At 39.8% G+C, this 106,834-nt stretch overlaps 3 protein-coding genes and 1 long non-coding RNA gene across 5 annotated transcripts; 3 read left to right on the forward strand and 1 right to left on the reverse strand.

Moving 5' to 3' along the window:
• Window positions 1-8,518: 8,518 nt before the first annotated feature.
• Window positions 8,519-10,944, forward strand: FOXL2 (forkhead box L2). Its single transcript, XM_053460184.1, has one exon. It carries the CDS (start codon window positions 8,904-8,906, stop codon window positions 9,879-9,881), a length of 978 nt encoding a protein of 325 aa, XP_053316159.1. The 5' UTR covers window positions 8,519-8,903; the 3' UTR covers window positions 9,882-10,944.
• Window positions 10,945-34,032: 23,088 nt separating this feature from the next.
• PIK3CB (phosphatidylinositol-4,5-bisphosphate 3-kinase catalytic subunit beta) lies at window positions 34,033-100,163 on the forward strand. Of its 2 annotated transcripts, XM_053460179.1 has the most exons (24): window positions 34,033-34,104; window positions 54,108-54,226; window positions 71,996-72,177; window positions 72,478-72,703; window positions 77,442-77,665; window positions 78,078-78,260; window positions 78,401-78,568; window positions 78,695-78,778; window positions 79,675-79,920; window positions 80,308-80,404; window positions 80,970-81,100; window positions 81,422-81,475; window positions 82,911-83,099; window positions 85,460-85,581; window positions 86,487-86,630; window positions 89,795-89,894; window positions 90,220-90,398; window positions 91,837-91,946; window positions 92,183-92,261; window positions 95,132-95,299; window positions 96,691-96,814; window positions 97,105-97,250; window positions 97,528-97,660; window positions 98,505-100,163. In XM_053460179.1, exons 3-24 carry the CDS (start codon window positions 72,031-72,033, stop codon window positions 98,640-98,642), a joined length of 3,192 nt encoding a protein of 1,063 aa, XP_053316154.1. In that variant the 5' UTR covers window positions 34,033-34,104; window positions 54,108-54,226; window positions 71,996-72,030; the 3' UTR covers window positions 98,643-100,163. The 2 variants fall into 2 exon arrangements, with proteins under 2 accessions (XP_053316154.1, XP_053316155.1); XM_053460180.1 differs by lacking the exon at window positions 54,108-54,226 and having other exon boundaries at window positions 34,074-34,104.
• LOC128483882 (uncharacterized) lies at window positions 95,555-96,131 on the forward strand. The gene is made up of 2 exons (XR_008351120.1): window positions 95,555-95,649; window positions 96,040-96,131. It is a non-coding gene; the product is annotated as an uncharacterized LOC128483882 (long non-coding RNA).
• A 1,801-nt stretch (window positions 100,164-101,964) lies between the features above and the next one.
• Window positions 101,965-103,431, reverse strand: C3H17orf50 (chromosome 3 C17orf50 homolog). Its single transcript, XM_053460188.1, has 2 exons — window positions 103,251-103,431; window positions 101,965-102,522 (listed from the first exon to the last, which is right to left on the reverse strand). The coding sequence occupies exons 1-2, from the start codon at window positions 103,394-103,396 to the stop codon at window positions 102,306-102,308; spliced, it is 363 nt and encodes a 120-aa protein (XP_053316163.1). The 5' UTR covers window positions 103,397-103,431; the 3' UTR covers window positions 101,965-102,305.
• Window positions 103,432-106,834: the final 3,403 nt, after the last annotated feature.

Raw genomic sequence — 106,834 nt, forward strand, 5'->3', positions numbered from 1 at the left:
CAAAGTGCTGAGGCACGGCCATTGGGCGGCGCGGTGTGTGCAGGCCAGCCCCTTTAACTTCATTAGGCGCTGGCAGCCTGGACGTGTCATAATGGGCAGCCAGAGGCCTATGTCCATCTGATCCCAGCCAATTGATGGCCTGACCTCACATTTTATTGATAGCACAAATAAAAGAAGAAAAATAATTTCCATTCGTATGTTATTTTAATCCAGCAGATTGTACAAATCTTATATTTATCACCCTCTATAAATAACTTCCATTTCTGCAAAGATCACCTTCCATAGAATGTAAAGCACTTGGAGGTACGGTAATTAAACCCTTAGACAAAATGCTCAGTGTGGAACCCTGACCCCTGATCGATATATTAAAGCAACTGTGTGACAGCTGTGTGGTGACTCAGACCATCCAGGAGTTCTCCCTGATCTTAAGAGACAACTGGACCATATTTACTCTGCAATTCTACCTGCCTCTTATACATTTAAACCTGTACTTTACAAATACATTTTTGGAGACAACAGCAGAGATGCTATAAACACAGTAGACCTTTACATGGAGATGCCATAAATAAAAAGGGTAAATATGCAATAGATAAAAGAGAGGATGTAACTGCAATAAAAATACGTTTAGGGGTTTGGCTCAAGTAGTAGTACAAGTGAAAAGAACAAAGTGACATCAGCTGTGAGGAGAGGTGCGGAGGACATGAAGGAACATAGTAGATTACCCTCGATTAGAAGTAACCACCTTTGGTTAAAGAAAAGCAGGAAAATAACAATTAGAGTTATGGCTCATGAGATCAGCAGAAGTGACGTTAACATATTTCAAAAATTATTAAAATAAATAAAATAAAATCTCCAGTGCCTAAACTGAAGAGTCTTCAAACATAACTTTGTGCGTAGCAGAGGAAAGGAATTACATCGGCCAGAGAGATTCATCCACAAGGAGGTAATTGCTATTCCCACCCTATTCAAAACTATGTATAAAATAGAAAGCATATGCAAATGTGGCAGCCTATGTAACAATGCGTAAGGAATAAAAACATATATATCCATGTCGACGTGAGGATACTTTATTTCATATTGTTACTCGTTGTCAGTACATTTGAGGGCTTTTGCCACTTGTAAGAGTGATGGAACAGCAGAAATGTTTATGCTTTCACTTACTTTAGAGACAATTGTTTCCTCTACTTTCCTAAAAACTCCTGCCTTTATTTTTCGCACTTTTATCCTGTGTACTACTTTGCAAGTTCCTGCAGACCACTAGTCTTCTAACCACAGACTGAGCATCGCAAATAATGGTAGAGGAGCAATGCAGAGCATGTATGGGTGCTCATTGAGTTATAAATGTGACATTTAGTGTTAGGGACAGGCGTCCAGCATTGGTTGCTATTGTATGAATATGTACAGAGGCACCATTATATTGGAAACTAGGCGACTCTGAGAGACTACACAGAGGGCATCAGGGATTTATTTATTAAAAAATCTGTGAATGTTTTTACTTTTAATGAAGCAAGGTTAAGATCATGCACTGTGTCTGGATATGGTTCCCTGTCTGGATTAAGTATCAGGTTTCCTTTGGCTGCTGCTGGAATCATTATGACCCTTTGGACTTTCCCCTGGTACTATTGACCAGTGTGAATAAGACCGTCCTTTCTTTAATGGAAATGTCTATCGTTCACAGGAATTCCCATGGGCTAGAGTTACCTACTCTGCTGCCGCCTGCCTATTTGGGGTTTATACACCAAAGGGAGATTTGACAGGCGAGTATTTAACTGTCACCTTACTATTCCTTATGAAGGGCCAACACTAGTTAGTTTCTCCAGCATGAAGGGCTTGGCTGGCCCTGTATAATGCTTAATAAAATGGGAAAGGAGATTTTGAAAATATTTCACTATTTCAACTATTAGACTTGGTGAGCCAAGCCCTTTCTGCAGCAGAAACTCAATGGGGTTGGCCCTTCATAATGTATAGGGAAGTGAAAATAGACTTAAATAAAAATGTGGTCCTGTGTAATTATTGTACTTGCCAGGGTCAGTCTTATACTTGATAGCACTCAAGACTCTCAATCTCTGGCATTCTCCAATGTTCATTAGATACCCAATGTTTAGAGCAGCCAGCAAGGATCCCATTCAGAGTCATTTAATTTAGGGAATTGTAGATGCCAGGCCAATAGAGCATCCTTTCCCACTGCCATATCTGTATTTCAAACATATGCACAATTGCTGTCTCTCGGGATGAGAAACCTAATGAAAAAATGACAGCAAATGTATATATACTTTTAGTTACTAGAATGTTTTTTGGTAGCTTATTTCGTAGCTCATTATTATTAACTTTCTCGCTCATATGACCTCTTGGTTTTGGGCCTGCTATATCCAGTTGCAAATGTGGTACTTGTGAGGGACCACCAATGGTTTAATGTGACACATCTTGGGATCAGCAGATTTCCTAATAAGTTTGTTTGTGAGGTAGAATGACCATATTGGATATTATTTTCAGCACATCTATACGTTTCACATCTTACTCCTTTCTGTGAAGTTCTGCAGGGTACCACTTTGAATGTCCTGGTCAACACAAAATATGTATGTGTGTCCTGTACACTATGACACTCATTAATGTTTTATGTATGCTAAGACTCTACACATCAAGGGCAGGCTGGCCCAGCGGGAAGGGGAGCAATGTTACATGAATCTGCTGTGTTCCTGCTACTTGGAACGAAGAGTTGTGGACCGGCGTACAATTGTTTATGTGACCTTGCTGCATTCTTGCCTCCTCGGGCCAATAAAGGGGGGCTGCTCACATGCAGAAAGAAAGCTGAGTATGCTTGTGTGTATGTATGTATGTTAGGGTGTGCATTTATAAGTGTGTGGTATCATGAATGTGTATGCAGAACAGTTTGTGTGTGAGCATGAATATATATGTGTGTGTGTGAGAGGGAGTATGTGTTATGAGTTTGTAAGCATGTGTTAGTGTAAGTATGTATATGTGTGTTAATGTGAGTGTGTAAGTTTCTGTGAGTGTGAGAGTGTGCATGTGTGTGTAAATATGGGCACTTGGCTTTACCTGCCCTCTCTGCCAGAAGGTGCCAGTCCTCCCCCAGTACACAGAGCTCATTGGTAGTTTCTAAGATGTCTGAATGTGCTTTCATCTCTCTGTCTTTAACTGTGTAAGCTTTATTTACAGCACTCTTACAAACTCACATCTGCCTGCATACACATGCAGGGCTTATGATTTGTCAGTATGTCGCAAATGTCTATAGTTCCTTTTAAACAGAACAACATGACCTGCTTTATAAATAAGGAATAAGGTGGGCATAACAAGTTGTAAAACAGATAGGATAAAAAGTATTTATAAATGATGCCGCATGAGCAACAGATTGCTTGACAGATTAAAATAATTAAAGTATTCTATATTTCTATACCATGCCCCTGGGGGCACATTTTTCAGCTGTGATGGCTGGTTAATACGTTAACAAATTAGAACTTTCATTGTGTTTATTTTAAGTATAACCCAGAATATCTACCCAGTGTGCTGCCCTTTAAATTCTCAATTTCCACGCCCTTTGATGTAATGTAAAGCTTTGGGTTATAAAAGAACGTAAGGTTACAATGTTTCAATGAAGCCTACACAAAAACCCAAGTCATTGGAGGAAGTGCTATGCTATCAAGCCTCATTGCGGCATATCTATCAATATAAGCGTTTGAACTGATTTATAAGGAAAGGAAGGAGTTTTTAATATTTGGGGAACTTTATAGTGATCGCATTGATATAAATATCACATATTCTGCATGTGCCTTATTAAATTATGTTCTTTAATGATGTGACCTTGTACCTGCATTAGTTGGGAGGGTTTGCTCCGCCATCTTTTTTAAATTGTGTTTATTTGGCGAATATAAGGGTTGCACAAAGGCGAAGCCCTTCCTTGCGGATTCACTAAACCACGCGTTTGCAGTTAAGTTTAGGTTTTATCTGGCTGACTTTACTAACAGGACAGACCTCATTGAGCTACTGCAAAAAAGTCTGAGCTTGAAGCTATGTATAGCAGGGCCAACTTAAAGCATTTTCCAGGACAAACTCATCAAAAGATTTAATTATTCTGCTTAGTGGATTGAGTGGGCTGATAGTAAACCCGTACCAGCTCACACCAGGTCCCTGACAAGTCATTGGTTCCTGTGGGGCACAAACTGAGTGATCCCACAAAGCCTGTTACTGTCTGTATTGTATGATTTAACTGTTAATCAGAGCCATCTAACCTTGGTGGAGTATAAAACGTATTATCTGACGTCACCCATCAGTCACCAGTGTGATGATATCATGTGTTTGTGCAGCCCCCACCCCTTAGAGTGGCATCTATGCATTGGCACTGAACCCCATGCAAGTTACACAAATCAGCTCCATAAAAGGCTTATCACAATTACTGAGTGTAAAGGTCCCAGATTACTTGTGCTTCCCGAAGGTTATATTTTAGCATTTGCTGGAAATATTATGGTAGAAATGGCTGTCTGGGTATTAGGAAACTCCCGATAATTGCCCTGTTATGTTGCTGTTACATTGTGACAGTTCTGTATCCCCCACCTGGGTGAGATTAGGCTAAATACCGCTGACATGCCTAGAATTCCTCTGTGTCCGGCCAGTGCTCAGTGTAACCCTCCTCATCATCACTTGTCTGTTTAGAGCTGTGCTGGTTGGGAGTACTGGGAGTATTGAACCCGTAAACCCTCTGCACAACCCGTGACAACATGGCCTGTGTCTGCCCGTGGCACGATCTCATAACGGTGCACCGAACGCAATGAATCCTTCGGTTCTTACTGATTCCGCTCGTTGTCCGCACATCGTGCTTAGAAGACACGATTACTGATCGCGTTAAGGGATCTAATTGATCTGCGGAACGCTGTGTTAATTCTTTTGCGGTATGATGGCTGGATGCAGAAAGGTTACATGGGTGGAAATAAATACACAAGCCACTCAAAAGGGGTAACTAATGCTTTATTTGTGTGTTAGTTGTGAAATAATTGTTAATATATTTTGATTGATGTCATGTTTGGAATAATATAAATTCAAATAATAATCATTTATTTTTACATTGCAGAAAATTCGATCCCTACATGTGTTGAATGACAGGGCTGTTGTGTTGATCTAGATCCCGTGGGTCGCCGTGGATCTCTACTCTGTGGTGTTCTCTTTGTGGTTGATCGCCCCCCCCCCCGTTATTAATGTTACGGCCGCATGCCCCCCGGTAGCCCAGTGATCCCTGGCTGCCGTCGGCCATATGGGAGCAGCTGTTTGTGTATACACCGGTTTACCCCACGCTCCGTGGCAGATCTCTGCTCTCGCTTTATTTTTATCCTTCCGGCCCAGTCTGCAGCTGGAGGTCCCAGCAGATCCTATTTGGGGGGATACAGTTTGTTTGCAGCTGTGTGAATTCTATCAGACCGATTAAATAACAATATTAAACATTACACGCCACGGTCTGATGGGCTGACATTACAGCTCAATCGGAAATGTCCTCTTTAGATTTATAATCTGCTGCAGTTTGGCACCGACCCGTGACACCCACTCAGAGTATGAAAACACGCAAAACCCTAACTGATTCATTAAATAGATATATATCATCACTAGCCGCAGCAGCTAATTGCAGATGATATGTGGAGATATTATTATTATTGTTATTATTATTATGTTGTGCTATTAACATTTAATTTGAAATTATTTTAACCTGTGGAGCATTTATTACAGTATGAATCTATTTCTTGTTAGCGAGCACATTTTACATTTAATAATAATATTTTATAAAACTAGTAAAAATAATAAAATGAATATTCTAAATATATGTTAAGACGTAATATATGGCTGGTTACTGCGATATAAAGCGGTATATGGAAGAGAGCGATCTGTGCAGAGTCTGCTAATGTGTGTAGAATCGGGGTGTTTACAAAACAAGACCGATTTATGGCTGGATTCGGTTAACGTGGACAAAGTGTATCTCGTTATTCTATAACGGTGTATTGGAGACATTATATATCATGACTTAGTTGATGGGTAGATAGACAGATGGGTAGATGGATGGTTAGATAGATGGAAATACAGGCAGGCATAACACATTATGGCTGTTACAAAACACTAGTAATATTGTATGAAGCAACCTGCCGTCGGGTAATAAACAATAATATTTAACGAAACTTTCTTAAAGAATTTCCACGCGTGCATAAAAACACAACCACTGGACCACGTAAACCCTGCAGGTGACCCGAGCTGCTAATATGTGTCATTTAATCGGTATATCCGCACAGCGCTGTCCGCGGACTGTTTCCCTTTTCTTTTTTTTTCTTTTTTTTTATGTATTTTACATCATCAGGATCTTTTTGTCGGATTACATTTTTATCTCTGTTGTGTTTGAATTCCGGAGAAAGTTAAACAATTAGATCGGGAGAGATATATTTTACCAATTTAATGAAGTTCGGTCGCTGCTATGTCAGTGAGAATAGATCTGGTGGCTGATGTTAGCAGTAAATGTGTAACCTGTGCTTTCAGGGGTTTATCGGCCAGTCCTGTTTTCTAGGTATGTTGTTCCTATCAACCCCTCCCCGGCCCCCCAGTGCTGATAAATACCTGGTGCTGTGGAGTCTCCTTTGCTGGGAGCCGAGCCCTGGCACTCGGTTAACACGAGAAAGGAATGCACCAGAGGTGCCGACGCACAGCAATGCGGATCCACCTGCCCCAGCCAGGAGGGGCATCCGACACAACACAGGGATATATATGTGTGTATATATATATATATATATATATATATATATATATATATATATATATATATATATATATATACATATATATATATATATACATATATATAGATACATAGACACACATGCACACACACACACACATATATATATATATATATATATATATATATATATATATATATATACATTTCACATTTCTCTACCTTGTCCATTATACAATTTAATAGTGTATAATACATTATTACTGTATAAGAAGGCTAAAAAAGCATTGTAAAAAAATCTGGGGATAATTAACTTGTATTCAGTATGTGCCTTTCTTCTAATGCACAGACGTGGCATATATTGGAGAAGCATAAACTGACTGTTGGCTCCCTTGGCATGACAAACCTGGCATTATCGTGTGTCAAGATACCCAAGTAAAACATGTTTATGTATAAGATCTGTATATAAAGAGACCCTCCAAACAGCTCATCGGCAGGTCCATAGACTGCAGCCGGATTACCAGCCCCTAGAAATTACACCAAACTCTGGGGCTCACTCGGTCCTATTCACTGTGATTTGCATCTTTTTTTCTGTCACATAGTGTATTGACCCTTTAAAGGCAAGCTGGAGGTGTTTGCAATGAATCCAGCATTTCCAGCAATAAACAAAGGTGTTCTGTACTACTAATCAATAATCAACGAATTATTTAATAATAATAATAATAATAAAGAGAGAAATAATTAATCTCTCTCTCTCATTTAATAATATGATTAATTATGCTAAAGAGTGAATTAATTCCGTATTTATATATATATAATTATAAAGTGACTGTTATGATGTGATAATCTAGCAATTTAGTTAATTAAATAATTGAACTGAATTTATAAGAAAACCCTATTCTATTTCATTGTCGCTTTAAAAGAGTAAATTAACTGGGGTATTTTCAGACGAGTGTGGAATACTCACCAATTAAATGAATCCTATTTTAATGTATGATGATAATAATAACTATTAAATTAAGCGGGTTATTTACTAATAATTATAACAATTTTAGTGTGATATGCATTATATTCTTTTGAAGAGTGTCCTCATTTTTACTCCATACCGATGTAAATGTGTAAAAGTCGCCTGGCGTTTTTCTTGTTATTAAGTAAATTTCGCGTTGAAACAAAGTAAGTGTTTTTAACACGTGAGAAGAAAAACAAATCCGTCTCATCTCCGTACAGCGAATCGTTTTCAAAGGAAGAAGGAGAGAGAAGGGCTCAGTTCTGCTCCAGATCCTTACACCAGAAATGCACAAAGAGAATTGTTTGCTTTGGATTCCGCTGGCAGATCCAGCATATTCACTGAGAGTTAGAAGCAGCTCCTTTAAGGTTAAGAAAACACATTTTCTATCCTGACTAAGCAAGTTAAGGCAAAGGCGGTATATAGAAGGAGGGAGGAAGCTGATCTCTCACTGTGGATCATTCATGCACTTTTCACAAATCACAAAGTTCATGTTCTGGGCCCTGAAGGGTTAAATTTGAGACCATTTAGAGGATCACCAAGCAATGGTTTTGTGAGATGGGTGACAGGTCCTTGAGCCCCCAAGCTGTGTTGTGCCTGGATGATAGGTGTGATCTTCAAGCTGTCAGGTTGGATGTGTCTGTGACTTGAAGGTGAACCCTTCCCTCCCCGGGCTGGTCTCTCAGCTAGAGGGGGAGCTGCTGACGGAAGCGGAACTTGGCTGAGCACTAATACAATGAGAAGAGAGGAAGGATCCTCACAGGTCTCAGCCTCCTGCAGAGAGAGGGGACTGGAGAGGGGAGTGGACGCTTCAAGAGGAACCCAGCTGCTGCCTGGGAGCTGCTCAGCTGCACTAGACTGGTCACTTCCACAGTAAGGACCCAACTGCTCAAACCCAGGTGATTTACAGTCTGGACAGATCTATGCCAAGTGGAACCTCAATTACAGACTGGCCAACTTGGCTCCAGGGGCTTCCAACCACATCCAATAAAAGCTCAACAGATCCTCAGCCGAACCATTCTCTGCTATTCTTCTGCTCCAAGCTGCTCTGAAGGGACCTCAGACTGGACAGGACAGATTTAGAAGATCTCCAGTTCCAGCTTGGTAAGCCCAAAGCTGCCCACATCGGTGGATTCCAGGCTGTCAGGAATACTTCATGGACCATCTGATGCTCATATGAGAACTGGCACAGGAACCACCGAATACTCTGATCTAGCCAGCTCCTTCACTCAGAGCTGTGCCACCATGGCCACTTACCAAACTCCTGAAGAAAGCTCTGTGGCTTTATTGACTCACAACTCCAGCAGTAAAGAAATCGACCGAAGTAAGGAAGACATTGGGCAAGATAAGGGGCAGGATAAGCCAGACCCATCTCAAAAGCCCCCTTACTCTTATGTGGCCCTGATCGCTATGGCCATCAGGGAGAGCCCCGAAAAGCGGCTAACGCTGTCTGCTATATACCAGTACATAATCAGCAAATTCCCCTTCTACGAGAAGAACAAGAAGGGCTGGCAAAACAGCATTCGCCACAACCTGAGCCTCAACGAGTGCTTCATCAAGGTGCCTCGGGAAGGCGGCGGAGAAAGGAAAGGCAACTACTGGACCCTAGATCCAGCCTGCGAGGATATGTTCGAGAAGGGCAACTACAGAAGAAGGAGACGAATGAAGAGACCTTTTAGGCCACCTCCTACCCATTTCCAAGCAGGGAAGAGCCTCTTTAGCAGTGACACCTACGGCTACCTTTCCCCACCTAAGTACCTGCAGTCCACTTTCATGAACAACTCGTGGTCGCTGGGTCAGCCCCCCGCTCCCATGTCCTACACGTCGTGTCAGATGTCTGGGGGCAATGTCAGCCCGGTGAACGTGAAGGGACTGTCCGCATCGCCCTCATACAACCCATATTCCAGGGTCCAGAGCATGGCTTTGCCCAGTATGGTCAACTCCTACAACGGCATGAGCCACCACCATCACCACCCCCATGCCCATCATCCCCAGCAGCTGAGCCCTGCCAGTCCCGCGCCCCCTCCTACAGCCAGCCCCAACGGGGTGCAGTTTACCTGTGCCAGGCAGCCTTCAGAGTTATCCATGATGCACTGTTCCTATTGGGAGCACGACACCAAGCACAGCGCCCTGCACCCTAGGATAGACCTCTGAGGACGACTCCTAGACCGAATCCTAAGGATCAAACCGTATGTACCGCGAGGAGAGAGCCTGGACCCCGTGATGCCCCCTGTAGTTCAGGATTACTTTTAGACTTGGTGCTATAGAGACATTGAGGGGACTGATAACATTGGCACCCTCTGCGCACCAGTGTAAGTGTGTCCATGCGTGTGTTACACGGGTTTCTGCTGGGACAGCACGTTGCAAATCAATATCTGCATGCGATCTCACGCTGAGAATCCGAGATATGACTCCTGGTACTCCAGCTGCCACACACTACAACCCCAATCATCCTCAGCCAAGCCACAAGGCTGCTTCGTTAAGCATGAGATAAGTGGTAGTCCTTGACAGCTGGACGGCCATATATTATGTATTTATGTATCCACCACGAAAATATACTGTAAATAATAGCAAGGTTGTGGCACACGTGAGACGTGGTATGTAAAACCGCACATGTGAGTGTGTATAGAGCGTGTATGTGAATACCGGGTTGTATGTAGCCAGTATGTACCCATCATAATGTTTAGGTTCTGAAAAGCCTTGTGAGCCTCAAAACAATTCCCACCTTGGGGTTTTTTTTTAAGTTTTGCCCCATTCAGAACTTTGGAAACTTCACCTTTATACCATCGCGTTAATCGTGTCCCTATAACCTCCTCTAATTATGTTTATTCAGACATCAGAACCATTAGCTGAATTAACTTAATAGAAAGAACTCAACGTGACCGCAAAACTGCCTCTTAAGATAATTGTGATCGGTTACCCGTTCCATAGTCATTTCGTATGTATGAGCACAGATAGGGAAATCCGGTCTGTGTATGTGTGTATATGTGTATGTGTGCAGTATAATCCGGGATTCGCTCCGGTCGGTGTATATGTGTTTGTGTGCAGTATTATCCGGGTTTCGGTCCGGTCTATCTTCACTCATTTACCCGTCTGTCTGCCAAAGAGTTAATATTTGGGACCAATTTTGCCAGAGTAAAGTCATTTAGCACTTTTTTTTTGTTTTGGTTGTATTTTCTAGCCTTGTAAATTCACAAATAAAGTATTCTTTTTTTTCTTGTAAGGATGTTTTTTTATCTTGTTTTAGGGGCGCTTTTCACTAGAATACAGAATAATTTAATACAGAATAAGTAAGAATATATCTATCTCTGTAGATGAGTGTTTAATAATGCTTCTACTAAGAAAATATATATAACGTTTTAAAAAAAGTGTTCAATATTTAGTAGCTATATATATATATTTATATATATAGTTTTAAAAATGTGTTCAATATTTAGTAGCTATATATATATATATAGTTTTAAAAATGTGTTCAATATTTAGTAGCTATATATATATATATATATAGATATATGTATATATATCTATATATATATATATATAATGGTCATTACATATGGCTATAAACAGGCGCTTGTTTAAATTGCCACATTGTATAAAATGTATATTCTTCTTAGTATTTTATCCTGGTCTCGCAGATTAAATTACAAATCACACAAAACCAATAATTATGCGACTTTCCAGCAATTCTCTCGATTTCATCAGGTCTGCATTCAAATATTACGGGAAATATTACGTGCCCTATGCTCTATGTTTTTCGTGTGTTTTCGTGTGTTTAATTTTCACGTGGACCAAAGGGTTTTGTATATATCTATATCTATATATATATATATAGATATATATATATATATATATATATATATGTATATACATATACATATATATATATATATATATATATATATATATATATATAGATATACATAACTATGCCAAGACACCCGCATATATACATATATATATGTATGTTATATATCTATAGAATCCATCATGACGGTTTTCTTTTAAGATTATTTGTGGTTTCCTTATAAAATTCAAAGAATGATGGAACAAATTCCAAACACACACACATATATATATATATATATATATATATATATATATATATATATATATTAGATATATAAATAAATTCTGTTTATATATATAAGGAACGCACACACACATACTTCTAAGTATTTATATATATAATATAAATAACTTTTATATGTATAAAACGCACACACATACTTCTTAGTATATATATATATATATATAGATATGTGTGTGTGTGTTTTGACATACTTATGTGCATTATTACATAAGATTATTAAATAAGATTATTTAATGTTCGTTAATATTATTTTTTTTGTACTATAAATATGTGCCAATTTTGATGCTGGGTGTTTTGTGGGGATCCCATCCTGTTCTGATTCTGTATACCTGCCGGGTGGGATTATTCTCCCTCTTTTGCTGTTCAGTGCAGGTTAACCCTTTGCGTGATGGTTTTTGATGTGTTTCAGTGTTTTGCAAGCAGCGCTGCGGGCTCTGTCTGTCTGTCTGTCTGCAGGCGATTGCTTGTGCATTCAGTACGCACAGCAGAACTAGGAACAGGGTCTTCCCCCTAAAGAGGCTTGTTAACCTTTTAAGGTAAAGTGTTTGCCAAACCCTGTGTTAGAAGCATTACTTTACCCTGGCAGGGGACCTTGGGTTTTGGGCAGGCGGTATATTGTTATAATACTCCGATTGCTGCTGTGTTCTAGTATTTCTGTGCATTACACCCAAAGCCTCCGTCTGCATACTGGGGGCTGTGAATTAAATAGTTTAGTTCCTTGTACCCTGTCCTGTATGTATACAGTATTTTGAGTACCATATCTTGTATGCAACATCAGTAGTTATTTTAACTTGAGTGTATCCAGCTCTACGAGTGGACACATTCTATACTATGCATTAATATGCCTAGATTTCTATAGGGTGCATACGGTGCGTTATGTTTTTGCTTCTGACCCATCTGTTTTAATGTAAACTGTTGCCCTAGTCATGCTTTTTCATTAGTATCTGAATATAGCGTCTTTCATTCTCCATTCCTCAATACTAACCTTTGCCCTCTATAGGGTGTATTTTCCTGTATACTGGTTGCATCTCCCATTACGTTCTCAGTTGTATACTTCCCAGTCTACTGAGCTGTATGCCTTATTTAATGCCTGAGGAAGGGACCCAACAACTTGGTCTCGAAAGCTCGCAATTAAACTCTCAGTTAGCCAATAAATGGTATAATTTTAACTATACTTTTCTCCTGCCTTATATAATGCACACTTGTATATTTTGTTCAGCACATTGCGATACATTCCTCTTTGTAGCCTATCCATCCCTTTATCATTATATATATATATATATATATATATATATATCAATGCAAAAAAAAAACCAGAATGTTGCAGAATCTTGTAATACCTTTTTTATTGGACTAACAGTATTGTAAATAATAGACGAGCTTTCGGGAGTCCTCCCTTTATCAAGTTAAAAGCATTTATCAAGTCAAAATGCTTTTGATATTATTTAAAATACTGTTAGTCCAATAAAAAAAAAGCATTACAAGATTCTGCAACATTCTGGGTTTTTTTTGCATTCTTATACACTGGACTAATACGGCAATAAGTACAATATATATATATATATATATATATATATATATATATATATATATATATATATATATATATCATGTGGCTCTGTTCGTTTTGTAGCCCTGCTCCTTCGTTAGCCCTATTTATGGGAAGGGAAGGCTATACAATTGTATGTACCGGTAATATATAGATAATATATCAGGAATCCGTGTGTTCATGGTAATTCTGTGCTGTCGCTGGATCTCTCTCTCTCTCTCTCTCTGTGTCTCTGTGTCTCTGTGTCTCAGTCTATCCAGTTCCTTGAAGACAGATCTCTTCCCCAGGACATCCCTGCTCCGTTAGATTCTTAATGAGCGTCAGGAAGGAAACATGCGACTCGTATGGGAGGCCCTGGGCATCCAGTGCAATCACATGCTATACATATATATATATATATATATATATATATATATGTGGGTAACTGTTACAATAGATACTTGTCTACAGAGCTTATTCCATAACTATCACCGTATCAGCGTTCTCTCTGTCAGTCACTCTGTTTGGATCACTAGTGGGTTATGTGTTAATTATTCCTTACAGGCCCTGTGGACAGCACTAGGACTTATGACTGGCCTCACATCATAGGAGAGGTAGTGCCAGTGATGCCCTCCAGCTTCCTGACTGGTGTTACTTATGATAATGATGAGTAAACCCTGCACATTATAACCGGATCGCTCATTACAATCAGATCGCGCATTACAATCCGATCGCGCACATAGTGCCACTACCAGGCAGTGATGTCAGGGGTCACCTATATTCGAGTCACGACCTCAGAGATGCTCATCTGCTCATCTTAAGGTCTCAAATTTAACATGCTGCCCTATGAAATGACTGTCCCATTAACAGTCACCTGAAGCGTGTAACAGCACACACTGCTCACTAAGCTGCTCCAGGCTTGCTTTTTCGGGGTGTGACATCTGGTGCAGGATGGGGGGTTCCTGTATTGTTCGGGGTCCCCGGTCACTTAGTTGGAACAGACAGGATGTGTAGAGAGGTACAAATCATCTTAATGTGACACAGAATAGAGAGCGGGCAGCAATCAGGAAACTGCTCATCCATCAACAGCGCAATTACTGCTCTGGTAACACTATCTATAGGCAGTCTTTGGGACTGACACGGCGCTGTACACTGCAAATACGGAGACTACAGATTTACCTGTAATATCATTTATTACGGGTCATTAAAATTAATTTATACTGAGAAAACCAACTACAGTATGGTCTGTCTATTGTCTATTATCTATTTATCTATATATCCTCCACCCAATGTATTGAAATAACGTTTATTCAAATAGACACAAATGCCCCATTCTTGTCATATAGTTGCACTAATGTAGACATTCATACAATTAATAGAAGTCACTGATTTGCATTCTTATTCTTCTATTTTCTTGCATTATTAAGTGACCTCATTGACTTTAGTATATATCCTAGACAGGGTTCGGTCCCCGATAACACTACAGAATCCATAGATCCTCTATCCGTCCTGCGTTTGGAGCTGGAATTATCATTTACTTATCAGTCTATCGGACTGCAGACGCTGTTAATGTGATTTCTTTACCAGTCAAAGCAATTTCAGTCGCAGTCGTTCAGTGATTTATTATATATTTGATTTTTCCTTCCAAAAACACCTGAAGTATGTTTTAGATTATACATATGCCCGATGCCATTGGATTCTTGTTAACCCTTCAGTAAAAAGGCTGATATCCTCCAGACCGTTTCTCTACTTGATAAATTACTCGTGATAAATAAAAAATCTAATAAAAAAAATCATATCATAAAAGAATTAATTTGTTTCAGATTCTTAATACACATACAGACCCAAAACAAACTATATCTGTTGGTGATGGCAGAATTATAAAAGTATAAAATATCCAATGTTGTATGTGATCAGAAATGAAAAGTTTAACTTTACCTGTGAAATAAACTGGATTTTTATGAACTTCACAGAAGCCCAAATACTGCTGAAGCATTAAACGTTTCTAGAAATGGGGATTACAACACCAGTAATGTCACAGATCTGATAAGAGAGCTAAAAAGATAAAAAGAAACAAAGGCAAACGAAATTAAACTCTGATCTTTGCAGCAATGCTTCTGGAGTTGGAAAGACATATATGTATGCATGTATATATATATCTATATCTATATCTATATCTATATATCTATATATATATATATATATATATATATATATATATTCATCATGAACATATTTATTATATTTATATTCATTCATACCCGATGAAGTGAAGTTTCACCTGATTTGCAGAATCATATCGATTTCTGGTGTGAAAAAAACAAAAGCGCTCTGGTCTCCCAACCATTCCTCGGGCTTGTAGTGAAGCAGAGGGGAGATCTTTAACTACTGATTGTATTTATAACGGGGTTCGAATGTTTGAAGGGAATCATTTATGGGCTATTTTATATCATCACTCCATAAATCCATGTCATTACTTTCTGGATAAATCCAGCAGTAATGGACTGGATAATAATAAATAATAATAATAAGTATTTAATATAATAAAGATCATATACTATTACTACTACTACCAATAGAGATATAATATTAATAATCATAATAGGGATCATATAAGGCTGCTACTACTATTATTATTATTATTACATTCGTAAATATATTCAATAAATCACGGTTTAGTACAGTCATTTCTGTAGATCGCAGGCGTCCGGTGCAGGCAGGGTTAATGAAAAAGTACGTAAGCAAAGAGGAAAAAAATCCGCTTTTTACGCATTTCCTCGGGAAAGAAACGACGGAGGATTCGGAGACCCGCAGAGAGCTGCGTGAGTCCCGGGTCTCTCTCCCCAGGCTGCAGCCCCCATTGCCAGCTTATCTCATGCACTTTCTATGACTCAAACATTCGTGGTAGTCAAAGGGTTAAATATAGTTTCCGTAATTCTTTTAGATTATGGTCTTCTATGATCGAACATATTAAATGTATTACAATAAAATGTGATAGTAAACATTACATACAGCGTGTCATTGGCTAGCATTCGGGGTTTGTACGGCCGGCACAGGCACTCTGCTCTGCAGAATAGTGCCCCCCCCCCCATATCTGACGCTCTAATAAAACCCCTATTTCCTCTCCAGTGCTCTTTCTAGTTACTGCTTCTAGATCCTTGCTTGTTTGTGTGATACTAGAGCATACCTTTTTCCTCTGTGCTTACTTGCTCATTTTGTGTTTAATTATAGCTCCACAGTCCAAGTATATTGTACCAGTAATACTAACAAACACAGTCCTAGTATATTGTAATACCTCTACCACTATTACTAACAGTCCGAGTATATTGTAATACCTCTACTTCTAATACTAACAAACACAGTCCGAGTATATTGTAATACCTCTACCACTATTACTAACAGTCCGAGTATATTGTAATACCTCTACCACTAATACTAACAGTCCGAGTATATTGTAATACCTCTACCACTAATACTAACAGTCCGAGTATATTGTAAGACCTCTACTTCTAATACTAACAAACACAGTCCGAGTATATTGTAATACCTCTACTACTAATACTAACAGTCCGAGTATATTGTAATACCTCTACTTCTAATACTAACAAACACAGTCCGAGTATATTGTAATACCTCTACTACTAATACTAACAGTCCGAGTATATTGTTATACCTCTAATACTAACACTAACAAACACAGTCCGAGTATATTGTAATACCTCTACCACTATTACTAACAGTCCGAGTATATTGTAAGACCTCTACTTCTAATACTAACAAACACAGTCCGAGTATATTGTAATACCTCTACTACTAATACTAACAGTCCGAGTATATTGTAATACCTCTACCACTATTACTAACAGTCCGAGTATATTGTAATACCTCTACTTCTAATACTAACAAACACAGTCCGAGTATATTGTAATACCTCTACTACTAATACTAACAGTCCGAGTATATTGTAATACCTCTACTTCTAATACTAACAAACACAGTCCGAGTATATTGTAATACCTCTACTACTAATACTAACAGTCCGAGTATATTGTTATACCTCTAATACTAACACTAACAAACACAGTCCGAGTATATTGTAATACCTCTACCACTATTACTAACAGTCCGAGTATATTGTAAGACCTCTACTTCTAATACTAACAAACACAGTCCGAGTATATTGTAATACCTCTACTACTAATACTAACAGTCCGAGTATATTGTAATACCTCTACCACTATTACTAACAGTCCGAGTATATTGTAATACCTCTACTTCTAATACTAACAAACACAGTCCGAGTATATTGTAATACCTCTACTACTAATACTAACAGTCCAAGTGTATTGTAATACCTCTAATACTAACACTAACACACTCTGGCAGCCAGTGGACATATGCGCCATACACAGAGACAACCTCCACTGCTGCCGGCTTCTATGACGGAGCGCCGGTGTGACATGCTCCACCACAGAACCCCCTGGCGGAAGTGTTGTGTAGCAGCGGCGGAGGTTGTCTACGCGCATCGCGCAACGTTCACCAGCTGCCAGAGTGGAGGATCCCCTTCAGAATAAGGCATATCTGGGGGGCAGAGTGGTAAATAGGGGCAAAGTGGCATATCAGGGAGTGGCATATAGGGTGGTATAAGGCATAATTGGGGGCAGAGTGGCATATAGGGGGTATAAGGCATATCTGGGGGGGCACAGTAGCAAGCTGTGGGGCAGATGTGCATCACAGAGGGACAGGTTGGCAAATAAAAACAAGTAATGCATTTTTCTCACTCATAGTTTTTATTAAATATGAAAAAATAGTTTACATGTGAATTAATATTTACTACTAAAATGTTTTTCTTATAGGGTAGTCTTATATTCAGGCCTTTTCTTTCAGGCCTTTTCTTTTTATAAATATTCAAATTTTGGGGGGGGTAATATTAACACAGTCCCAGTGTATTGTAATATCTCTACCATTAATACTAATACTAACACAGTGCAAGTGTATTGTAATACCTCTACTGCTATTGATTGTAATAGTAATCACAATGACCCAGTAATCAAAAAATACCATGAATGAAATATTTCTCTGCAGAAATGACAAATTTATTGTCACTCTGAGAGATGCCTCTTTAGATCCTTGTTTTTTTCCCTCTGCATTTGAATAAGTGTGTGCAGCACATCCCAGGGCCTCTGCATATCGTGGAGATGCTCTTTGATGTTGCTGTCTAAGAATGGAAACTGGAAACACATTTAGGCTCATGTATAAAAAAGTGATTCTGCTGCAACTTTTGAGATTTGGTCTTATCTCCATAGCAAACAACGGAATGATCCTGACTGCACCTATCCATTTTATGTTATATATAACATATTCTTAAGCCATAAGACTACCTCTCAAACCTTGCTTCATAATACATAACCCAACTGAGCTCATCGCCCACCAAATGGAACGATGGTAATGAGCTGTCCCACTATGTGGGTGTCCTCCTATCCAATTAATAAAAAATCAGGAATGGCTGTTTCTCCACTCTGGTGGCATCTGGTGATGGTGAGCTGTAATTGTATCTCTTCCATTTACTCATAAACAAACTTTGTGTTGTTCCTAACTAATTGGCTAGTAGTTGCCAAATCTGAGAAGCCACAGGCTGTGTTTTCACACCTTTAGAAGGCATATTTCCACACCAGATCTTGTTTCAGTGAACACTATCCTCCTTCAGTCTTCCAGCCAGCTACTTTTCGGGTTAAAATAGGACTTAATCCTTCCACAACAGAACAATCAGCAACACATTTCTTGATGGCCTCTCATGTCCTTAAGTAACAGAAAGCCAATTAGACCCAACAGGTCCACTCAACCTTTCTTTTTTCTTAAATAACATCACAGTTCAATTCAGTCCCTCCTCTTTTTTCATATTCTTTTTATTTAACTCCTTTAGCCTCTCTTGACTCTGCCAGAAATATGTTTAATGAAATGCAACAATTTTGCTAAAAATAAATACTTAATATTTTCTTTCCATAATCTGGGGTTTTATTCTTTTTTTTTAATACTGTATTGGAACACAGACAACATAATCAGTATTTATCAACATAGCACCAATGCACCATATCTGTGTTAACATATTTTTATTTTACTAATATTTTACTTTTTCTAAAGCCTATCACTCCATGGGTGTGGGGCACATATCTAATCTGTGACTTTCTCTACGCACCAGGAATAAAACAAAAAAGCAGTAAAAAGAAAAAACAGCCATTCGGAACTGAACACGAAACTGCATGTGAGATGCAGTGAAAATAAACACCTTATTCTGCCACATTGATTATGTATTATAGTGAAGCAACACGTTTTCTTTTCTGCTGAGTTGGTCCTATAGACGGCATGGAACCTACAGAAATAGAAGGGACTCATACCATCATTTTTAAGAGCAGTATCACTTACAGTTTTAAAATATAGCGTCATTTCTTGTTTCAAACATTTGTTTTTACAAATTAAAATGTTTGTATAGAAGTTTATATACGTATTTTTGGCATGTTGTGTTAGCGCAGCCTACTAGACAAACACACTAAGCAATAGAATGGTCCAGTCTTAATCACCCCTCTGACTAATTAAGGTCTACAGGGGAAAGGGGACTTCATTAACATTGCCAAAAAGAAACAGCTCAGTGTGGCGTTTGAGTTTGGACGTCAATCAAAATATCACATGGCTGTCCGCAATGGCGACCGGCAGATCTGCAGATAAAGAAAGTTTATTGGAACAATGTGAAAGAAACCCACTTTGTTTTCAGTTCTGCAGTACATCATTATTAAATGCTTAATAAAATATGGAAAGATATTTATTTTATCCCCATTTACCTATCATTATTTAAATTATTCCAATATTCCTAAACCACGACACATATTTTGCATTCTATTTACTATACATATGATTATATGCTCACACACAAATGAAAAAAATCATGTTAAATCTCCTATGAACTTGTCAGATGCAAAATAATATATATATATATATTATTTTATTTTTTTATTTTATTTTTTTTTTAAATTAAAATCTGGTAGGGCCATATTTGGTCTTAAACCATAACTACTACCAGAATTAGATGGCAGAATTAGACTTGTGATCTGTCAGGCTTTTCCATGTATGTGTTTTAGTAATCCAGTCAGTTTGTTTATGATTGTAAACTTTTGAACAGGGTCCTCCTTGTAAATCCAAGTTGTTATGTGATGCACTACTTGTTATATCCTGTTTACCCATTGTACAGCGGAATATGATGGCGCTAAATATATATATATATATATATATATATATACATATACATATCTTAATAATAATCATTTATTACCATTAGATTTTTACTTTTAGAAATTTATATTTTTTACTTTTAGAAAATCTGTGAATAAAAAACAGAAAATATTTGAAAGATTGTAGCGCAAATGTTGACACTCAAAAAGCTTTGAAGCTGCATAAATATTTAGCTCTTGTCCCTCATCTGCCTGAGCTGTGACAGATAAGATAAAGAGCTCTAATGATGGCAGCGATAGGCGATGATACATGTACATGTAGCTACATGTAAGTGTATTGAATGGAAGACTAGAGTAGAACCTGCGGACGGTGACACTAGGATGGAAATAACCTCAAATTCAACAAAGAGCAAAATATTTTTACTCTTACTAATATAGAAAACGTGTGGGTTTATTCTAAAATTACAAGCATTATTTGAAGAAAAAAAATGAAAAAATGGAAGTCTTAAATTTCCCATTTATTCAAAAAAAAAAATGCTCTTGCTCAGCAGGAGCACGAAGGAAATTAAAATCTCATCCATATTGATATGGAAGTTTTTATCTGTTCCAGTCTGACCTTGTTGCTACCTCTCTAAAATCAATAAAAATGTGAAAATTTGAAATGTCCTCAAAATTAGTTGAGACAGATTCATTTAGCTGATCGGATAGATTTGCAGCCCTATTTGCAGAGTGTGACTTGGCACCATTATAAATGAACCACAAACTTGTGTTTCATCTCTGCTTTAACCATATTCAACTTTAACCCTTTGCAGGCCTGTTTTACTTCATCACATTGTGACTTCATTCGCTGATAGCTTTAGAGAAATGTTGCAAATGTATTTTGGGAAAATGAAGTACACAACATCTTCTTCCTAAAATAAAAATAATACAAAATATTAATAACATTAGTGATCACGTCATCTGTGCATGTGTTCTTGTTCATTTAGGTAGACACTGTATTTTTTAAATTCAGCTTCCGCTAAGTCTGCGGACAACTCATAATTTACTTACGTAAATTATATACATAAGTATGTAAATAACATGTAATAAAAAAATTAAAACTGCCCTATATATATAGATATAGATTTATATATATATATATATATATATATATATCTATATCTATATATATATAAAAAAAAGAAAGAGAAAAATTGGTAGGGTATATTCAAAATACCCTTTGAGAAAGGCTTTCTTATTGCAGTATTATGTTTCTATTTTTGATTGGTTTTCTTTTCCAATTTATACCCTCTTTGTTCTATTTTTATTTTTTTGTGCCACTTATACGTATATTTATTAATGGGTTATGGTTTGAAGTCCATGTTACACCATGACAGATGATATAATCCATCACTGCTAGGCTTTTGCAGCCTCTGAAGAAGCGCGTCATTGCCCTTGACAATCATTTTTTGTGAAGTTCTTGGACGACGACGACTTGTAGCTCTCTTTATACTTGTTCTTTGTATATATTTTCTTTTGATTTTGAGTTTGCCGAGAATCTTGTCTTTTTGAGCGTTGAGTTTTTTGGTCTCTGTTCAATGTTTTAAAATGAATTCTCAATATAAGAAAAGATTTTTGATGGACATTGTACTTCATGTTTGCTTGCATGGATAGCACCACAATGATTGATTCTGCACCAAAAAAAGAGAAAGGTTTGAGGTATGTTCTTTAGCATGAATATTTTTTTCAGTTTTTAACTTGTATTTGCACTTCACAGACAGAAGTGTCCTAAGAAATTTATGAAGGTGTTTGTTGGTTGCACAAATAAGAATTAAACATTTTGAAATGAAGTAGTAATATTTTTATAGTGAGGTCAAGAAGAAGAAGTGGGCTTCCGGACCCTTATAATAGCATATAAAATGGTATATTTATTTTGCCCAGGTCAATGCAAGTTATGAATAGCCAAGTCCTTCCGCTATTTTATTTACGCAGAATGTACTGGCGGATAATTTCCCTGGTCACCTTCCTGGGTTTTAGTCGGATGTTTAGCTATCACCATTTCTGTTTCATTTACAAAAGGTCAGGCCTAAAAGTAAACTTATGTGCACTAAACCCACCCAATTCAAAAACACTGGCTTCCTAATAATGCAAGAAACTGCAAATTTTAGAAATTATCCGAATGGACAAAAAAACATGAAAAAAATATATATATATATTATATATATATATATATATATATCTTTAAACTGATGCTTAATTGCTTTGGTATAAACGACACAGATAAAAAGTTACAATTAACAATGGTTGGTGACCCTGCCACGTCATGAGCAGAAAGTTGTTGCCTGTTAAATGATTACGTGAGCATGCGAAAGAACTTTGACAACAGATTCTGGTTTTTTTTTACAGCAAATCAGAATAATCAAAATCTTTCTTTTTTTTAAAAAAACATATTAGTATGATATTAATTGAGTACAGCTTAAAAACTGGACTGTTTTTTCCCCTTTGGTTTTAATTTTTTGTATGTATGAATTTAGAATGTTTGGGTTATTTACTTCCATGGGCTGTTAGTGGAATATCAGCATGATTTAGATATTGGCTGGGGTTCAACCAACCTCAACAAATTAAATGTTAAGTAGATTAGTTAGGAAGTTGGTTAGTAGGTTTAGATGTAGTTAATATTTCTATTGTAGAGAGCGTTTGGGGAATCAAATTCCATTCACAAATATGACCAAAGTGTCTTTTTGAGGTCCCAAGCAATACAGAAATGTGAATAATAAATAATAGTAATAATATCTCAATGCTTGGTTAACATGGAAAAATAAATGCATGAAAAGTGTTGAAATGCCACTGAGAAAATACCCTGGATTTTTTTTTTAATTGTTGTTAAGATTTAAAGCTCAGCATGGCAAATTCAACAAATATATGGCTTCTAGTTTTCTGTGCCTTATAATATTTAGCCTCTTAATTTCTAAAATACTTTTAAACCCTAATTAACATCCACATGTACCCAATCTTCCATTAGCAAACCACAAAAAAAGACAAACTGTGCCTTATTATTGCCAAAATAAATGACATTTTAATAATTTTTCAAAATTAGGACAAGTACATGAATACTGTGTATTTTAGGATATTTTTAAGTAGCTAATTGTATATAAATTGTCATAAGAATATTGCGAAAAAAAGAATTGTGTGTAAGTCCTGTTACTCCTATACTATTTGCAGAAAAGTTTATGTTTCTTAAGGCCACATATAAGATTGTACAGCTCTGCGAAATATGATGGTGCTATATCATCCAATAAATAATAACAGCAGCAACGTTTGAGCAGTTTGTTAGCATCTGGGCATTTTATGGGGGTTTGATTGCCAATTGACAAAATACCTAATCCTGCAAAACACTAAAGCTAATTTTGGAAAAAAGAAAAAAAAAAAGGCTTTGTACTAAACAAACAATGAAATCCCTAGGTGTCTGAACCCTTCAGAATTCGGTAGCTGATATAGTATGGGATGGGGGAGAATTTAGTAAAAATATTAGAAATACTAACTTGAATGTGCCAATGCGCTTTGAAATGCAAAGAATTCAGGCTGGGACATAGAACACTGCACTATAAATTTTGTAGAAAATTCAAAGACCCCCTTTTCTATTTAAGTCCCATGTGGGAACAAGGGGTTAACAGCCACTGAATATTTAAGACTTCAAGGATTATTTGGGAATGAAAAGCAGCTTTTTACCAAAATCCTGTTAATGGTTTGGCAGCATGTGTGTTTGGATAAGGTGTTTACCTCCTGCTCTAACTGAGCTGGACAGAAAATCCCAGTGCTTAACCCTTTCACAGCTTCCCTGCATATTTTGGCACATGGTCAATCAGCCTTAGAATCATGCTGTCAGTCTGATTCGCCTGTTAGATGGCAAGGTCTTCTCATTGGGGGTATGTTTTATTTAATAATCGCTGGCATTCCATTCTAACTGTGCACAATAAAAGTAGTGTATGTAACATCAAAACATTGTGCTCTTTATGAAGTGTGTCCTTTTTGCATCCACCTGATATAGTGAATTACACTGCAGGCTACATGGGACAGCTTTTTATTAAATATATGAACTAGGTATATCGGGTGTGTAAATGTCATCCTGGATTTTTATATAAAAGGCGGTTGTTTCCTTTGCAGTTAGAACATTACAAACTCTGTGACAAAAAATATACATAATGTTAAAAAAGGTTGTAATATTTAGGAGGTGACAGTGATTATTGGCTGCCTTTAGTTAAGTGAATACATATACATATACAATAATAGTATATCAAATCTTGCAATAAAGTATATACATGTCATCCAAACACTCCGTTATTATCATTATTATTATGATTATTATTTATTGTTTTATATAGCGCCATCAGATTCCGCTGTTATGTAAAAAAGGGTAGAAGGGACATAACAATTAGTATATAACATAATAAGATGACATACTGAAACAACATCCCCCTTATCCACACCCTTTTGTGACATATGAGTTTCAGTTTTTCTAGAACGCTAGGCAAACTACGTTTCCAGTGCCTTCCTCCTAAATGCGCATGTTTTAGACATAGAAAAGAACCTCATGACGTTGCCCTCTAGCTGTTTAGTGCCCCAGGTAGCCACCTTGTTTTCTGTACATGGTAGAGTTAGATGAACACTGCAACAGCAAGGCCTCTCCTGTTTCTTCCGTCTCTGTTCCACTATTATTATTATTTTTATAGTGACGTATGTAGTCCTAGGTCCGCTAGGCCCGGGGGAGGGGGGAGCAGGCCTAGGGGATGGCAGTCCCCCTGCTCAAAAATTGGGGGGGCAGATCTCCCTCTTGGGCGATCAACGTCCCGATGTCCCACTGCACATTGAGCCACTTACAGGGGAGATCTTTCATGTCCCTAACAAGCCTACTCACGCTGTGGAGGCTGACTCAGCACAACCTCCATAGACTGCTTTAAAAGGATATTACGGCATATCACAGTCGTGTCTTACACATCTCCTTTTATTCCATTCAGGGTGCTGACTGCAGCGGGGGGTGGCTAGGGGTAAATACACCACTAACATTTTATTTATATCGCGTTAACAAGTTACATAGCGCTTCTAACAGTTACATACATTCAAACACTATGACAAAACTAAAGTTGACAGACTAAGACAAACTGATAAATTAGGTAAAGGGGGGGGCCTGCTCACAAGCATTATATATAATAATATGGCACTCATGGCTGAACTTGGAAAATCCAGCCTTCTTTTAACTCATTGATGTTTGACTAGTCTGTATCCTAGAAGTGAAAATCTTATATACGGTATATGAAATCTTTATATGGAGCGCAGGACTTGGTGCGCTATGCAATTCTAGTGCATAATGAAAGTGCCTGTGAAAGGTGTTAAATAATTGTAGTTTTTAAGTACCTTATTTAAATGTAAACACATGGAGAACAAGGTACATACATGCAATTAGCTGAATAATGGATTCCTTAGTGAAGAGAATGATTGTGTACAAAGAAAACTAGCGAAAAAAAACTGTAAAGGTGAATAAGGTTGAATAATTAGGGATGGAGCCACAGGACAGAAGCAGCACGATGACCCAGGTCCTGTCTTGGTAGAATGGCTTCCACAAATGGAATGACAACTGAATTTGGTAATTCTGGGCACTGATCTAAATCTCCAGCTATTTCTTGATTTCTGGACCATTTCACACAGCTTTTAAATGAGCAGTCAGTCAGAAAATGGGACAGAATTAGTGTGTTGGGACTTGAGAAAATGAAAGTGTACATATTTTATTACAAATATCTCCCATAAGGCCAAGTGGAACAAAGCAGGATTTTTTAAGGCATTCATATTAAAATTATTAAGGCAATAATATTCTCAAAGAATGGGAAGGTTGTAAAGGTACCATATATATCACTTCATTGCCAGTGAGACATATTAAGGCAATGTTAACATCAAACTTATCTATAAAGGTGTTGTTCCACTTAGAAATCACATTAATTGTACATACTAGTATTTCAGTGGCTGGCGAATGGCTAGTGAATGGCTAGATTCATGCAGCCACAACTGGTACAAAAAAACATGCAGAAGGAAGGAAATCCAGAGCAGAACTTCTCCTAAAGGTAAGAGTTTTTCCCCTTTTAACTAAAGAATGCATATTAAAGCAGTTATCTCATATCCAAAGCACAGCATCCACCAATTCCACATCCAAACCACTATGCACCTGAAGCCGTCAAAAGAAAACCTCTCCCTAATATTATCACTCATCATTGCCACAGAAGAAGCTCGTTGCAGCCAGCGGAGTACCTTCAGATGTGTGGTGGTGTTTGTTTTGTTGCCTCTTCAACACTAGTGCTAAATAAATATATTTGTTTTGTTTTAATAATGTGCCTGAATCAATATAGCTAAGTTCCAAAAAATCTATTTCAGCAGTGATAATATGTAGCTTTTTATAGCGATTTTCATTTTATCTTTAATCTTGTATTTCTAACTCACATTAATAACAATTAAGGTTTAGGTGGTTCATTGAATGCAACCCTCTGAATGTTCTGTAAAATACTGCAGGGCTCTCTGAAAATCAGCACATGGAAACAGAGACCTCTAGTGGACAACCCAGAGCATTGTCACTGATGGCAGTCCTCAGTACTCCACATTACTCACTGTGTAGTGTCTAATACTGCAGCATGACACATTCTTATTGATACAGCCTACTCACTATTAATATGGCCACTGTCTGCTTTCAGGTGACATGCACACAAAAATCTTGAAAGGATCTGAGCCGTCAACAGTTGTGTTTTCAGTAATTTCTTTGTTTCCTGTGAACATACAGTTTACATACTAACGTGATGTGAATTTATGTAATTGGAAGTAAAAAAGAAATATATGCAGAAACATGTTTTTGTAACAGACAACGTAGCAGATTTTGGGTACTTTGGACACTGATCCGAGCCTGGTTATAAAACATGTTACAGAGATTTAAAAAGCTGATAACTGAGCAATCAAGCTGGAAGGAATACTGAGTCACAAGAGCTCTGCTGACTGACCAGAATAAGCAGAGCATTCTGTAAACATATTAAACTATTCTACAGCCACAAAATTCGGTGAATATCATCTATATTTTGGTTAGATGTTTGCTATATATTGTATAATTAGTTTAATAACAGCCCACTTTATCCAAAGTACTTGAAACAACATGTGAGTATTTTAGTATTTTCCTTCTGTGTTTAATATGTTTTTGTCCAGACCACAATATTCATTCAGCTCATTTGTATAAAGTGAACTAAGTGATTTATCCTCAGAACAAGTAAACCGTCCGCCAATAAACATAAAATACACACTGGGAAAAGAAAAATGTTGGTGCGCTAAGCTGGTCCCAGGCTCAAATAATACAAATGTGTAAAATGAGGCCTACAAAACAGGTGTGAGCACGCTGCAAATACAGTGTATCCCCCTTGAAGGCAAAGCCTGAACAGTTTTTAACAAAAAAAAAAAAATTGCCTGCGCTTCTCACCCTAATAAAGTTGGCAACAAATATATAAACATAATATGAATGAAAGGTAAAATACACACTCTCTATAGATCTAAATGATTTTCTGCACGTTTATCTGTAGCTTTTAAATACTAGGAATATTTAACCTACTAAATTTTAATCATCAAATGATTATTTCTCAGTTGTTTGGAATACCGTAATTATGACAGTCGTAACCGAAATCAATCCAGTACAATAGAAAGCAAAACCCCAACCATTACAAGTCAGTCAAGCTGGATGCAGGGATCAGCATTGAAGGCAATTATTTTGATCACTAAGCAAGCTCTCACTGACTGGAGAGTGTAAGGTAGCGTCGCTTGGCCAGGATTGCTGTTCCCATGTTAAATGACATATCAGGACAAGAGTCCACTAGTTATACTATCTATTGTAATCCATGTCAATCAAGCTCAGTGTATTTTTATTAGTGGACCAATGCCCTCTGAAACACAATTGACATTTAAAAATAGTGGTGATGACAAAGACTAGAGCATCTGGATTAGTTGGCTGTTGTTTGACCCCTGGAGACTCTGTGATGTGCACTCATGACAGTGGAAGCACTTTTGGGCTGGTTCAAGTTTGGTGAAACAGTGCTGAGTGAAATCCCGGCTCCATCTGATGAACTTTCCAACAATCTTTTGTTCTTCTGGGTTCCTTAAAAGAGGCTTCCTGCTTCCTGGAGAAATGGTTAAGAATGGACAAGGAAAGAAGGACGGCAATGGGTAAGGGAGGAAATGGGAAGAGAAGTTAGAGACAAAGAAACACATGATTAAAATAAAGTTTCACATAATGATAATTAATCCTTTCATGTTTTCCCACTAAAATTTGATTATAGCTGAATCTACGACTACAAGCAAAACTTTATGTGGGAAACACATTCAAGAAAATGCAAATGCCGTTTCAATGACTCACACCAACATTTACAATATTTTATTGGTACATATTTTATTACATTTTTTTAGATGTGTATTTAGAATTCTTATACTCAATATTTAGAAACTGCAGTTTTTTATTGGACAGTAAGCAAGACTGTGTTTCCATAATACGATGAGACAAAGACAGAGACTGTCCTGTTCTTCTGTGGAAGAAAGCTATGTTACAAGCATTCTCTCTCCCAACCAGGTGAAACTTTTCGTAGGTTGCTGGAGGAATGTGCCAGCTGGAGAGGTCATATATGCAAATATATTGGTCATCACGTGATAATAGAAATAGCACTGTTTAAAGCTTGATAACAGCTGCCATATCAGCTTTACTGTATTTATATATACCCTGAGATACATGGTTATTAATCTGTAAATGTATTACACCTTTTTTTAAGAGAAACATGGAAAGCTAATTTGAAAGCAAATAAGGACCATTAGGCCTATCTAGCCTGCCATTTAACAACACTATCTTGCTTATATATTTGTTTATTTATCATCTTCTATTAACATATAGTCTACCCCTGTCATGTAATTAAACTATACATTAGCTAATATGGTTTCAGACAGTGCACCGGATTTTGAGCACTTTTATGATGCCTGGAGATTTGAGACGATAGGTTCCTGTCTCTGAAGATTCTCTGAAAGGTTCATACTGTCTACACACAACCTATTATCTTCATTTGGAGGGTGTAGGTGTCTGATTAAAGCTGGTAATAAGTTTCTGGAGGGAAGCTGGGATTGTGGGAAGTTGCGATCTTTGCTTTCTGTGGAGAGACAGATCCCTGTCTCCCTGTTAGCATCTATCTGCTGGAAGAAGCTTTTGCTAGGCAGCCTGACCTTGAAATTTGTCTAGTTTCAAGTAAGGTGCCTGCTCAGTGTCCTCACTGGTCAGACTGCAGTTGAGATAGTGACAGCGACCTTTGGAGATTCATGCTGGAGGTAGACAAGGATCCACAGCAATATCTATAACGCACTGAAGACACTGCTGTCTCTCATCATGGCCCTGACAGACTGGCGAGATGCTGTTCAGGTTTCATTTGCAGGAGCCATGGTAGTTCCTTTCTGATGAGAACTAAAGAGATCGAAACTGTAAATAGGCGGAATGCCCAGGCTCATGCACTCCCGGCCCAATACTGTGCTCATAAGCAATGTGTAAAAAAACAGCAGTATGAGGGAATCTATGTAACCATGGGTAAGGAAAAGTGGCATACAGTGCATGTCTCACTCTGAGACACGTCCATATTGGTGTACGTGTACTTAATATTGACTGCTGTGCTCTGTATAATGAAGGGAGGACGACGCTTTTGGCCTACCGTGAGCATACAACATTTGGTGACTTTCCTGAGTCACTTCACAAGCATAAGCAGATTTCAGATTTTATTGAAGACTTTTGTTAGTCTCTTCCCAGGAGATTGAGGAGTCAGGCCAAATACTTTTAGTACCTCTGGAGGGCAGCAGAGTCCACCTGTATTATTGTCATGTGATTTAATGTGTCTTCCATATTCATACATATAAAAAGGTTAACTTTTGTGTTTTTCTTTTTATCTCAAAACATTCTTAATCTCATAGAACAAGAGGAAGCAACAAAACTGTATATATAATGTATCAGACCTATCCATCAAGTTGCAAGTCAAACGTAATCTAATATTTTAAACTTTAGTCTAATATTAAACTTTTTTCTCCTTAAACCATATAACCAAATGGGTACAAATGGGCAGACTTCCACTCTTTAGAGCTTTACTCATCATCATCATCATGAACATCACAGTCCGCAGCAGCAGATTATTCAACCATCCCTGGCCAAAGGTACATCTGTCCTAAACTTTTTTGTGTGTGCGATTTTTTTTTATTTTCAATCCTAGGACTGGATGAATGCTCCTGAAACATTTTATTTCCAGAATCTATTACCAGTTGCCCTAAGAACCCAGGAGAAAAGGTAGGAAGCTGTGTTCTGGGTGAGGGATAGGGATGATGTTTTTTTCTCTGAGGCTGCTGGCCTACACCATCTGAAACTGGTGAATCCCTCTGCTTTGTATGCTTCTAGGTTTCATACAAAGTAAAAGAAACCCAGCTTAATATATATATATATATATATATATATATATATATATATATAATGTCTTTGCTACTTATCTTCATTTTCAATCAGAACTACAAAAAGACATTTGAGGATATTGGAGGATTCTTGACACTGAGTTCCGCTCATGGACCCTTTCCAGTCTCATTAAACACCAGAGCTGACTGGTAGTAAGTATATTATGTGCGAGGAGATGTGTTCTCCTTGGACATGTTATATATCCATTATGTCACTCTACAGACCACCTGTCAGACCTCACCTAACATATATTTTGTGAATGCTACTTATACATTGTAAACCTTAAAACATGTCTAAATAAATCAGATTGTGGGGAAACTAAAATACATGCAAAATATATACGGTCAAACAAAAGTATACTAGTGGCAGCTCAACCCTTTCAATGTCAACACAGGTACTGCAACCTTAAACAGAAGTTAAAACAAATGTTTAGTAAAAACTAAATACTTAATACTGTACAAAAAACAAAAAGTTTCCAGGCACCGAACATTTCAGATCGTTGTTTATTACCTAATTATTTAGGCCTTGGGATTAGGATAGCCATAAACCTGGCCCACTTGGAAAGAATTTTGTAGATGCTTAAAATATTTTGCTTTCAGGTTTGAAATAAACATTCGACCTTTACAATTCTAAGCAATAACATTTGTTTTTTGGTAAGGGACTGGTAGATGTTTTTGTATGGTAGAGACATACTTGGAGATAATGGCCAGGAGCAACAAGGGCTGGCAAACAGTACAGATTACTGTCTATGGAACTGGACCCTAACCATGAGTGGAAGTATAAGTAGGAGCCTTTCACCCCCTATTGTTCTCAGAGTAGAGCAACTAAGACTACACTTATGTCACTCAAAGCATGTCTAAAGTTTTGAACCAAACCCAAAAATGTCATTCCAAATCCACTCTTACATGAAATCCCTCATTTGTACAGCATAGGACAGAGAGTCTTATCTACATACCACTTTAATACAGCAAAGACATTTAAGCAAGCATGGGATAGGCATAAGGCCAAGCTAGATATAGGATAAGGGCAGGTACTAGAGGAAAGTACTCAGAGGTTGGGCAGACTGGATGGGCCTTCTGGTTCTTATCTGCCGTCACTTTCTATGTCTCTATGTCACAAAGTGCAGGATAGAAACTATGCTGACCAATGCATGAAAATGAGAGAATGGCTGTAAGTCTGTGAAACAAGGAAAACAATGAATGATCGATCAAACTGTTAGCAGGATGATTGATTCTCAGACCTGATGACAGGACTGGTCACTTGCTGGAGGTGGGTGACAGATATGTAGGAGGAAAGGTCTGCCTAAATCTTTTCCATTCTCCTTCCTAAACCACAGATATGGAGGAGATTCATTGCAGCCTCTGTATTTGCAAAGGCCGAGGGTCTCATCTACTGACATTATTACTGCACCACGTTCAATGTCCTGGTTCTCAGCTCTTTTCCTTAAATCCTTCCTAGGTCATTGAGGCTCCTTGGAGTGTCTAGAACTAGCATGCTCTTGTTTCAGTATAGCCGGTTCCAATTTTACTCTGTCCCCCTCCCTCATGATTATATCTTATTCGTTTTGGATTAGTAATTATTGATAATTGAATAGCAAAGACAGGGAGGGTCTTTGACATTTAATGTCTGTCCATCAACTCCAGGCCTGTCTGACTTATACTGTGTCACCTTCCATTTTATATTAAAATGTATATCCAAGGTCCAATGGCCACACAGACCTGCAGGCTTCAGTCATTTGGGAGCGTCATTAAAACAAAATAATTCAATGTTTTCACATTTTTTTGTTTGTGTTATATTCAAACATTTACAAATAGCATGAATGTAATATCATGCAGGTCCCCTTTACTCATTGAGCAGCAAACCTAGAGTTAGCAAACACTGGACTCTCTTCAAGAAGTTTTTTATGCACACATGGAAAATTCTAAATTTCTACATGGAAAACTTAAGAGGAGATATTGCAGTCTGTGGAGGAGGAATACTTAATATTGGGAGGTAAAGGTTGGGGCTGGCAGGGTATGGAAGAGGTTATACAGTAACAGGAGGGTAGCTGGCAGGGTATGGAGGAGGGTACACAGTAACAGGAGCAAAGCTGGCAGGGCATGGAAGAGGGTACACAGTAAAAGGAGGGAAACTGGCAGAGTATGGAGGAGGGTACGCAGTAACAGGAGAAAGGCTGGCAGGGTATGATGGTGGGTACACAATAACAAGAGGGAAGCTGGCAGGGTGTGGAGGAGGGTATACAGTAGCAGGAGGGAAGGTGGCAGGGTATGGAGGAGGGTACACAGTAACAGGAGGAAAGCTGGCAGGGTATGGAGGAGGGTACACAGTAACAGGAGGGTAGCTGGCAGGGTTTGGAGGAGGGTATAAAGTAAAAGGAGGATAGGTAGCAGGGTATGGAGGGGGTACACAGTAACAGGAGGAAAGCTGGTAGCGTATGGTGGTGGGTATGTAGTAAGATGAGGGTAGCTGGCAGCGTATAGCGGTGGGAATGCAGTAACAGTTGGAAAGCTGGCAGTTTTTGTGGTGGGTACACAGTAACAGGAGTGAAGGTGGCAGGGTTTTTAGGAGGGTATACAGTAACAGGAGGGTAGCTGGCAGTGTATGGTGGTGGGTATGTAGTAACAGGCAGGTAGCTGGCAGTCTATGGTGGTGGGTATGTAGTAACAGGCGGGTAGCTGGCAGTCTATGGTGTTGGGTATGTAGTAACAGGCGGGTAGCTGGCAGTGTATGGTGGTGGGTATGCAGTAACAGAAGGGAAGCTGGCAGGGTATGGAGGAGGGTTCCAGGACGGGGAGGGTGGAGAGCAGGCAGCAGTAAGCCAGCATTGTGAATCATGTCAGCGGCCGGAGGTGGAAAGTGTCCAAAACGAGGAAATAGGAAGCTGCCAGTGTGAAGAGTAACCAGGCGAGCGCATTTTGAATAGTGGGCGGGAACGCGCCTTGTAAGGTCCTTGTGAACGCGCACAGTAGGGAGTGGATGGGAGCGCGCATGCAGGTCTGGTCCTGGTCTCCCCGCTGCCGGTAAGTGTCCGGAGCCGGGTCATTCTCGATACCCTGACCATGTATCGGTGAGCGGCTGCTGTACGTATGGGTAGACGTATTATATGCTTCATGTGCTAACCTGCGAGTCTCTGCGTCCGTGTGTACAGCGTATAATACTGCATTGGCTCTGTGCATGTATGCCGTATATGTGCACAGCGTATGTATGCTATATATATATATATGAGAATCTGCACCTACGCAAACTGTCTTAACCTGCCCTTATACTGTCTTAGTGAATATATCTGTAAGTTATCACGGATACAGACAGTGCTTACAGCGAGACTTATCTATATGGGAATCTACACAGCGAGTTAGTAGCAGCCAGCTGTCCCTCCCTCAGTCCTGTTTCTATATAGTCCATGCTTATAGTGTGTCTACCCGTATAGTTATGTGTATGTCCCAATGCGAAAACATAAACTTGGATGTGTTCCTTAGTGTATAGTGCGACCGTGGGTCTGTTCCCTTATATTTCTATGGGCATTTATAGATATACACTATTGCTTCTATCTTTATATAGTGACATTATTCTACAGATTCATAAGCACATATATGAATCATTTGTCCAGACTGTTTTCTCACACTAGTGTACAGATTGTATCACTTCCCCGAAAGTCAATATCTACATACAAACACACCTATACACATATTTATCTGTCTATAGATCCCTATTTACCTATAGAGCTATCTAATCTTAGTATTAACCGACCTGTCTGTGTATATACCCGTCTGTCTGTGTGGTTTAGTTACCCATTTACCTATGCTGGGTAGAATGGGGATAGAAGCTGCTGGGATCCACATGGCCCTGTTTTGTATTCAGGGCAGAGAGCGGATCTGTCAGTGATTGTTCCAAGTTATTGAGGCCGCTTTGTTTATATGATGGAAACCTTGTATGGTCACTTCTTGCAGTGACTGGAGCATGAGAAGTTTGTGTCCGTCGTTAGAGGAATCAGGTTCCTATATCCTGGGTCATGGAGTGACAGGATGAGGTGTTGTCACAAAGTATTTACAATCCTCCTCTGCTCTCTCACTTCCTCCACACCGACACACAGAGGCACACACACCGACACACGTACAGACACACACACATACACCTTTTCTCTTCTTGTTTAATTGTCAGAGAGGAGGAGGAGCCAAGCTGAATAAGGAAGGTTTGCTAGAGTGGCCATGAAATGGTTAACGTGGCTCTGGCCATTGCATTCCTTACCGTATGAAAGGTCCTTCCAGCCATACCTTATGTAGACATGGACATGGAGACGTATGGAGGCTCCCTCTGTGAACACGCAATGATAGATGAAAGAAGAATGGAAGCAGGTGTCAGCAGGATTTGGAGAGGCCATTGCTGCCATGAGAATAACTCATTCAAGGTTACAGGTCAGCGGATCCTACCCAGTGTCACGGCCATTATGTCTGTTGGGATAAGAACTTAACAAATTCACTCTTCCCTATGTGTATCGGCGCAGGTCAGACACACCATTGTTCTTGGCTATCGTTCAGTACGTTCCTCATCATGCAGCCAAATCTGCAACACAGTAATTACTTTCATTCCAGAGCATATAATGGAACCTGCTGCATTATTTATCATCAAGACTATAACCCCCTAGCAGATGGTTATTTCCCTATATCCTATATGTGTTCAGGTTTGGTCAATTACACGTCTGTCTTTGTGTGCAGGTCTTGTGAGTTGTTGAGGTTGGTAGATCAATGGAACAGCCTCCCGCTAGAAGTGGTAGAGGCTAATACATTGAGGGAATTTAAACATGCATCGAAACATGACCAACTACTAATTAAGATCTGAGTCTTGCATCAGGAAAAACAGGCTGACTAGATGGGCTCAATGGACTTATTTAACATCAAATTCTATGTTTCCATGTGTGTGCCGAGTATTGGTGATGCGAGTCTGTATGTGCATGGGAATGGTGAACTAATGCCATGTGTATGAGAACTTTGATGCTTTTCTGCTGCAGGCAGATAAAGTGTCACTAAAGGACTCTGATTACTCTCCAGTGTAACATATAAGTATTTAGGATGCTCTACAGTAACTTTGATGCTTGGAGAATATTAACACATGACTGTAATGCATTTTAATTCAGCACCGCTGATGTTGTTTGTTATCTCGTTACTTCCGTTTCCTTCGCTCTTGTGCTGTTTTGATTAAATGATCAGACATGCATGGCTGGAATTTTAATTCAATGGCGAGAGTGGGATATACTGGTATAACTGACTTTTCGCTGTGGTTTTCTGTGCTATATGAGTGGCTGCAGTTTATGCCCAATCAGCACCATGTAGTGACGTGTGAGACTGTGTACATGCACGGTTGCGCAATAAAATAACTGTTCCTCCTGCCTAAAAATACCACTCTGTGCCCTTCCCCTTTCCATTTGCTGGTATGTTTTTAGAAGCCAAATGTGCAAATGGCACGGACAGGTTGATGGACTAGATCACATTAGGAGTACCCAGGACCTAGGGTGGAATGCACTGGGAGTATGAGAATGAACCATCCCAAAGTGTCTTCATGCGCAGATGCCCAGCAGTGCTGCCTCACTGCTCAAGAAACAGCTGCACTGCACGTTAACCCATTGAGTGGCAGGAGTCAGGACAAATATGCCTTGTCTAACTTGCTATGGTTAGATTTCTGTAATAACCACAAACTAGTTGAAGTTAAGCTACTCATAGATACACAGTTCAAAGCAAACCATGTGTCTAATCTTATTATATAATAGAACCATAGAAAAAGAACATATTCCACATGATTTTGCGATATATATATATCAAACCATATTGTAAAAGTACCAAAAAATGAATAACTCCCACTCCCCTTAGTAAAGCTATTACGTAATTTTTGGCACGTTCTAGTTTCTATTGGCCGACTAATGAAAGACTCTAAAATGTCTCACTATTTGATGAATGGTTCTGATGCTATACAAAGAGACAGAAGGTGTTTATCTCAAGCTTTATGTAATTACCTTTATAAAATACACTTAGCACCCCCAAATCCTCCCTCCAAAAAAGGAATGTGTTCCCTGAATGTGCATGCGCTGGTTCCTTCGCATTGACAAGTTTAAAGCTCCTGGTTGATTCTGGTTGTGTAGCGTGATTTGACTTGCTCCAACTTGTAATCCCCTAACATACACCTCCGGTGTTATTCACTTACAGTCCTGAGTTCCACTGAAACTGCACTATAACGTAGTGGAAATATTCGGGATTGGCTTTGTGCCAAGTAAAATGGAATTTGAATTGTAGATACCTTGAGGTTATACATTACCTACTTGCTGCTGCGAAGAACACGTTACCTTCGGCGGAATATCAGTTTATAGGTAATATCTCGAAGACTCTCCTGTCATGATACCGTAGATGTAGCATTGCAGTATTCTGGCAGACCAATGCGTTGGTGCACAAAACATATCAGGAACCCTCGTGTAATACATCAGTGACGTTTAAGGGCATCTGAGGCTTCACTCAGCAAACTGGCGCTGACCCTTCCTACTCCTGATCCCCTCTAAAAATATCCCTGTGATCTTGATGCAAGCTGATAGTGCCATGTTATTTATTTATAATGTAGATCTGTTCACAGACAAGGCACTGGCCGCTTTGTATTGGCATAAAGACTACTGACACCATAATGTATGTGATTCTATAGCTTTAAGGCCTTTAGAGCTGCTCTGGATTTGTAGACAACCCGATGTTGCTGAAAACATGCTTGAAGCCATGTAGTCAGAGCACCTGATGTGATGCTACCAGCAAACTATTTTTTAAGCAGTTTAGCATTGGCTTCTGCCAAACTCACCCTAAAAAAGAAATCAAGTAGTAATATTGTCTACCCTTTAAACTGTATTCGTCATTGTCCGAACCCAAGTCACATCATCAGGTGTGATGTAAACGCTAAGGAATTGGGGGCGCAGGCGATATTACAATTGAATATTCCAGAGAGCATTATTTGGGTTGAATCCAAAATAGGATATCCTCCAAAATGTATTTTTGTTCATCTGACATACCTAAACCTATCGGGCTTGCAACAATATCCCTTTATATTATCCTCACTGTTATTCTTACCTCTACATAGATGTTTGTTATTAAAACAATGTTTGCATAAATGTTATCAGCCTGAAATAATTTGGTTATTGAAATGATTTTGGGTAGTTTTTGCTGCATTAGAGACAGACGACGGTCTGAATCACTAGCCATGTAATGGCTTTATCAGCAGTGGACGGAAGGACAAAGACTCGAATGTGTCTGTTTGACAGAGCTGTGTGTCACCGGCATTTCCTTAATGTTGCAATGCCAGCAAGAGTAGACTGGGAGTGGAGCAGTTGGCAAGTGCCGCTAATGCCAGCACAGTTTGCAGGGTGAAAGGGCTGTGTGCTGAAGTCTGAATCTAATCAAGATATTAATGTGGCGTTTTCCTTAATACGTTACCTGGGGGCCGCTGATGTTATCTGGGAACACTGTGTGAAACTAAGAATTCCTCACATTCCAGACTCCTTTGGCAGATTTGGAATAAACAGTTGTGAACAGATTACAGGGTAGAGGCGTGCTTGGAATTATTGACCTGGATAACTCTCAGACTTATTGATTAGGACGCGTTGCACAGTCTGGCTCAGGGAGCACAGTGAAGAGCAATCAGATGTATAGAGATTGTAGAACCCAACGGTACCAAAGCCATCCATGCGTAGGTAAACACTGAGTGTCATCTCTGAGATCTGTATCTCATCAGGTTCACGTTCAGACACTGAACTTGGATTATTTGTTTTCTAAACTCTGTAAACATATATGCAGTATTGTAGTTATATATGGGACAATTGCAGCTATAAATTGGACAGCTACACAAATACTGCTCTTCATCTACCAGTATTAAACTCATTTCAAACCCTCTTTTGACCAGTGTTAGGATGTGGTTATGGTTTGGTAAAGCTTAACCTTAGGGGTTTATTTGGTTGCCCATGAGTAAGAGCTAACACTCAAAACACTTTATGCTATGCAGTTTCCCCAGATGTAGTATGGAGTGATTATACAATAAATGGAATTAATGAAGAAGGTCTCTAGGAATTGATTTAAACTCTGGCAAGCGTGGTGCTCTTCATCAGAGCTTTTCCCTCAGCTTCAGTTTGTGTTGATTTGGTTTGTAACCAGACCTTTCTGTTACCTTTTGCTAGCACTATCGGTACACTGGCCCAGTGATGGCTGTGCTTGTGAAAACCTCCTGCTGACATTTCATCATGGTGACGGAGCTTAAACGCTTTTACTAGCAACTGAGTTCATTTAAGCAGCCGTTTGTGGCATAATGCAGTGAATAATAATAATAATGGTTATGAAGCGTTTGGAAGCTAGTCATGCTTAGCTGCTAACCTGCTGCTTTTGTAGTCAGGGTATAAATAGACATATTCAGAATAAATAATTGATGTATTTTTTATCGTCTCAGAGGATGTTCTTAGCTCATTGAGGAGACCTGGATGGTTATTCTCCAACTGGATAAAGGGCTACTTAGTAGCAATGGGTATATCTCATACGTATGGGTATATTCTCAACTTCTACTGGTTTAGTTAGAAGTTAGATGTCAAGATATCCGGTTGGGATTGATTTTGCCTTTCATTGATCTAGTTAATTGTAGTAAAAGAATCCAATCTATTATGTTCATAAACTTTGACACTACGGTCCATTCTGTTTCCACAGTCGCATGATGTTATTATGTGTTATTGTTTAAAGGATAGGAACACGATAACATGCATTATTATTATTATTATCTTTTATTTCTATAGCGCCAACAGTTTACGCAGTTCTTAATACAATACATATACAAGACAAGAATTTAACAGACTAAGACAAACTGATGCATTCGGTGGAGAGAGCCCTGCTCGCAAGCTTCCAATCTAGAGTAGGTTTATCTGTTCTTTAGTATAGTACAAAGTACTGTGTACTTGTAGCAGTGTTATGTAACTCGAGGAATAGAAGGTGTTCAAAATATATAGGAACTTTTTGTGGACCTCCAAATTCACTGGATGCCTCCCTTCCCCCAGCCTGTTGGATGTTTTGTTTGCACATGAATACAGAGGAATGTGTTTCCCCGAGTGCAGCCTTCAGGTAGTCTCTGAAAGGGCTTTATCTTGATGTTACCAGCACCTTCCTTTTTAAGGGACCAGGACAGCATGATATCCCACCCCAGCTGTTTGCAGACCACCTCCCCCTTTCACTCCAAAATGAAAGAACTGCTTGCACCAACCTCTTCCCCGGTACTGACCTGTGCTCGGACATGTCCTCATGGTAGGCAAGCTGAGAGCCATCACGCTTAATGTAGAGCTACAGAGATGGAAACTCTATGATGTTGTAGGATGCAGCTCTCGACCAGGACCGGCCTTTTGTAAGGTAAGGGTGATTTGAATTCTGGTTTGAGAGCAACTGGCATGCTGAATGTTGTCCTGTTTCGCTTTAGGCTGTTAATGTTACTGCTTCTACTGCAACACGTTGCCTGCACACCGTTGCATTAAAACACAAGTGCAGGAATTGCAGCACAGCCATGTGTACACACCGCTAAAAGTTTTGCCTTGTGACATATCGTATGTACATTACATCATAGATAGATCATACATTGAGTGTCTGTATGTTTATTTCATTTGACAGATGAGGGGATTTGAGTGATACATCTGTTACAGTAAATCTTCAACCAACCTTCTTAGAAAGAATTCTGAAAACAATTATCTTTTCTTCCAGAACTATATAACCCCTAAAGCTGCTATAGCCTGGTTTTATACTGTGCCCCATTTCTTGCAGCCCATTCTAACTATGACAAGTATCCACTTCCTAAATGTATCCACAATTATGGCCCATGAAACAGATTGTTGTTAGTGATTTTTTTTGTCAGGCAGCGCCAAGGTGTGCCAATCATTTACCGGTCCTCCTTTTCTTGAGTTACGTCACTCTTAAAGGAAGCGATGCCTGCCAAGAGTTTAACACAAATACCAGCATTGTTTTGAGCTTGGGTTTTTGGAAACATGCCTTGTCATAGTGTTGATATGTGTGCGTGTATCATATTATATATTTATATATACCGTATTTGCTCAATTATAAGCAGCAGTGCCGGCAGCAGCAGAGGTTGTCTGTGCGCATCCCGCAAACGTTCACCGCCTCCGGGTCCCCTGCAGCACTGCAGGGGATCTGGATCATAGTCTTGTAGTCAGACCTCTATTTGACAATGTTGAATATAAGACAAGGGGTATGTACTTAAATGTCTCCATAAAAGTGGGCATTAGATATATGCCTTGCCTGATAAAAAGTGCAGATCTAATGAGAGAGTTAACAATGGACTTTGTGCTCAGGCATGATAAAAGAAGAAAGGGACTCAGGAAAGATGGTGCAAAAAGGTACAGGAAGGGAGTTCAATAATTGCAATTTAAGGATGTTTTACTTTACTAAGAGATAAGTGGTAGAGGTGAATCCAATGAGGGAATTTAAACATGCATGGTATAGGCATAAAGTTATCCTGAATTTAAGAGAAGACTTACTTATATGTATTGGTACAAATCCATCGAATACACCATCTTCGTCGTCAATCAGTAGGTCGCCAATCATTCACAATAATCCGCAACACATATAATAAAATTTGTTGCATTGATTCTCATCCATCCTATAGACCCCTAGATTGTTTTTTTTCGCCCTGTATGTGTGCAGGTTTGGTCAATTACCTGTGTCTCTGTGTGCAGGATTTGTCGAGGGTGGTAGATCAATTAAAAGTGTTAGAGGCTAATATGAACTTACAAAGCTGTGTGTTTATTTGACCTACTTACTTAATTTGAGTTTATATAAAGCAATACAAAGCATTCATTATTCAGTATCAAGGGCAAACTTACCCCTTGTCAGGGGTGGAGCTCGCTGGAGTCCCTAGAACCCTCTGACTCTGCTGAGCATCACAAGAGCTCCATTGGTTGCTTAATTTATGTGAGACATAGAGTGCCAAGGATGCTGTAAAGTTGGCCGTTATAATGAATAATTTATGTCTTCAAGCTGTAAACTGTCAGAGGTGCTCATATGACTAGTAGCTTTGGGTAGTTGGGTTTCATTACATACATAGCACATATTAGAATGAAGCAATGATATAATTAGTAATGAACATTGAACATTGTCATGGGTTTTTGTGTGTGTTTCTCATGGTTTTCATGATGTTGATGATTGTGTGTTTAGGAGTGACAAGGCCCTTTCCCCCTTAGACTTTAATTAGCCAGGGTTTTTTCTGGGTGCACCTTCATTCAGAAAGACCCCTGGCTTATTAAGGTCTAAGGGGGAAAGGGCCTTGTATAGAACACAACAAACAAAATAAAATAAACAAATGCCTTCCTTGGGAGCCAAAAAATGGCATTGTGACTTTGAGTGTCCCGACCTTAGACGTGTGCTATTGGCGTAGGTGAATTTTATGAATACATGGAAACTCACTGATTTGTCTAGTAAACTTGGCCAAGGTAATCTTGCAAATAAAATTCAGCTATACAGCTTTACTCCTGAGCTAACTGGCAGCCAACTTACCCGCTCCAGGTATGGAATTTCCTCTAAATGGAACTGTTGGGTTTTTACTGTTAAAAAAAGAAAAATGGAACCTGATTGATGCATTTAGGCAGCGACTGGCCCTTGGTAATGTATAGTAAATAAACCATGCTGCCAGCTGATATGCTTGTAATGTAAATTGTAAACTGGCCAGCATGCCGAAAAAAAATCCTAGATCCCCGCTACCATACAGGGCTCACAGATTGTGTTAAGATAACGGCCCCCTTACTTTTACAATATCTTACCATTTAAAAAATGTACAAAAAGCACTCATTAATTTACTTAAAAATAAACAAAAGTGATGGGAGTAGTACTGAAAAGCTGGTAGACCGGAGGTGCAAAAAGTTTGGTATACTTGTGACCTTCGTCGGATGCATTTACTTCCACCTCTGTTGGATACATTTAGTTATGGGTTTGAGGCTTTTAAGAAAAAAGTTTGTTAACTTTACTATTTTTTTTTTCATTTTTTACAGATATATTGCATGGTAGGATGCATGGTTCCCTATAACTAGGTATCTATGAATAATTTAACCTGTCCTGAAAAAAAAACAAACTATAGGTGCAGTAGAAAATATGCTATAAACACCATGAACTACTGTTGAAATAGCGTTATTATTTTACTTTTGCCCTCTTTTGCTCGAAGGCAGAAGTGAAGTTTGAAGTGTTTGTTTTCAAATTCTATATTTCTACATAAAAAAGACATTAATTGAGACACGCGGCTTTGAGAGTTACAACTAAACACATACATATGGGTAAACGCATACATCTCACAGCATTTTAGCAGTTTATAACTGAGGGCACCAGGGTAATATTTATATTACTTTCTCCAAGTGACATTGTTATATACCACTGCGGAATATGATGTGAATTTTAATGTTTGGTCATCTAATGATAGCTCTATTTAATGTTCCAAATCCAAACCTTTTACAGAATACATAGAATTTACCATAGTTGTTAAGGCTGGTTTAGAATATTAATGATTTATTTTGGTTAAACTTTCTTCGCTGTTTATTATTTTTGAAATAAAACAGTCTGGTTAGTAGCGCAGGCTTGTTAATGTGTAACCGGGTGGGTAAACAATTAACTGCATATTTTTTTGTGTTTGTCGCTACAGCTGAACAACAATCTATAAACACTCTGCAAATGTAATTCTAAAATGTTTGGAGAATATAAAAGGTTAAGTGGAATAGAAAAAAGGAAAGGGTTTATGTTTTTACAGGCTCGTTCGGGTTTGCTTGTCATATGCGTTAAAGGTGATGAAGTTGTCACGATATAACTTGGGAGTGCTTCTATTAACCTGTGTGGTTAGCTGCGAGTGATCATATAAAGATAAGTAGGACAAGGTGGTGAGATGTGGTCTGGAATGTAGATTAGAGCTGGCTGGTTGTATTATAGACTTTTTATTCACAGAAAGGGCTTTTGGGTCAGTTACCCCACACGAGAGAGGCATGTAAAGGAGGTTCTGTCTATTCATTGGGGATGCAGTGTCTGGAGCCACCTGTCAGAGGGACGGAGTAGCCTACAGGCATGATTACGGGGAGAGCCTGGCATCTGCTGCAACGAATTCCCTTTTGGAAGATCACTCTGAAATGACCGTGAACTGAGCTGAGCACTTGACAGGTGTCATACGTTTTTATTTACATAAATGAAGGCATTTAGATAAAGTTCTTAAGAACTGTAATTGGCTATATGGCCCATCATGCCTCCAGGGTTGTTCTTATCTCACCATATAACTCAGAGAGAAGGGTTCAGGTCCCCTGCAGCGCTGCAGGGGATCTGGATCCTAACCCTGTTGCTTGCCAACAGCAGGGCTAAATAAAAGAGAAAAAAAAACAGATACGGATTGCACATTTCTGCTTTAAATCCCGATTATAGACCGCACCCCCACTTTAAAGACTTAAAGTGGGGAAAAAAGCGCGGCCTACAATCGGGCCAATATGGTAAATCAAAATCTGCCTGGACCAATCAACTATCACCAAAGGGGAGGAAAAACTTTAATCATGCATTCACTACTTGTTATGTCCTGTTTACCCATTGTACAACACTCCGTAATATAATGGTGTTATATAAATAAATAATTATAAATCCTGAGAGCAGATCCTTTGTGAATTTCATAGAAGGTCAGTGTTTAATACAGTGTTATTATTGTTATTAATACGAGTTAAGTCTTTTTGTTCTGGGGTTTTGTGAGGCATTTATTTGTATCTACTAATATCACGTGGTTTTAAACTTTTCACCTACTGAGAGCGTGTTTAATAATTAAGTCATTTTACAAAAATATAAACAGTTTTTTCAGCAAATCTAAAAACGTCACGTTAATAACATTTCTGTGGCTTCAACAGCGAGTAAGAATCTAAAGAATGCAAAGATATGAATAATCATTGTGTTTGCGTTTCTGAAAAAGCATGTTGTAATTTGTCAAACACGCGATGTTCTCTTTGTAAAATTTATAGTTAGGAAAGCAGTCTTGTCTCGTGTTGTTATGCAAATATATATATATGTATTTATATATATGTGTGTATATATATATATAATCAAGGCTTAAAATATCTGCAAGCTTAGCAGGCTGGTGCACATCAGCATTTGATTGTCAGCTCTTTAGCTATAGTGTTTTTGTGGTCTCTTGTGAGTATTATTAGTGGCAATGAGTTCTTGTTACTTCTTTTCGAAGAGGTCATAGTTTGTAGCAGGGGCCTTCTGCGGCTCTAGCTGATTAAATCACATTCCAAGGGTCTGGTCTTTCTTCAGTCAAGGTTCTGGTCTTTCTTCTTAAGGGCTTGCAGCAGTTCCAATTATCCATAGTCTTTCCCTTTTCTTCGAGTGTATGGGAACACACTCACTGCTTAGTCGCTCCTCTTTTTTTACTATCTTCCTTCTTTGTTTCCTCCCCTTACTTACGATAAAGGGGCGAGCTTATCGTAACTCAAAGAGGTTTTGGTACATTAAGTTAAGGATTAGTTGAGCTGAAATAGAGCTTATTTAGCTAAAACAGAGAAGGCAGGAAACCACTGTACCAGTTCAATAAAGATGACTCCAAGCAACTAGAGATATTTTAAACAATAATCTGTATCTTTACGGTAACCCAACCTTCAAGCGCCCTGGGCAGCAAAATGGAAAATGACTTCACTAGTACATGCTGCGGCTTTTATTTCCACTCATTAAAGGGACGGTTTAGTCACCTCCATTGCACTCTTGTGAGTACTTTTAATATGCATTCTTCCAAAGTGAAAACAGACGTGTGCATGAGGTCTGAATGGACCCCTGTCGATAGCGTTCACGTAGCCAGCACTGGAGGTGCCGCGAGTATATCACGTGTGGGGAGATGTGTACAGCCAACACATCTGCTACATGCCATTTAGCTGGTGGGTTGGGAAAAGGACAAATGCATAAAGTGCCTATGACAGCTAGCTAGTCCCGAATATTAGTCTCAGAAACCATTTCTACATTGACTGAAGGTCTTGGGGTAGAATAACTCATACGATCTTTGATTCATTTTTCCATTTTGTATTGATGTCATCTATTCTCTATTTGCCTCTGTGCTACACATTGTGCTTATAGCTATAGTGCGTGAATGAAAGTGTTACATCACACTTACTCGAGTGGCACTTTTGTGGCTGTGACCATTGTATTCAGCATGACATGAAATTAATTCAATTCACCAGGATCAATTCTACTTAGGAGTAATCTTTCTGTGTCCTTAGCTACTACTAAAGCGAAAGTAGGTTATTACATTTATCCAACCAATGCAGCGACAGGGATCACTTAAAATAACGGCGATATTATCGGTTTGCATTGGATTCTTTTCTTTTTCCTACATTAATAACATTACGTTTGCCAGCACAGACCATTATCCCATTAGACATCTCGTCGAGTGAGTAAAGACTCAGCGACCGTTTTACCTTTGCCGTAAAATCAAACATTCCTATTTTTCACTCATCAATGAATTGTAATTTTTAATTAGGTTGTGTAATTAATGGAATAATTTATAACATATTCCATTATTAAATATCTCTCCTTTATCCCCTTTCGCATTATTTACTGCTCTTAACTGAACACAAATTGTTCTGTCTAAAACAATTCACTTTTGCACGAACATTGCTAAATATAGAGAAAATCCAATATCAGCCATGTATTAATAACACATTGTGCAACTTTGAACAAGCTTGGAGGAGTAAAATGTATCCATAAAACTTACTTATCTACCTGCATCAATTTGTTGCAAACTTCTTCACTATCGCTGTTTTGACTTTTTTCTCCCTCTCCTCCTCCTGCTCTGTCTGTGCTGATCACATTAGGAATCAGCAAGCAGGGCTCCATAGCCCCCGCATTGCTGATCGCAATATCTGCAATCAGCCAGCAGAGGGAGCAATGGTAGAGCCCAGCAGGATCTAGAAGGCCCAGCTGAGGCTCTCCAGTCCTTGAGTCTCCAATTACATCAGTAAAGTCCTGTGGTCTAACAGATGAGGATGATGTTGAAGCAGATCTGGAAACTGGGTTACATGCCATGGTGGGTTTCGACCTATGGATTATGAGTGCCTGTGACTCACTGCTGATTGGATCAGTGATGGAGGCCGAGGCTTGCAATAGTTAATGCATTTAAAATAAAGAAAGATATACTTTTTAAAGAAAACATTTACTAATAATTGGCACCATCTTTACCAATTATCAGTATATCGGAAAATCTATTTTTTTGTTTAAAAATTGCTTCTTATGATGTAGAGAACCTTATACTTCAAAGTATACGATATGTGGCTGTGTGAGCTGAGTTTCTAAACTTTGAGTAGCAGGCAATCCATATTTCCAATACCTGTAATGTTAACATTTTAATTTAAAGGGATCCTCCAGTAGTTTTTTAGTTTGTTTTTAAAGCACGTTGGAGATCATTTTGCTTTTGATTTTTAAATAGGAGCTCATGTCAAACACATGCACTACAGTCCAGTTACCCGCAGTGAACTTTAGGAGGTCATACAGGAGGAAAAAAGTCAGTTTTCTAACTTGACATTTTCCAGCGTGGCATGCAGTAAAATGCGTTGGGTGCTGTGTTCCTTTTAATTGGCAGCAGTTTATGTGTCCTTTTACAACAAACACTGCCTTATTGATACCCGTCACCCTTGGTATTATGTATGATTGCTTATTGGGGAAAACATAAATACCAATTTCACTTGCTAATTAGAAAATAATTAGTGTTGATGAAAAGAGCATAATTGGATTTCCTTTTGCAAGCAGCTATTTGTTATTCATGCAGTAAGAAGGAAATCAGGCTGGGTGATTGCTCTTTGCTGTGCCTATTCTCTGTTTATCTCATAACCCAAGCTGTGCTCATCGTCTTGGCGCGCTCCTCATAGGAAGCAACTGCCTAATTGTTTTACTTCAGAATTATTGATTTGCTCTGTGTTTTCCACAAACATTGAGCTTAATCTTGCTCGCTGCCAGTTATTCAAACCATGCTGCACAGAGGGCGCATGAAATTTCCAGTGCTAGTGATAAAGCACACGGCACCCGGTGTTCCAAAAGGTTTTTGGTCTTATTTGAATAGTTTGTTAAATGTGCATTAAAGGGACTCTCCAGCCATCATATCATAAGCGAGCCTTCTGCTCTTCACTCGACGCTAAAACCAAGCCAAATAGCCCGTGGAATCTGCTGGCGCTCCAGGAATAAAATGTAACACATAAGAAAAAGTCCAGTGTAAGTATGAACTGTTCGTATGCACCTTGTATACGATTTGCACTTGGTGCAGAGGCTGTTGTTCCTAATTATATATAGTGGGTAGTTTGCGGTCTCTTGAGTCTATGCTGTCTTCTGGTTATTGAATCCCAACAGCAATGACGTAAAAAGCTAAACATGACCCCGGTGATGGTGAAAATTATTTCGTACAGGAAGGTGAAAGTGGAGGCGCTCTCATTGGTTGTCAAGCTTTACCTCCCTTCTTTCTGTCCGAATTTAGAAATAATTTAAATATGATGTGCTCCATATTGTTTCTGTGGTCCAACTATTCTTGCTACTGACTAAAGTGGCAGGAAAATGCTCCCATTTAAAGCAATGGGAGCGCACGTTGCACATGCACTGGGGGGGCTGTGAACAGACCCGCATCCGCAGTGTTCACCGAGCGAGTACTGGAGGGGTGGTATATAACGTGCTGGGAGATGCCCATACCCTTCCTAGAAACAATTATTTGATCATATTCTTGATAGGAACACTTAATTATTGTGTTGCACAAAAGAAGCTCTGATTGTTGTTGCTATAGAAACGGAAAATGATCCTGAAGATCTTCTGGGTTTTTTTTTGTTTTTTTTTACATGGTTAAACCTGCAGAGGAGAAAATAAAATGACAAGTCTGCTAAAAAGTGTTTTCCTGACATGCTAGAGAGTGCAATCAGTGTTTTGGCTGCGGAACAGAACATGATGAAACCGCAGAATGTGTCCTTAAGGATAGTTCTAGATTGTGAGATGCCGTGTTCCGTGTGCCATGTTTACCCGACTGGCGTGATGCCTGGTAGCACCGGTTCACAAATGCCAGTAAGTTGGCTGGCAAAGTTTCCTCGTATTTACTGTCACTTAGTAGGAATATTATCAGTCGCTTGTGGACAGTAATTGCTTCCACAGCATTGCGTACAGATACTGGCAGTCTGACAAAGAAAACATATTTACAATAATGACTATGTGTGTGTAATAACACCACACAAGCACACACACACAAGGACAAAATGCACCACATAAACAAAAATGGAAGTATCACAATATAAGAAAAGGAACGTTTGTACAAATCAGATACTTTCCAAAGAAATCTTTAAATTATCTCCGATGTGTCAATTCCTCTTGAAGAATAGAAGCATGTAAGAGTTAATGTCAGACAGCTAACCTATTCTTTTAGGTAGTTTAGATGAATATAACTACATTGAAGCTGTGTTGAAGAAAGCTCTTCTTTTAACCAGTTCAGTACCAGGGTTCCCCTGGGAGTCTGCACCAAGTTTCAGGTTTTTTTTTCTATAGTCATATGTATGTGACACGTTTAGAAATAGCTCCCACTGTACACGTTATTTACACGCTTCTTCACTCTTGGATAATATGGCTCAGAACAATGTCACTTCTATTGACTGTTTGAGGTTTTTTATATAGTTGTGCACAGCCCAGACCATGGCTACAAACAAAAAGCCCTCATTCTAACTCTGAAAAATTCCTGCCATATTCCTAGATTCTGCTCTAATTCATTGTCTCACAAGTTAAAGAGGAACGAACGTCCGACTGACTGCAGGTTGACCTTGGAACACTTTCTATATTTTAATAATCAAGGCAAATGATCGCTCTGATTATAGATAGATCACTATGATAACTATAACATATAATCGAATGTGTGGATTACTTCAGAAAATCCTTTTTTCAGATTTATAGAGGGCTCCGTGGAAATTCACTTGAATTGTAAACCCAGAGATGCGTTCACATACAGGAGCACCAGACATACAACTTGGCACGCAGAGTGTGTTCATGCTGTAAAAACATACAGCAGTTTGTTCGAGGACACTGACATCCAGAATTACCCCCGCAAGTGCACAGAATAACAGCTTTGTAATAACCGGCCGACCCATTTGTCTTCTGTTTTCTTACAGTAAGTAGGTCAAGCCAGGAAATCTCTGATTCCCCATCTTCACCGAGCAGACTGATGATCAATGCGTGATTGTGTGCATGTAGATATACTGATTATACATTCTAATGCGTGATTGTATGTATGTGTATATACTGTCTATCCGTTCTAACGCGTGATTGTGTGCATGTAGATGTACTGATTATACATTCTAATGCGTGATTGTATGTATGTGGATATACTGTCTATCCATTCTAATGCGTGATTGTATGTATGTGGATATACTGTCTTTGCGCTCTAATGCGTGATTGTATGTATGTGGATATACTGTCTATCCATTCTAATGCGTGATTGTATGTATGTAGTTAATGGGATGTATATATTTATATACAAATTGGAAACAACTATTCACATTTTAGGATTATGAAAGCATTTATATTGGCATAAATTAAAGGCAAAACATAGTCAAAAGCATTAATGTCTTAGGAACGAAGTCCCGAAGTCTGTTGTCTTAAGCGTTTCACTCATCTCTTCTTGAAACATGGGAAATGTTTGTATCATCCAGAAATATTGATTTTGTTCACCAGTTGTACAAGAGCCTGTCTGCTGAGACAGACCACAAAATCATAAGAGATTACTGCTATTTAAGATACAAGTTTCTACTTGTCTGCTCAAAACTGATAAAATATCCAAGGATAATACTAAAATGCACATCATCCCCTTGATCCCATCTCTTAATCTTCATTTTTTCTTGAAATATAATGGAGATCCTTCTAGTTGTAGGGGTGACTGTGCTGTTTCAGGGCCAATGTCTAATTCGTACAAAACAAACTGGATAACACAACTGATTTCCTACATGTGCAGGTTATCCGTATTAAAACAATTGGCTGTGAACCAACAAGAGGAAACGCTCCTTGACGTTTCCAGGTCTGTCTGCGAGCGCTGGGGCTAACAGATAGTACTTAGTGTATTGATCACTTTACAAGTCCACGAGGGATGCAGGATGAAGAGCGCTGCTAATCAATGTTGTATGTCTTAATAGAAAACCATTTGGTCTCCTCAGTAAAAGAAGCCCCAGGGTATGCTGTTGGAGTAATGGAGCGGAAGTTCATTTAGTGCTACAAGCTAACTGCAGACCAGCTATTTATTACAAGGAGATGTTTGGAAGATGTTTGATGCTATAGGAAGCCCCAGGATAGATGCATTAAACCAGCGCTGCAGGGCGAGGGCCATTAGGCAGTTAGTGTGGTGACTATTTAGAAGCAATTATGGGGGCTTTAGTAAAAAGCTGCCCACGTTTTATTACCGTTACTTATAGTCCTGCGCAACTGAATAGCTTACAAATGTCATAATTGGGCTGTAAACCCAGCGCTTTATGTTTATAACATTGAACGTTTGCCGATTGGCCATTTGACTCTGAAAGCAGGCGTTCAGTGCGGTTTATATGACCCAAAGCTGGACAGGACCTAGAGGGCCGTCTATCACTGGTGCCACCTGTAATTCAACATCTGGCGGGGTTGCATCTTGCTTTTATGCATATCATGTTGGAAGGCTATAGGTTAAAACCATCTTTAAGGCATATTCAGCAAAGGAAAATAATAATAAATAAAATAAGGAAAGCAGCCTGGATCTGTATCACTCCCAGGTCACCTCATCACGCTTAAGGCAGTCAGTGGAAATATAATGGAACATTCCGAGCATCTTTCCACTCTGGTCATGTTTTCCATCAGCAGCCTTAATACAGTATGAGCTCGAGAAAGACCAAGACAAGGTTGAAACATTGCCTGCTTTTGATAGGAATGAAATCACTGTACAGTTATACACCTGCAAGCGTTCTGTTTCTGGTATATACCTTATAGGAAGACTAGCTTGGCTCCAGAACATGTCCTTAAAATGTATTTAAGGAAACAACCCAAGTTTTAGAAGCCTGCTTTGGATAAAATGAAAATAGTGCAGTTATTTCTGTTCGGAAAAGACTATGATCACCATTCATCATCATTTACTCTTCCTGTCTGGATAATTCATCCAGTAAGTTCCTCTTTGTGTTGACCTTTATAGTGATCTTTTCACATACGTTGCCTGCTTTTGCTGTGAATTCCCCTGTTCTTCAGACCTGCACCACCTTCTAATGACTACTTGTTCCTGTCCTTAGCCATCTCAACAGCTCGCTGTATTTTCTTCTGTGTCCGGCATTTACAAAGATCAATTGCAGCAACCTGCTTACTTGTCCCGACCAATCAGAGTAATAGTTATTACTCTCTCTCACCAGTTGCAATCATGTGTCCTGCTTGTCCTGTCCAATCACAGTGACTCATCTGGCCCTTATCATTACCAGCAACCTGCCCCCTGTACCCTGCTTGCCTACTCTTAAAATGTAACGTTAAAAGCAGGAAGTTCCAACCAAATCATTTGAAGTGCAAAATCACTAAAGATGTTAACCGCAGGAAGCAGCTGTGTTGCAGAGGTCATAGCTCAATCAAACTCATCTCCTTCAGAAAGTTTAGATAATGGTCGCTCATTGTTGTTAGCTAACCTAACAAGATAATAACAACTGTTATTTTTACAGGAACTAATAAGAAGTACAGGGTCCCAACAGAAGACATGGTAAAAGGTCACTGGTATATGTCACATAACTGACGCAGCTCACAAGCTCTCGTATCTAAACTATATAACAGGGCACAATAGTTACGCATAAAGAGCGCTGCTTAGCGTATCTTAGCAGCCTTTTACTTGGTGTCCATGACTGGTGGTTAGGTGGATGGTGGACTTTTACTACTATGGACCAGTAAGGCTCTTATTTTACCTTCCTGTAAGGGATCATCTAATCCCATCACTAGACGCATGTACGAATAATAAAATGATTACTTTTTTTGGCCAGGGGAAGAATGTCATCCAACCTAAAGGCACTTTTGTGGTCCTTGTAGCTACCCACACTACCAGGAAGCCAAAGATTACCGCCATATCCCGTGTGAGGGGGTGTTTCAGAATCTCCTGGCCCTACTGCGAACTTTCAAGAATCAAACTTTGTCCATTGATAATGTTTTCCGGGAAGCACTGGGGCATATCTGCATTGATTCAGAATACAAAGCCTAATTAGGGAGATCTTTAGACTGTAGTGGTAGACTACACCCAAGGACAGGTGTTAGTTTGATGGAGATAGATATTCAGTGTGATATAATGTGAGATCATCCGCTATGTATTACATTCTCAGTAACTTAATATTGGTCCATTGTTTTTGGCACGTTCTGTTAAACCAATCCTAAACTGTAGTCAAGTAAATAGACCGGATAGAATTGTTTGTCATAAAAGTTACATTTGTATTCTACTCTAATACAATAGACCAAGAAGTGTGAAGTTCTGTGGTAACGCACCTAGTCGTTATATACAGCGCCTGGACTGCTTTCATATGGAACAGGAAATCCTCACATGCAAATAAATCAATGGTTAAGACCTTGTTAATTTTACTGCTTTTCTTTCGTAAACTTTTACATTCTGACTTTGCAAAATTCTGGGACTGTTTATGTTGCCACAAGTACATACCATTCACTGGCATTGTATATGTGCCAGCACGTAACACATGGTTCCAATAAAGCTACTCTTATGTACCTATTTTACTAGTAACCATTATTCCTTACCGGTTTCCATGATCTGTTAAAAGAAGACAACACACCATTGGCGTTGTTAGAAGCCCCCTTGGGGTACAGGTTCTATATGCCAAGAGTGCCGGTAATAGTACATGATCATGTGACCAGTGTAGAATTGTAACAAATAATTGGGGAATTTAGTTTTTTAACAATGTTACCCCTCACTGGTAATCACCAGATATATAACTCCAGCACGGTATTCACTGTAAATGTTCTCTTTTCTTTCTTTGCAGAGACGGGTTAGACGTTTGCTGAGTCTCCGCCGATCTGCACTGTGCAGAAGTAGTAATCAGACATGATGTATATGTGGATATACCTTCTCTGAAAAGGAACCCATCACCAGATGAAATCTGTAAGTCTAATATATATATTAATACAGTCTTGTAGTGTTCTGTCTTGCAATGTGATGATCAACAAGCTATCAATGATATGGACGTGTTCTCTTAAGTAACAATGTTATGATTATCATAGTAGCCCAGATGAAACTAGACTACATGATAATTGATGTGGGTTCCACTACAACTGACATCCTTTTCTGTCATTTTTATCAGATTTTACTCTTGTTTCTACTACATTGTAGAAAGGATTCGTTTTGCAGTTAATAGGTTTCTTGAAAACGTTTGTCTGTTACTTAAAGCAGATAGATTAATACATTCAGTCGACGTAAGCATACATGTTTAAGGCGAGGAATATGTATCTAGTAATGAAGCAAATTAAAAAAAGTTTTGTTTTTTTTTGTTTTTTTTTACTACATGTGTGTTCCGACCATGCGTGCAGTTTTGACCATTTCCTGATAGCCCATGCTTAGTATCTAAAGGTGGTAGATAAGTTGAACAGCCTCCTTGCAGAAGTGGGAGAGGGTAAAACAGTGATATAATTTAAACATGCATAGGATATGCAAATGGCTATCCTGAATCTAAGGTGAGGACAAGGACTGATTAAGGGCTATACAGCTATACATTGGGCTGAATGGTTCTTTTCCACTGTCACATTCAGAATTAAGTGAAAGATTTAAGTATGTATTTATTGCCGTTAGAACTATGCACAGTTGGTTACTGTTTTTTATTAGAAGAAGTGACCTCTGAGTTTTGGCATCTGATATAGGATATATATATATATATATATAATAAATATATATGCCCTGCAAACAATATCACAAACTTCCATATGTTCTCATGGCTAGGGGAAGTTGTGTAGAACCACACTTTCTCCATGCGTTATTAAATATGTTAAATACTTTGTTTAGTGTGCTGCTATCTGTGCAGAGCGTGGCCGCAACACGTCTGTTCTCCGAGTGACTTGGGGTCACCGAGGACACATGCGTTTCACAGCCTCGGTTCCCCCCTTGCTTTTCCTTCCTGCCCTGCGATGTGTTTGCTGCTCTCGATCACAGTTAATACACATTCAGTGAAATTGTTGCGGTTTATCACCCATTTTATCTTTTTATACATCTGCCTTTTGCATTATGTTTTGATAGATCAGCATGTTCTAACTTTGCTTGGTCACCTAGTCTCTTACCAGGGAGAAAGCTGATATTTCCTGAGCGTTATTGCTAATGGCCTCTTTATAGTCTGCTTAAACGCAATCAACAAATTAATCAATAGATTTATTCTACCTCCTCTAACCCGAATTTGCTGAAACTGTTCACTTTTGTTTTTCCTGGAAGATAACATAGAGTTTAAATAATTTCCCAGTAACTTAACCCTTTTATATGCCAGTAGAAAAAAACATACCTTATTTGCTTGATTATAAGACCCCCCAAATTTGAATATTAATTTAGGGAAAAAAGAAAAAGCCTGAATATAAGACTACCCTATAGGAAAAAGGTTTTACCAGTAAATATTAATTCATATGTATTCTTTTTATTTGCCACTCTGTCCCCAGATATGCCTTATACCCCCTTATTTGCTACTTTGCCTCCCTAATATGCTTTATACTACCCTATTTGCCACTCTGCCCCTCCCCCGACTTACCAATGCATCCCCAAACTTGTCCCACGTGCTTCAAACTCCATGGTGTCTGCCCGGCACTTCCTCTGGGGCTTCTATGACGGAGTACCGGAAGGTCATGTGACGCCGGCCCTCCATCATAGAAGCCCCAGCGGAAGGTCGTGTTAAATTGCACTTTTATCCTCTTTCTATGTATCCTAAAAAGGGGAAAATATGAAATTGATATGTGAGAGTTATAGCAATTGTGTTTTTATTAATACAAGCCCAAGATGCCAAGCTTTCAGTGAAAAATGTGGGTCAGGATCCTTGTGCCCATTGTACTGTATGATATTGACACACATATCTTTCATCAAAAATAAAAAAGTGAAAAAAAATACAAAATAAGTGCATGTGCAGAAACAAAAACATACGTTGTGATTTGCGTAGTATGTGGAGCTTTCAACTTGTTGCATAGCAGCGAATATTGTTATGTCGCCATAAGATATTTGTGATATTAACTATTAAACAATCTCTGGTATTCGAGGCTCGTACAGTCGCTACAACAATTCAAGCCACTAAGGTTGTTACGAGTTCCTACCTGGGTTGACAGTGAGATTTAAGAGTCATGGGACGTTGGTAGAAAACAAACCCAGAACAACTTATAAACAGAACATTGAATAAAAATAGTAATGTTATAGATGCCTCTAATTTCTAGATTCAGCTATGCGGCGTTCTCAGAAGTGACCTTTAATGTCAAGTAAAGTGAGCAGATGGATTTTAGATGCTCCGTCGGATATACGCTGAACACTTCTGGGATAGCACTGAATTTTTGGAGCGAGCTGTTTTTCTGACTGACAATCTGATGTGAGATTTGTAAGGGGGTAAACTGATGTATAAAAACTTACATTTGAAGCGCAAGTGGGTTTACTGATATGTCTGTTGCTGTGCCATCTGTAAAGCACACCTTTGTATCGTCCGTAGAGAACAGAAAATCTGGGAACCTGTTTTAATTGGTTTGGAAGTTTTTTCCAAAAAATGTGTTTCGTCTGACAATCCTTTTGTGTTCTTATTAGTTTATTAACCAAAAAGTAGGTTTGGACCGAAAAATGTCTATAACATGATGTTCGGTGGTGTGCAGCAGCGCCCCCCGCGATCACAGGCTGACAAACACCTAGGCGCCAGGACAAAATTCTGAGTCGCCATGGCGACCTGCCGCCTGGGATTTGTCGAGCCCTGATCTAAGGGCTCTGAGGTCTACACGTGCTGAGTGTGAGACGCTTTTGTTTCGTTGGTTTTTGGTTAGAGGTGTGGTGAGAAGACAGGGCTTTAACAAGGCTTGTTATGTTACTTCGTAACCTATTGGTAGCCATTCCTGCAAGCTAGTCTGACATTTAAAAGGAGAGTATACTATTTAAATCCTTTTTATAAACTCTTCGGCTTCTCCTACTATCCACCCTATCATGACTTTTTCAGATTGTAGCACACAGTGATACCCACACAAACATTCACAGCTACTAGAAAGGGAAGGCATAGGGATATTATTATTTATTGTTTTATATAGAGCCATCATATTCCGTAGCGCTGTACAATGGGTAGACAGGACATAACAAGAAGTATGTAACATAACAATTTGACAGAAACAGGCGAGGGATAGTGTCGTTGTTAGGGATAGATCAGTCACACTAGTAAAAGTATTGCAGGAGAGGGAGTAGGAAAGGTGAGCTAAAGGAATATGGGAGGGCGTTAATGTGCTATGTGTAGCGGTACAATTTTTTTTTTTCACTTATTCCTTGGATGTTGCTGGAACGTAATGTTTTTATTCAGTTTTATTATATACTTTTTGTGTTGGTTTATTTGTTTTGTTATAAATGTACAGTAGTGAGAAAGATTAAGTGAACCCTTCGGATTTACCAGCATTTATTTATACACTTCTCTTAAAGTATGATATTCTCTTCCTCTAAGTTACAATAATGAACCAACACAAAATGTTTTAACTAATCTCACACACGTTATTGTATTGTTCTTGGCCATATTGAATACAAAATCTAAACATTCTGGAGCCGGGAGTTAGCAAACCTGGAGTCCAGTCAATGAAACGGGATTGGAGGTGTGTTTTGGAGCTACTTTAACATAAAACAAATAATTGCGAAGATCTACAATCACTTGTCTGAGGTTATTGCTGCCGAAGGAAGTTCAACCGCTTATTAAATCCAAAGGTTCATTTATCAGCGTTGTGAATTTTTAATAGGTGTATTTGTCTCTGTGTTATTTTATAAACAATGGTAAACCAACGTAATTCCAATTCCACTTGCCACTATATATATATATATATATATATATATATATATATATATATATATATATATTACACATGAACCTAGGACAAGACCAATGCCTAATTAAGAGCTGAGTAATGGGCTGGCTGGATGGGTTGAATGTGTCTTACGTGCTGTCAAATTCTATGTTTCTATATAGTTTTTATTTTCTGAAAGAGTTTGACTACTGGGGCTTAGTATCTCACATGTCTCTGTTGACATCCTGATCCCAATACTCATTTACTCTTTGGTTCGTTGGTTTACTCAGAGATTGTGATAATGGCTGCTGTCCAAGGCTCGTTCCTGTATACCGGTAGGAATTAGCCATCTTCCAAGCAACACGGGCACCTTATGTTTGAAGAAAAGGAAGAATTTCTTGCTCGACTGTCCATTGGGGAAATGATGCTAATCCAGATAACAATAGACCTTGATTCAGATTAGAGTTTCAAAAACTGATGTCATTGAAAATAATGCATTTTATTTTCCTGATGAAGCTGTATTTAACCCAACTATGTCTTCCATAGTACACAGATTTTCAAAACAAAGCACCTTTTGTGTTGCCCTGTTATCAGTAAACCTCTCCGTGCGGGCTCTGTTAATCCCATTCTTTCTGTTTATGGTTCATTATGTTGATTTCTGAGAATTGAGAAGTAGTTTGTCAGCTTCCACATGAGTAGGAAGAGGGAGGTGATTTTAAGCTATTGTGTAGCGTGCATTGTGTAATCATGATTGCGGAAGTGCTACGTTATCTATTTGGTGGGGAATAATAGACACCGATTCTTAACGTATAAACACGACAGTGTTCTGTGATCTCTCTGCCAATGCATTATGGTATCTTAAGAGCTAGTAAATGCGTAGATGGGACTTGGGAGTGCACAGCGATGCTGTTTGCGTATGGGATAAAGGATTACTGAGTAAGGAAAAAAAGCAGGTGACATAATGGGGTAAAGGAAATTAATTCTCAAAGGAAGAGACATTAGAAAGAAGCTGTCATCAAGTCTTGTGCCAGTTGTTGATCAACGTGTAGAGGAGGAAACGGTTAAAGAGCCTCGGATCTGTATGTAAAATTATGAACTCGATTATCACCAAAATCAAAAGTCTAATGAATGCATGTGTGTGGGTTACTCTGTAACGGAGTTAATCACGTGAAATGGTCCCTTACTAGTAATGCCCCTACTCTTTGTGTACTTAGTGATCCCCAGAGCGGGACTGAACAGCTTGGATTGTTCTGTGTTGGCCTTTGCCCTACGGTGGGGTCTGGGGCTCACACTGAGTGTTTTCTGTCCCTGTAACTGCGGGACTGTTTGAGATTTCCTTTGCTTCCCGAGTGTTTGCATTAACCTTTTGAATGTCACATGGCTTTTCTGCTGTGTGAACATCATACCCATGGGCTACACATCCGATCAAATGGCTATTTGGTTTTGCAGAGTTTACGGTGCGCACACTGCCTCTTTGTTACTACTTGGCACACTGGAAAAGTTGTTTAAATGACCCCAGCCGTGTCCTGCGACTTTTAACTTGTTAGTGTAAATACAGCTGGAATATTGTAGCCACCAACCTTCTTGCTCTTGTATAATGTCAGATTCTATGCCCATCCTTTGGAGCAGGCGGGGGGCCGGGGTTCATAATTAAATGGGCCACATCTGCGAATCTTCACTCAATTCACTTAAACAAGTGTGTTCCTTGATTTTTTATATACATACTGTGTAAATCTTTCTTAGCGCTGTCTTTATGTCACTGAGAGATCAGTAGATCAGTAGTTTCCAGCAGAAGTGGCAGAGCTTAATATATTGAAGGGATTTAAGCATAAAGCTATCCTGAGTATAAGGAAAGATTAAAGACTGAATAAGTCTGAATAAGTCTGGGGTGTATAAAAAAAAAATAGGAAGGAAAATAGAAATAGTAGATGCAATTCCATGCTTCTATGCAGGAGAAAAGCTTGAATGACGGTGATGTCACAGCTAGTCATATTTAGGGAATAGTTTAACCCGATTAAAAATAACCTACTATAGTCCTTGCGTCCATGGATACAATCTGCCGGTGAACACCCCAAGCACTTGGTGTAATGGAGGACGTTTCTGTTTACTGTATAGTGTGTGTGTTCGTAGGACGGAATTAGTGCTGTCTGACATTACATACAGACCCAGTTTCAATAGCATAAAATGGCTAATAATGTAGCAGATGTAAAAAGGAAATGGAAAAGTTTGGAAAATGTACTTCATGGCTGATTGCCTTTAAAGATCGGGGTACAGAGTGCGTCATCCGGCTGACAAGCAGCTGGGTTCTGAAGCGAGACTCTTAAGTGAAATGCGTCGGGCATGTGTTTTCTCTGTCCTAAGGCTGCTACAAGGAATTTGAGGAGGGAGGGTAGATTCTCCGTGTTATCCAGTTAAGCGTGTAGCGTGAGAAAATGAAAGTGAAACACACTGTTATTTGCTTCAGTGTTACATTAAAAAAAGGTTAAACGTTATGGATTTGCCTAAATCATGAAACCCTTTTGGGTGGCTTTGCTTTTATTTGTGGTGTCATCTTAGGATAGTCCAGGTGCCTTTAAATTCCTTCCAAAGTTAGAATGTCGCTGGTTATGTGAAAAGGATTCCAGCATTTAATACATATCATATAGTTATAAGCAGACATGTCTTTAAAACAGGCAGAATAGATGGGCCGAATGGTTCCTATCTGATGTCAAATTCTAAGTTTAATGTGTATATGGATGTTATTAGAACTTATGAGACAAATATACTTGCTGAGTAGGCACCCTGCTAGGCCTGGCTAAGGTGCAAGAGCTGTTACAGATAGACATTGATTACCGGAAGAGCCACGAAGACTGATAAACTGGAAGGTAATGTGGGGCGGATGCTGTAGATGCTGCATGTGCTGGAGCCCAGCGAGGGCCTACAGGGGCAGCACTGAACCGGCTCTGGGGAACCTGGGAATCCAACTTATTACTTTCCTTGGGGGTCATTCTGGAAAATCCCTCCCTGGGGCTAACAAGGCTAAGGCCCTGGTCAGTAAGAACATCTACCACCTATTAGGCTTGGTGAGGCATAAGCTGGATGGATCCTGAAATTTATATTGTGAAGGGTCTTCCTTCTCCATTAGTCATGTTTTTTTTTTCTTTTTAAGTATTTTCTAAAAAAAAAACAACAAAAAACCCCCCCACCCTACCTTAGGAGGAACAGGGACCGGATGTAGATGTGACGTATAAAGCAGCATCCAGTTTTACAGTGAAGGTTGCAGAAAATGCTGGTGTTTTAAGAATGACCAAACAGTAAACATTTGTTACATGGGTTTCCTTTGTGGCTTTGTTGCGTAATGTGAAGAGCCGTGGAGGTCAGTGAATGATGAGCAGTTACAGGGACGCAGGAATGGCTCTTTCTATATACTCTTTCCGTGGCTCAGTAAGCTGTTTGCTGTCGTGTGTCTGGCACCAGTAATGAGCCGTCACTGCATACACTTTTACTTACATTCGGGGGGAAGACTCACCTAAAGTTTTAAAACTGATCTCACCAGATTACAGTCTTTCTAAAGAAGTGGACCCGAGAGTCCCTAGAGTAACCCCCGGCATCTATCATCTATATCCTGAATAATATCTATATCCTGAATAACATCCTTGGCCGCCTGCTTATTGACCCCATCCTGAGAATATGTTCTCCTGTGTTTTTATGTTTTTTTTTCGTTGGCCTCTGAATTTAGAACTAGTAGTTAAATTCCTGCGTTAACGATCTCTGTCCACAGGAGGAATTATGTTGGTGGGTAAGGGCATTGCTTGGGATTATTGTCCCAGTAGTATTATGTCTGGAATACAGCATTTCCTCTTATTGTGCTGAGCGCACGTATTTGGAAATGCCCACATATTTACGACCATAAGCACCACTTAGCAGCTTAAGTGTTTGCCACTTGTAGACTTAACTCCTTCTCTGGCAAACCATTACAGAGAGCCGCATCAGAGGCGGTTAAAGGGGGAATTACTGAATGGTAACTTCTGAAGATTTTTTTTAGTTTAACAATCAATTCTCCTGCTGTTGTGGAAGTGAAACTCCCATTAAGCTAAGCCCATTTGAGATAAGCACTGGTTTATCTGAAGTTTAAGTGAGACGAATTATGAAGAATAACATAAGAAGGGACAGACTTTCCTTGGATGGTGCTGCCAGCCTCTGGCTTCTGGCTGCAGAAGGGTTAAGACACCAAATCCAAGCTCCTGCTTTCCACTGTGACTCAGTTTCACACCCACAGCTCGTGACCACCCGACTTCCAATTTTAGGACTGAGGTTTGTAATGTCACCAGCGTGACGCTGTGACCGGACAATGTGTTAAGCTCTCTCACTCAGCTCTCCTGTCCAAAAAAACAAAACTAGGAAAAATACATCAATGAGTCACGTCTATTTCTTCCTCCTGAAAATCTTGCTCAGCAAAGACAATTCTTCTGCCCCCTCAAGTATGAGACACCACCCCGTGTCTCTGCACCGCTTGAGAAGAGTATCGTACGCTGATACAGAACAGGATGAATTGTATGAAAGCGATGAGTATCAATTTGATGAGAATACTTGTTGTACATTGATACTTAACATGCTGCATTGTATAGCGATAGAGAACACTTACACACAGAAAATGAATGTATTCCGTTGTATGTATCTGATTGTACCATGCTACACTGTATAATTGTGCTATATACCCAGAGGCAGATATCATTTGTATATGATGATGATAGGGGATGATACTGTGTCTACACACGGATAATGAGCTACATTGTATAATGATGTTAAGTATCAGCACAATAATAACGTACATACTGCTGGCTACATTCGTACATTTTCTCTATGAAAAAAAAAGAAGCCCTCTGAGACAGGGTTGGACAAATTAGTGTAGATGTTAGAAACCTGACAAGTCTGGAAGCCATCTTGATAGTTTTTGAGGAGCCACAAAGTACTACATCCATAGAGATTTTGTATAGCACCATCATATTCCACCACACCGTACCATGGGGCAACAGACCATAACATGTAGTGTATCACATGACAATTTGGACAGACAAAATGTTTGGAGGACCCAAGTGGCCTAGAAATCTAGGAGTCATGGCTACCTGATGAAATAGCTGTAGCACTATACGTGGTTTATAGCCCTGCTCTCCTTCCTGCCCTCCCTCAAGACTCCCCCGGTCTCTCTTCACTTCTCTACATTGTTGGTTTTGTCACTTGTTCACAGGCTCCGAAGATAAAAGAGCTGTCTGTTGTCAAGAACTTCACACATTCTTGATTGTGTTTGAAGGAGCTCCTAGTGCTCCTGTTCTGCAGTCTTTCCGGATTAATGTCTACGACCGTGTCTTCTGATTCCAGTTGCTTCAGCAGCTCATGCCTCCCACAAGAGGGCCTTCAAACTTTCTGCCTTGTTGCATTCTTCCATGTCCTCAATTATTACAGGAAAGCATCCGTCTTCTGCTTTGTAGCATCTGAGTTTTCGGAATTTAGTAATTTTTTTCCCTTGTATACATTTCCGTATGTGTATGTATATTTTTATTTATTTAGAGCATTCCAGTATAATAAAGGGAACATAGCATACATGTAGCTGTATAATAAGTTCAGTAGTCATATAGACAATAATCAGGCCCAGACTAGCCATCTGGCAAACTAGTGCACCGGTCACTTACCTTTACACTTGAGCAGCAGGTCTGTTTTTTCAGTGAGCGGCAGACAGCTGGATACCGGTGGCCACACCATACAAGAGTGAAAGTGCATGGCATGCAGCTGCCTGTTCTAAAGCGGCCACTGGCCTTAAAGTGCCAGAGCCAATTTTCATCCTCAGGCAGGCTGTGCTTGCACATATATGCACAACGTAAGGAGATTTTTTTTGTGTATTACTATGTACATGTGACACGTATGTAAGTTCCTTCTGCAGTGAACATCTTTTTCATATATGAATAGTTTTGAAATGTAGGTATTGGTGCCCTTTTTAACTTTGTTTTGTTTTAATTGTGATGGAGCTTGGGTGATAAACTTTTTTAAAAAAAAATGGTTCTTGTCATCCAGCATCCATGATACTATATTTAATAAGATCATCCAGTTAGTATGAAAGGTCAGTTGAAAACCATTAGAGATATATCAGATGGAGCCAGAGAGCTCCATAATGTTTATATTTCTATTTTATCATCTTTCCCAGGGAGAATTCTAGAGCCAGTTTGTAATACTTGGTTTTGTGATGTTTGCCTTATGAAGCTAATGAAATATTTCCTGTGGCAGATCATGACCATCTGGCAGGGGTTTTGCTTTGCCCAAGCTGGATAATTGTAATCCTTCAAACCTAGTATTTTTTTGTAATTTAGATTTTTATTGGAAGCTGAATCAGACTAAAGTAAACTTCAAAACATATTCTGGACAGTGGCATTCCAGATGTGGTTTGAAACCCAATATTTTAATGATGGTACTTTCGTCATTGCCTGATATGATGATAAAATGTTGAGGTTGGTTTGGGTTGTAATATGCAGAAAAATGCACCGGGTTATATCCCCCTGTTGATTGAAAATAACAAAATGAACATGTGTTTTAGCCACTAAATAAGGTTTTCTGAGTTATTTTTGCTACTGCCTTAACAACCCCAGTTAGCATTTGTTAAGGAATTTACTCACCATTATTCATACTGGTTGGGTGGCACTTGGAGTTCTGTAATTTATAGAAAATAATGTATTTTTTATTACATTGAGTAAGAAAAAAGTAAATGCAGTTGGAAGCCACTGAACTAAATATACAGTATAGGAATCTGACCATCTTTCAGCAAATTTGAAAAAAAGCATTTTAATTATTTTTAGTCTTTTCCTTTCCGCCCATGTGACGTGTGTCATCGTATCTTTAATCATAGCCGCAATTAGGCAGTTAGATAATTAAATGGCATTTGTTAAGAGTAGTGTTTTTTTTATTCTTCCCTATGCACTTTCCTGCTATAAATAGCCGAAGCACAATCCATAGGAAATAGGCAGTTACTGAGTAATATTATGTATCTCATCTAATCATTGTTCGGTGACTTTCTACGTTTTCCTGCAACCAATTAGCTCCGCTGACAAGCTGTGTCCAAATTGAGAAATCAGCGTGCCGTTTGATCTCTGCAGCTTTGATCCGGTAACAAAAGACCTGGATCCTGTGGCTTGAGAGGTCGCCATTTCTCTGTTGGCTGCTTTTAGAAATGCAGAGATCTGATTGACGCGAGATTAGAAATAACCGGAGTGAACCAGGATGTGCGCATGAAAATGCCGAGTTAGCTCCATGACTCTGAACTGAGGCTTTCTCCTCTACTTCATACACACTCAACTAGAACCTTGCCATATATTACTATTATTATGTATTCATTTATATAGCGCCATCATATTCCACAATTCTGTGCAATACGTAAACCGTGCATCAGTAGTGCTTGGCGTAACAATTTGGATTTACAGGAGGAAAAGTCTAGGAGGGCTTGTAATCTAATAGATAGTGGAAAAGCGCACACATTATATATAATGTTACAGGATGAGGCCCCAAGAAATTAACCATTCGTGTCTCTCCTTTGCTCACCCAGCAGCAATGTGCATTTCTGGGTGCAGACGTCTGACCAGACAGCATAGTCCACCTCGCAGGACTAATTCATTCGACATAATTCTATAAACTGCAATTTTCGTTCACATCTCGTTTTGATGAGTTTCTACTTGTGTTGGAGGCTGGGCCTCAAGCTGTTGCTTTAGTACTCAATGGCAGAGGGTTCTGTAAGTTGGCATCCGCTTGTGGATTCTGGTCCATGTGAGTCCTATCACCTGGATGGTAGCGGTTGCAGAAGCTTTCAAACTGAACAATGCTAACACTTTTACATGGACTTAGTTGTCCTGTTATTGGCCCTAATTAACAGTTCCACAGATTTGTTGTGAAACCAGTGAACCATTTGTTAAAGTGTTCTATGGCGTCTGCTACGCAAACAGCAGAACCGACAAGTCTTTGTAGAACACCGCGATACACTGATACAAACCAAATATTCCAAGCTCCTGGAAAACCGGGACTGCACCTCCTAAACAGGGGCACTTGGATGATATGCTCACAAAAAGTTAACCATCTCAAAACACATCATAGCAATTTATTCATTTTTAAGGCATTTTCCTTTGCAAACCACAAAAACCTTCCTTCACGGCCGATAATAACAATGACTCTTTTGATTGAATTACTTTAGCAAGTCCTGTCACCCTGCCTTCACATATACACATGTACACACATAAAGGGTTAAAGCACTTAATAAGGGTTCACTGGAACATACTATGCATTAGTTATTAGAACTAACAAAATACTGCTTGAGTCCACTTAGAAATGTTGTTTAACCCCTTAAGGACAATGGGCGGTCCCTAAACCCATTGAAAACAATGCATTTTGAGCCCGTACATGTACGGGCTTTGTCATTAAGGGGTTAAATTCAATACTGGTTATTATTTTTCCCCTGCGTTCTAATTGAGCCCATCCTTGTTTCCCTAATGTAGATTTAGTTTGGTGCTTATGGTCTTTTTAAGCTGAACTTCACGTATCATGCTGAGTTGGCTATTTTACTGGACATTTTATCCAAAAAGAAAGAACAGGCCATAAACAATCTTTGGTGATAACTCGTTCCACATCTGAAAAAATACGGATCTTCACACAAAAGAGTCATCTGATAAAATATTGGTGCATAAAAATTATACAAAAAGTCTTTGAAACAATGCACACCAATTGTGTCATCCCAAACTGTAACTCTAGTACTTCCAGGCCTGCTAATACTTATGTATTCTCTACATATGGTACTTTTTTTTTCTTCTGATCCTTCATTGGTCACGGTATTGTGTGATGTACAAAATGTTCACATTGTATGAATCCCTTAAGGTATTTTGTGCATTCTCATTGCATTCGGTACAAATATGAGAGATACCGGTATGTACTAAATGTCTCAATTCTCCAATGATAATTGCTCAGGAGTTAAAAAGCTGCTGTCAGGCATCGCTCATATGAACATATATATATATATATATATATATATATATATATATATATACCGTTTGACCTGTTTATTTGTAGATGAGAGAACTAATCAGCTCAAGTTTACACTAGTGCGGTTGGGGTGTTTTATCCATGGGATCGTGTGGTTTGACTCCTTGTGACCTTTGGGATATAATTCGCTCAGTTTGTGTGGTTTGTTCAGTATTATTTGGCAAATTGTCAAATTCTAACATCACCAAAGGGCCCCCAAACAGACAAAACTGATAAAAAAATAATAATAAATTCTGTTATATTATTACGCATTCATATTACTTATACAGATACATATGTGACTAAATATTCCCTGTGGAAGATTTATACAGCAATCTTGATGTATATTCAATGTGCTTGGAGGACATTGGGTTTAATTCACCAAAGGTTATGTTAATGGCCACCATGCGTGTCCTGGAATCATCCGTGAAGCGTGACAGGTCCACATAGAAGTGGCTTTAGAGGGTATGGTTGTTGTGAGGGGTCGGATGGATAGAAGGATATCTGTATTGAAACAGCTGGAGCTGCTATTTGTACATCTGGGGTTATAAAGCAGCTAGACATTGGTCATTAAGGTCCGTGTGATACTTATCTGGAGTAATAGCTCATTGTAATGACTTCCTCGGAACATGTGGCCGCAGCTTCTGCTGTAACTGTTTCCTATTTATTTTAGCTTATAAACTATCTAACACCAATCACCTGTAACAAAAACCCCAAGCGCCTCAGCTGCCGGCTTCAGCCCAGTTATCCTTCTTCCTGCGACTTCTGCTTCCGCTGACACACACTTACACGTTTATCAGCGCTAGGAATATAGTGAACACCTTCGCACACCGTGGTTCCTCACCACCCACCAAAATCTTGGTAAGTTTCAGAAAATGTTTCTTAGAACCAGTATGCTTAATGGCTAAATGCCTCCCCCATTGCACCAGCGGAGCAGACACCCAGCACTCCTGACTGGCCAGGTGGCAGCCACAGTCAGTGAAACGCTTTGCGTATTACAAGGCTGAGCTTAATTCACTGATCCATAAAAAATGTTGGGCTTGACTGCTCCTTTCAACGGCGGGATTAGCATTGGTTCTTTGTATACGCGAAGAAAGAAGTTCTCTGCCATCTTAAAATGATGTGAGAGAGACACTGAACTGTCCGTCGATAGTTACATTAAAGACTAGATTGCTTGTCTTAAAAGGGTCATATATCTCATCTACAAACCGAGCATGATGTGTAAATCTATTGACAAATTCATGACCTTCCCATATGTGACTAAATTGACACAAAAGCGAAAATATGTTCAAATGTATTTAAAGAACTGCAGATTTTTCAAAAAAAAGGTCTAAGTTGACCATTTTGACCTACATTGTAAGTGTTTTTTAACTATACAGGTACTGCTGTCACCCTTTTGATTACCAACTAAATGGAACATGGATTATTTTTAAATGTATTTTTGACATTGTGGCATAATTCCATGGAAACACTGGGTAGATCCGCTAGGCTCCTCCTCTGTGCTGATGTAAAGGGGAAAAAGTCAAATTTAGCAGACAGAAAGGCAGTTCTTCATAGGTTTCCGTTAATGTCTTTATAGGTTCTTCTGATGTTGCAAGGTCAGCACTCCTGTCCTTACTCTGTATCTCAGTTTTTTTTTTAGCATTACTGTCAGGAGTTCACAATATGCGGGATGCAGTATATATAATTTCATTAAAAAAATAGCAGAAAATGGGCTGAAAAGAGACCTTGGCTCCTGTGATGGGCTTGATGTTATTTGGCATAAGAAGTGCCAGTCGTTGTAAGAAAGCCCTTTCTAGCATGTCTTTTGCCATATGTGAAGGTCATGAATTTGTCTATAGCCCAAAGTGAACAGATTATGGTAGGGAGGGGGCTGGCTAGGACAGGGGGACCAGCCTCGCTTATAGAGACAGTCCTCTAATTGACTTCCATCTCTGTTGGTTTAATGTACCCGACCTATACATCTAGAGCAGGCAAAGTCTTATTGTTGATCAGGACATGATATTCAAGAATGGCTGTTGAAAATCCCCAGTAGTCACTTATTAGTCTAATTCTGAATCATTAAACGTGAGAAGAATTACATGCATTTAACATGCTGTGTCTATTAGCTCCGTGTGCAGGGTGGTTATATGTGTTCGGTGAGTCCTACTCATGTTGGCAGCTGACTGTCCCTGCAGGCATCGTAAGGGTTACCATAGGAAGCTGCTTGTGCCGCTAGCCGCGCTCTGAGAGCTCTGTGTGAATTTTCACACAGCCATTTTTAGTCTTTCTTGGGAGTTATGTAACAAGCAGGTACTGCACAATGCCTCCCTGCACCGGCAGGAGAAGCCGCTACACGCACCGACCAAAATCCTGAAACATGTGGAAGGGATTCACCCAAGGTGACCTCCACAGAATTATCTGCCCAGGAGCCGCCACGGTATCCCCCTGACAGATGCTGATCACCATCCACTCTGCATCCTACAGGCGTTTGGCTCAGGACAATGGCTGCCTGATGCTTTTTACCCAGTGGTCACTGCAGTGACCTCATGTCTTGGTGGGCAAGAGATTTTTTGGCACAGGCTGGCATTTAGAGTGCTCGTTATTGTTTATCCGGAGAGGCCGTTTCATGGGGCAGTAAGGTAACAACCTGGATTACCCTTTTAGGCTTTATAGTAGGTATGGAGCTGGTTTTGTGTTCCTGTTACGTAATCTGTTTACACCGAGTCCCATACAGCGTTGTTCTGTCTGTGCCTTGTCTTAGTTGTGTTCCTGTTTCAAGCCTCTGTTTTGTCACATCAGACTCGCACACTCTTTTGTAGAGTGATGTCTCTCGTCCTGTCGGCCTCCTGTCTCTCCCGTATTTTGTGAGCTCTGCCTCTGTGGGATCCTGGCCTGAGCCCAAGACGCCTCCCTGCCTTTTATTCTTGGACAATGTCAGTTCTGTGCAGCTGACATGATCTTGTTTATTGTTGTACACAATTAGGGGAAGTGATATTATTAGTATTGCTTCATAGCTGCGTGACATGTTAACCTCTACCATGCCGGGGCAGCCAGAAGCTTTGAGAAACTGCTTTTAAATGCAAGACTCATTACTGCTGCTATAGTGAACAGCAGTTATTGGGGAGGCTTCGCTGGGTTCATTTAATGCATAGAATTGTATCAGTCTTACAGTGAAGGATTTAATTATTTGATTCCCTGCTGGTTTTGTACGTTTGCCCACTGACAAAGACATGATCAGTCTATTATTTTTTATTTGAACAGTGAGAGACAGAATAACAACAAAAAATCCACAATAACGCATTTCAAATAAGTTAGAATTGATTTGCATTTTACTCTATGAAATAAGTATTTGACCCTTTTGCAAAACATGACTTAGTACTTGGTGGCAAAACACTTGTTGGCAATCACAGAGGTCAGAAGTTTCTTGTAGTTGGCCACCAGCTTTGCACACATTTCAGGACGTCCTCTCCAAGTCATTAAGGTTTGGAGGCTGAGGTTTGGCAACTCGAACCCTCAGCTCCCTCCACAGATTTTCTATGGGATTAAGGTCTGGAGACTGGCTAGGCCACTCCAGGACCTTAATGTGCTTCTTCTTGAGCCACTCCTTTGTTGCCTTGGCCATGTGTTTTGGGTCATTGTCATGCTGGAATACCCATCCACTACCCATTTTCAATGCCCTGGCTGAGGGAAGGAGGTTCTCACCCAAGATTTGACGGTACATGGGCCCCATCCATTGTCCCTTTGATACAGTGAAGTTGTCCTATCCCCTTAGGAGAAAAACACGCCCAAAGTATAATGTTTCCACCTCCATGTTTGATGTGGGGATGGTTTTCTTGGGGTCATAGGCAGCATTCCTCCTCCTCCAAACATGGCGTTGAGTTGATGCCAAATAGATTGATTTTGGTCTCATCTGACAACAACACTTTCACCCAGTTCTCCTCTGAATCATTCAGATGTTCATTGGCAAACTTCAGACGGGCCTATACATGTGCTTTCTTGAGCAGGGGGACCTTGCAGGGGCTGCAGGATTTCAGTCCTTCACGGCATAGAATTTTACCAATTGTTTTCTTGGTGACTATGGTCCCAGCTGCCTTGCGATCACTGACAAGATCCTCCCTTGTAGTTCTGGGCTGATTCCTCACCGTTCTCGTGATCATTGAAACTCCACGAGGTGAGATCTTGCATGGAGCCCCAGACCGAGGAATGTGTTATTCTGGATTTTTTTGTTGTTATTCTGTTTCTCACTGTTCAAATAAACCCACCATAAAAATTATAGACTGATCATGTCTTTGTCAGTGGGCAAACATACAAAATCAGCAGGGGATCAAATAATTTTTTCCTTCAGTGTATATACGACAAAGACTTTCTAAAATGCCTCTTTCACTGTTAGTCTGTTGCGCTATTAACTCTAGACTGTAATCTGTAGTTTATGAGCGTGCTCTCCAGCATTGTACATGCATTATCTGCTACATTCATCAGGATTACGTCACAACTCGTGCCAGCACAAAGTCCATGTGTGAATGTGTTTACTAATGCTGAAATAAATGGGAGGTGATGCCGATGGCACCCAGGCTGCTTGCACACTCTCTGTACAGTGCAGGAATACGACATATGCTGCTCTCCTGTTTAACTGAAGACCCGTCATCCTTGGGTGGTGATTGACAGGCACATTAACCAATGTACTTCAAGATGATTAGTACACTTTTGTTTTAGTGCATTACAGTGGATAGAGTGCAAAAGTGTTTCCGGAAATAAAGATGCTGTTGAAAGGAAGAACTCGAGCACAAATAATGGTAGTTTTTATATCATCAACACATTACTGATTCAACATTCAGCAATGCACTGCATGTTTTTCACGACTGATTCGGTAAATCCTCTTTTCTTCCTATAGGATCATGTTTCACAGGTAGTACCCAACATTGTAAGATGCCTCCCGCTGTGTCGGACCCCATGGACATCTGGGCAGCGGATGCACAGCTCCCTACAGATGTTTCTGTGGACATCCTACTTCCCACTGGGATTTATGTACAGATGGATGTGCCTCGGGATGCATCTATATCACAAATTAAGCAGGTAAGAAAGAAAATATGTTTGTGAACTTGGTGCTGCCTGGGGTATTGGACCATGAACTAGACATTCTGAGTCCTGGTACATTATGGGAATGGATGAAGCCCAGTACGTACCTAAAGACTGGGCCTGCTGGGTGACGGGACCCAGAGATTGCATCCGCTCTATGTGTTGAATGGCTGCTAAACTCCACTTGTTATTTGTGAGGTGAAAACTGGAATATCAAGTCATACTCCAGCTATTGCAAGGGAGCACAACCTCATTGTTAATTGTATTGCTTGTAATTTGGGATTTATCTCTTCACAGCTCCTATGGATGCATGCACAAAATTACCCTCTCTACCATCTCCTCCTGGAGATTGACTCTTACATGTTCGAATGTGTTAACCAAACTGCTGTCCTCGAAGAGCTGGAAGACGAGACGCGACGGCTTTGCGACGTCCGACCCTTCCTGCCTGTCTTAAAACTCGTATCCAGGAGCTGCAACCCTGCTGAGAAGCTGGACTCCAAAATCGGTGTCCTCATAGGGAAAGGTAATAAAAAAAAAAATTGAGATAATCCTCGATGAAATCTCATACATCACCCAGAGCTTAACCTAGGCATGCGTAAACAATGGGCCACCAGCTGTTATTGCGCTGCTTATCATTCCCAAGCCAGCTTCTTGGGTTATATTGAGGATGGTGATAGGTGTTGGAATCTAGCGATAGTCTGGACATTTGGCCAGCGGGAGTGTGATTGGTGGAGCGAGGTCAGGCTGCAGCTTGTGCCAGCAACCGTTTCACTGTACTGCGTCCCGGAATCTTCCGGATTCCATGAGACACTGATACTGTGTGTATAAACAGATAAACATAGTGAGTGCTTCAATACATCCAGACAACTCTATCCTGCTGCTTTTAGATGTGATCTTCAGGTACATTGTGGCAGACCGAGACTGGCATGTTATTTATTACACAAATGGTGCTTCCCATGTAAACCACTTAACCAACTCTACTATTATGTCCTATAAGTAAATACAAGTTTGCCTTTAGCTTATGTAGTAACACAGTGCAGATTATTAGGTGGTGTTTAGTGTGTTGTATATACACATAGTACACTAGATAAAAATATTGTATGCGTGGTCATTTGCACAATTAACTTTGTTCGGCAACCTAACCTCCATTAAGCAGTCGATGGGTCTCAGAAGGTTGGTATACAAGGTATCTGAAATGTATCTGTTGGCCTTTAACTTTATTTTAAAATCTAAATGCCTCTGTGTTTGGATGCAGTGGAATAACCATAGACCCTGCGGACCATTTATAGCCTTCACCCTGGTGATCCGCAAAGAAGGAGCGATTAGATCACTGCCCTGATGTTAAAGATTTTGCCTCCACTTTTTTGTTTCCCATTTACTATAGCAGTGGCTGAGGGCACATTTAGATGTTGCCGTTTTATCCTACCATAGAGACAATGAAGCTACACAAGCGAAAGCGATGGGAAACCAGTCAGTCCATCTCTGTGTCAAACCATCCAATCGCACTGAAAGATAGACTATGGTTGCCCCCCCCCCATTAAAGTTCTATCCTAATGCCCAAAGTTGCGTGGTTACACAACTGTCTGCTTTACTTTTTTTTGCCCATGACCATAAGATTTGTTTTATATTTGTTATTATCGAACAACAACACTAAAATATTTATTTTGATACCAGCATATAGAAGGGTCCTCTGAGATTTGTGCTATGCCTATAAGAGAAATGTACATCTACGAGTTACAGTGCGGCCATTTGTTTTTTAAGACTACATCGCTAGCTTTAAAGCTCCAGCCAGCTCTCAGGTTAGTGGAACAGTTTGATGTGTAACTGGCTTTCTTCCCAAGAACCTCACTGAGATCTGCGAGCCCTGCCCTGACTGACGAGCTTTGACTTGACTTTGGCAGAGGAATTAAGAACATTTGACGTTCTGTGCTTCGCCGTCATCTGATCTCAAGGAAAACACTCCCTGAGAGCAGCGTTTATTTCCAGCTTTTGGTGACTGGTCCTGTCTTGCACTCATACTACAGTCCTGGGTTTTAACCCTCAAAGTGGCAGAGGGAAACTCGGTGACATCCAGATAACTAAATCTCTTGGTTTAAGGATGTTTTGACAACTCACAAATGCCCAGGTGGCATCCAACGTACCGATGGCCTGGAAGCCTGTTAAACAGGTTTGGGTGTCTGCTTAAGGGAAGGAGGTGGATCTAGGGCCACCCTACTACTTCACGGAACTCCTTCTGTAGAATCCCGGAAAACCTGGCAAATATTCAGCTTTTTTCCCCCCATTACTGTTAATAACTTGGGGGCTGACAGTTTTTATGAAGGATCTCTGAGGCAAGGCACTAGGATTCAGGATATTTGACTCGTGCAGAAGATAGAATTTGTCACTATCGTATATACATATCTAGCCATTCTTGTTAAGCAAAGAGGCTTTATTACAATAGTTTTTTCTTTTTCTTGCCCCACATAACTACATAGCGACGTGTACATATATTGGTTTGCCAGCGTACAGAGATGTTCCTGATTTGTAAGGTCACAATACTCGCTCTCTTTGCACGCGGTCGTTTGTTTTTAATAAATGCATGCTTCCTCTGTCCAGTTTTTTTTTCTCCTTCTCTGTACCTCCGGGCCTCTGTCAAAAATTTGAAATCACTTAAAACGTTTCATGGAAATAAGCTTGTGGTCCTTGCTTGCGGAGATATGGTGCTGGTTATACAGAGTTCTGGGTTTGGTTTAATTCAAGTCTGTGCCACAGAGCTGTCAGGACTGGGGGAGAAGGATCACACGTTAGGAATGTCCGTAGTGGCTCCCAGATGAATATTCTTTTTTTGTTCTTGGAATACAGGGGAAGCCAGGCTTCTGTAACCAATGGGAAGCATAGGTCTGACATATCACATCATTGAAATACTGACAAAATAGAATGTGACGGCAGATAAGAACCATTCGACCCGTCTAGTCTGGCCTTAGATTCAGGATCGCTTCAAGCCTGTCTCATTCATGTTTAAATTTCCTCACTGTGTTAGCCTCTACCACTTCTGCTGGGAGGCTGTTCCGTTCATCTACCACCAGCTCAATAAAGTAAAACTTCCATACATTACATCTAAACCTCTGACCCTCTAGTTTTAGATTATGACCTCTTGGCCTACCTCATTTGAAAAAAACATCCCTTCTGTACTTTTGTTAAATCTGTTTTTAAGTTTCTATAACATTTCCTCTCTAATTTATGCATATTGAATATTTCCCGATAATTGTTATCCTGTAAACCATTCACCATTTTGGTTGCCCTCTTCTGAACTCTCTCCAGTGTGTCAATATCCTTCTGGGGACGGGGTCTCCTGAACTGTACACAACACTGTAGGTGAGACCTGACCAGAGATCTTCATACTGCTGGTCGCTCTCACATTTTCCTTCACATTTCTCCAGTGCTTTATTGCATTGCCCGCTTACTGTTAAATCTTGAGAAATAATTACTTGCGAGTCCCTCTCTAATGTTGTCACTGATAGAAGAGTGACCACACTTGGGAGTTTTACATGCATTCTGTTACATTTATCAACATTAAACTGCAGCTGCCACACTCTTCACCATTCAGATTCACTTAAATCATTTGTCATTTGCCATGTTGATCTTAATTGGATCTCGGGTTTATCTGCCTATAATTTTTTTCAAATTTCCACCTTATCATAGTGTTTTCCACTTTAACCCGCAATCCGATCTATTAATGTAACATCTTTTACATCAGTCATTTTACATAGAAACAAATAGGAAGAATATGCCAAGTAATTCTAGTGCAGTGCTAAAGAAAGCTGTCAGCCATTCCTTTAGCTTCTATGGCAATTTCATCATTTTTTACCCCTTGATCCCTCAGGCATTATATATGTATATATATATGTGTGTGTATGAATGTGTGTGTGTGTATGTATGTGTATGTGTGTGTATATATATATATATATATATATATATATATATATGTGTACATATATATATATATATATATATACAGTATCTCACAAAAGTGAGTACATTTTTGTAAATATTTTATTATATCTTTTCATGTGATAACACTGAAGAAATGACACTCTGCTACAATGTAAAGTAGTGAGTGTACAGCCTGTATAACAGTGTAAATTTGGTTTTACCATCAAAATAACGCAACACGCAGCCATTAATGTAATAAAATATTTACAAAAATATGTGTGTAGAATATGTGAGTAGAAACAAAATAGGAACATGGTAAAGTGGAAAGTAAAACACACACGGAAAATGGAAACATTGAAGCACATAAAGGAATTTAACAAAGTACAAGAGGGAAGTTTATTTCAAAGGAGAAGTGTAAGGACAAGAGGTCATAATCTAACATTAGAGGGTCAGAGGTAGAGATTTAATGTAAAGAAACTTTTTCTTCAAAGGTTTTTATAGCAGATTCTAATTCTGCGTTCCTATGTCACTTTAATCAAAACAAATTTAAAAATGAGCGTATTCATCCCATTCATACCTGAAATATAGTGAAAGCGGCGTGAAGCTTACTAGCCCGAGCATTGAGTCTCCACACAGCTAAAACCCAATTCCTCCGCTAACCTGTTCTGTGACGTATCCTAAACTGCAAATTAGCTACATTATCTCTTAACGCTTCCGACTCCATCTGACTCTGGAAATTCATCCTTTTAATCCAACGTGGAAGATTTGCTCAGTAATATCGCATGCGTTATCAGATCACCACCCACAAAGCCTGTTGGGACTTATTTTACTCTGTCTAATGTCACTGTCACATGGCAGCTGCAGCGACCAGTTGTGCACACATGTGCTACGCACACAGATACACACTCATTCTGCGATTATTTTTGTATAATGCTGCCAATTAACCCAGCACAGTATAGCAAATGAAAAAGATTCAGCCAAAAGCATCTCTTGAAGGGCATTTCATTGAGCAATGGGGAAAGGGGCAAATCAATTAAGGGGGGATTTTGCAGAATTCCCCATTTGCAGAAGGACCAGACAAAAGTTTAAAAGGACCATGCTTCTATCATCTGCATTAAAGTACATATGATGTAAACTGTAATCCTACAAAAACAAGATACCCAGGCCAAAGATAATATGTCAGATGTCGACCTTTGTTACTTTAAGTTTACCGGTTTAATGGTTTTAGGGTGATATTTTCTTACATAGTGTAATATAAATTGTTTATTTATGGGTTCTGACATTCTTCCAACTGCACTAGTTGTCACCTGCTGGGAATGTAACTGATATTGGTCATATTGTTTTTCCAGGTCTCCATGAATTTGATGCCTTGAACGATAATGAGGTGAAAGAATTCCGATCCAAGATGAGAAAGATCAGTGAGGACAAGGCCCAGTCCTTACTTAGGCTTACTTGGATGGAATGGCTGAAGTGCACATTTCCACCTGAGCTGGAGCCAACTCTTCAGGAGAACATTCAGGACAAGCTTTATGGCGGCAACCTTGTTGTGGCCATCCATTTCAACAACTGTCAGGTAAGGTCCACTCAACGTAAACTGTCCTGCTAGAGGGTGGCATGAAATGACCAGTCTCTACACCTCCACACCATGCTTATAGTATGGATATCCACATACCTTCTTTACCATCTGGAGAAGAGGCCTCTGAGGTCCTGAAAGCTTATGTAACTTTACATCATTTTCTTTGTTGGCCCATTAAAATACTTTTTAATTCCAAAACAAATCCCAGGTGATGGCTACTGTAGAGGGGGGTTGGGGGTAAACTTGTTGTCATTGTATCAGTATAGGCATGCTCCTAGCTATGGCACCTAGTACAACCGTCATGTAGCTGCAGTCATAAGACATTATTACAATGCTGCCATACAGTGCCTTCTTGATAAATTGATGTCACCATTATTTTCTCAGAATTATCTCACTGCTTCACTTCCAGGATGTGTTCAGCTTCCAGGTGTCGCCAAATATGATCCCACTAAAGGTAAATGAGCTGGCTATTCGGAAACGTCTGACTATCCATGGCCAAGAGGAAGAGGAGGTAGATCCCGATGACTATGTTCTGCAGGTCAGCGGGAGGCAGGAATATGTGTTTGGTGACCATCCTTTAATTCAGTTCCAGGTAGGTATCAGCTTTAGAAATTGATTTCTGTGAAATGTGGTCACTACTGCAAGCCACCACCATTTGGGAACCAGCATAAACCGAGCAATTGGAATGAAGACAAATTCATCCCTAACCCAGTATTTTAATACCATTTGCAGTACATTAAGAATTGCGTCATGAACAAGACGCTCCCGCGACTTATTCTTGTTGAATGCTGCAATATTAAGAAGCTGTTTGATGAAGAAATGAGTGCAATTGAAATGGCTGTGAAGAGGAAGGCATCAGGTCCTCCTTTACCTCTGCCACCAAAAACTCGAGGTGCCTCTGTGAGTAATACATCTGAATTAACCTGTCCCTTTAAGTAGTGCTTATCATATTGATAATAACGACTGAAGTGCCCACGATCACTCTAAATGGATAAGTGATCTTGCTACGCTTATGTTTTGTTGCAGATGATGTCTCAGAATGTGTGGGATATTGTTCATCCTTACAAAATCACGTTGATCAAAGGAAGCAAACTGAGCACAGAAGACATGGTAACAAGTCCTTCAGTCAGCTGTTTAGTATAGTATTACACGCACGCACTATGTTATTTGATGCCCAGCTATCAAAGCAGCACAAGTCTGTGTCTCTCTCTCCACGTGATTACTTATCTGGTTCGAGAGTGTACAGGCAACAAAATATAAGAATCTCACCCTTAAGTAACTTCCTATGTCAACAGATGGGTTCCGTGTAACTATACCTGAAAAAGGGGACCCTTGGTGTTATAAACGTTTTCAAGACTTTTCTTCTTTTCTTTTAAATATGTTGGCTTCTTATCACATTATGTCCTTTGATACCATATGCCAGGATCTGCTTTGCAAGAGGAATCTTGTATGGACACATTTCCCCTCCAATATTTAAATGCATATAAAATATGACTTTATTTTTAGATAATGTTATTCCTCTAACTGTAGACCGAGTTCTTTAGCAGAGAGTCAGTTAATGGCTCTGTAATTAATGTTTACCCCGCGTGCAGTTGGGATTGTGGTGTGTAATCATGTGTACACGGAATTCACAAAATTATACAGTTTGGAGTAATGAGGCAGAACAGCACAAAGTGTCCCGGACTTTGTGACATTGTGTCCTTGAGTTACACTTATTTACCATTACAGAGTTGGTTTTGTCACTTATACACCCACTAAAACAAAAAACACTGTTTTTAAATAATTTGGTTTAATGCTAAATGATAAGAAAAATCAATATAGCTGTATTGGTCAGGGAGATTTAGTTTTTAGTCATAGCTTTTATTGGGCCAACACTAAAAAAGATCTAAAGTCACTTCACAGAGGGCTCTTCTTCAAATGGAATCTAATATGGAGGTGTTTGAAGCTAGTTCTCCAAGTCCAGTCCCATAGATGCAGATCATGGGATTTTGTGCGTTGTTTCGCAGGTTGTGGTGCGGGCTGGTCTATTCCATGGCACTGAAATGCTGTGTAAACCCATGAGTTTGGAAGTACCAGGGAAGAGCGACAGCTCGTGGAATGCTTCACTGGAGTTTGAAATCAACGTCTGTGACCTGCCACGGATGGCTCGCCTCTGCTTGGCCATCTACACTGTCCTAGAGAAGACCAAGAACAAGAAGGGTAACAAGGCTGTGAACCCCAAGTACCAGACTATAAAGAAAGCTGGCAAAATGGTACTTAGCTTTCATATTTCTCCAAATAACGCCCTTCATTTTCCTTGCTCCTTCCTTTTTTTTTTCTACAAAGAACTTGGCCGAGCTAGTCTGCAAGTTTTCTTCTGTTGCAATAAAACTCCGATCTTGTTTAAACATTAGTCATGTCTTATTTTCACGATGGCCTTATGCGTATGCCATTTATGTTTCAATTATTTGTCTGTACGCTATTTACCACTATCTTGCTATTTAACAATATTGTTATGGCCCATAACCTTACTTACGGTTCTTTAAACGGTGAACTATTTAGATAGTCTCCCTTTGGGTTTGCGCCGTTGTATGTATATCCTACTAGGTATTGGATCTTGAGTACTGTACACAATTTCATATGGGATCTGTCTCTTCTAGCACTACCCTCTAGCTTGGGTGAACACCATGGTGTTTGACTACAAGGGGAAGCTAAAGGCCGGTGAACACATCTTACATAGCTGGACATCATTTCCTGGCAAGTATCAGAAATGCTCAGAAATCTCCGTCATGTTTAAAAGATAAAGGAGAAACGTATTGGTCACAATTGTTGCGGTTACAGGAAATTTCCCATCAAGGAATGAAAACATTTAGTTGCAACAATACAGGCAAGTTACTGAGCAGTGGGTGCAGCTTACAAAGAATTTGATGAAAGAGAAGTACTGCTTCTTTTTAGATAAAATTGTTGCACAAGAATTCTACATCATACAGAAAGGCGCTCTAGCTGTTTTTACAGAAAACCTTATATTTTTCTGCAGATTAGGAAGTGAGGAGGGACTCTTTCTGTGTTTTCTGGAAGAATAAGTAAATAAAAAAAAATAAGTGTCCTCTGTCTAGTGTTTTTATACCATTGTCATGTTAATGTAATGCCTTAGTACGATGCAGCTTGCTTATTTGTGACCCAGAGTATTTAAAGTTCTAGGGCTAAAAGTACTACACTTGTAAAGATCAGGCAAAAGCCCCCAATGAAAAAAAAAATTGGCCATTAATTGCTCTTCTAGTCCATGTTTAATATGTTCTTTAAACCTGCTCCTGTCTTTCAGATGAACTTGAAGAAATGTTGAATCCGATGGGGACGGTTCGGAACAACCCGTACACTGAGAATGCCACCTCCCTGCACATCCAATTCTATGAATACTCCAAAGCCCCTATTTATTACCCTCCGTTTGATAAGGTGCAGTAAAGTTATCAAAACACTTCTTGAGCCAGAGCCTGAGGTCCAAGTACTCCTTGGGGTCTCTTCACTGATTTTGTTTAAAAATTGATTGTAAACGTTACCAGAACCCATAGACCAGAATGTATCATAATATGGTAAGATGGAGATGTCTAATTAGAGACTGCCCTGTAGTTCCTCCAGTTATCGATTCTATCCTATTATAGTAAGAGTAGTCGGTCACTTTAGTGTCGGCAGCTGTATGTAAGAGTAAAATAGAGCAATATAAGACAAGGCCGTACCTTTCCGGTTCTTTCTATAATAACATTTCTTTTTACATAGATACTTGAAAAAGCCGCAGAGATTGCACGGCACAGTGACAGCCTGACCATGTCGGTAAGTGGCGGACATTCGAGATGTGCGCTTTAAAAGTAGCATATGGGTCAAAGGGCTTAGCCCACATGAGCCTTCATATGTAAGCCCTCCGGAAACAACTGTGATCTGTCTTTTTTGGAATGCAGAATGGCTTCTTTTGTCTTATTATTTAAGCATGTGCGGGGTGGACAGGCAAGCGTTTTATTACAAAGCATGCCCTGAAGGCATTATCACGTGCAGGGTATGTTTAGCACATCTTGGCCCTGGGGTGGTAGATCCCACACCACTTCATTGAGGAATGTCTGGTTTTGTTCCCTGCCGACTCTTTGGAATAGTGAGAAGTCCAGTGTTTAATGGCTAATCAAAAACTTAATTAATAACGCATACAGGGTTGAGATCCATCCTACTGTGTTCTCAGTAAAAGATTACAGGATAACGTTACAAACTTGCCTTTCCCTATATACTTAATATCTCAAAATAATAATAAGAAAACAGAAGTAAAACATGGGTAGCTGTTAGATGTTCTTATAAAAGAAGCCATTGCAGAGGATCATTCAAAATTGCAAGGTATAGTGACGAGAGACGTAAGGATAAGAGATTAATGTGGGTCTCCACTTTCCCAAACCCATATACTGCATAAACCCAACTACTTTTGCAGATTAAGCAAACATTGTGTATAAATTAGAAACCCATCTCATTTGTACACCATGATGTGCATGATAATTCCTCCCATTTAAATTAATTTTCACAGTTAGTGAAAGTTGTATTATATTATAAGATAAAGCAATTACTTACATTTAAAGCAGACATTAAGCTATATGTTTGGTTAATAATGATAAAAATGCAGGAGATGCTTTTTCTGTAAGAACACAGATGTGTTGAAGGTGTGGCGCCAAACCGCAGAAACTCATTTTGTTTCTTAAATTTCTTTAAAAAAAAAGGCTCCAGTTACAAGACCAGGTCTAACTTACATGAATTCACTTTTAATGGAGCAGCAGTGCCCCCTAGTGGCTTCGCTAAAATATGAAAGGATTGGTGGATGACTTGATAACAGAGACACGATGAACAAGGTCAATGTTTTGATGAGGGCAACACTTTTGGCAGGTTCTAAACTAAAAAAATAAATAAAAATAAGATAAACTGATCTCAAAAGTACTCTAAAAATACTAATAATCTATGAATACCTAATTATTAGGCTCATATTTGTAGAGATTAATTTAGTCGATGGTCTTAATTTATGGCTGTTACTAATATTGCTGGATCTATGTATAACTGTATATGTTTGTATTTATTACAGTTGTGTATGAAAAAAAATACTAAAATCCTCCTACTTTCTTTTTTGGATTGTTCCTTTGTCACTTTTCAAAAATGTAGAGGACAAGCGTGAAAGATTTTCAAGCTAACAGCATTCACAAATGCAGATATAAATATTCATTCTTTGTGCCTTATTTGCTAGGGACGTGGTGGAAAAAAGTTCAATATTGAACTTAAGGAGATCATGGAGAGGGACCCACTGTGCCAGCTTTGCGAGAATGAAAAGGACCTAATCTGGACTTTGCGGTACGACTGTCGGGAAAACTTCCCCTGCTCACTGCCAAAACTACTGCTGTCTGTCAAGTGGAACAAGCTGGAGGATGTAGCACAGGTGAGGGGAACCTTCGGCCACCAAGCGCCGACTGTCATAGAGCTTGGTGCTGGTGGTAATGCACAGATCTATGCGCTCACTTATTATAGACAAACCAAAGGAACCAGCACAGTGTTTCAAATATTCCAACTACACGCTTTCTCTAGGCCCTCATGGCCAGTACCTGGGACTGGGCCCCTGTGGCCCTCTTGACCAGCCTGGGCCCTTTCAGGTTTTCAGACCCAGGTGGAGCCTTCCCAAACTTTGGGGCTCATGGCCCCTTTCTGGTTACTAAGAGGTGGCAGGGCCGCAGGAGGAGAAAAATGACTGTATGCTTTCAGTACGTGCGCGCCTGCCTGCACAGATCCCAGGCAGCTGCTGCGTAAGCAAACAAGAACTGAAATGTTGCAGAGAGACAACAATGAAACAATCATAACCTGTTTCACGGTTCCTGAAAATAAAGTTGAGGAGTGACTGGCCCTTTAAGTGGGTCCAAAGCCCAAAATCCAGATGCCCACATGTGGTACATATAGCACAGTATGAGAAACTTACTGCTGCTGCCTACTTAGGGCCCCATAGTAGTTACTCTCCTAAAGGTTCTTTCCTATTGAAAATAATAGTGAGTAGAAAATCCCAATCACAAAATCTGTGTTGGTTTGCTCTGTGATTTGCACTCAGATAAACGCTCTATATGGCTTCTAGCAGCAGAAAAAAAATGTGTTAAATAGAATTTTAGAAAAGGAAGAAGTGCAGCTGGAGCAAGCGGTAATCAGTCTTCCTGTCTGTGCTTGCTGATTGCAGGTCGTGTGGGTGCAGAGCTGTTTTTAGACATCCTTTGGTCTCTGTGCATCCTCTGGCTTTGCTTTTTGAGGACTGATTATCTCTCCTGGTCACAGAGCTCCACTAAAGCCCTCACTTCCCTTCCAGATTTGCAGCAGCGGAATGTAAACACACACAGAGGAGTATTTTGGGAATTTCCTCACTCCTCTCGGGTCACTTAGACCTCTGCTTCCTTCCAAAAGCATCTCAGCACATATTCTGTGCTGGTCAGGATCTTACGATGCTTTCTGGCTAACTTCACCCAAAGTGTTAAGGGGCCTAGATTGTTGTAACCGTGGAGATAATTCGTATTCCTCAATGGGTTAAATTTAACGCATATGATAGTTGAGAGGTCCTTTTACATTATGGTGTCTTCTTTGCAAATGTGTGGGGGGCATTGTGCAGAAACCCCATACGCATTTGCTCCTTTTCGCACCGCCCCTGCTATTTTACATGCAGAATACCAGATCAGATGTGATATATTTACCGCCAGTCATCTCCAGCGATTGCTCAGCGAATGACATGGGGTTTAACAAGACAGAATTCCACGGGAGCGCTTCAAGCAGCCAATCAGTGGCAAGAATCATTATACCATGGAGGCAAGCTGCAGCTCCGTAGCTGCACCTTCTCCATGAGAAAAGTTCCTTTATCAAGTACTTTAATATGTATTCTTTTTTTGTGAGATGGTCCATTTTAATAAATTATTTTCCTAAAAATGACATTTTCCCCATTAGTTTCTTACAAACATTTGAGAGCTGGAGAGGCTGTGCCTTTACCAACTCTGCAGGAAGGCCTGATCATAAATCCCATATTGCACTTTAGTACTTCCTCCATAGTCCGCATGCTTCCTTTCTCGACTTTCTGACTTAATCTATTGCTCCGTGGCAGAGTGCATTACATTCCCTTATAAGTATCAGCCGCTTTTTTTCCTTCGCCATCTTCTGTCTGTTGCAATGTGCTTTCACAGCGAGCTTGCGCCAATCGGAACTCGAAGGCTTTATCCTATTTTGGAAGCAATGTGATTCTAAATGCAGAAGTCCAGGTGGAATGGCAGTAAAGCAGGGCCAGATCTCATACACAACAACTTCCTGTCTGTGAGATACGAGACGGCCAGACAGTCATTCGATAAACATGGAAACAGGACCTTGCACTCTAGGCTTAAAAACACATCTCTGGAAAATTCCAGAGACCTTGGCAGTGTCATTGACACCACTTTTGCTTTTTGTTTCAGTTCCAAGTGGCCCAGTAATGATCTAGTGACTAATTTACGGGCTTCTCCTCGAGTTCTCTGTATTCGTTCCGCTGCACTCATACGGCCTGGGAAATGGTGATGGCCGAGGTGTATCACGCGCTGCCTCTGAATAATTGTCACGGAGCTTATATGCGCTGGTTAATCTGTAGTTACCCCTCCACATACGGCCACTGGCCCACATTACATAGATTGAGCTCTAACCACTGGTGTCTGGGCCCTTTACGTCAATCTATAATCTATACTGTTAAAGGTCCTTATAGCACCTACTGTCCCCGTCTGTACTGACCACTTGTCTCTCTTACATTCAAAGCTCCAGGCTTTACTGCAAATCTGGTCTAAGCTTCCCCCGAGAGATGCCCTGGAGCTGCTCGATTTCAACTATCCTGACCAGTATGTGAGAGAATACGCAGTCAACTGTCTGAAAAGCATGAGGTAGGTGAACAGTCACAACGACGAGCGAACAATTCCATATGTTTCATGAAATGAAAATGATCCGTGTTTATTTCTGTTCCTGACAGTGATCTGTATGTGTTGTGTTATTACCTGCAGTGAAAGTGATCTGTATGTGTCGCTGTCATTGCCTGCAGTGAAAGTGATCTGTATGTCGCTGTTATTGGCTGCAGTGAAGTGATCTGTATGTGTCGCTGTTATTACCTGCAGTGAAGTGATCTGTATGTGTCGCTGTTATTACCTGCAGTGAAGTGATCTGTATGTGTCGCTGTTATTACCTGCAGTGAAGTGATCTGCATGTCGCTGTTATTACCTGCAGTGAAAGTGATCTGAATGTGTCGCTGTTATTACCTGCAGTGAAAGTGATCTGTATGTGTCGCTGTTATTACCTGCAGTGAAGGTGATCTGTATGTGTCGCTCTTATTACCTGCAGTGAAAGTGATCTGTATGTGTCGCTGTTATTGGCTGCAGTGAAAGTGATCTGTATGTGTCGCTGTTATTACCTGCAGTGAAAGTGATCTGTATGTGTCGCTGTTATTGGCTGCAGTGAAGGTGATCTGTATGTGTCGCTGTTATTGGCTGCAGTGAAAGTGATCTGTATGTGTCGCTGTTATTGGCTGCAGTGAAAGTGATCTGTATGTGTCGCTGTTATTACCAGCAGTAAAGTGATCTGTATGTGTCGCTGTCGTTGCCTGCAGTGAAGGTGATCTGTATGTGTCGCTGTTATTGGCTGCAGTGAAAGTGATCTGTATGTGTTGCTGTTATTGCCTGCAGTGAAAGTAATCTATGCCTGTCTCTATTAGTGTAGCTAATGGTGAATGTGGTGGTCTCTGCGTATCCCGTTATGTGCGTCCCGCTGGTAACCCCTGTTACTCTTATCTTTATAGTGACGAGGAGCTTTCGCAATATCTTCTGCAACTTGTACAGGTTCTGAAATATGAGCCGTTCCTGGACTGCGCCCTTTCCCGTTTCCTGCTCGAGAGGGCCCTCGCCAACCGGAGGATCGGGCAGTTCCTCTTCTGGCACCTGAGGTTCGGTAACTGTGTCACTACACCAGCATTAAACAAACAAATGGGCAGCCTGTGGCATTCCAGCTGATGTGGACCCATACTGAAGCTGGGCATCATGGGAAATGTAGTACACAGCAGCTGGAGAGAAACAGATCGCTGATTCCCGGAATCAGTAACTGAAATGAATCTTTGTAGCTGTTAGATGCAGGGAAAGGGATGAAAGCTCTGATGGGCCCACCAACTCTGCTCTTTTGCAGCTGTTAAACCTCATGTAAACCTTGTTTGATCCTTTGCCATTTTTTTATATACTAGATCCACTTGTGTCTGTGTGAAGCTCTCTCCTCTGAGTGTTTAGACAGCATGTGCTTAGGTGTCTGGGCCCCGTGGGGCCTGCGCGCTCACACGTGCAGAGCCGGCCTTAGGTGTTCTGGCGCCCTGTGCGGACTACTCCTCTGGAGCCCCCCCATCCCAAAAAAAGAAAGGAATAAAAACTTGTAACAAAACCCCAATCGCTATATACTACGCCAAACATTGATGTGGTGTAGGCCTACCACTTCATTGTCTGGCTAAGTAGTAGGGATGCACCAAACGAATTCTGGACTGAAACCGAAAGTGCAGCATTTACCTGGCCAAAACCGAATATGACCCCCCCCACACACCATAAAAAAATCTAACACTTTTATTTAAAGTAAGTAACACACCAAAATAGGACAAAACAATTAAATAACAATATTATATATATATATATATATATATAATTAACAGCAATCACATTCCTATCATGCCCAGGCATACCCAGATTCCAGGATGTACTCGCAGACTTGGCATGATGCGAGTATGATTGCCCTATCTACCCCTTCTCACTCTCTTCTGCCCTATCTACCCCTTCTCACTCCCTTCTCCCTATCTACCCCTTTTTCCCTGTCTCACTCCCTTCTCCCTATCTACCCTTTCCCTCTTTGAAGTTCACTTACCTTTCAGGAGTCCTGCGGTGGGGGTGCAAGGCCTCTGCCTCCCAGCTCTGCCACTGTATGGAACAGTATAGAATGATGGGAGTTATGATGTACTTTTAGAGCATAATTAGATCATGAAAAAGACATTGGAAATGGTACAGCATAACACCCATCACTCTCACACATTTACCAATCCACACATATACCAATCCACACGCATACCAATCCACACGCATACCAATCCACACGCATACCAATCCACACGCATACCAATCCACACGCATACCAATCCACACGTATACCAATCCACACGTATACCAATCCACACATATATACCAATCCACACATATATACCAATCCACACATATACCAATCCACACACATACCAATCCACACATATACTAATCCACACACATACCAATCCACACATATACTAATCCACACACATACCAATCCACACATATACCAATCCACACACATACCAATCCACACACATACCAATCCACACACATACCAATCCACACATACACTAATCCAATCTACACATACACTTATCCACACATCCACACATACACCAAACCACACATACACCAATCCACTCTCACTCTCACTGAATGCTTTCCTACCTTTCCTCTTTTCTCCTTACAGCTCCTTTTCCTTCTCTTCGCTCCTCTTCTTCAGTTCTTCTTTCTTCTTCCGGGTCAGAGGGCACAGACAGCAGTGGGCGCGGCTTCAGTGTTGTGCGCCGGGATCTGACAACAAACCCCGGCGCACAGCAGCTGTTGCCGCGCGGATCACAAGGGAGCGGTGTTGGAGGTCTTTAACAGACCTCCGGCTCCCTTGAGTGATTTTAAGCCGGGTTCAAGGGAGATCCTTGAACCGGCTTAAAATCACTCAAGGGAGCCGGAGGTCTGTTAAAGACCTCCGATACCGCTCCCTTGCGAGCCTGCTCCTCCAGCGGTGGACATTACTGTCCGTCTCTGGAGGGGTGCCGGGTGCCCCCCTGATGAGCGGAACCCGGTGCGGACCGCCCCCCCACCCCGCTAGGTACGCTGCTGGCAGCAGCGGTACGCTACGGTGGCGTCGGACCCCGCGGCAGCGGACCCCGCGGCGGCGCCCCCTGGAGTGTGGCGCCCTGTGCGGTCGCACAGGTCGCACACCCCAAAGGCCGGCCCTGCACACGTGTATGCAATGATATGTCATATCATGAGAAATCACACGGAACACTTGCTGTGCACACAACGAAGAGAACACGTGCAGCTCGTCATGCTACACAGGCCCTCATCCACAACACCGCGGGGCCCTTTATAGCATATATATATATATATATATATATATATATATATATATATATATATATATATATATATACGTCATCATCTGACAGCCAAGCAATCAGCTTTGTAATGCCATTTGATGGATTCTGCTAAAAAAAATGCATTTTGAGCACGGATTCTCTGTTTTCAGTCAAAGTGGCTTCTTAGAACAACAATAAAAAAGGATGCATGCAGAAATATTAGTGTTATATTATTATTATTTGTTGCCAGACATTATATGGAATATAATATGGAATGTGCATTTTCTTTGAATGTACCGGTGTAATAACCATACATCGTAGTTGACCTTGTGTTTATGCACATTGGTTAATGATTAAAATTAAATGTTTGAATAAGCAGGGAGATCAAAGTTTTGTGAAGTCAGATGTATTGTCAAATTCTTATCTTAGCATTATTGTTTGCCTAAAGCTAAGTCACATATTAGTCAAAAAGAGCGACCTTAACACTCAAGGAAACTTTTTTGTATCAGGGGGATTGTTTTATTTTGGTATTCTAATTCTTCGCAGCATGTTGCAGTATAGTATAACAGGTACATGAAAGATATACATGAAAGATATAGTATAACAGGTACATGAAATATATACAGAAATGCACGAAAGATATACAGGTTTACATGAAAGATATAGTATAACAGGTACATGAAAGATACACAGATATACACGAAAGATATAGTATAACAGGTACATGAAAGATACACAGATATACACGAAAGATATAGTATAACAGGTACATGAAAGATATACAGATATACACGAAAGATATAGTATAACAGGTACATGAATTATATACTGTGTGCCTGAATGTAATAAACATTTGTGCACACTGCCCCAGGAGTGGAAAGGTGTGTTTTGATGCCTGTAAGTCTGACCTCTTTCCTCTCGGTTGCTTTCTGCAGGTCTGAAGTTCACATTCCCTCAGTGATGGTGCAGTTTGGCCCGTTACTGGAAGCGTATTGCCGCGGCAATGTGGCTCACATGAGAGTGCTCTCCAAACAGGTAACTTGTCTGCCGCAGAAATAAACCTTAAACCCTAGAGATAGCAAATATTCGCAGGCATTTATCGGGTGTTAAGAAGAGGTTGGCCAACCTGTGCCCTCCCGCTTCCCTGCTAAAGCCATCAAACCAAGTGTATGTTCTTGACCATCATTTATGAGGCTATGTATGCAAAGGAGGCTGTAGTTCATTGACAGGCCAACTAGCCCAGCCTGATTTAATCCTGTCCTTTCTAGCACTAGTTGATGTTGACTGCCTGAAATTTCTTCCATATGTGGCTGCTTTAACCTTGAAGTCCATTGTAATCGGAGCCAGCATGTCTTTCCAGGTGGAGGCACTGAACAAGCTGCGTACTTTGAACGGTTTGATCAAGTTGAATGCCATGAAGCAGAGTAAGGCGAAGAACAAGGAGACCATGCATGCCTGTCTCAAACAGAACGCGTACAAGGAGGCGCTCACAGACATCCAGTCACCTCTCAACCCCAGCGTAACCCTCTCTGAACTTGTGTGAGTGTCTCTCGCGTGACATGGGGCCGTTGGCACATGCTTCATTTAATGCTAATGCCTTTCACGGCAGCAGCAAAGTGCTCTAAACCTAAAAAACCTCTAAAACCAAAAATTCTCTATCTTACTTTGAGCTCAGTATCTTGACCTCGCCGGGTCCTCAGATGTTACACTTTCTTTGACCCCTTAATGACCGGGGCTATTTCACACTACAGGACCAGAGCATTTTTAGTTTTTTACACTATGTTTTGCTTTAACCGTTTTGTCCTATTTTTCAGAAGTAGGTCTATTTTTGTAAACCATATTGAGATATATATATCTATGTGTGTGTGTGTGTGTGTGTGTGTGTAAAGACATTATTTTTGATAGATAAGAAACAATGGGATTGTTAAAACACCCTCACGTGTATTCATAATGTTACATGTATATAAATTATACACAGCTAGTGTAAATGGAAAAAATACCATGAATATTTTCATTAGCCTGTCCTGATTTGGAAATTACCCTACATTCTTACATAGATTTAATTTAAGTTTGGCTTTTTTTAACCCCTACGTAACCCTGTTTAATTAATTCCACACTAACTAACCTCCACCACACTATTAACTTAAAAATAACTCTTAGTGCCAGTTAAAAAGTAAAGAACAAAAAGTTTTGACGTTTTTTAGACCTGGGTCTTGGGAAGCAGGGAGTCACTGATTCTTACAGTTCTCTGTCTGTCTCCAGCTCACGATCACAGTGAGGCAGAGAACAGAGACTAAGGCAGTGCTAACAAGCGCAGTCTTGGCATGTGTGATTGGCTCTAGAAGCAATGACATGCACATTGTAGGGAATTTGCTGTAGAATCACCACTCCAACGTGGGACCTGTACGTCATGAAGTACCAAGCACGTCATTGGTCCTGTAAGGACATCAGCACATGATATACCTGGTATGTCATTGGACATGAAGGGCTTATGCACTAAATGAAATGAATGTTGTGTCTGATTTCTACTGCTTTGGTTGCAGAGCATAAAAGCGCAGATTATTTTGTGTCAGAGAACAGTAATAATTAGTGATTCCCTGCTTCCGAAGATCCCAGTAGTTCCAACCCTTCCATTACTCCCGTGTGTTGTTGTATCAGTGCTATGTCATGTGTTTGACAAACCGTAACCAGGGCTAACGGCTGCTTACACATTTCTTCATAGCTTTGTTCATGTGTGTTATCTAATTACTAATTCATCTTTTCCTTTGTGGCTTTTAGCTTACGAGGCTAGATCTGCCATAATAGCCTAGCTAGTAAAAGGAATTGATTTACCTTTTATAGTCACTGGTTTCATTTTTCTGTTTTCCTGCTCATTAAATCTTCTGTTTCACTTCTTAATATTATAACAAACAGATTGTGTTCATTCAATACCCTTGCTGTATTGTGTTAATGTCTATCTCGTCCTTTATTTGAACAGTATAGAGAAGTGCAAATACATGGATTCCAAAATGAAACCACTATGGATTGTCTACAGCAACAGAGGTTTCGGAGGGGACTCTATGGGGATCATCTTCAAGAATGGAGACGGTGAGCAAAGTCTTCTTTTGAATAAACAGCAGAAGCAAGTACAATGTTTGGAGCCACGTACCATGACCCTGTAGAGTGCCATGTACAACAGGTGCCAAGTGTACTTCGCTAGCAAGACAATCCATGTGATACTCCATGTAGCGGGGCTCTCTAATAAAGTACAAATCCAGACTTGTAGACCAGCTTTTTGGAGAGAGGAGTTACATGTTAACAATTCTGTATGTTTCTTTTCACAGACCTGCGGCAGGACATGCTTGCACTCCAGTTATTGCGCCTTATGGATATGCTTTGGAAAGAGTCAGGGTTGGACCTTAGGCAAGTATCACCGCTGACTCCTGACCAAACATTATGCTCCACGGAGAGGCTGCCCCTTGAACTCCGGTGTCAGTCACCTTTCTATAAAAGTACTTCAGGAGAAAATTCACTATGTGCTACAAAGCTTCATGTTGAATGTGGGTGACCCTCCTGAGAGTTGCATTTATGCTATAAAAGGGAAATCTAATGATATGATCAGTATACTAATTTTTATGGGTCTTTGCAATTTTAGCAGCTCTTCTTAAGATTTCAGTTTACTTCACTCCCTGAGAGCCGGTCTTCAGAAATGAGCATGACCTCTTCATATACTTACTGTGTCTATTGAAAAAGCCCCTCTACAACAGCTACCCCATACTCAAACCAGCTTGGGGTTACAGCAGCTATTGAATACCCGTTTCCACGTATTACTTTGTACCCAAACCAGATAAGGGCGTAGATGTTACATGAATTGAATTAAAATACTCGCATCCCGCAGGAGAATTTCCTGGTGCCGTCGTGCATCTCACCCTGGCCCTATACGCAGGAGCTGCCCTCCGCATGACTCCTGTCAGAGCTTTCTCTGACAAGGATGTTGTTATACACCCCTCCTGCAGATCCTCTTGGGACCCCAGCTGTCATAGCACAGCCTCTGGAAGGGAAGTTACTGGACTCCTGCCCATGAACACTGCCAAGCGGGTCGAAAGGACTATGTGGTGGAGCAGCTCCAATTCACCCCGTGACCCAGACACCGCTTAACATCAAATTACCACCTACACAGAGCTGTGCTTTCCACAGCGAGAGTCGAGGCGCTTTTATTCACACTCCTCAGAGGTGAAAGAGCTCATGTTTACTGAGATGATTTGAACAAGCAAAAAACTGACTTGTTCAAAACCTCAGATCATTGACCATATTCTATACAACCTTAAGAAAACCTTGTTTGACATCATATTAATGCATTTACATGTGTACGAGGCTTCTATGAGCTTTAGATTGGCTGCCTACATGGAACCAGTAGGAGAAGGAACACAAATCCCTCCGTGCTGCGAGCAGCTTTATGGTATCCTAAGGTTATGGCATTAAAGAGCCCACCGTATCTCTAGCTATTCTGCGCTGAATGTTCATACTGCCCTTACTGGCTTGGGCTAGACTATTTCATGGACAATGCCTATTTTATGCCCTAAAATGAAACATTTGCTTTCATCTTTTATCTCATCTGGAACTAGGAACAGTAATTTATATCCCTGATCTTATGAGAAATGTCCTAACAATACGAGGTCAACTTTACGTAACGCAATATCTCTATAAAATGCCTCATAGCGTATTTTTTTCATGTGAATGACCTTTAGCCAAGGTTAAAACAAATAATTAATCAATGGTATGGATTCAATAATATAAATAAAAAGTGTCTATTGTTTATTAGAGGCCCTGTAAAATATTAAGTACTTATGTTTAATGAATTTTTTGGGGGCGGAAACCTATGTGATACTTTATGTGTACAGCTATTGTATGGAAAGCGAAGAGCCCCCTCTGCTGGCACTTAAAGCCACCTTATTATCACAAATTAAATATACAATATACGGTAAGTTTCATTTTACACATGCTTGTAAAAGATCTGTATTTTAAGCAGCGTCATGTCCAATTGTTCTATTACTTCCCAGCGTTCTCATTTTACTTTAGTTTAGTGACTTTAGAAAATGTTTTATGATGCTTTTTGTTTGACTTTGTTTGCGATTTCTGGTTTTGTTAGGTTGCCCCATTCCAGAATATCTTTCACATTCCAAAGGGTTAAATCTAACCCCTTAAGGACAAAAGGTTCATTCTTTTATTTTTTTTACTTAAGCACTCTTGTTTTCCGTCATGATTTACCCCTCTCTCATTTAGTTTAACCACACAAATTATATATTTTCTTTAAGTAGGGCTTTTTTAAACAAAACTTTACTTATGTAGGTTTACCTAAAACTGACATAGTCGGTGCAGATGAAATATAGATATATATAGATGTCATGTTGTTTTGGATGTATCAAGGGTAAAATTGCATCATGTACCCATGAAATGAGTAAAGGAGGTTTTCGACTTGAACATGAAGTCCGGAGCTATATTTTCTTTATCTGAAGACTTGGAGGCTGCCATTGCTGTTTTATGTTACTTTCTCTGCACAAACGCTTTTCATGGCAATTGTAATGAAATCCATTCTCACACAGACCTTCATTAGTCAGCGTGTCCAGCTGAGTGATTAACACTGAGCCATTCTATTGTTTACTATATGCTGCATATGCTACTAATTGACTAAGGAGTCATGGTGTTTGTCTAGTAGATCGGGCTAAGAAAACAGAACTAGAAAAAATACAAACAGCTGATATGTAGCAGCCTGATTATATTATGCAAGAACATAAAACGGAAAGAGCGCAATATCTTTGGGAGTAGACAGCGTGCGTACAGTAGATATACCTTTTCGTAGAAGTGACCGTAACGTCCTCCTCCCGGGATCTGGAGGATTTCTTTGGTTCATTGGGTTATTCCTCCTGTGGAATCTGCTCTGTTCTGGCAGTGTTTTGTAAGGGGAACGTATTCAATACTAGTTTTGCCACCATTTTCCAGTTACTCCGTGTGAAAAGTCCACCAGATCATTTAGTTTTACCCCTTTAGGTAGACTCCATTTTGTTTACAAGAAAGCTAGCAGTGAGGAGACCTCAGTCTTCTTCCCGTGCTGTACCAAGTCAAATGCCTACCAAACGTACATCGGCCTCCCTGTGTCATACCTAATACAGAGATTGCATTGACAGTTTTTACATGAAAACTTTCTCCCTGCTCAATGGTGTTCCTGTAACGCATGCTTTGTGTTTCTAGGTGATCCCTTGATCCTCATAGATTGTAAACATTGTGTTTTTCAGGATAGTGCCTTACGGATGCCTGGCAACAGGAGATCGCTGCGGTCTGATTGAGGTTGTTTCGGCAGCAGAGACGATTGCCGATATCCAACTGGACAGCAGCAACCTCGCAGCTGCAGCTGCCTTCAACAAGGATGCTCTTCTGAACTGGATAAAGGAGTACAATTCAGGGTAAAGCCACGCGATTGCCAGATGATAAAGGCGCACATATGCAGAAAAGTCACCATCCGCTCTCGTGTCTGTGATGTGCAGACTGACCGCTGACTCCCCACCTACAGTTACACCAGGCTTCCTACCCCTCAATGTCACATTATCCAGACACCTGTCACATTCGGCTAAGAAATGTCACGCACTCCTTTTCTCATGCCATTCATGCTAACTTCTCATATAGCAGAAAGAAGTGGAGCAAGTGGCAACCTCTTTTGCATGTTTATTTGGAGCCAGAATAAACATGTACAGTATTTTAAACCCTTCAGTCCCAGGAGATTTTTTTTATAACATAAGGACCAGATTTTTCTTTTGTCATTGTTGGTTGAATTAATGGTCGAATTCTCCTCAGAAAGAGTTTTCCTTTATTCAGATCATGCGCATAATCGAGACAAGGCACACAACAAACATAAGTCGAAGCATTGTCTGATTACATATTTAGATTACATGGTTTATATAGCATCTTATCTACTTCTAATGATATATCCTGATTGGTTACTTTTCAAACAGTTAACGACTTTTAAGCTGCATAATTAAGAATGGTCTATACTTGACCCTTTGCATAGATTCAAAGAAGCATGGAGTAGATGTCTTGGCACAGTTTCAAGGACAACATATGAATATATCATAGACTAGACATTCCCTGCTTTCTTATGTCTTTGTCAGCAATAATATTTACGATAACATAAGCATTTTTCTAACAGTCATCTTTAACATATGTTTGTTAACCTATGATTTCCATACTTGATGAACCTGCACAAGTTGTGCATCCTTTTGTTCAGGACAAGGAGGCCCTTCATTTAAAATCAGAGAAATACATAACGCATAATAACTAATGGTTATAATTGATTACAATCCATACTAAAATAGGTGCCACAGCTGAACAATGACCCAATTTATGTTCAGCAACATTTTGTGATTATAGTCATACCCCACATATATATCCATTTGGCGTTTGTGACTTTTTTTTTTTTATTTTGTTATTTCTTTTTACTCCTATTTTTTTCAAGGTTTCTCCCTCTCTTCTTCCTGACCTGAGTGTGCTGATCACACTGTGATTAGTAAGCAGGGATCCATAGCCCTGAATTGCTGATTGCAATATGTGCAATCAGCCAGCAGGGGGAGAGCCCAGAAGGACTCATGTCCTTGAGTGAACTTTCAGTGATTGTCAGCATTAACACCTACCTGATGAAAATGCTCAATCACGTGCTGATAATGATGATGACCGTGTACTGGCGCTCACTGCGAGTGTCTATGCTAATGTTAAATTTTACGAGATACAGGAAGATAATTTTTCTCTTGGCCTTAAATGGTGATTTAGGCATTCTTTAACCTTTGTTTATTCAATTTCCCAGGGATGACTTGGAGCGAGCTATTGAAGAGTTCACCTTGTCCTGCGCTGGCTACTGTGTAGCTACTTATGTTCTAGGGATTGGAGACAGACACAATGACAACATCATGGTTAGAAAAACAGGGCAGGTAAGAAACGTTAATGTTGCAGGTGCTTTATACTGCCATTTTCCATATTTCAATAGTGGAATATTCTGATATCCTCCACCAGTGGCATATTCCTAGTTGGCTTAGGCCAACATCCCCTTTGCTGCATGGTCTTGTCTTATATTAAGGATAGCTTTATGCCTACCCCATGCATGTTGTGATAGGCTGTTCCATTTATCTACCATGTCTCTTGACTGTTGTACCAACCTTTCAAGATTTGCTTTAGTTGTTACTGCAATGATTATCATTATTTGCTTTTCTTCTGCTTTCAGCTTTTCCACATAGACTTTGGCCACATTCTGGGGAACTTCAAATCCAAATTTAAAATTAAGAGAGAGAGAGGTCCTTTCATTCTCACCTATGACTTCATCCATGTCATTCAGCAGGGCAAAGCAGGGAACACAGAGAAATTTGGAAGGTAAGGTCCTCCACAGAGATCGATACCCCCTTAGTGTCCTGATATGAAGGGCAACCCACAACTGTACAATGGTCTTCTACAAATAACGCTGGAAAAACAGGAACCAAGGGATGCAAAACTATATCTTCCTGCTTTTCTGCTTGGAGTAACAAAAACCTACTTACTAAACATTGCTAGTTGTCCTGCTGACATTATAAATATGATATGTGCAAAAAAAATTCCCTTATTAGTATTCCTTGTCAGTGTGAAAACCCTCTTCCTGAATGCCTCTATGCAGGTTCCGGCAGTGCTGTGAGGACGCCTACCTGGTTCTTCGCAGAAATGGGAATCTTATCATCACCCTCTTTGCACTGATGCTGACAGCTGGCCTTCCAGAGTTGAGCTCTGTTAAAGATATCCAGTATGTTAAGGTAATGCATCCATGACCCATCTCCTCCTGCGCTAATCCTTCTTCCTGGGTGCAGCTAAAGCTACTTTCTCCAGACTACACAAAGACCCAAAATGTCATATAATGTGGACCTTCTGGTCCCATGGCTTCATTTAATGGAACCCACCTGGCAAATTGAAATCCTTATTAATTTGCAGAATTCTGTATGTCGCTGTGATCTGGGTAGCACTCCCATGATACTTAGAATTGTAAAACAAAACTCGACTGCGGCTAGCAAAGCATCGTGGGAATTGGATTTGTCAGCATTTCCTAAATCGCTATAGAGACTTTGCCAGTTCTATTGAATTTATCCATTTGAATTCCATTTTGCAAATCTACCAAACAGTGTTTGCTAAAACTGGCAGACTGACTGGTAAATAACAGAATAAAATACATGTTGATGAACAGGGTATTTCAGTGGGTTCAAAACAACACCTACCTTCTATTCTTTCCTTATTGTGGTTTATCGTTTTACTTATATCAGTAAACCAGAGGATCTCCATCTGGACCTATAAACTAGCCCTCCGCCGCCCCAGAATATTGCAATTCCTAAGCCACCAATGTATTGCCTGCCTTTGATGGATTTGACCCCTTCTGTACTAACCTTCTTCCGGATTACAGGATATTGCTTTCTTAGATTAGTTGTCTGCATTATTTCCATCAAGTCCTGTACTAGTGCCTAACAGTTTTCCAAATTAACTACCAGATTTACCAGCATAAAATTGGGAGTTTAGATGATTTAAATGTCTCCTATTAGATTGTTTTCTGTACTGTGACTCTGCTTCACACTGAATCTTAATTTTCCCTTTATCCTATATCTGCCTCAGGACTCTCTGGCGCTTGGGAAAACAGAAGATGACGCACTTAAACAGTTCAGACAGAAGTTTGACGAGGCTCTGAAGGAGAGCTGGACAACCAAAGTTAATTGGATGGCCCACACCATGAGAAAGGATTATAAATCGTAGGGTCAGATTCAGTGGCTCTAAATTCGGTGCCAGAGATATTTCAATCTCCTCACCCTCTGGTGACTGTGCCAGTGGTTTCTGAATACATTGTATCACAAAGGTGCACGTACGATATTGAGGCTTTAAATATGTGACATCACACTGGGTCATCAATGTCCAAGAAGAAGGCAAGGAGCAAGAGACAGAGAGGTCAAAGCACAAAAGATTTGCACAGTCCACGGACCCAGCTGCCAGCTCTGGACGCTCAAACATGATTTTCCTTCTAAGTTCTACAAGATCGCAAAAAGGGATGTGACAATGGTCAGACTGCCACTCAATCCTCTGCTGAGAAATAAACTTACTTCCTCTTGGAAATGTTTTGCACACATTCTTCTCAGACTTTTTACCCCAACCCATCTTAGTTTTTCTTTTATTCTGTGTATGAATGAAGCTATACTGAGTGACTCCACTTCCAAGTGATACAAGTTCAGATCTTGATGAAAGTGTTACGTATAATTTTGTTTTGTGTTTTTGTTCCTGAATTCTTGGTAAGACATTCAAGCCCTGCACTGCCCTGTATATTGTCATCAGTCTGCAGATGGGAACCTTACTTGAAGTTCCAGCGTCACTCCAAAGTTATCCTTTAAATGAATTGTCTTCCACCTGCAGCTTAACCTCCCAGAGCTGCGTGTTTCACATGGAGACCATTTCGTCTTCAAAGATCAATGCTGTACGACCCATGACGTAGTCTTACAGACTGGTCCGAATAACCACTGGAAGTACTGTTGCAATATCAATCTTTGAAGGACATTCCTAAAACGAAGATGGCTGCTGTCTTCCATGAGATGTCCGCACCCACTCCATCTGTCGTATTTGTTTCAGAGAGCAACGTTGGGAGCTCTCACTTGACAAAACGAAGACTTTATTATTTATCACGTAGTTGATGCTTTGCGATGAATGTGACAATTTCCTTTCCTTGATTTTGGGAGGGCTGTAAAGATCCATAGATACTTGATATCATTGTGCAATGTAGTAGATTGATATCCTATCAGCTGCTAGGATGGATGTGTACATACAGGCTGTTCTATAGAGCGTAGTGTGGCCAATTGGACAATTCATTTGTCAGAAAACAAATATAATTGAAAGTTCTATTTATGCCTTTTAAGAAAAGAAAAAAAGCGGAGAGGACTATTTTTATCTGGATGTGCCAGTCTTGTCACATTTTACTGTATTTATTAAGATGGAAGAATGAGTATTTTCTGGGATATTTTATCTGAAAGGCTTAAGCTTTACCTTTTAAAGACCATAGACTCAGCAGAGGATGCCGACAGACTTTGCTTACTTCCTACCTGTATGTTACGGGTTTTCACCTGACTACTGCCGTCTGTTGCACACGTCTTACACTGGAATATAAGAACACTTACAGAAAGCCTGGTATTATACCGCTTCTCCAATGAGAATGTAATTGAGATGATTTTACTCTCCAAACAGAAAAATGGCCTTCCAAATCGGATGGAATAAACCTTAAAACTTTTTGTTAAATTTGTTTGCTTGATTATTTTTTTATTGGGTAAGCTATAAAGTATAATTCAAAACACTATACATAAACCGCCCTTTAAAGGTGCTGTGCCACTTAGATCAAACATCTAATATGTCTGTTGTGCAGGTAAATACACCTTTGTGGTTTTGTCATTTTCTTATTTCCTCCGTAGGTTTGATTATATAAGATTAATGCATGCCACAGAACTACATAAGATTGTAAGGCCGCCATCTAGACGCTTTTATTTAGAAGTTGCTAAAAGTTTTTTGGGTTTGAATCCAAATAGGTAATAGTTTTGTGAAACTTTAAGGCCTAGCCTGGTGTGCCTATAGAGATGATACCAACGTGCTAACTAGGGACTGTAGAAAGGCATTAGACATATGGATCAAAAATGATTCAGGGAACCACCTAAAGTGAATCTCCAACTAAAGAGCAGGGTCAGACAGTCCCACTCTTAACACGGTGTCCCCTGGATACGGGTGACAAATGCGCCAATACAATAATCAGAAAAAGATCCTTGACAGCAGAGTGGCGGGTCACAACAAAGAGGAAACAAGCACCTAACGTAAGTTTTCACAGGGGGACAATCAAACAGGAATATGAAGTCCCAGAACCCCTCGTCATACTGATATGGTGAGTACTGGTTGGACCGCCAAGTAATTATTGACCAATAAGGTTGGACCCTCCGTATTGGGCTGTTCTCTATTATGCCATACTTGGAATCAACTTTTATACCATTTAACATTAAACATACGGAATCATAAAGTATAGTTTACTTGTGTCAAATTACACAATTATATACACATGTACCATCATAGCATCACCGCAAGAAAACAAACGTTTGGGAATTATATTTGATGTATGGCCCGCTTGGTAATGAATATACCATTTATAAATAATATAATAAATGATCCAAGATCCCGTACGTGTGTGCAATCTGAAAAACAACACTGAATAGTATATAGGATACACGTTCACTCTTATAATCACCGAGGGAAGGATTTGTAATGAGTAATGATGGAAGTCACTATAAGGAAACTGACCCCAGTCACCAGCAGAAATATTAATCTTCCAATGACCTATATACGTATAGTTCCAAATCAATAATTCCACTAAGAGCACATTACATGTTTACAAGTGTAAACAAAATTATATGCTGGAGCTTTTCTATACAGGGAGTGACAATATCAGACATTAACCACTTCATGACCAGCACTTTTTTTTGTCATTTTAATGATATCTTTCAAAAGTAAAAGCAATAGGTAAAAGCATACGCACACTACAACACTCTATGGGAATCCCACTATCCCACAATAACAATAGTATAAACAAAAGTAAAGGTGGTGCGACCCACCATCAGTGAGTGGAGCGTAAAATAAGTCATACCGACTTGAGGAAGCCCATGGGCCAAACGCATATCAGTGAATGGGGAGAGGACACTTGAGTATTTATTTTAACACTGAGTTTGATATGAATATTAAACATAATTTTAGGCTACAAGCTGTGCGTTTTATACTCACCTACCCCATCCATTGCATTGCAACGTCGATTGCGAGTCAAGCCTTCATTTGACCTCACAAATGCTCTTTTGTCTTAACAGGCCGCATACTTTTGGTCATATAGTATACGTTAGGCTGAAAACATTCCAAACCCTACCTGTAAGTGTCAATACTGCCCTGTTTATGTTTGCTGTTTTTGTTTTGGCGGTGAATTTCAGAAAATAATAAGGAATGTAATTTATTACTAGGGTGGTCTAAATGTGCCCTACCTCCCGTTGGTAAGTATACAGCAATGCACTGAGAACGTCAAGGTTTATTCACATAAAAACAACACAATACGTTTTTACTTGATTAAATGACTTTTCTGGAAAGGTCTGGGTATTTCCAAAATCTTTGGAAAGCAGAAATAATTTATCAACCTTTTCAAACCAGGAATTATGGAAGTGAAGGTTGAAAACCATATGCTAGGGATGGACACATGCCTGTCTTGTGTGTTTAACACATGATGCTGTATACTGTAAGCTTTCTTCTGAAAATCAGTTGCTGAAAGAGTTGGTCCATCAACTGGTAAATGTAGGGACTGATTATATAATACTTTAAAAGATGGTTCTACAACCCTACCTGGCATGGGTTTAAAGTCTCTCCTTAGATGTCATAATGATCTAATAAACTATGAGCCACGAACAAGGTGTCAGCATGTAGAGTGTCACATTTTCGGCAGCTGACTATCTCACATTTGGGGCACATCCTCCGGGGTCTCTCCATCCTCCCACAACATGACTCCTGATGGGTCACCTTTGGATCTTTTTGTCCAACTCGTCTTTGAGGTTTTCTCTTCTCTTCTGGTACCCGCTTCTTCACCCTGTGGATAAAAGTACGAGAGTTAGAAAGTCACATCCTATCTGAAATGGCCGGTTTAAGACAATGGAGGTGCCAGAAGTGCGAGTGCTCCTTAATGTTTTGACACCAAATGGGCTGAATCGAAGAAACAAACATTATAAAAATATTCTGTAAACTGGGACATTTTAATTATGTCAGATAAATAATGCGGCCAATGGCCGTTGGATGTCTTTCTGTTAATTTTGGTTTGTCTCTTAAGGGTGCAACCTGATAACTTTTGTTACAAAAAAAGAACAATTTGACACTTTTTTAAAACCCGCACGGATGCTATGAATTGCAGGCGATAAAGTTCAAAAGAGAGCAAGAGGCTTTTACTAATCATAGAGAGCATTTTATTGTATGTCAGTAGGAAAGCATCTATATTCAACGTGCAATGTGCAGGACTGGTCCTAATTCCAGATGCTCCTAGACACAGGTAGTATGGATATCCATGTTCCCCTCAAAAATACTGAGTTAAGGGCATTATTAGTGGTACACAGACTGGATCAGGGCAGAACTGGTGCAAGTGCAGCAAATGCCTCCAAATCCAAAAGTATGGATATAAATGTTACCTAAAGCCCTTGTTAATCTACACAATCTGTGTAGATTTACACTACAAATTCCACAAATCCCCAAATTTTAAATGATAACTGTTTACTGTGCGGATCTGCCTGTCTGTACGGTAACGTTACTATTTTTGGTTAATAATACTTCTGTGTTTTTATGGATCCACAAAGCAGGGCAAAGGAGTAGATTTTCTTCCTGATCAGTCGATCTCTCTTCTTCCGAACACTACTATCTGGAGTCGATGTCATCTCTTTGTCTTTTTCTGATGGCTTCTTATTCTGCAAGCTCATATCCGAATCAGGAATATTCTGGAAACTTAAATAATTTTACTGTGAAAAAAACAGACTGTTTTCTGTAAAAAAAAAATGAATCTCAATGTAACTCAACAGCAGGCATGTAAAAGGAAGTTAATATAGGTTTAATAAGTCACGTTATGGATGAACATACATTTATTCTGTCACAGGTTTGCACAGGAGGGTCTCTTTGCAAAGCAACAAGAGATCATGGGTTTGATCACTGAGGGTCCTTACCTGGTAAAGAGTTAAATGTTTTGTGTGGGCAATACGAGAAGGACGAATTGCCATGATTGTTCTGCCCTTCATATCAAAGCCTAGAATGTGATGGCAGATGTAAGAACCCAATCTATTCTGCCCATTTGCCTGCTTAAAAACCTCAGACCATCTTTGGTCCTTGGCCATGTTATATATTCAGAATGGCTTTACGCCTATCCCATGTAATGGTTTGTGTAGGTTGGGTGTTATAAAGGTGGAGGCTGTGTTACTGTTTTTGATGTATCAGGAGTCAGGGTTGCCTCTTCAGGATCAAATCAGATTCAATGAGATTGAAACTGTTACTTTTAGACACATGGAGATGATGCTAAGGAGTTTTGTCAGCTCATCAGGGCTTCCTCATAATGCTTAGAAATATAGAAGTATGTTAGAAAATTTATGATATGTGAAATGACGTGCGGTTACATTTTACACATCATTGAAAATTAGAACTTGAAAGAGACAGATGGCTGTCACGATGACAGTAAAATATACAACGTGGTTTGTGTTCTTTTAGGAGTGCATTGGTGAAATAGGTCCAATGGTTCTGTTATCTTCTATGGTCTGAGTTTTGTCTACCTCCCCAGAATCATTCAGATTTTAAAATTCTATAAACGATAGTAACATTCTGAAAACAATTAGTGACATACCTTGCTAGGAATGAAATGTAACTGAGGAGTATAATGCCAATTGGAATTATGTGCCACTACCACCACCCATGTAGGTAGAGGAACACATATTCCAGTGTTCTTATTGTAGTGGTCTGTGTATGTGCCAACAGAGTTCTATCTCTGGCCACATAAATTGCCCACTTTGAAGTCAACAAGTAGCTTTTCCCACTCTGGGACCACATAAACACTGTTTTCAGAAAGTTTTCTTCAATGACCACTGACAACATTGGACAACAACGTTCTTGTAAGAAGGTCCTGTTTTTCCCACATTATAAAGTAGCTTAAATCCTAGCTCAACTACTTTAATGTGGTCAGTGATTATTTGACAGTGATAGAATTCGACAAGTCAACAAGACATGTAACTAGAGGGTCTTAAAACCTGACTTAGATATGAAATAGAAAGCACCTTGCAGCTAAGCTCCTAATGTTGTGTGCATGGTGTGTGTAAGAGGTGCGTAGAGTTGGGCCACCCAGCTAAAAAGAGGACCCAGGCTCTAGGCTCCCAACCCAGCAGTAATAGGTCTTCTATAACTAGGTCAGCCCACAGTGTGGATGATAAATATTGTATATCTCGGGGCTGGTGCATTGTTCCTGTGGTGTGAAGTTTGGGTGAAACTTCAGATGGGCTAAAGATCTAGGACCTAAGTCAGTCTACCAACATCTACCAATTCTCAGCACAAAATTCACTTACCTTAAAGGAAAATGTTCTCATTGAGGTAAGTTCACTCAGATGGACCTGTACGTCGTTGTGTATGCAATCTGTGTGGACACACAGAGAAGAGGCTCCGGTGCTCTTATTTAACGCTCTGACACACACGCCATGCCCCTTCTCTGATCCATCTTCATTTCCTCATCGCAATGTTCTCTTTCAGATATAATTGTCCCAATGGCTTTTAAAATCAAATTACCCACCCGAGTCGGAATTTGTAATTCAGTAATTGTATGTGGGCCTGGCAGGATTGTCCTCTATCACAAGCGTCAATTCCTTCATGAGCCCATATTTTCTGGAATGCTATATATTGACTTCAAAATAACTTCCTTTAGTGTTTTGTTTTCTGAGACAAACAAACCAATGTTTCCATGAAACACTCAAGCCATGTGTTTATTTTATCTTATAATGAAAAGCTTGTGCAGTCAGTCCTCCTCAAGTAGCCTGCACAGACCTTTAATGGGATTGTCTAGAAGCATAGAACTTGATGGCAGATTAGATGGGCCAAATGCCTCATATCTATCTACTGTGGGACCTTTAACCTTACTTGGTCTTGTCATGTTCTCCCACTTCTGCTAGAAGGATTTCCACTTTCACGTTCTCGGTAAAGAAATATTTCCTTGCATTCGATCTAAAGCTCAAACCCTCTAATTTCAGACTGTATCCTCTTGTTCTAACATTTCTCCTCACATCCAGTCTTCCAAACTATAAATATTGAGATCCTCTAAATGGTGTCTGACAATTGTATTTTGTGAAATATGCATTATTTTAGCAGCTTCTCTTTGGATTCTCTCCAAAATAACCACATCCCTTTTAAGATGAGGTCTCCAGCACTCAACTTAGAGATACTCAAGATAAATTCTAACCGGTCTGAAGCAGAGGTTTGTCCATCTCCTTCTTTCTTCCATTCAGTTTGTTTTACTCCTCCATGTAGCATTTGCTTTGCTTAAACTAGGACGGTAACAAATACATACGTATTCGCTCACAAGGTGTTAGGCCTAGATTGTAAGGTCCTAGGACCAATCTATTGGGTTTTTTTTGCTGTCTAGGATGACACACTATACAAAAAGCAAAAATGGAACTAAATCTTGATAAATAATCAATTAGGTAGTAGAATTGATTCTAAAACATAACTTTTAATCCTAGCATTAAAATGGGAAATCGATAGTGCTTTTTATCAATTTGATTTGATTTAATGGAGGGTTGAGGTGTATTATTGAGAGGTTTTTTTCATACAAATCTGTGATTATTAATTACTATTAACGTAAATGAGAAATACATTAAGTAGATGATATATTCCTGTTCACACAATGTCATATATAAACCCTTTTTTTTATTTCTCTCTGCTCCAGGTGCCACTCATCAGGAGGCTGCCAGACACAGGTCCCAATTCCCTCTCTCTCAATATCTCCCTACCTTCTCCGCCGACCCTTCTGTGTCCCCGACTCCTGCTTCTTCTCCAGCCTCTTCTTACTTTGTCTGCTTCTCCCGGGTATTAGCTCCATTCACAGACCTCCCGGAGCACTTCTGCAAAAAGGCAGAGCCACAACGCACACCACATGGGCAGCCTCTCCCCATTCCTCCGACTGGGAAGAAGATGTGCGAGGAGACTCGTCCTTTAGCGGAAGTGCTCCAGGAGGCATGGTCAATGGAGCTGATACCTGGGAGAAGCGGACAAAGACAGAAGAAAGTGAACACGTAAGAGTCAGCGTGAGTGTGTGTGAGAGAGCGTGAGTGAGCGTGTGTGAGAGAGCGTGAGTGAGAGTGTGGGTGGTTTTACATTTTAAAGTCGGGGCGAGG

Source organism: Spea bombifrons, chromosome 3, assembly GCF_027358695.1.
Source record: "Spea bombifrons isolate aSpeBom1 chromosome 3, aSpeBom1.2.pri, whole genome shotgun sequence".
In the NCBI taxonomy this organism is placed as follows: domain Eukaryota; kingdom Metazoa; phylum Chordata; class Amphibia; order Anura; family Pelobatidae; genus Spea; species Spea bombifrons.

Coding starts and splice junctions, on each gene's coding strand:
- C3H17orf50 (XM_053460188.1), bottom strand. CDS start 103,396: ATGAGCTTGCAGAATAAGAAGCCATCAGAAAAAGACAAAGAGATGACA. Junction 102,523..103,250: donor GGATCCATAAAAACACAGAA/GTATTATTAACC, acceptor TTTTATCCACAG/GGTGAAGAAGCGGGTACCAG.
- FOXL2 (XM_053460184.1), top strand. CDS start 8,904: ATGAGAACTGGCACAGGAACCACCGAATACTCTGATCTAGCCAGCTCC.
- PIK3CB (XM_053460179.1), top strand. CDS start 72,031: ATGCCTCCCGCTGTGTCGGACCCCATGGACATCTGGGCAGCGGATGCA. Junction 85,582..86,486: donor AACTGTCTGAAAAGCATGAG/GTAGGTGAACAG, acceptor TTATCTTTATAG/TGACGAGGAGCTTTCGCAAT. Junction 91,947..92,182: donor CATCTTCAAGAATGGAGACG/GTGAGCAAAGTC, acceptor TTCTTTTCACAG/ACCTGCGGCAGGACATGCTT.